Source organism: Aristolochia californica, unplaced genomic scaffold (genome assembly GCF_029961685.1).
Source record: "Aristolochia californica isolate CCGP_79_NKW_82.1479 unplaced genomic scaffold, dmAriCali1.0.hap1 SCAF_1, whole genome shotgun sequence".
Classification (NCBI taxonomy): domain Eukaryota; kingdom Viridiplantae; phylum Streptophyta; class Magnoliopsida; order Piperales; family Aristolochiaceae; genus Aristolochia; species Aristolochia californica.
Window position 1 is genome coordinate 2,009,794 of NW_027181770.1, and position 121,896 is coordinate 2,131,689.

Sequence of the window (121,896 nt, forward strand, 5' to 3'; positions counted from 1 at the left end):
CGTCTTCCTTTGCGACGATCTTGGCAACGGCGACGGCAACGGGCAACGGGCAACGGGCAACGGCGACGGAGGCAATGCTCCGACGGTGCGCCGAGAGGGAGAAAATAGAGAGGCTGAGAGAGAAGAGAAGCCAAGAGGCCGAGGGGCTCTGGCCTCCTGTGCTCTGCGACGGAGGTCGAGAGAGGGAGGAAGGAAGGTCGACGGGGGGAGAGGCGGAAAGAGAGGGAGGCCGAGGGGCTCTGGCCTCCCGTACTCTGCGACGGAGGTCGAGAGAGGGAGGAAGGAAGGCCGACGGGGGCGGAAAGAGAGGGAGGTTGAGGGGCTCTGAGACAGAGCCTCCCGTGCTCTGCGACGAAGGTGGGGGCAGAGGGAGGAAAAAAATCGCTGAGGGGGGGAAGAGAGGGAGGTCGAGGGGGCTCTGCGTCTGGAGAGGCTGACGAGAGGAAGAACAGAATAGCGGGGGGGGGGGGGGGGGGGGGGGGGGGGAAGAAGCAACGCGCGTCGCTCATGGAAAGCTGATGATTCGCAAAATACGTAGGAAACAGCTTTCCCCCGTTTTTGCCTGAGCGAATGAAATGGTGTTATCTCACTTCAATTCAAGTCATTCTGGACTAACGCCTTAAATGGGATGAACTACGTAATGCGGGGGGAATTCATTCCACTTCATTGTGGACTAACGCCCCCTTAGTGGTAATCACTATCCAAGAACCCTTGTTTGGGAATAATGTTACTAATATGCTCTATTAACTGAAATTCCCAAAAAAAAAAAAAAAATTGGCTCTCTTTAAGCCAAATATAATCCCCAACTACTATCTCAATCTCTCCCATGAGATTCACAAATAAACTAAATCTAGCTCTAGCACTAGTGGGCATTCCTTTTCTAGATTCAAGGCTCTAGATGGTTAGTTCCTCTCTATTTCAAGGTAATAGAGAACCTCTAATAAAGAAAGTGAAAATAAAAAAGAGAAAAATGAAACTTTCAATTTTTTTTTAAGAAATAGTCTTTCTTCTAGTGAGATTGAAGCTTGTAATCTTTAAGCACATGGAATGAAATATGTAGAGCTATGAATGAACTTAGAATGCGAAGAAATGCAAGAGGATTTAAAGAAATTTGGTCAAAATAAGATTTTTCTCTTGCAAATGGGTAGAATTAGAAATTTTCACTTGAAAACATCTCTTCACAGCTTAGACGTACTAATAAATATTTACAAAATGTTAAGGCACGAGTTTGGGTCCTTATTTAAAAATTACTTCACAAAAATAGTCGTTTTAGACCATTGTAGAAAAAGTTATACAAAGGGTTAATTCATCAATTGACTCAAAATGACTTAATTTTTGGCCTTATGAGTGATCAAGCTTTACACACTAGTTTATATGATCAATCATGTTTTATAAACCTACTGGTCAGCATATTGGATGATCAATCATGCCTATAGAGGTTGATCAATTAAGCTTTATGCTAAATATTTATTGCTTTCTGTATTATCAATCATACTGTTTTGTAGTGTATATAATTAATTGAAAACATGACTAAGGCAAAAATTTATTGATTTAATGGTTTCAAAAAAATTGAATGATCTTTGAATGTTTTTGGAAAGAGTATGCATGTCCTATGCTCCAACATATATTTATACTTAAGAATCGAAGTTTGACTAGTTATTCTCTTATCTAGTGGGAGTTCTTGAAATTTTCTATAACATTTGGGTTCTATTTTTCATAATATTTGTGCATAAAAATATGTATCTAAAATATATTAATAACTCCAATCATAGCACAATTTCACACAAATCAATTTTTTATCATCAAAATAATGAAGATCAATATGATTTTAATATTGGTTTAACACTTGGTCTTTTGATCTTTTGCAATAGTGCTAAGGTTCCATGGGAATGGAATCTTGCATCTGGATTTTTTCATCTGGAAATAGATTATGTGATTGTTATTATAATTGTTTCAATTTTATCTTGATTTACTTAACTAATCCTATCACTAAGATAATTGAATCAAAATTTTAATCCCTTCCAAGCAAATTAAAGGGTGGAGGCTCAATACAATAAAAGAACAATTTGTGATAAAAAAAATTAAAAGAAATGATAAAAAAAATATGGAATGAATCTAAGCAAGATTCATTCATTGACGATGAAGCCACAATTTATTTTTATCTATATTTACCACTTATTTATTTAACTTTTAATTAATTTATTAGTATCAAAGTAGTAATAGTAAATTTATAAAATAAATAAATGAATTTAATTAAATAATTAAAAATCTTAAAACCTAAGCTTTTTTCATTTTACTTCTTCTTCTTTTTTTCTTTTTCCATGCAGTTTCTCAATAGTTAAAATTCACCTAACTAAAAGGATGATGTGCATATCAAAGATGAATTAAGCAAGGCAACAAGCTAGCAACAAGGAAAGAGTGGTCCTCCTTATCATTGCATGCAAAGTATCGACACTCTCATCACTCTTAAGTGCTTCAATTGGTTTGTAGCAAGTGCTTACTCCATAGCTATAGTTTTCAATGTCAAACGCCTAGCCAATAGAACCCAAGAGACATTTAATTTCTTTATCAATTGGTAAGAACCAATAGATAAACATTTCTGTAACCTAGGGAAAGAGAATAGCAAATAGTATGTTATTCGATTCAAGTAGACTTAATTCAATGATTTTTTGTAAGTTTCTGTGTTTACACTTGAACCAATCAATACTTATCCATCACAATTGAGAGATCAATTTATCCTAGTATAGCACGACTATCAAACTTTCCTAATACAAAGTGAGCAATTATTTATATTATTATCTTTAGAATTTGATTATGTAGAAACAATGCAGCTTCGTCGAGGGATACTCTGTGAGTGCTAATTGTGAGCCACGAGTGCTGCCATGGGCATGGAGTTTATTGAACCTCGATTGTCTGGCCGATACGAGGGTCCCTTCGAAAGTTTGCCAGATCTTACATTGCGTTTAGTTTTCTGTCAACATGCAGTCATCCCTTATTCAGATTACAGTCTCGTATGCTTTACGCCTCAAGAGAAAATATATGAGCTTAAGCCATAGCCCTGTAGAGAGAGAGAGAGAGATTGAGAGATTTTAATGACTTTAAAACACTATTCACTGTTAAGAGAAGTATCAAAACATTCACAACAACAATTAAGCTTTGGTAAGTAACATCTCCGAGCCCCTTATCCATCTGATCATAGATGATAAGCTTTGATTAAGAAAAATATTAGGAAATCTTAGTTTATTATGGTCAGAGTTAATTATTTTACGTGCTTTTATTGTTTGACATACAGCAGCTATACAACCTGTCAGAACACATTTGCTTCAAGTAACAGGAAAGCATTATCTAAATAATTTGAAGATTAAAGGATAATGTTCTTGATATTTATGAAAGACTACATGCTTATTCATCATGGAACGACAGCTTCTAGCTTCAGCTTTGCATTTTTTTAATTTTTAGTACTTCTTTATGTAATAACTAATTATGCTTTCATTAAACAAATATGTTACTTTGATTATTTGACTGTCTTGAGGATCTATTTTATGATAATTTGTTTCTTCATAGCCTGAAATCTTACCTCCTGAATCCTCAAATTGGAGTATCACACTTTCATACTTCATAGAATTTTGGCTAACACTTGAACGAATGGGTAGCAAACTGCTTAAGACAATTAAACTTTCATTTATCCAATGGAAGATTATGCTTCTTTTTGAGTTTTCGCTAATTCGTGCATATACCGAGTAGATTTCTCTTTCAGTCTTCACACCCATTATCATCAGTTTGTACAAGAAAGGCAAGACCCTGACCTTCGTCCCCGGAAGCCTTTTGTCCCTAGACAGAGAATGCCGGTGCCGTAACTGAAAAACAGTCGACCCTATATACAGAAACTTCTTCGGAAGACAAACAACCGTATCACTACGAGCAGACGCTGGAAACTAAACACTTCCAACAGTGACGGGAGATGGGTAGCGTGACCCACCAAGCACAGGTTTTGATCTTCTGTTCAGAGGCTGAGTGAGACAATAATCGCATTTTTGTAAATAAAAAACACAGTCACACTTACGTAACGACAGACGGCTTTTGTCAATTCCGTCACGTATTACAGATAAGACAGAGAAAGTTCGAGAAAGAGAGGAAAGAGAGAGAAAGACTGTCTAGGAACTGTGAACGCATGAGAGGGAAATCCCCGTCGCCCATCCCCATCAATTTCAAGAGACAGAGCACAGAAATGTAGGCGAGGAAGAAGGAGAGGAGCCGTGACGTTGTCACATCCTCTCTTCTGTTGGTCACTCCTTACGAGGCCACGCTTTTAAACCCTTCTTATGTTCACAAACCTCAAAGGACTCCCCAACCCTAACTATCTCTCCTTTTACTCTTCTAACCCTCTTGACTTGGTACAATAACTTCGAATTCCGCTTGTGAAAATACCCCTAAAGAAAGGAATCCTATGAAGGCTCTTATGATTGTAAGCAAAATCCCGTTGTATTCCTTCTCATCGGATGATACTGTATATACTGTTACATCTCACTGATACGCTTGACTCACTTTCGTTCTTGACAGGGGACAGAGATATATATATAAATACGAGATAGGATTAAATGGCTGACACCACATGCCTTCTAAAATCAAACTGGCCCTCGGGAGATCTACAGTACATTTAAGTATCTTAACTGCACTTGATTATGCGTCATTAGTGAATGACGAAACCCTTTTAGTTGTTTTAGAGAGCTTATACTGTGATTCTTCCCTCTGTGTTTGACCAGGGGGGAGGGAGAGGGAGGGACAATGGCGTGAGAATCCCTTCGAGTCAGAAATAAAGGATTATCTTAACTGCACTTGATTCTGCGTCATTAGTGAATGACGAAACCCTTCTAGTGTTTTAGAGAGATATATATAGAATCAGATTTCGGAGAAGAAAGTGATAGTAGAGCTTATAATGTGATTCTTCCCATGGATGCGCTCTCCGTGTTTGACCAGGGGAAGGGAGAGGGAGTGACAATGGCGTGAGAATCCCTTCGAGTCAGAAATAAAGGCGAGTGTGTTTTGTTTAATGGAACCGAGGCCTCGAAACACGATAGAGTGTGGGATCTGCACGTGCATCTCCCGCGGGCTTTGAGGATTTTGCTTTTTTACCCTTACCTTCCTCTCGTGTGCTTAACCATCTGTAACCCTAGCTCCCTCTTCTACACCTCTCACTAAACACCCCTAGACATTCATTAATTTACCAAAAATACTTCTCATGTTGCCTTCCTTCTTTAAAGTAAAACCCAAAACTAACCCAAGTTCGAATCCTCTTATCGTAGTATATATGAGACTTGATCACAAGGGTCTAAGCAGAAAGAATTTTGGTTTATATCACTAATCAACTCGATCAATTTTATTTAAAGTTTGTAAAAACTGGTTAAGTCTCACTTCAAAGCGATTCTGGTTCAACCGACTGGTCCAATTCCTGCCTTAAGATATGAACTCGAAATAAAAAATAATTATGAATAGGATTAGCAAGGATGTGAAGAGGCAAGAGTATTCAAAGTCAATAAACCTAGAAACCAGGAAATATAATTGATTGAGTTGGCTTCCAGCTTTCCACCTTCGATCCAATTCAAATGGCATTGAGGTAGTTTTCAAGAGTATGGAGGGGTCTTTACGTCCCCCTGTCCTGGATAATACAAAAGAATCCAACGGTATGAGCGTCAAGAAATAAAAAGAAAAAGGTTTCAGACTCTCAGTAGTTTGAGAGATCATGGGAATATGGAATGAGCGGTGAAATTCCTTCATTCCCTTGACTCTGACTCTTAAGAAGGGAATGGAAGAATGAGAGATCCAATTTGACAGGTTTGCATTTTTCTTCACCTTCTAAGGCGATTTTCGGGTAGGTGCCCTATTCAACGGACAATGCCCAGTCTTCTCATGCCCCAAAAGGATAATCATCCTCTTAAATTTTAAATATATAATGTCATATTTCCAGCTTACTCTCTCTGTATTTTTATTATATTATTCTGTTTTTTAATGGGTTTTACAGAGTATATCTAAGCCTCGAGTCTTCTCCTTTTAGACCCATTCTGGAGCTTATTCTGCCAAAGACTTGGTGAAGCCTTCCGGAGTTCTTCTTGAGAAACAGAAGTCTGCGTTCGATTTTCAGTTCGAATTTGAGTTGGCTTTTTGTTCTGTTTGCCTGTTTCTGCTTGGTGAGTTTCGTCGTTTAGATCTCCACTTTCCATTCAGTACTTCCGCTTTTTTGCTATGTTCAGTACCGTGTCCGTAGACTACTGAGGAGTTCCTGCAAAAATGGAATTTCCTGGTGAAGTTTGCATGAAATATTGATGTTCAAACTTTTCGGCTTTTTATCGATTTTTGTCCCCCGGTTGAAATCTCTCCACTTTTTGCGTATTTGGAGCTCATCGTTGGATATTGAGGCTTTCTTTCCTTCACCTACTCATCTCCGCTCAACAGAAAAATCAGATTTTAAAAACAATGGGTGCAGTGGCATCTACATACGAATCAAATTTTGTCCGTCTCCGTCTCGACTCTCAAATCTAGCAAAAGACAGATCTCAGCTGAAAACAGTTCAGACTGCAATTATTTTCAAAATTCAAACTATGTTCACTTTGTCCATCTTCAACAAAATTGCAGTAGCGCAACGCCTTAGTAGGTTTTTGACTTTAGTGGTTCTAAAAGATAGGGTGACGCTCGTCCCTGCAAATTGGTAGAGTTCTAGGATTTGCCTGCTATGAAAAAGAAGTGACTGAGTTATTCCGCGTTTCCTTAAATATTTACATTTTAGGGTGCTGAAAGTTGATTTTTCAGGAAGAACTACCAGTTCTTTGTCTCGTTTTCCCATTTTTATTCATTTTTAGGATATATGTTTGAAGAGTAGGTTGATATGTATAAATGTTTACGAGTGGGAAGAGTTTGATTGCTGTTCCTTACGTCTGTATTCTTCTTCCATGGTATAGGTTTAACGTAAGTGAAGATGATGCCAGGGAATGGACATGTCACAGTTCCTCCGGGTTTCCGCTTTCATCCTACAGAGGAGGAGCTTCTCTATTATTACTTAAGAAAAAAAGTCGCGTATGAAGCCATAGACCTGGATGTGATCCGTGATATAGATCTGAACAAGCTCGAGCCTTGGGACCTCAAAGGTTAAATTTCTAGCCTCTCCTTCTTTTATTATTCTTCTTCTTCTCCTTCCTCTTCTTCTTCTTCTTTTTCTTCTTCTACTTTTTTTTGTTCTACACCTTCTCCTTCTTCATCTTCTTTTTCTTCTTCTTCTTCTTCTTCTTCTTTTTCACCTTCTCCTTCCTCTTCTTCTTCCTCCTAAATCTTCTTCTTCTGCTGCCGAATACTACTTTTGATACATTCTTCATGTAAATCTCGTCCTTCCCACTAAGCTCCATGGAAAGGCCATTCAACTTTTCACACCATAATGCTACAGTTACTGCTTTCTTGGAAAGATACGAACAAAATGTTTCTAGGGTTTGCATGGAAAGCCAACCTCTCTGGCTAACTTGGTGACGCAAACGTTGAAAATATACATTCGTGGCTTCTTTCAGAAGATGCAAGTTGGACTGAACATTTATACAAATTTTTGTTGCCTATGCAGATCAATGCAGGATTGGTTCTGGCCCACAAAACGAGTGGTACTTCTTCAGCCACAAGGACAAGAAATACCCAACTGGGACCCGGACAAACAGGGCCACTACAGCTGGTTTCTGGAAAGCCACAGGGAGGGACAAGGCCATCCATCTCAGCAATTCCAAGAGGATTGGCATGAGAAAAACCCTAGTTTTCTACACTGGAAGAGCCCCTCATGGCCAGAAGACTGATTGGATCATGCACGAGTATCGTCTAGATGATGACAACTCCGAAGTTCAGGTATCAAAAGAACCCAAAAAATCTCCTTACAGTAACGATAGTCTTTCTTCACATGAACCCCTTAAGGCCTTCCGATACTATTCTTTCGTAAGACCTAAAAACAGATTCTCTCTTTCTGTGTCCGCAGGAAGATGGATGGGTTGTTTGCAGGGTATTTAGAAAGAAAAACTTTCAAAGAGGCTCTCAATCAGAGATAGGGGCTGAAGACGAACAGTTCAATCACTTGAAGCCTAGCGGATCAGCTCACTTGGATCACCACCACAACGTTCAGATGCAGTATGATTTCGGTTTCGATAACTCTATGCATCTTCCACAGCTTTTGAGCCCTGAATCTGCTGTCACTCCTTTTCTTCCACCAGTCAGCTTGAACAATATCCACATTGAGTGCTCCCAGAATTTTATGAAGCTAGGAGGTGGTGGTGGTGGTGGAGGAGGAGGAGGAGGAGTGGTTCAACATGACAGGTTTCATGGTGACTGGTCTTTCTTAGACAAGCTTCTCTCCTCCCATCAAAATCTAGATCAGCTCTGCTTTGGCAAATGGAATCCTTCAACGTCCCAAGCTCCGGAAATTGGCTCTTTTATTCAAAAAGTTCCCTTCCAGTATCTTGGCTGTGAAGCTGACATTCTCAAATATTCCAAGTGAAGCACACCAAGACTAGTTTTTTGGGGCATTTAAGGCATCGACTATTTTACAATGTTTAAGGTGAGTGCGTAACTGTATATACATACACCTGAAGTGCTTAGGGTATGAGTATTCCTTTATGCCTTTTCAAATGGGCATTACGTTTCTTAATTTCTTGATTTTAAGAGTTCCCCCTAAGCAAATATGTGGCCACCTTGTCATAGAAATACCCGTTGTTCCATTTTCAGATATACTTATCACGCGTATTTTAGTATTTTTAGTCGCAGGAAGGGCTTTTAACTGTTGCTCTTAGTATTCATGTAAACAACAACCAAAAAGGGAAGAAGTAGCCTCGATCTTCTTGTTACAATTGTTAAACAACGGAATTCCTTATTGAAGCAGATCAATATAACTTGCCTAGTAACTAGGAGAGGGTTTTCTGGTTGGTGAAGCCATGTTTCAGTAGGTAAGGCTGCAGGTTCATGAAGAATTCAAACCATGAACTTCTTGTGGAACTCCTACTTAACAAAAGAGAGTTGTAATGAAGCACAAATTGATCTTGGTGGATGTGCTAATCATCAATCAAAACTTGTTTATGTTCTGCTTATTGGTGCATCCTTTTGGCATTATATATAACTACTAAAATAAGTAAACATATAACCAGGGTTCTAACGTTCCTTCTATCTTCAACCTTGCCCTCAAGGTTCAGGCTCTGGAATTTTATCTTCTATCTACCTCATTGCAACCTCCTTTGTAAATATGATCAATCCACCAAGACTTCTATATGCATCCTTAAATTCTGCCTCATATTACTCTAATGTAGGATTTGGAGTCATTTACATCTCAACTTCTTTTTCAACTGAAACATGAAATATAAGATGGATTTCGGATGTTTTGGGAAGATCTACGCTTATAAGGACCCTTCAAGACCCTACGTATTGCAGCACTTTGAATGGGCCATTGAAACTAGTCAGAGATTTTGTGATTGGTCCTAGCAAACTGATCCCTGTCTTAAGGGCAGAGCATCAGATATGCAAGATCGGCGTCTTGCTGCTTCTCATGTTTTTGTTCTAACAACACGACTTGAGAATTGTGAAGACGAAAGGAGGAGAAGGGCTACGGATTGAGAGGAGAATAAGCATCGTTTAAGTTACTTAAGAACTGGAATTCGCTTAGAAAAACAATATTCCTCGGCCAAAGTCTTCTTTTCTTTCTTTCTTCTTTTTCTTTTTAGAGTAATATATAAAATGAAGTTCTAATTTCAAGCTTGGGATTAGTGAGCATATATCAAAATCCCTGATCAGAACTTTCTCCCCAGTGCTGATTGGTGACTGTTCTTGCGGAACCACAAATACTAAATTTATCCATTCTCAGCAATGTTCTCTTAGAATATTTGTAGCACTGTACGAGTCAAAGGAACAAAACCTTTACACTTAGTTCATTCAAGCCCAGTAGCCGGCTCCATCATCCTTCTCTGCCCACTTCACACGTAAACAAATTGCAAAATACAAATTTCACTTCGCGATTACCGGAAATGGAATCCTATAAAAGAGGGAAATGTCTTCAGCTTTGCTACCGCATGAAAAAAGACGACCATGGCGATTGACGGAAGTTCGGACGAATGGATCAATGGCCGCCGCCGCCTCTAGCAACATCTAACGCAGGTTGGAACTAAAACACGGTAACTTTGTGATGGATCTCCTCGACTGGTCCAGAAAATCCCTACTCAGGCCATTCACCTACTCGAGTGTAAATGGATTCTTCCATATATATACTGGGGTTCTAGACTTCTAGTTTCATGGAGTTCAATAAGGCGTTTAGTTGGTCAATATAGCATAGATGAGGTTCCTATTAATAATGAATTATTAATTATAAGTTGGTAATTAATAATAAATCACAAAATATTTAATATATAATCAATTATTAATAATAAGTTAACAATTAATCATCATTAATTTACAATTAAATATTGATTTTAAATAACTAAATTATTAACTAATAATAAATTATTTTTATTTTAAATAATATTGAAACTAATAATTCATAATTACTTATTTATTAAATTTTATTTTTAGTTTTACATTAAATATTAACTAATTGTTTGTTAATTAATTTTATAAAAATAATAAAAATCATCCACAAGATGGTCCACGTGGCTTGTTTGTTACTTCCGCTAATACGGAAGGGCAAGAAGAACAAGAGAATTTCTTCTCGACTAAGTTTGAAGATCATCCAGACAAATAAAAAATATTAGTAACTTTGAACCTCCTACTTCATACGCCTGGTCTTTATTACTGTCGCAGGGATGGATTGGTAAGTGATCACAAGGCGAGTCAGGACGCAATAAAAGCTAATCACAGCGGTTGCTGTAGCAGCAGCAGCTCAATCTGTGTCTGTGTCTTACAAGGACTCTAATGGCAGCTTTGATTGGACGTGTTTCACTAATTGCTCCAGTGCAACGTCAACGGCGTCCTTGAATCCGATCTCTGTTGCGTTCGGGTGCGTGTAAGTGATAGAAGGGATGAGATTAATCAAATTTTTTCTCATGCGCTCCACCTTGTAGCTAGGGATCTTTATCAGCTCCTCCTCCATCATATCCACCTTATCTTCTGGTATATAAACCGAGTACGCCGTGGGCTCAGCCGGGAAGAACCATTGGTACTGTGTGTACGCCGTATGGGGCGAGAAGAATACCGGGATGCAACCTGCCAGCACCGAGTCGAACACCGACCGCCGAGTGAACGAGTCGCCGGCTGGTTGCATGCAGAATATCGACCGAGTCATCACTTTAAGAACTTCGCTGGGTTCGTGGCAAGCGCTTGCTCCGCGGCCGCATCTGACCATGTGGCACCTCGGCGACGCCTCGCATTGCCGGAGAATCTGGTCCCTCACTGCCGCCTTCTCCACACTCGTGCGTGGGGCGCACACGAAGGAAAACAGGTAGAAGCGGCGAGCACGGCGCATTTCTTCCTGCCACTCCACCATCTCTTCCGTCGACGACGGATGGAAATATGACGTGTACGGGATGCCGAACTGATTAACCCACCCCTGCCCTGGGTGCCGCTCTACGGTCAGCACCGACATGTTTAGAACACGTGGTAACTTAAGAAGGCGATTAGCGCCAAAATCATATCCGTCGTCGTCCCGCATGAAGTCCCACGCTGTCCTTCCTAGCGCCAAAAAGTGGTCTGAACCGTTGAATTTGTGCCACGTGATCTGATGATCGAGGTACTCGTCAAGCTCGACAGCTAGTCTGTCACGTTCCCGCCGGTCCGGTTCCCGGAACTTGCTTGACACGTGAAGACCGCCGTAGAAGGGGACGTAGAAGAGACTCGCCGAGCGCGGGTCCCTCGTGCGGCAAGGGTGGTTCTCCGCACGGGCGTGGAAGATCATCTCAGCGATGAACTGGTGAGTGGCGTACCAGCTCGGAGAGCCGAGCGAAGGGAGCGGCTGGCCCAGACCGCGGTTCGCGACGTAAGGGCACATGTCAGTGTAGACGCTCAGGTTGCGGCAGTGCCGGAGGAGACCGGAGTTGAACTTCTCCGGCAGCTCGTACATGTAAAAGAACGCTTTGCCGTCGCATTTTCGTTCTTTCGGCTGACAGTTCTCTCGACTGGTGGAAAGAATGAAAAGCTGAGAACCACCCGTGCCTTTAGTAGGAAACCAAGTGAGCAACAGGAGAAAACAGAGAATGAGGAGGAGGAACGAGTAGACGAGAGAGTTGGGGAAAGCAAGGACGGATCTGAAGCGGATTTCTTTATCTTTGAAAAGAGGCTTCCCGTCTGCCGCCGTTATGGCTGCAGATCGGAGCTTTCGGAAGAACATCAAAGCGAAAAAATAGGATATTCTTTCTCTCCTTCTTCGTTGCAGGGAAAAGCACTCAAAGCTGGAAAACACATTCACCAAGACTTTTCAGCGTAGCAGCAGATGATGAGTGAAATTCGGTGAAGAAAAATTAGTGGTCAGTTCTTAGTTCTCACACACACTACTGACCCACTCCCAATTTTTCCTTTTGGCGTACAGTTTGCCAATCTAAAGGATTGCTCAGACGTTCAAAAATTTCAATTTATTAAAAGCCAGATTCGTACTAACGCCGCATAATGGAAACATAATGCAACCACCGACAAGAGCCTCATATAAAACAGACGTGAAACGTACCAGTAGCCTTGCACGGCAGATTTCGACAAAGGGTGTCATTTCTCTGCTTCCGTTTACTACGCGACTTTCAGGCGACGGACGTGAATCACATAAAAGTGTTCCATTTTAGTGACAATGTAATTCTGTAGAATTTAAAAACGAACTCAAGAGTCGAGGCTTTGTGTTGTGATTTGAAGAAAGCAAGGGACGACGCCTAATGCATCGGTAAGACATATTGTTAGTTTCGAAGAAGACATAACAGGTATGACGGACTCAGAAGATTCCTAATTTTTACAATAGAAAACACTGCTTTTGATAAGGATCTATTGGTTTCTAAGTCAGTAAGTTTGTGAAAGAAGCTTCATAAATAGCTAATCAGCTTGGAAAAGAAATATCAAAGGTCTCAGCCGAAATCTGGTTGTTTGTATCAACAACCATTCGTATCAGTCCATAATACAAACTGCCAAGAAGTAAACGGAAGTATTAACATGGGTATTAGTCCCATATTTGAATATTGATTCAGACACGGTTAATCCAATACGAAAAGTCATTTGGTGCGAGACATGTGAAACAATTATCTCAGCAGTCCAATTATGATCGGATGGTTGAGATAGTCGTTGAACATGATCAGTTATAGTGTCATCAGTGATTAATTCAACACCAAACTGAGAGCTAACCATATTAAACCAAGTAATTAGCAACCAATAACATAAGTTTCATGTTTCTGAATATAGTCCACACTTAGAAATGTAATTGCAAAAAGAAACCAATCTTGAAAGGCAAGATAAAAAACCGAAGACAAAACTTAAGACTAGACCAGTTATAGCTTGAAAGGATTTCACCGAGTGATAGGCTAAGTGATGTTGTTCATTTCATAAGGAGGTAAGTACACAGAGTGTTGCTCTAACATGCTATTAGTATGCTGCAAGGATTTCTCATAACTAGAGAAGAAACACGCATTTAGAAACTGATCCTAGATCAGAATTTTCTTACATAGATACTTCTATAATTTGCAACTTTAAATCGAGTAACTACTTTTTTGGGAAGTTACCATAATTCAGAATAGGAACACTTCTTCTCTTTGACAAATAAATCAAGGAAAGTTTCTGGAAAAAAAAATGATCTTCTAAAGATTCTTACCATATATTATTAGTTAACAAACAAAAACTTTCCAAAAGTAGATCATGAGATACTTTCCCGATACTGTTGATCAATAACAACTACTCAAAAAATGAAGTAAAAAATTCGACTTAAATATGGATATTCGCAAGCAACAAGATACCAACATGACCTTTGATTTTTTCAATGTGAATATCTCCTTAAATATAGATCAGATTGACATTCTCCTTCTGAAACTAAACTTAAATACCTTTCACCCAAATATAATTCCTTTGAGATAAATAATTTAATAGATTTTGGACTATGTAATCTAGCTGAACTGAGTATTATTTCTTCTTTGGCTAGTATGACCATTGACTCTTCCGATATCGATATCTCTATCTAAAAATTTTATATTGAGAATTAGTTGAATAGGTAAGAAAATAAAATTACAGATCTTTCTTTTGATATATAATTCTCCGTTTAAAGTCTCGTTCTTGATGGCATAAAATGGCTTAAAAATTGAAGTTTTCTGCTACTGCATAAAACTTTTCTATTGTTTGACCTTTGTTGCTTCAGATGTCGATTTCTCTTTGTAGAAAAATCAAATTTCAACAATTCTTTTTGAGTTGGAAACTAGACTCAAACTCTTTCCAATGATATATAATTTTCTATATGAAAAATACTATAATAGAGTGAAACATCCAATGAAACACAGGAATTGGGAAAGAAGACTTAAAGAAAAACAATAAACTTCTCTTTTTTCCTTTTTCTTTTTCTTCCTTCCTTTCTTCTCCATCTTCTTCTCCTTTTTCATCTCAAATTTTTCCATTCTCTCATACCATGTTGGAACTTAAGATTTCATGATGTATAATTAAAGTAGAAGATGATTAAGGGGTGAGAAGAAGAAGGAGAGTTGTGGAGAGAAGGTTTAGGAGGAGAAGAAGAAAGAGTGACAAATTTGGAGAAAGAGAAAGAGGATGGGGAATTAGGGTTGTAGACTTAGTCAAAACTCTACTCAAACTTCATTTATAGATACTAAAATTATCAATATTACAATTATAACCTTCACCTTAGTAAGATTGAAGAAGAGACAAAAAATATTAACTAATTACATGAATGACACTCCACCATATTCATATCTTCCAACAGTTGTTAAGTTGAAATTGAAAACAAAGACTATTGTGCCTCAAAGAAAATAAAAAGAACCTTAATTCTCTCTTGTCACTAAAAATTGCAGTGCAAGCTGTTTATTTTTTATTTGGAAAGGCCTTTGCAAAATCCGGATTTCCAATTCTCTACTAACAGTTTTATTTTTCTTCTTAATGGTGTCTCTACTATTATTCAGTTCTGAAATTTCAAATTTCTTGTTTAAATATTTTACAACTGTTTTTGTGTGTTCGTCCAAGAAAAAAATGTGAACTCCTTGTATACTTTCCTTGAATAACAATTAGAAAGAGGATTCCTTTAAAAGATCTCCTAGAGGAGGACAAGTACATGACAATAGACACAAGCAAGGAAGAAATAAAACCCACGCTATTTTCTTCTGAAAGGATGGCAATTAGGGGTGGCATCGAGCCGAGCCGAGCTCGAACCTGCTTATGTTCAAGCCGAGCTTGATTTAAATATTTTGAGCTGAGCCGAGCCTCGTCTCGAGCCTAAAATTTTTATCGAGCTTGAGCCCAACGAGTTCGAGCCGAGCTCGAGCCTCAACATACATTTAAAACTTTTCAAAAAATATATATCGAATAAAATGTATATAAAATTATGCATACATTTTACATAAAATTGGGCATGACCTCTACATAAAATTGGGCATAAACTATATATATAATACGTGTATAAGATTGGGCACAACCTCTACTTAAAATTGAGCATAATCTCTATATATAATACTTGTATGAAATTCGGCATGACCTCTACTTAAAATTGGGCATAATCAATATACATAATACCTGCATAAACACTCCATAAAATTGTCTATACATTCCATAAACACTCCATGAAATTGTTTATACACTCCATAAAATAGTCTAAACACTCCATACAATGCATAACATTATGAATAAACTTCATACAATAATCAAACACAACAAAATTAAATGAAATATTACTATCAATTTATAATCACCCAAATAAAAACTATAAATCCTTTAAATAAAATCCTATTACTATTAGAGGCTTACTACAAAATTACCATAAATATTTTAAATTTTTTTCTTAGGAAAGTTAAATGGACCTCTTATTACCTTTTCTAAGGAAATAAATAAAATTAATAATTTAACTAATATATTATTATACTTATCGATAATTTTTTAATCAAATAAAATGTCAAACACAAAATTGCTATGAAAATTGCCTCATGCTAAAAGGATTATATCATCAACTGTCAAATACTTATTCAAATTTTTTCTATATGGTTTTCTGGCCCTTCTTGGCAAAAATATCTTACTTAGAAAATTATATGAATTTTTAACAAGAATTTATAATTAGAAAAATATTTTCAAAAAATATGAGGCACTAATTGTCCCTATATTTATACTAAAATGTCTTTTCAAAATTTATTGAAAAAACCACTAATAGTCTCTAGAAACGTATTTCTACTAAAATATCTTTTCAGTTTCTTCAAGAGCCATGAGGAAGGGACAAAGAGTTTTTTTTTCCTTGCTTATGATCTCGCACGTAGGGGTGGCTTCAAATAAATTATATATAAAATTATGCATACATTTTAAAAAAATAATTATAGGGGAGGTTCAGGATTGAATTTTAGTAATGGATTAAAATACACCAATATTGATATTTTTTTTTCCAATTGTTGTCTAGCTTGTTTTGTAATTTTTGAATCTGGCCATAAATTTACTATGGCCTCCTTAGTGCCCCTAGATGAAAATTTATATTATGGGAAAAACTAAAAATATTTTTCCTATGATACATATTCCCAAAAAAACCTTTAAATAAAATCCTATTACTATTAGTGACTTAGTAGAAAATTATAAGAAATATTTTAAAATTTTCTTAGGAAAGTTAAATGGACCTTTTATTGCCTCTTCTAGGTAAATAATAAAAATTAATAATCGATCTAATATATTATTATACTTATCGATAAATTTTTAATCAAATAAAATGTCAAACAATAAATTGCAATGAAAATTGCTTTATGCTAAAAGTATTACAGCATCAACTGTTAAATACTTATTCAAAAATTTTCTATGCAGTTTTACCCTATCTTGGTAGGAAAATCTTACTTAGAAAATTATATGATTTTTAATAAGAATTTTCAATTAGAAAAATATTTTAAAAAAAATGAGACACTAATAGTTCATAGAAACTTATTTCTATAAAATGTATTTTTAATTTTTTTCAGGAGCTACGAGCAAGGAGAGTTTAAGGAAAAAGTTTTTTTTTTTTTTACTTTATGTTCTCGCTCGTGTGAAATTGCAACTGTTGTCGGGGAAGACAGGGGGAGGGGGGAGATTATTTCTCCCCTAATTTCTCCCCTGAACTTACTGGTTCAGGTTTTCCATCGAGACGATGCGGAGGGAAGGGGGTTACGACGCCGGGAAGGACCTATTGTCGAGGAAGACAGTGGCGACAGAAGCGGCGGTGATGGAAGTGGCGACGACGAGGAGAGGAAGAAATTGAATGGACGGCCACAGAGGCAGCCGATGAGCAGCTATCGACGGCGACAGAGGTGGTCAACGAGCAGCTATCAACGACGGCAGAGATGGCGACAAAAGACAACGGGAGGGGCTCGGCGGTGAAGAGGGGAGGAAAAAAATTTCACCCCCTCGCTCCCGACCCGATACCGATCCCGACTCACCTCGAGCCGGCTTGCAAACCGACGAACCGAACCTGGCTTTTGTCCAGCTCGGTTCGTTAAGGTAAACGAGCCAATGTCAGAGCTCGAGCTCGATAGATAACGAATCAAACCGAGCCGAACTCGAGCTGCTTGCTAGCCGGCTCGGTTCGAAGCCACCCCTACACATAACTACTTGTAACTACCCATCTACACCTCTAAACCACATTAAAAATTAGACCATAGGGAGACATCTAAACATGCCGAACAAGATAGTACTCTCACCGAGATATACAAACTTCATAAAAAGACCAAACTACCCCTAATAGATAGTACTACTTTCTAACAATTCTTTTCCTTCTCTTTATATTGTCATTTTTATTTAAGGCAAGGGTATAATTATAATTTGCTAACTTAGGTTGAAAACCATCTTTCCTTTAATGTTGTCACTTCTTTTAGTTTCATTTTTTCTTTCTTAAAATCTAAGGGTGTAAATGTAATTCGCTAGCTTAAGGCGAAAATCTACTTTTTTTTTCTGAAATACCCTCACTCTGTTTTTCTATCTAATTTTTAATTTTGAAATACTATGACATTATATAAAAATATAAGGGTGTGTTTATAACTAAAACATAGGCTACATAACCCTTTATGTCAATTGGGTTTTTGAGGTTAACCTCATACCTGAGCTGACCATGTGTGGGTTTTAGAGGTTAACCCCATCCTCGCCTAGCAGGAAGAGATGGGAAGCCCATCCCCACATGAAATGGATCAGTGCCAAAATCTGATACATATAAGCAATATGCCCACCCCTGATGTCTATATTATGTCTTGAATGAAAATAAGTGTATGGACAGAAATACCCTTATCCCATATTCAAGTGTAAAAACAGTGAATTAAAGACCTATAAAAGAAAGAAATAATAAATTACAGTAGTACCATGGAATAAAATTACTAAAGTAGCCTTGGACTTCGCTTCTAACAGTTTAGCTATGCTCTCTGGGTTATATTCTAAATAATTAGGTTTAGATGTTAACACTTGATCAAATTTATGATATTTAAACTTGAATATAAGTCGTAATTAATTGTCAAAACTTTGCTTAATTTTTTGGTTTGTAGTCAATAAGCTATTACTGCATGCATATGTATAATATAGTAGAAAAAAATGTGTATAACCATCTTTAATTAAATTGGTATGGTCTTTTTTCAAATAAGTTGTCTTGTTTTGTAGCACAAAGAGTTGTTGAGATTTGAGCTTATGTTGGGTATAGTTATACTTGGTTGCATTTGCATTTGAGCTTCATTTGGCTCCATCTCTGAGTTTGGATGTTGATTTGTTTCCTCTGTTTCCTCTCTCTCTCTCACACACACACACACACATTGGTTGCTGCAGTTTTAGCAGGACTATGTGTTGATGGAGAAAGCATGGCAGGATACTGGAGTGATGGCAGAAGCTATACTACATGTTAGGAATTAGAAGTCCTAATTCAAAATTAACGAGATCAATAATAATAATTACAGAACACGTAAAAGCAAACACAGAAAAATACACAAGATTTATACAGGTTTGTCTCAACATGAGACTACGTCCTATCTTTCGGTATTGTAGTAATTCACTATGAAGATGGAAAAGTTTACAAGAGAAATCACACACTTGAAAGTGTTTTTCTCTAACCTCTCATAATCGCAACTGTTGATGCTCCTGCGAATAATAAAACCGTAATAGCTGCGCCCCAAATATAAAGAGAAAATTAGGAAAACCATAATACTAGAGTAAAACTCCCAAATTGCCCTTATGAAACATTAGTTAATATATCATGGACCTGGCGAGGGCTCCCCGCTCCCCGCAATACAAGGTCGATCAACGTACCGACTCAACGTAAGTCATTAATTAGGTTTCACAACTTAACACTACATGCCCACGTAATCTTTTGTTGTTGTATTTGAGAATTCTATACTACTTATTTCTCAGTTACTTATTGAAATGATGTTACTTTTTCATTTTTAACCCTGAAAAGATTTAATGTTCTTATCTGTATTTCTCTCCAACTTGTTATCTGGTTCAAATGACAAGAGTGAGGGGATTCTGAGTTGAAGAAAATAGGCAGTCCTCATTATTTGACCTTGTATTCTTTGATCCAGGCCCATGGACGCCCAAGACTAAAGAGCTTGGTTGAGGCATAGAACAAGATACTGCAAAAAGTGCTTGAACACACTCCAACCACTAAAACAGATGCAACTGCTGCATTTTTAGCCTCTTTAGTAGCACCAAAGCTTACAAGTTTGGCTGAAGCTGAAAGAGACCACCGATTGAGATACTTCCTCCCTGAATTCCAACTCTTGCTGCTACAATAGCAATCCAAGAGAAGCCCCTCCTGCTTTACAAGCATATCTTTGTTCTCACCAATCGATGTGGGACTATTTCTTTAACATGATCCATTTGAATCTCCAACAGGCACTGACCCAAGCACTTCGGAAGCGAGTGATCAACCAGTGGCACCAGAAATGCTCCTGCGAAGCCAATTAATGACCCACTTGCACCTCCACTGTTGGTGATCCACTTGCTCCTGCCACACCACGGCCCCTTCTAGTGGGGACCAACTTCCAACCAGCATACAAACACCATCTGAAGAGGCTAGTAAATAAGACAGCGGGGGATCTTTATTGTGAATGGAGTTTTTACCTTCTCCTCAGCCAGGAGCTTTTTTTCTGGTCTTTGTAAATTTTTGGGCTTATTTTATTTTTAGGCTCGAGTATCCCGACGTTTGTTTAGTAAGCTTAGCAGAAGGAAAGAAATGTGATCCAAATGTTCTGTTTCTATTAGTCATGTTCGGCGTTTTACTGTTCTTTGCGATGAGGAAAATTTCTGAGTTGTGTCGTTACAATTCTTTTGTACAAGCTACCTTACGCACTAACATTTATCTAATCAAAGTCTATTAGAGGCACTCGTCAGGTTCCAGTCCACGATTCACCAGAAACCGACAGAGCGAAGGCTACGAGCTCTAAATAATAACTGCAAAGTTTATCTCTACCACTCACTTCTCTTGCCACTTAAAAAACACCCAACAGAAGATCAGACGTCCAGCACCAGAAAATGATACAAATAAAAGGACATCAATTTGGCCGGCGGGCGGCTGGATAATATTCCCATTGCTCAGAAAATCTACGATCTCGGCCAAGTTGCTTGCCAAGTAGCCACTTACCCATTTTCTCAGGCCACCGGAATCTCACCCTCTTACTGGTCCACACTGCGCAACCCGGACAGCCTACTCAATATGTTTACATGTGTCCACCTTATAAATTCAATTAAAAGGACAGAAATCGATGGAAGCTACGTTAACAACAAAATGTCCGGCATCAATTTCCTAGCTTAATAACCAATTTCTTGTCCTGATCTTATCCATTGAACCCAGGTCCATGTCTTGACGAACATTCATAACAGTGAAAGTTAACGGCAGGCTTGGACCTCCTCTATCATACTTTCCCGACTCCTGAACCTGGAGTAATCCTTCAAAATTACTCGGTGTTTCGACAAAAATGGCCATATCTCTTGCGTAGGCAGTAAAGATGCTGCCAGAATTAAAGCATATAAAATCTTCTACCATTTGAGACTCTCGATTCTTGTTGATCCTATTACCCTAAACAACGTTTGATTATAATCTCTTTGGATTGTTCTCTCTTCCGATCTTTTCCTTTTATGCATTTAATTAGAATTTCGCATCAACTGGCTTTCTGGAAGAGGGATTTCTGGGTGGCCTGCGATGGTCCATAAATGCTTCCAGGCACGGATCGTTCTCAAATTTTCCAAAGGAGAAAGACATGGATGCATATCAAGATATAAATAAGGTGGGATCCATGTTGATTGTCGTCCCCTGCATGCTGCAACCTCCTCAGCTCTTAGTGACGTAAACGCTAACCTGGTTCTGACAAGTCCTAACCTGTGGGACCCTTCATCTATACCCTATCACATGCTCAAAGATACCCTCTTGTCAAGGAAATCGCAGCGGTCTCTGTTTGTGTCTGAAATGGAAAAAAGTGACGAGTCGGAGTCGAAGCCCTTGTCTCTTTCTTCGAAGTTAGGCCCTTGATTTGTTTTTCTGTTTTTAATTATTACTATTCTCAGTTATTAAAGCTGGGTTAAGACGTTAACTTGATCCTAAATCGACTAACGACAGTTAAAATCGTAAAGTATTTGTAATCGTGAATTGCACCAGGATTCTGAAGGTTACGTTTGTTACCGGAGGATCGAAAGATAGAATTGCTATAAAGTATAGGCAAAACCACGTAATGCTCTGTCGGCATACGCCCCATTTGGCCACGTACTCGAATATGACTTCACATGTGACGTTTTCTGCAAAGGAAGAATCTCCCCCGTCCCCATCACATCACCAACAGACAACAAGGCATCTTCGTCTCCGAGTGAAAACCACTTCTCAACTTCCAAATGCCACCCTCATTAACCAGAAAAAAACTAACTCAATCTTCTCTCTCTCTCTCTCTCAACTCGAGTTGGGTTTTTAATGGAATGCGTTACGCAGTCACTCCACTCTCCCACGTCTTAAGCTTTTCCGTAAAAGCGACGCGGACATGACAGGGTAGAGATTTCTGATATCTGCAACCCGTAGAGTACTGAGGAGGGGTTTGCATGGTTGGGGCGTACCAAGGCATGTGGCTGGTACTCTGGCGATCAGGGAAACCAACGTGTCTCGCCCTTTCACATGTCCTGCCCTAGCCAAATAAAGCATCGATTTCATAAATGAATGATGTAAGGGTGGGTAGGTATAGTAGTTAGCCAGTCAACCTCACAGGCAAAAAGCCACATGCAATCTTGAGGTTTGCAGAAAAAAATTAAACCCATCAGATCACGAACTTCGTCGCCGCCATGATTTACTACATCCCACTGTTTTACTTCCACCTTATCTTATTATCATGAATGCAGGAAAAACAGAAAGAAGATTACTAGAACTATTCCCAGTTTCCATTGCTTTTTCTCTCTCAGCTTCATCTTCTGGGTTCACATCAGACGGAAGAAAAATGTAGAAAAAGAGTAGCTCTCGGTTGACCAGTGCCGTGGTCGGCTAGACTGTTTATCTTTCCGGCAAAAGAAGATAAAAAGAGCCGAAATTCTGGAAAACGAGCAGTTCCGGACGACAAAATTTATTTTTAGTATATGAGAAAACAATGGCCTCGGAGAGGATTTCTGGTACAAGAAAGGTGACAGGCAGGTCGACTCCAGCGCTGCTTGACGTGTCGCCGACGAAGCACACAATCCACTTGTGAGAGAAAAGGGTTTCACTACTACGTGGACGTGTACTCTTGTATGGAAACGTGGGCTGTGGATACGGTGGCGCAGAATAAATCCGATTCTTTCCACTTTGAATTCAACAAAGTCGCTGCAGATTTCGTTTTCGTTCGTCTCCTTGGCGAATCAAAGCCGGGAGGCGGCGAGGAAAATGATTCGGATAATGTGGGTTCATGACTTGATTTCATGTCTTTTTTGAAAGAAAATCAAAACGAAAAACTGTCAGCAAAGCATGCGTGTGTGTTGAGTATTGGCTTCAGGTCTGAGGAGAGTTCTATATTCCGGTCGATCTCGACTTTCCAACGCGCAATTTGGAGCATGGATTCGGTTGTTGAATGGATATGAATAAGACGGGTGGGACACGTCGAATTGCACTGCAGATGTATAGAGATTTGGACAAGATTGACAGGTCGGGGATGGAGATTTTCAACCTCCTGTTCAATATAGGTTGCCGTAGTTTGTTTCTTATTACAATGGAGGTTCATAACCTTTATTACTAAATAGTTTCAGTGTTGAGACCATCTTCTTCTCTTGGAACGAAGCTTTCCACAGCTCGAGCCGATTTTTCTTTTATGGGAAAGGTATTCACTATTCATAATAAGCCATAAAAAATAAAAATAAAAAAATTCCGGGCTCAGGACCGTTAACTATCGAAAGATACCTAATGTCGAGCTTGCCCGTGGTTGCATAAAAAGTGACTGAACGCCCTGCGAGTCAAAGTCCTTGTCCGCCCAGAAAAAGACCAGTCACGTGGAGAGATGACGACAGGCGCGAGGCACGCTTACACAACTGACTCGTCCAAGCACTCACTCATCAACCGTCAAATGGACCCCACCCTACGGGGCAACTGCTAGAAGATAAGGCGTCTACGTGTCACTCTCGTGTCAACCGTCAAAACCGACGTTAACTTCCCTCGGTCCTTATGTCGACAAGGGACGACCGCCACGTCCCGCCCGTACTCGCGCCGCGAACCCCTGGCGTTATCTGTACACAAGGGGGACCACGTCTGCTCTCACCACTCCGACCGCCGCTAGTCCCGATGGGCGTGGCTCCCGATAACTCGTCGTCCCCGGTATTGATATTGCGGGCCCTCTGCTGGAGATTCTTAAGTACCCGCATAACCCTCATCGACGATGGCGATTACATCTATGGTCCCCTCTGGAACTCCACGTGTCGTCAGCGGGATCTCCCGCTTGTCAACTAACAACAAGACCGAATCGAAAAGTAGATTTCCTCTCTTACCTCCCTTTCCTTTCAGCCTTCAGGATTAACTAAAAGAGATTTGTTTTTTCCAGTCACTTATTTTAATCTATTATATCTTAATGCTGCTTAATATTTATTTACAACTGCTAAGGTAGTGGTTAGGCTTAAACAAAAAAAATTGGTTTGACCCGATGGTATGACTGATCACAAGACAGAATTTTTAGATTGTGGATAATGGATTTGTCGCTTCTTGGACAGCTCCGGCCTTCGCCGAGGCCGGCTCCTGCTCCCTGCATCTGCCCCTTCGGCTCTCCTCATTAATTATATTATACACATTTACTCCGATGCGATTTTCCCGAACTCTCCTTCTAATGGAAGGAAGAAAGGACGTATTTCACGAGGAGATTATTTTCTTGTGCAGATAGATTTCTGGGCGTAAACTATACTGAGTTGTTGGCTTCGGAGGAGGAGGATTTGAAATCTGTGTACGGTAAAGAATCATTGAAAAATGGGAATTCCAATTACTCTTGAGGCCATGTGCCCGTGGTCCCGTTTTCACGCCTCTCGTGGAACTCTGAAATTAATCCCGGCTCTGGAATGACGAGCAAAGTCCACATGGTCCTGTTGTCACCCCTCTCGTAGAACTATGGAATTTATCCCAGCTCTGGAATGACGAGCAAAGTCGAAATACGGTGGCGCCTACACGATGTTCGATGAAATTATCGGTGAAAACAGACCACTCGAACGGCATCTGTGATTCTGTACCGTGTTTAAGTCGGTTGGTAGTTGGTTGCCCTTCACATGGTGGGTAAAATAACTCTCCTGACTCCCCTGTCCTCTTTCGAAAGCACCTCCTGAACTAAAGCGCGAGAAAGAAAACCAGAGTCGGTACGTTCAACTGTTAACTTGTGAATTATGAGTAAAATGACAAGACCTTTAACGACCACGCCCATAGCCGTAACTTTCGAATGAGTATGATCTGATGCGGCAATGGTAAGAAATTTACCAGAGCACGTACTGGCGGTAAGACTCCTGTGTTGGGATGCTACAGGTGAGATGGGAGTGGCAATGGGGCAACGTACAAGCAGGAAATGTCAACAGGAAAGCGCCAAACAGGGAACAACAAGCAGAAGTCGGCCAAAGGTGATCGGGATTGAATGATTTGAGCAGAAACCGGAAAAGACAAAGACCAAACTACAAAGGATGGGGAGGTCGAGACGCTCCATACTTTCTCTCCTGGGAACATGGCGCTCAGTCAACATGGTGATGGAAGCAACAACGTAACAGGAAGGACCAGGTCGTCAAAAAAGTCTGTCAAGAGTTCAATGAACAAGTCGACAAGGCCAGAAACGTGGCAAGGAAGGACAAAACTGGGACTAGCGACGATGATCCGCTACTGTTGAAGACAATCGAATGGAATCAACTCAGTGAGTTCACTGGTCTACATAACCTTCAAATCAAATATATTCTACCCATCAACAATTATGCAATGACTCGACTTGGAACTTGGAATCTTCATCAGTGGAAGGAAGAAGCAGCTCAGATGTGACTTGGTAACGTCGAGGAGTGGGTGGGTTTGAAATTTGATGATGGTTTGTTCGCCATGTTACCAAACCTCATCTGCGTCATGCAGAAAGAAGACGCTTTCGATAACGTGAAGTCGAACCACCGAAACTGCTTTAACGGGGACACTCCCATGTGAGACTCAGACACGCCCGACATCAGGATCTGATTTCACAGTCCTCGCACCCTCCTCCACCTCCACCCCCCTCCCCCCCCCCCCCCCCCCCCCCCCCCGGCCTGAGGATTGCTTTGACCATCTTTACAATTCAAATCTAGGCTTGGGAAATGAAGTTCATTGAATGTATCGATTGTCTGACGTCTCAAGTTTCTTCTTTTCTACCAAGGGGAAATACTGCATGGCAACACCTAACTTGGAATCGATTACTGAATGTTTCACCCTAATGATAGCGATAACGGAGAGGACCGACAGGTAGTCGATAGTCAACATCTGGACTCCTCAAGCAGCTAAGGAGTCAAATGAAACTATCAAGATTTTCATTCTTTAGACCGAAAATCATCACCTAGTGACTATCGCGCTCTCTCTTTCCACTGACAGTTAATAGCAAAAAAAAAAAAAAATAGTTTATGGAAGAGTGGAACTCTGGAGTAGTGCAGCAGAAGACAAGTACTCTGGCAGCAAGGTTCTGTAATCATACAAGCTCGAGTCAGTCTTTCGTGGGTCCTTTCTTCAATGTGTTGCCTCTCTTTTTTCTTTCTTGTATAAATGTTGAGAGTCTTGAGACAAAGGAAAAGCGAATTTCACCATTTCTGTTAATCCTGGTATCTTCGTGTTATGTTATCTTCAACCTTCAGCAAGATCGATTTTCTTATCATTAGCCACGACTGTAATCATCTAAAATCGGAAGACGTGGTTACTGTTGCACTCGCCGGAGTGGAAGAAAAATTAACTAATTATGAGTTGAGAAAAATGATGCCACCAATGGAAATTTTCAAGGTTTCCAGAAAGTATAATACAAAGGATTCGTAAACCAGTATCAGCTTCCCCGAGATCTATACGTGATAAAACCAATGATTAATCTATAGTTAGTGGTCATTGAGCATAAGAGTTTCAATTATTGAGGCTTTGTCAAAAAGTTAGCGGTTACCTATCATGCTTTTATAGATAATCTAAAACAAATTACCTTCGTTAATAAAATAACCAGAGAATCAAACTTATAATACAAGAAACTGCCTACGAGTCGTGATCAGGTCCAAACAGACTGACCTAAAGAAGCTGATCTGGTCTCTAACCTACTGCACTTATCTTATAAACAACGAGGCTCAGGAATCTCAAGGAGATGTGTAAAAGTTGAGACAGGTCTCATTCATCCTCCCCTTATGCTTAATCAGGACTAGCTTTGTGTTACTAGATAGGTGTAACTCTTTCTGAAATTTGCATGATCTCTCTTGAATTTTATAACTGATAAAAATCAATGTGACAAAGCCAGTTACATCTAATGATGGTGAACCCCATTTCAGTGGTCATTGAACAAATTGGTTCTTTTATCAACAAGGAGAAAGGGTCTTGTAGATAATCAAAAGCGATATACATCAGCATATTATCTAATAAAATTACTAGTACCACTATGGCCATTGGGTAGTGATACTTCATGTCACCTGGTATTGTTGTTCCCCCCTGATTAGTGGTCCTTCACCATTAACAATATCACCTTTTATGGGAAATCTTTTCAAAACTTCGAATAAAGATCTGTCTTTTGCCTATCAACGAAACTTTGTCAAATACAAGTATTTATATATTTCATCAAAGTACGAGGCTTCGAAAATTTTGAAGCATTTGTTACAAGTATCTAGGTTATTTCCATATATAACCTTAGTTAATCATATTTACTAATAAAAGTTTATATAATTTTGTATATTCTATTGTAGGATATATCATTTTTGTTTTTGTTTTTTAAAGCTTCTTATCCATATCTTAATTTTATTTTTCTTATGATAATCCACTATTTTTTGTTGTTTTCAAGTTTTGTTCGGTTCATTTTTCCGTTCCTTGTCGATAATGAGAAAAACTACACTCTTGCATGTCATCTAACCTAATAAAAGGAAAAGTATAATTTTTTAGTAGGTGGAGTTTGCAATTTCCTTTACCAAATAGTACTTACTACATCAAATATATATTTGATTAATTTTTGGGTTTTAGTGTATTTGAAAAATTGGTCAAATTACTATATCATCTTGTATCAAAACCATGAACTTTAGTGAGCTTTATTTGAACTAGGTAGGTAGATTAGGTAGGAAAACCATGAACTTTGTGCACCAAAATGGGGACAAAGGCATGTAGCTTAAATGTTGCAAATGGCATTCTTAATTCATTTTTCTTTTCATTTCTTACTCATCCTTGTTCCACCTCTTTAGACGTTTCTTCCTTCCGAGCAATGCTGAGTGAAGTTAAAAAGCATGATCTTCTGCAGGCTGTTCGATCAATGGCTACAGAGAAAAAGGCAGGCAGACTTGAGACTCCCCCGTATGAAACGGAGCTGTCTCTGTTCTTCGGAGCTTCTTCTCCCGAATTTAAAATATAACTAAAAAGACTGAAGAATGAAGACCCTATTCTTGACTCCATATCCCTTCTCTGCTTTCTATCCCCTCCGTTGAACCCTTTTGACAACCCTGACATCAGCGATAACATCCAGACAAGCTTTTCAGATCTCACTGTAATCCCATTTCGTCTGCTCGAGAGTATTTCTGATTATTATTCGATTAACGAATGGGCGGGATTCTAACCCATGTAAATAAAATTATTGTCTTAATCGTTTCATTTCGTCTCTTACGTACTCGCCAAGACAAAAGATCCCTTTTACTAATGGACAAAACAAAAAGACAAAGACTTCAAAGCATAGTTTTGGTGACATAACGGGTTGACTCGCCTGGTCCGACTTATGGCCTTGAGAAACTCAACTTCATTTATGATGACTCCCCCGAGTCACTCCTGTAACTCTGCTTGGAACTTCAAAGCATCTCTTTAGAACGTTCCTTTTCTTCTTTTTAGAGCTTTTTCTTTATTAATTCGCTTTAATAAACCTGCGAAAAAATATTTAGAATCGGTTGGCCTCGGTTTGGCGCCTCGTGTCCTCGGCATCGACCTACAAGTTGGTGGGCCCAAGGGTCCTACTCTCTCAGACCCGTCGCATCCCGCACGTGGTGGACTACTCTTATTCTTCTTAGGGTGCACTTGTCCCCTTTCCTCGTTTTTCCTGATACTATTTTCCTTTTCTTTAAGAAAGAGGAAAAAAGAAATTCCCCAACTTTTCCACAATCTTTTCTCCCCTCGGTTCACACCGGTTCACACCCCACTTTGACCCATTGGAGATTTCAGATTTCGAAAGTCGAATATGCTTTTCTTCTGATCAAAGCCTTTCATTCTCGAACGTTTAATATGTCGTCTTTTGGATGAACCGCTCAAACCCCGACTGAATCTTTGGAAAACTCCCGTTCCGCCTTTCCGAAAGTGATTCTTATCCTGATTCCACTCATGAGTGAATATACTTTCCTTGGAAAATTTTGAAGTTTTTTCCTCGAATTTTTTCTTTTTCAGGCCGCCGAAAATATGAGGAAATGACGTTACCGCCGTTAGCCGGTAATTTGATATACATGGTGGGTCCTCGTAGTCAAACCAATTTTAATCCGGATTACATGTGGACCGGAGCGAACATATTGGTCGCCCTTCGGGCCCACAATGTACGCTTTCCGGTTTGACTTTGCCATAAATGTGGCACAAGGGGACGCCGTTGTCAATTGAAGGCTTTCACGTGGTTCACTGTTGGCCCATGAATGCATAACAAACCAGTGTGATGGGACCCACCTGACCTTTACTGTATCGAAAAACAGAAAAACCGGCACCGATTAGGGAACTCAAATTCCTAGGCTTCCAATCAGTTAACGGCAGGACCATTGGATCCGTTCAAACAGTGGAATGAATATTCTACTTCGAAGCTGAGAATCAGAATCTGAGCATGCGGGAATCGAGGAAAACAATTTATATCGTTTTAAATCATTTTATTACGCGGATAAAGTTTCGGAGGCATATTTCCAATTAATAAGCACATGTAGAAGTACTTTTAACGAGTACACGTCACATAAAAATACTTAATCTAATACCGCATCGGCCTCTAAATCGATCAAACTGAGGAAGTGACCATATTACTCCCATTGATATTAACCCATTAAGGCGTTATTCTAAGTCATGTCACACGAGAAGCACTCGATCTAAGTCATTAATCAAAGTAATAATCTTACTTAGCTTAACAAGGGAATAATGGGAGGGGGACAATCTATCCTCGAGGCCTTGTTATCGTCGTAAACGCCAGGGATTTGTTTGTTTTTTCTTGATCATCGAGAGTTGCGATGGAGGCGTCTGAGTCACTAGGGGGGCGTGCGTGATTCACAAAAAAACACTATTACTGGCACAGTCAACAGAAAACTGACTCAGTCAACGCTTGCCGCAATGTTTCCGGAATCATCAGTAATGACGCCTTGTCGTCTTCTCTCGAAAAGCCGAAACGTTGGTAATCCCTATGTTAATATTGGTGCGAGGTTTTCTTTTTACTTAGGCGATTAATGAACCCTTATTAAATACTAATCTGGATAGAATAGAGAGATTACTATATGACTCGAGAGATCTATTTCCAAAGGGACAGCACCCGATGACACTAGGCAAGAACATCTGAGATTTCTCTAAATCCAACGGTGGATAATTACTTCCATAAATCTCTACATTTATAGAAAAAAAGACTTTTAAAGTAATTTAAATTTTCAATTTAATGCCCATATAAATTCCGCAACCACAAGCACCGAACGTGTCTCACTTTTTTCACACACACACAATAACAAAACACGAATAATTCTAGTGGTCAGGCTTCACATTATAAGGATTTTTTTGATAGTACAACTTACAGGGGTATTTGTATAATTTCCCACACTGAGGGAATTTTCTTAGTAGCCGAAGGTTGGTGGGAGTGTGGACAGGCGAAGAGCACGATTGAGAGAAAGGGTATTTTCGTTACGTTCTTATTTTATTGAGTGATTTGAACATGTTGAAGTATAATTACTGTATAATATACCGTGAGAGGAGAAAACTGCGAAGCTGAGTGAGCGGAGCGGAGTCGGGAAAGCCGCGCGACGCCGAGGACTAACGAAGCGAAAAAGAGGGAAGTAGACGTGACTGTGAGGAACCATTGGGGGAGAGGGATATAATAATAATAAGATATATAATAAGGTTAAATATAATATAAATGTGTAAATGGGGACTGTTAAAAAAACAAGAGCAGGGAAAAATGAAAGAAAAGCAGGGTTAAGGAGGGAGTTAAAAACAAAAACAGAAAAAAAGAAAACCTAACTGAAAAATCTTGGCATCTAATAAAGAAGACAAGAGGCTCCTTTGGTGGGGGCTCTATATAATTAAGAAAACCCCCCTAACCTCTCCCTCGTTTTTCTCATCGCTTCCATTTGCTTGCGTCTTTCTCTTTCTCTCTCTGCTCTTTACTCGCTTCTTCGTTTCCTCTCTCTCGCGCTCTTGGCAACAGACTTCCCACAGCCGCCGGACTTACATATTCTCCGTGGATATTGAGATTGTGAATCAGATAAGAGTGAACAAAGACGACGAACTTAAAGCATACGAGAGGATAAATACATAGGTTGGTGTTGATTGAGGCTTAAAGAAGCGTAGCGGAGTCGACAGCTCTTTTTTCTCTGAGCTCCCCTGCTTCTTCTTCTTTTCCTTGGTGTTACCGCTTTTTTCGTTCGTTTACGCAGAAACTAACGGGGGGGAGGCAAGGTCTGTTTGGGAGTCATTGTGCGGAATGTCGAATGTTGATTCTTGTTTTGTAGTTTCTTAGTTTCTGATGGTGTGTTTGTGGGTGGAAACAGGTGAGGTGTGTGGTTAAGATTGAAGGAAGATGAAGTGCGTGTTGGTGACTGGGGGAGTGGTGAGCGGGCTCGGGAAAGGTGTCACTGCTAGCAGTATTGGAGTTGTTCTGAAGGCTTGTGGGCTCCGGGTCACTTCCATCAAGATTGGTGATCTTTTATGCCTTTTTTCTTCAGTTTTTCTATTCAATAGATTTTAGCGCACCGTTTTTTCGGTTTTTGGTTCAAGGGAGGCGCATTTGCTTTCTTTAGTAGTTTTTTTTTTACCAGGGTTTGTTTTGTGAGATTTAGGGATGTACGAGGTTCCCAGTTGCGGGGATTTGTTTTCTAAGATAAAAAACGTTCTTTTCTGTGTTCTTTGTTTGAGTGTTGTCCATAGTTTTTGTCTAATGGTTGGGAAGGGATTGAAATTCTTCTCTAGGAAAATTTTGACGTTCTGAACTTTTGCATGGATGCGGAGATTCGAGTTTCTTCCGGTGAAAAGGAATTTTTTTCTTTTCTTGCCTTAGAACAACGACAAAGAGGTTGAACTTTTGATTTCACTTACCCGTTTATTTTCAAGGAAGTGGTAAAAATTTTGAATGCGAGGGGGTAAGTTATAATTCTTTTCTTTCTTATAATTGATTGGAGAATGGATTTCTGATTTCCTCCTTTATTTGGGGATACTAGCTATAGGAACGAAGTTGAAATTGGAATTGTTTCTTCTTTGATCAATATACTCTCCTAGGAGGAACCACTACGTTGATTTTTTAAATAGTTTACATAAATTGCATTACACTAACCAAGAGTTGTCGATCTGGTTCCGTTCTGATAGGACGTCGAAACATCTGGGACCTTGATATATTTTTTTTAATCTGCGTATTTTGACTTCACTGTGCAAGCTTGTGTTCTGAAAATACTTCTATGTATGAAACCTTTCTTCTTCTTTTTTTAATGAATCTGTATTCAAACTATGCTGTGTCAGAAGAGGTTTCAGAGCGATAAGGGTGTTATCTGGTTTTGATGGCTTAAATTGGTCTGTCTCTGATTAAGTCTATGGTAAAATGTTGTGCACAGATCCATATCTGAACACTGATGCCGGAACCATGTCACCTTTTGAGCACGGAGAGGTGTTTGTCTTGGATGACGGTGGTGAGGTAAAACTTTTTTAAATGTGCTTTGCACAGTTTTTGTGTTTCCATGTGGCCTTTCCGAGTAGAATCTTATTTAAATTGCTCATTTGACAATTGCTTTCCTGTCATGAGTTAGACTGGTACTGTAATGCTGTTATTTAGTTATTTTCTTTTGCTAAAAAGTGTAAATTCTGCTATGTTTTAAAGGTTGACCTGGATCTTGGGAATTATGAACGATTTCTTGACATTAAATTGACTCGCGATAACAACATCACAACTGGGAAAATTTACCAGGTATTCTACTCTTGCCTGCATCTTATATTTGTAATCCCTGCTGGGCCTCTTTTTGGAATGAGTTTAACACACTAGCAAGGCTAAAAGGATTTAATATACGCTCAGCCTATGAACTTATTATATTCCCTATGTGCTGATCATTCTTGTTTTTTGGTGTGTTGTTTGACTGATCATGTAGTCTGTTATTGATAAGGAGAGAAGGGGTGATTATCTTGGGAAAACTGTTCAGGTATCTCTCTCATTGCTATTGTCACTGTCATTATTTTTTTAACTCTTCATCTTTTGATCGACCTCAACTTTTATCTTATACCCATATTTTAGGTGGTGCCTCATATTACAGATGCCATTCAAGAGTGGATTGAGCGTGTTGCTCTGATACCTGTGGATGGACAAGAAGGACCAGCGGACGTTTGTGTCATAGAACTGGGAGGAACTATAGGTAATAACTTTTGTTGCTTTTTTTTGTAATTGCTCTAACTAATTTTTGAATTTTCTGCACACTATCCTTTTATGGTGGTCTAACACCAATCACATGTTTGATGTAGGGGATATTGAATCGATGCCATTCATTGAGGCAATGGCTCAGTTCTCTGATCGTGTTGGTAAGTGGATTGTACTTAGTTTTCTACACAATCCTTCTGATGAATTATGTGGTTCTTATGTTTGTTTCCATCTTCCTCAGGCCCTGGCAACTTCTGCCTTGTTCATGTCAGTCTTGTTCCTGTCCTGAATGTTGTTGGGGAACAGGTACATCTAGCAGGAATTTTTTTAGAATTTTTTCTGATCATGATTGCAGGATTTATGCCATGATCTTTTAAGTTTTTCAAACTAATAATCACAATCATTGTTTTCTGATTTTAACTTTTTTCTTGTAATTTTTCTAGAAAACAAAACCTACACAACACAGTGTTCGTGGATTGAGAGGTCTAGGACTAACACCAAACATCTTAGCTTGTCGCAGTGCAAAGGTTGCTCTCTCTCTCTCTCTCTCTCTCTCTCTCTCTCTCTCTCTCTCAATTTTCCTAGTTAATCTCATGCCAGTCTGAATTTCCTGTGCAGCCTTTGGATGAAAATGTGAAAGAAAAAATCTCACAATTTTGCCATGTGCCGGTACTGAAAGTAGATTTTATGTTGCTATTGTATTTCTTACTATAGTTTCACTATGTTTTTGTCAATGCTAATTAGTATTATATGTTGTAAATGTTTCAGACAGCAAATATCGTAACTCTTTATGATGTATCAAACATTTGGCACATCCCCTTGCTGTTAAGGGTAGGTGATTGTTTACTAGATTATATTGATTTTGCAGAAAATCTCCTCTTACAGTTGTGCAGAAATATTTCCCAAGCCTGAGAAACTCAAATGATTTTTTTTGTTTCATAGGATCAAAAAGCACATGAGGCAATTCTGAAAGGGCTAAACCTTCTTGGGTTAGTTCTGCAGCTCTCCTCATTAGTGAAATCAGTTTTTCTACCTTAGTAGGAATTGATTACAGATCATGACACATTTCCTTTTTTATGTGTAGCAGTGTTTCAAGGGAACCATCATTGGAGGAATGGACAGGACGTGCAAAGCTATGTGACATGCTAGATAACCCTGTAGGTCACAAATTTCTCATACTGGTCATTTGAAGCAGTTACGCTGATTGTAAATCATTAAATTACTGAAAAATATGATTTCCAGGTCAGAATTGCCATGGTCGGAAAATATACTGGACTACAAGATTCTTATCTCTCTGTGTTAAAGGTGAACTAATTTTTCGACCCAGGATTCTTTTGTTACAAAGGAGTATAAAAATCCATTGTTAGTAAATCATTTTTGCTAGTACATAAACATCTGTAGTAGTGAAATGACAGTTTCTAATATAAACTCCCTTAAACTAAAGAACAGTTATCTACTGCAGGCCCTTTTGCATGCTTCCGTTGCATGTCGCAGGAAACTCATTGTGGAATGGGTTCCATCTACTGATCTTGAAGATCAAACTGCCAAAGAGGTTTTTCTTTATCCATAAATACTCTGTATCTTAATACTCCTCGGTCACATATTGATAACGCGGTAAAACTTTTTTTTTTTGAACAGTCACCAGATGTTCATGAAACTGCATGGAACTTGCTGAAGGTCTGCTGATTTTCATATTTGGGATGTACATGTATTTTTGCTCCTTCCTTCCTGTGTATACACAGTTGTTTTCGGTTAGTTTTCTGAATGGTTCTTCAGTTCAGGGTGTGGATGGTGTTCTAGTTCCAGGTGGATTTGGTGACAGAGGGGTTCAAGGAAAAATTCTTGCAGCCAAATATGCTCGGGAAAACAATATACCATTTTTGGGTATTTGTCTAGGGATGCAAATAGCTGTCATTGAGTACACGCGCTCAGTTCTTGGCTTTCAGGATGCAAACAGTGAAGAATTTGATCCAGACACAAGTACCCCCTGTGTGATTCATATGCCAGAGGTGGACATTTGAGTTCTAACCACCGCATTCTAGTTCATCTTTTCATTATTTGGCCTGGGAAACACCAATATGATACACTTTCATTTCTTTTTGTCGTTTATGGATTGATTTAACTGGAATACTTTGCTTTGTAGGCTTCTAAGACCCATATGGGAGGAACCATGCGTCTTGGTTCAAGGAGGACTTACTTTCAAGTTGCAAACTGCAAGTCAGCAAAGCTGTAAGACTGACTAACCCCTAGTTTTCTATCAAAACTTTTTTTATTTCTCATATGAGTGTCATATATATTTTGCTTTTTTGCTCCTCTTTTCCAATGGAGAAAAAGAAAGTTTTTTAACATTTTTTTCCACATACCAGATATGGTAATGTCAAATATGTAGATGAGCGACATCGACATAGATATGAGGTGTGTGACAAAGATCAAAGATCATATTTATTTAATAGCTTGATATAGGATGATGTGCTGCTTTGCTTGTCCTTTGTTGACTCAGGATTTAATTTTTTTTATTAATGTAGGTTAATCCTACTATGATTATGGCTCTTGAAAATGCGGGATTATCTTTTGTTGGCAAGGATGAGACTAGTCGGCGTATGGAGGTGTGCATCGTCTGACTGTTTGGCTTATGTTTGCTTTCTGTGATATACTTGCAGTAGTACCAAATGATTTATATCCTAAAAATTTTGTGCTACTATATTTGGCTTTGCAGATTCTGGAGTTACCTAGCCATCCTTACTTTGTGGGTGTACAGTTTCATCCGGAATTCAAGTCAAGACCGGGAAAGCCTTCCCCACTCTTCTTAGGTATTTTTTAATCATGTGGTTCTGTTAATATACTTCTTGGAACAGTTATCTGGTCTCGTCTACTTGTGTTCAAAATTCTTACCGACCTAAAAACCACTGGCCGCCTTTGCCATCCAACAGGTCTAATTGCAGCTGCATCCGGTCAGGCGGATTGTTTTATGCATACTTCCTCTCCCATTAGCGGCAAGTTTTTCACGATAAATGGCCCAGCTAATGGCGTGGTGAAGAAGGCCTACCCAAATGGGAACTACAAATCCAATGGTTCACTGAATGGGTTCTATGCCAATGGAAACGGTGTGCATGTCTAATTAAAGCAGGCGACTCCTTTTTTGTTGCCTCTTTGTTTTTTTCTATTCGGTCTTGAAAGTTAAAAGTTGAAGTCAGTTCATGTGGATGGGCTTGTTTGACAAAGCCCTCCCAGAGTGGTATTCTGTACAGCCGTGTTGAAGAGAGGATTTTTAGTGGTAAGTCGGGGAACTGGAACGAATGCCTCAGAGCCTGGTTCCGTGCTTTGTAACAAGGGGAAGGCCTGCTGTATTTTACCAGCATGTTGAAATATAGGAAATGACGTGTTTTAGGTGTTTCTGTTTTGGGGTTTTTCCTGGGCTTTCTTTTTTTTTCTTCTCTTCTCCATATCCCATCGAACAGGGACGTTATCATTTTTATGGGATCTTTTGGATTTGCCTGTACATTAGGAAATAACACATAGTATTAAATGGAAAAAGAGGAAGCGGGTTTTGTTGTTGTGGCTTAAGATGCGATGCTGATAGCTTATACCATATCGTATCTCCTGTATCAAAAAGAAAAAATAGAAAGAAAGATCGTTCGAGTCAGATCAGTAAAATAGGTGTTAGAACTAGTTTTGATTAAGATGATCAAGCTAGCTTGGTACTTTAATCAACTTGGCTGGCTGGACACGGTGAAGATTATAGCACTATTCTTTCTCATTGGGCTTATTCCAAACACTTGGCTCACTTGTCATACTAATAGCATATAAAGTTCTGGCTGGTCCGTTGTTTTCTAACCCCAGCTAAAAGAGGAGCTGACACGGCAAATAAGTGTCTTTGTTCTCTTTCAGAAAATTGCATCGAAATTTCATAGACAATTCCGGCATCGAACTGGTTAGGAACATTGAACTGTTAACTGTCCTTTCTTGAATAGACTATATAACATACATATGAAAATGCATAAATGAAGATGACCAAACTCAACGCGTGCTAGTAAGTAAGAAGGCATTTTGTACGATATTGTTCCAAAGGCTCTTCATTGTTCATTCATATAGTTATGCCGTTGGGGTTAACATTTTCCAGTGTATCCACCAGATTTCTATTTCCGAGTTGCCAGTTTCTTTCCTCAGAATTTTCAGAATCTATCTTGGATATTCTTAAGATCTTGTCATGGTAGTTGTACAGCGTTCTTCTGTGGCCAATGCTGTTATATGTCATGCCTGCATCCTCAATCAGCTTGTACAGATGAGCCTGCATCCTCAATCAGCCTGTACAGATGAGCCTGCATAAAGATAATAATATGCATGGAATGGAATTTTGAGCATTTATAGCTGTTGATATCAACCACACCCAGCCATTGAGGGTGAAAACACACACATTGGTTGTTTCAAAAGTAAATGATTTTCTATATATCCATAAATATTTTTTTTTATTTATTTGAATGAGAAAATTATTATATACCACTACTTTACCTCATTTATCTCGTCTAAAGCACTAGTGGATTAATCCATTAGAACCAGTTTTGGTTTACTTAATAGCAGACGGGCAAATGCAAGGTGCTGTTGTTCACCCAGTGAAAGAACACTTGACCACTCACAAATTGAATCTAACCCCTTAAAGCGTGACAAAATATCATCAAGCCTGACTTCTTCTATTGTTGGTCTTTTAGGTTTTTTACCTGTATCTAGGCCTGTGAGTTGAGATAAGAAAGGAAGGGAAGCTGCAAAACCAAGTCTGCCTTCAGCTAAAAGTTTCTAAAACAATAAGTCAGTCAAAGTTGTTAACAAGTGGTGATACCTGAATATTGAGAGTTTGCTGACATGGTAGGTAAATCTTCAATCCATGTGGGATAAAGCAACTGCTGACGAAGTGTGGCCAAAACCATGTATGGTCTTTGAGGAAGGAAAAATATGCTCCCTTTCTTTCGATTGTTGAAGCTTGCAAGCCTGCCATCATATGAATCACCTGCATCCTCCACATATGATGGCAGGCTGAAAAAGGCACTGATTGCTTGAAATTGGTGTACAATAAGAGAAAAATCACCAAGTATGTGATCAGACTAGTTTAACTCCAAACTCAACTTTCGCTGAAAAGTACATGGGAGCAACAACAGCAGCAAGAAGAATCTGAATCAGATAGAGGTAGCCACTGGTGAAGAACTCCAGGTTCCGTGAGGAAATCAACAATTGCTCCAGGAAGTGAAGACCATAAGTAAATTCTGTAGTACCAAACTGACAAAGGGAACATAGGTTTTGCATAATATTTTTTGTTGAATCATATACATATTTGCACAAGATTTTCACTATTGGCAATGCCAGTGATACATGAGCTTGTGATTAGCTCCATATGAAATTGATATAATATAGATCCTCTTGCATAGACTCATAAGATATCGAAAATGTAAATCAATCAGATTAATGCAGTGACTTTGCAAGGATATTCCTCACTCCAATGCCATAATAATCTATCAAAAAAATGAGGAATCAGATATCAGCGACATATAAACTATTTCAAAATATTTTTTTCAGAATCTATTTTTAAATATCTTAACCTTACATGATAGAACAATTTCCCACATCCAATAATGCACCATTGTTAACATTGTATCACTAAGAAAGTAGTTGCAGTAAAACAGAAATGTGGATGAAAATGCTTTAACTGCTGTCCAAGAAAAACTTGTCAAAGCTGTCAGAAAAGTTAAACCTGGAAAGGTTTGCAGCTCACATACACTTAGATTCTCAAATGCTGCTTTGAACTCCTGCAACAGAAGTTTCATTTCATTACTCTCACCACCATAGAGTGCAATTGATTCAGCATTTTCTCTAACGCGTACAAGCCCGTATCGAAAGTCTGCTTCTTTTTTCTCTTGCATGAAATTCAAGGTGACTAGACCCTGAAGAGAGAGTAGTCGATTCATTTCATTTGGTCAGAAAATGAATTCTACCAAATCTACTCCTAGTTTAGATGGCAATAGGTTAGAAAATCACCTTTCCAAGAAATACACTTATCGCAGTACCACCAAGTGAGTATACAAGAAGTACAACAAACAGTGGTGGATAGATACCATAGAGAATGTTACTAAAAGATATCAAATCGACAGCAGTGTTGAAAGGTGTTAAAGAAAATGAAAGGGCTGTTTCAGTACAAGCACTTAGATCATCAACAACCCGCTGGTCCGGATTTTCAATGATAGATTGGGATTGGATTTGGTAAAATATTTGGTTCTGGAAGTAGCGTTACAGATATAGCTGGTCATCCATGATCTCCATCTTAACGAGAGGTCTCTCTTGCATAATATCTTAGGACAAAAAACTGCAACAAACATAGTGAACACAGAAATCAGAGCTCATAATAAATAACTAAGATGAATGACTACAAGTTCCTCACGTAACATTAACAGGAAATCATGCAAAAAGGAGGGAAGATAGTACAAGAAACAAGAAATTCCTTTAACAACTAGTTAGACAGCCTAGCATATTAGAATTTCTAGAAATCAGAGCCCGTAACAAATAACTAAGATGAATGGCTACAAGTTCCTAATGTAACGTTAACAGGACATCATGAAAAAAAGGAGGGTAGATAGTTCAAGAAACAAAAAAAATTCTTTAACAACAAGCTAGACAGCCTAGCATGTTAGTATTTTCACAATCAAATTCAATATGAATGATGAATTAAACAGAAAATTCTGCTTTCGGATTCAAATTGGTAGATAAGAAACATAACCCACTTTATACAATGTTCAAAATCAATCTAGTCATTCAATACAGAGTGGCCAGGTGATTCGTCCAGGTTGGACCACCAACTCTTGGGACTATCTTGGTAATGAAGAAAAATTCCCAATATAGTACCAAACCAGGCTTCCACTAATTGGCCAGTTTAGTCCATGTCCGATAGCATTGCTTTGAACAGTTTTACGGTCAAGTAAATGAATAGACCACTCCATCATGACAGCCTAGCAGAACATGTACTACCAATCATTACTATACTAACAAGCAATTTCTTTTCTGAATATTGACAATATATTCTTAACATTTGCACTGAAAGAACATTCTTTATGTGATTGGTGGTCACTTTTCTCATAAAGTTGGTTCACAATCATTTAGGAGCCACCGTTTGAACAATCAGAATCAACCTTCGAGTTTTCAATCTGATGCCAAAGAAGGTCAGATTTATTAAAAGTGTTAAGTTGGGTCCAAGGCCAATCCCAAAATGACTAGCCAACTTAAGAAACTTTTTTCCCAGCTAATAAACTCAAGATCTTTGTACTTACTAATCCATATGGGACTATTCCTTAACACTCTCCCTCACGTGTAGGCCCTCTTTTGTGGCTCTACAAGTAGATAATTTAGGTGTAGGCCCTCTTTTGTGGCTCTACAAATGGATAGTTTAGGTGTAGACCTTCTTTTGTCGCTCTACAAGTGGATAATTTAGGTGTAGGTCCTCTTTTGTGGCTCTGATACCATATTAAGTTGGGTCCAAGGCCTATCCCAAAATGACTAGCCAACTTTGGAAACCTTTTTCCCAATTAATAAACTTAAGATCTTTGTACTCTATGGGACTATTCCTTAACAAAAAGCAATCAGAAGTCACAACTATTATCCAAATGCAGAAAATCCAGAAAAAAATCTATTTGTTCTTTCGTGTAATGTCCTAAATCCAAAGAAAACATATATGGCTTGAAGAGCAATACCAACAAGAGTGCAACAATATGCTCACCGGAATTCCCCCAGCAAAACCTCCAAAGTAGTAGAGAAGTTGCTTCGTAAATTGTTCTTGATCTTTGTCTTGAATCAAAAGGAAAACATAAACACAACTTAATAAAAAAGAAGATTCTATTAGATTATAGTTTTATCTAGAGTAATTTGAAAGAAAATAGAAATCAAAACAATGAAAGGAATTACTCACTAGAAAGTGCATTATAGAAGTCTCGTCCGAGAAAATTAAAACCAACACTAATTCCAATTGTTCCTAAAGTAAGTGCAAAGACGGTAGCAAGTCTCACCCTAGCTTGAACTTTGTCTTCAAATGACCAATATGGTGCAGCAACTTTCTAGAATCTTCTCAAAAGCGTTTGAAGATCTAAACTTGTTTTCAAAGCATCCTAATGCATTAGTGAATGGTTTATGTCGATGAAGTACATCCCCCCCCCCCCCTCCACAATATACACACACATGCACACAACAAAAACAAGAAGCAGTTATTAGGCAATGGAAGGGAGCAAAGAGTGTGAAAGTAAGTAAAACAAACTCAAATCTAAATTATCTCCTGCAATATCAAAATAAAATAATTTATTCATGTAGCTCCTACCATACATTTTTGGGGTCTCCTACATCCCAGTGGAGCAAAAATATACCCTTTTCTTGCCACTTCCATGAATCAATTTTACACATCAGATTTTCAATTCTTTTGGTTCCAGAAGTCCTTACTCTTGGAAAGTAGAGTATGAGCTAATCCCCAAACAACAAGAAGTTGATGGAAAAATATAATAATTTCTGATTTCCACATTGTTAGAAAACACATCCAGGGTATTTTGGTCATTTACTCTCTGGGGCTATTTGGGTCATTTTACCACTTCAGTGGTTAATTTTCTTTATGTAATCCTGTTCTGTATGTTAAATTATATCAGTGGTTAAATTTTTGTGTACATAGGATGTGTAGTTAGGGAGATATAAGGAGATTAAGGTTTATAAAGTGTATAGGGGCATTTTTGTAATTTGTAAAACACCTATTTAAGAAGTCTGGGAATTCGTGCACAGTTCCCAACGAAGCCTTTCAGGCTCTTCATAAATTTCTTCTCCTTTCTCCTTTTTATCTCAATTTTCTCCTCTTCCTTCACTATAATCTGGATTTTTACATGGTATTTTATTTCCTTTATCGATGATTTTAGTAGGTGTACTTGGATTTACCTTCTTAAGGAAAAATATGAGGCTTTTGATGTCTTCAAACTTTTCTTCAATGAAATAAAAAATCAGTTTGCTGCTTTGTTTCATATCTTACATACTGATAATTGAAGGGAACAAAAACAAGGAATTATTCATCAGACATCGTGTGTCTTTACCCTTCAACAAAATAGTGTAGATGAACGTAAGAATCACCATTTACTAGAGGTAGCTAGGACAATAATGATACATATGCATGTGCCTAAACCTTATTGGGGTGATATTGTTCTTACAACCTGTTTCTTGGTTAATAGAATGTCTTCATCTGTGTTAAACGGAAAAATTCCTATGTAGGTTCTTTTGTCGTCCGCCCCATTATTTGCTATTTCTCCCCACGTGTTTGGATGTGTCTGCTTTGCTCATGTATTTAGGTCTTCTAGGGATAAGTTGTCTCCCTGAGCAGTTAAGTGTGTATTTTGAGGCACTCTCTCACACAGAAGGGGTACAAATGTTTTTGCCTGTCCACTAGAAAAACATTTGTATCTGCTGATGTTACTTTCTTTGAGGATGAACCGTTCTTTTCATTTGTGGCTTTACCTTCTGATCTTGTTGTCTCACCTGAACCGACACTAGTTATCCATGTACCAGTTGATGAGCCCGTTGGATCGTCACAAGTTTGTCACTATCGAGAAATCACTCAGAAAGGGTGTCAGAAAAGGTAAAGGTACACGATATCCGTTATCTTAGTATGTATCTTTTTGTTCCTTATTTGACTCCTATAAAAAATTTGTTTTGTCCATTTCTACTTGCACTATCCCTTCTTCAGTGCAGGAGACATTTTTGTCTCCTCATTGGAAGCAAACTATAGATGTTGAAATGGATGCTTTGATAGATCGGGACGCTTGGCAATTGTGTGATCTACGATCTGGGGCCAAAGTTGTTGGTTGCCGCTGGGTTTATACTATCAAGTATAATGTAGAAGGTTTTATTGAGCGGTATAAAGCTCGGTTGGTTGCGAAGGGGTATACTCAAATCTTTGGTATTGATATGTTTGAAACCTTTTCGCACGTTGCTCATTTGTCGTATGTCCGTATTTTGCTCTCAGTTGCAGTGAATCAGGGGTGGTCCCCACGTCAACTGGACATTAAAAACACCTTCTTATATGGTGATCTGGAAGAAGAGGTATATATGGAGCAACCTCCAGGATATATTGCTCAAGGGGAGACACATAAAGTATGCAGATTTAAGAAGGCGATTTATGGGCTGAAACAGAGTCCACGTGCTTGATTTGAAAAATTCAGCTAAGTTGTGGTATCTATGGGGTTCTCGAGGAGTCATTGTGATCACTTCTTATTTGTAATGCAGAGGTCCCTTGGAATTGTGGTGTTTTTGGTTTATGTAGATGACATTATATTATCTGAGAGTGATATTTCTGGTATAAAGGATACCAAGTCTCATTTGTTTGCATATTTTCAAACTAAATACTTGGGACCGTTGAATTACTTTTTGGGCATTGAAGTGGCAAAAAGTAAAGAAAGCGTTGTGATGACACAAAGTAAGTATATCATAGATATGCTTCAAGAGTATGGTTTATTGGGAGCCAAGACAGCTAACCCAATGGAAGCGGGACATGATCTCCATGATGAGCAAAATGATGAATGAAATGACAAAACACAGTATCAGATGCTAGTGGAAAAATTAATTTATGCAATAGTTACTAGACCTAACATTTCTTTTGCAGTAAGTGTAGTGAGCTAGTTTATGGAACATCCTCGAAAAGTACACTTAGAAGTTGTACAAAGAATTTTGAGGTATTTAAAAGGAGCACCAGGAAAAGGTCTTTTCTTTAGACCTAACAATCATATAAAGATAGAGGCTTTCTTTGATGCAGACTATACAAGGTCCAAATTGGACAAAAAATCAACCTCTGGATATCGTGTCTTCCTAAGAGAAAATTTGGTTTGTCGGCGAACTAAAAAGCAGAATGTTGTAGCCCGGTCTAGTGTAGAGTTGAATACAGGACGATGGCTCACACGGTGAGCAAGTTGATGTAGATTAGGTCAATCTCACGAGAGTTGGGTTTCAACCAGGATGAGCCAATGAACATGTTTTGTGATAATCAGGCTACGATCTTTATTATAAGTAACCTAGTTTTCCATGAGAGGACTAAACATATAGAAGTAGATTACCGCTTCATTCGAGATGCGGTGGTGAAAAAGGAGGCAATGACTCCGTTAGTTCGGTCTAGATCAGTTAGGTGATGTCTTCACCCAGGCCCTTGGCAAACGAGAATTTATATCATTATGCCAACAAGTTAGGACTCCTAGATTTATACGCTCCAACTTGAGAGGGAGTTAGAAAATACATCAAAGGGTATTTTGGTTATTTTACCACTTCAATGGTTAATTTCCATTATGTGATATTGTTATACATGTTAAATTACATCAATGGTTAACTTTTTATATACATAGGATGTGTATTTAGGGAAATATAAGGAGATTAAGGTTTATTAAGTATATAGGGGCATTTTTGTAATTTGGAACTAAAAACACATATTTAAGCTGTCTGGGAATTCGTGCACAGTTCCAAACGAACCCTTTCAGGCTCTTTAGAAAAAAATTATTCTCCTTTCTCCTTTTTCTCAGAATTTTCTCTACTCCCTTCACCCAAATCTGGATTTTTACACACATCAATATTTGCGCCATCGCATACTATTTCTTTTCGAGCATCTACTTTCTTTTTCCAAGTCTGCTTGTTGGCTCTCTAATAATGGCTAAAGTAGGAAGTGGCTGTAACTTCAAAATGTCCATAGAACCGATGAACAAAAATACAGAAATTCAGTACAGAATTACTGGTCTTCCGACAGTGACAAAAGTAATTCTTTTTGCAAAACTCTAAGCTCACTCGTTTTATCGGCCAACGATGAATTCAGGTTAAACAAAAGGCATGTGCCTTGGAAGTATCAATCTCTCCCCAAGTCCAGCTAAAAGTACTTGTGATTCCGGCTAAGAAGTTAAATGTAAAAGAGATCAAAGCAACCAACTCACCCAATTAAATTGAGAAGCCAACAAAAGTCATTTACCTTATCTTCATCCGGGGAAAGTGAATACTCTTCAGTATCCGAGGATCTGATCCTCGAGGCTGATGGAAATCTCCTCCGGCGCATGGACAGTTGAGATTTAGATGTGACGGAGCTCTAAGAAGACGGCGTACGCAGCGACAGCAGCGGAGAAGAGCTGCAGAGATTGTAGGAACACAAGAGAAGCATTTTTCCGCTCCTTCACTGTCTTTTCCGTTTCCTGTTTTTTTTCCGTCTACTAGCCCCTGTTATTACGCGCCACTAAGCATGTGATGCATATGCAGACATCCGGGCCTCCCCATTTCTCTTAATATTTACTCTTTGCGTTTGTATCCGTTTTTTTTTTATTTTCTTTCACTAAGTTGAGGACTATAACATGACACCCACTTTCACGTACAATACTGACCCAACCCGGTTTCTATCGCCCCTACCAGTAATTTTAATCTAGTCTTTGTGGGTGACTCAGCGATACTGGCCCGACCTGGTTTCTGCCGACCCTACCAGTAATTTTAATTCAGCCTTTGCACACTCCAGGAATCGAACTTGCGACGTGGGAGCCTGCTTTGATACCAAATATTAAACACTTAGCCAATACTACCCAAAATACCGACCTGGTAGGAACGGAAGACATAGGTACCTAACCCCAAGACCATAACACACTTCAATTCAGGTAAAGCACATCAATTTAAGCCCCAACGACACGCTAGAGCTTGTTTTAGAGCAAATTATTTTAGCCACCAATGATAGGTCTCGGGATTGGAATATAGCCCCTCATATTTTAAAATGATTTATTAAATATGATTAAAATTTTGAAGGAAGACAATAATTTTGATTGAAATAATAAAACAGAAAATACATTATTATATTTTTATTTAAAAAATATCATATTTATTAAGAAATAAAAAAAAAGTTCATCACTTCTCCTTGTTTTTTAAAGGGAACAAGATCAAATCCCTTCTAAAAAAATGAAAAAGTGGCTTCTATATTGCTTTTGTTGTTTGATTAAGGTTGGGAAATAAGTCACCCTCCCCCCTCTAAGGGCCAATTACCCTTTGCCAATAACAAAAGGAGGTGCAAGTCTATTAGTGACATTAGGAGAAAACCAAATATAACAAATAGTAGTTAATTCTATACTTCTAATTAATAACTAATCGTACTTTATATTAGTTAAATGTATCTTACAAATTTTAATTTGATGAAAATTCCCATTTTCCCACAACAACCATAAAATTAGCAAAAAAATAGCTATTTGTTCAGTAACTTGCCTTGCCACATTTTTTAACCAATTTTTTGGTGTTTTATGCCATATTTGGGATGAAATTTTCATTTTGCTCGATTCGTCTTATTTATTATCTTTTAAATAAAAATATGTTCTCTATTACCCCAATGAAAAACGTTGAGAAAAATTAATCAGTAAATAGTAAGATGGTTATATTGATCACTTACTTCCTACTTTAATATTATTTTTTATTATTTATAAAAAGAATTATATCTAGTGTAAACATAAACATTACCTAATTTTCTCATTATTTCCTAAGGCAACACAAAAATAAAAAAATCTTTTTAAAAATCAGCGGTAAATTAGTAAATAAAGATTTTTTTATTATTTTATTTTCCTATAGTGACACGAACGGTTCCTAAATCATTATTGTTAAGAAATAGTCCCACATATATCAGTGAGTACAAATATCTTGAGTTTATTAGTTAATAAAAAAATTTATTAAATTAGCTAGTCATTTTGAAATGGGTTTTAGACCCAACTTAATATGGTATCAAGGCGGGTACTTATATGTGAACCTGTACCTAAACTATCTACTTATAAAGTCACAAAATAGTCTTTAATCCAAGTATGTGAGAAAAAAATACAAAACTCGTAAATGACAATTTTGACATTAGATTTCGCATATGAATTTTAAAGTAAGAGTGTAAAGTTTGCTTTTTAGTGCATGATAGAGTTAATTATAAAGTATTTATGCCATATAATATAGATATATAGACAATTATTTCATACAAATGCTATGGGAAATCCTTTTATTTTTTGGTAAGAAATTTATAAGAAATTGAGAATGCCTTTTACAATTATTTTTATGAGAATAAGAAAGAATTCTTCATCAGAAGTAAAATTTTGCCAATCAAACGACTTTTATCAATTTCATAAAAAAAAATTATAAGCATCTTCAATCAAAATTAAATGTAATGTTCGATATGAAACTCTGCAAGCAATTAGTGTATGAATTGCAGAAAACAAATAGGTTTTCGATGTAGTAAGCGATTACCAGAAAATGTTTTCCGTCCTAGTTTCTCGTTATGGGTTTTATTTGCAGTGTTTTAGCGAGCATGGGTCTGTGTATTTTCTCCAAGTACACAGAGACCCTTTTGAAGTTTCGTCTCCTGTCTTTTGGTCCTACTGGATTCGCTCTCCTCGTCCAGTCGGCTAGAGGTTCGCCTCGTTTAGGTTCTTGTTCTCTTCAAATTTCCAATTTCCAAACAGGCGTGTCGTTGTCTTGTTCTTCACGGGCATTCCCACTCTGAAGTGGCTCGGCGTCGTAGAGAGTCAGGTTTTGATTCTCACTCATGGCGAACCAGCTCTATAGCGCATCCCGCGGTGGCGGTAGTCTTCCTAGCGCATACTCATCGAATCTAGACGATGCCGACCCTTCTCTTCTGGGTTCTTCCAGGTACATCCGTTCAGAACCTCTCTCAGGCATCGATCTTTTGAGGTATGCAAGCGGCAACAATGCTTTTGGACTAGGCGGCAAAGCAGGAAATGTTGCGAACAGAATTTCGAGCGGTCATGCTACCGCAGCTGCAGGATCTATGACGCCCTTACACTCATTGTTTAATCAATCATCATGGGCCAGCCTACAAGGGTTGCAATCGACCGCCGCTGGGCCTCCGGTTCCTGGCGTCAAAAGGCCGTACGAAGGTTAGTTTAATGGATTCGTTTTCTTCGTACGATTTTGAGAATATGATCTATGAGATGTTAGTTTAGCTATTCTAAACTCTTAAATTTGTAACGATGAGAATCTTTGTTTGGGGATTTCGAAAACAAACATAATCGCCTTACAGGTCATTGTTTATATATTATTTTTGAACATCGGCATATTTTTTTGAAGAAAAACCTTATTTTTCCTAGTTTCCGTGATAATGCTGCATGCAATCTATTCTGGAATGCATTATGAGAGGTTGGGTTTTCAAGTTTGGAGTGCGTTGCTTCTTTAGGATACCTTTCCGCCTCTTTTGTAATTGAATTTGCCCAAGTTGGCATATTTTTTGGAGATTATCTACATGTGCATGGAGCATGCCTACTGAGGCATTTATCTTCTCCCGTTTTCTTCTCAGTAGAGTGATAAAAAAAATATAATGAATACTTACAATAGATTTTTTTTTTTTTTCATTCTGAAAAAAAGGAATGGTTGCTGTTTCTAGAAAAGCAAACTTCCTCTACAAAGGAAGGAAATTCTTTATTGACTTCCAATGCGCACGGGTACATTTCCCATCTATGAAGTGGCTAACTTGTAGAAGGTGATTCATTTTTAAAGGACAGTGTGTACATGGAGTTGTTAGCAAACCTTTTCCCTATTTTTTCTGATTGAAACACCCGAATTCAGCATTTGCATTTCTTAATTTGCATGTTATGTGAGCTTCACAAATCACAATAAAGTAATTGAGGCTGAACTTTTAATGTAGATTTGGGACCAGGATAATTGGATGACTATTCTTCTCAAAATTCGGAGACTTATGCACTCCTGTGAAGTCCACTCCATGTGCCATTGGATAAGTTTATTATTTAGGCCATCCTTCTTTTCATTACCATGTTAACTATTGCTAACCAAAATTGAGCATGAGAAGCTGAAATAATGCAACATAGTTAGATTACTTCTACTTGATTTCATGTACCTGTATGTTAGTGCATGTTAATATTTATCCATCCTCCTACAAACAACAAATACATTATCTTCTTTATTTTACTCTAATTTCTTGACCGAAGTATCTTTTAATTATGTCTGTTTGAGACGTATTTAGATGTTAATTATGACATCCATTTTTTTAAGAATGTAATGTTATTACCTAAGGCCGTTTGGTCTAGTGGTATTCTCTTTACATCAGGTGCATCAGGTCGCGAGTTCGAATCGCACTACGCCCCTCTAAAAAAAAAAAAAAAAAAAAAAAAAAAAATGTAATGTTAGCGGGATAATATTCCAAAATTCCAAAATTTGAGAGGATCTCTTAATGTTAATTGGTTCTTTATGCAGTATTTTGGTTGGAATATTTTTCGTCTAGAAAATGTGATCATTGACTTCTTTATTAGTTTCAATTTGAAGTTATGGACCCTGTGATGTTGACACTACCTGTCAATCTGAATTCCCAAGCACAAAGTTTATTTTAAGCCCCAAGCAGAATGACAGTAAGAGGGTATTTGTAGGAATGAATTCGTCATTTTATGAAGGTTGTACTTGTTTGAGCCAAAGTCATGCTCTTTAGCATCTTCACATTATTCAACTAGAAGGACAATTTGTAATACTGGCTGATAAAATCTCTACTATTTATGTAACAGAAACTGTTATTTACAAAGTTAAGGAAGAGTTCATGTCAATTTCAAAGGATCTAAATGTTACAACTTTTTTGTTTTTATTTGTACAAATTGGTAAAAGATTTTGGTGTAGAAAACAATGTTTTTGATCATACAAAATAAGATTGTCTCCATCATGTTTATTAAGTGGGAGTTGTGATCTGGATAAATGTAATTTATGTACTAATAAAGAGTTTTACTTGAATATTGACTCTAGGACCCTATCATCCTCTTAAATCATTTTTGTGAGGAGTTTTCCCCTCTTATTAATTTTTGTTCCCTAAAAAAGAAGACTTTTGGACTGTACCAAATCATTTATATGCACCAAAATCAAATAGTGATCACTTTATATTAGTTGCTGCTGTATGCAGAGTATAGATTGCTGCAGACAAATCTATCGTTGCTTTGTAATTATTGAGGTAAACCTATTTATTTTTATCTAGAATTTAAATCATAGTAGAAGTACCGTGCTTGTCCCGTAGTCACTAGTAATACTGTAAGACAATTCAGTATCTAAGTATTATTATAACTGTTGTTGTTAGTTTTGTTTTCTTCTAAGCAGTTTTTGGTTCAGGTTTATAGTTTAATAGTTTCATAAGAAATTATTTTATATTACTGTAGCATTCTTATGATTATCTTCTCTATTATCTACCTTAGCTGTCTATCATCCGTCTCTTCTGGGAACTCATAACACTATTGAACAAAATGAAGCTTCATTTGCTACAAATACTTTGGCCAAACGCCCTAGATTTGACGCTACAAGTCACCTGCCCATTTATCCCCAGCGACCAGGAGAAAAGGACTGTGCTCATTACATGTTGACAAGAACGTGTAGGTTTGGAGATAGATGCAAGTTTGACCACCCTCCTTGGGTTCCTGAGGGTGGAATTCCAGACTGGAAAGAGGTGATCGCTAACTACTATTATTTCTATTACAGACAAAACTACTTAATTGTTCGTATTATATCAGTTTTTATGTCATAATACGTATTCAATTTCCATCCTATTTTTCCATGAATTTATCACTATAGCTTATTATTGTTTAGCTTTATAAAGAGGCAGTTGAAGATTTATTAAATCTTATTGTCTATCATTTTTCTATCTCTTTTTTTAATATATTTGTTATGAGGTTAAACTAATTTACGATTTTTTAGTACATTTATATGGTACCTTTGGGCTTCAGCTTTTGGATTGTATTCAGATGCAATATATTACTATTACTTTTTGTGTAGTAAAAAATTAATAGGCACATGGTCAACTTTACTCGGAGACCTTCTAGTTTATTTTTATAAGTCCATTAGTTTAAATTATTAATAAGAGTTTTTTGAAGCTTGTAGAACAACTTCAAAGTCTGAGCTTTTCCATGACCAGATCCAGTTTGCCAGAAATTGGTTTATAACTGTAAATAATAACCCTTAATACATCTTTTTCAAAAAAAAAAAGAAACTGTAAATAATAACCCACATGTTTCATATATGATGTATGACAACCTACAGCTTTACATTGATCATTCAAACCATCCAGCAGGTCAATCTTTTCTATCACTTGATATTAATTATGATTTGTGGCCTTGATCTGACCAGTCAGATTATTCGGAGATTTTCTGCTTAGTGAGGGATATGAAAAAAATAATCTTAGTCATTTATGTAATTTATCTGGGACTGATCTCAGTTATTATTGAGAAGAAAACACTATAGAGCTTCTTCTTTTTCCCCTGAGAGTCATCTCCTTCCCCATCTTTATGTAAAAGTACTAATTGTACTAATAATTTGCTCTTGGGTAGAGGCATAAGTACGTGATAATACTTAAATAGTCATACTAATAATGTACTTCCCAAGATAATCTTTTGGCAACATCATATACTTCTGTTATTTCTTGAACCAAAGGAAGTTGCTAATTTCTAATAAAGGATAGTTGCTTGTTGCGTAGGATATTTGTTTCTTTTGACACCCTCATATGTGTATCATTCTTTGAAGTAAAGCACTCAAGATTGTATTTTGGAGGAGGATGATCACCAAGATGGATTACCTCGCCCCAATTTAGCTGAATAATTGAGCTAGTTAATAGGGGTCTTGCCATTATTATCATGGAGCTAAATTTGAATCTGAGACAGGAATAAGACTTCTAGTCTGTTAAAACAATCTTACAAAATGAGGAGAATTTCGGTAAGAGCATATCATGATGTTTAGGATTCAGTAGTACATCTAGAGCCCAATCTGTCTAATTTATTGACATTCTGATCGGTCTTAACAGCTTTGGAGTGCTTATAATTTTCGCTACAGCAGAATTTTTTAAATATATATCCTTACTTTGTGAGATTAATCAGTTTGGAATACTATTGTAAAGTATGCATGTGACTCGCAGAATAAGTTCTGGAGTGGTTAAAGTGGAAATGGCCTATTAAGTGGGTCCTTTGAGGTGGTGGTTTGGAAATATTGGGAACATGATAGTGCAAACGTCAGAAGAAGTTGAGGATCTGTTAAAACCTGAAAATGTTCTGAAGAAAGACTTAGTACAGAAAATTTCAATAGAAAGACTTAAAACAAGAAATTGTCAGAATGAAGAGAAAATAATTTCACTGGTTTACATCATAATAGTGCTGACCTTAGGTTCCAATGATGGTGATTACGATTTCTGTTTTAAAATAATTCTTAAAAGGGGCAAAAGAGGTGCTAATTGATGCGAAAGAATTAAAAAAAGAATTTGTCAGAATGAAGAGAATAATTTCACTAATTTACATCATCATAGTGCTGACCTTAGTTTCCAATGATGGTGATTATGATTTCTGTTTTAAAATAATTCCTACAAGGGGCATGAGAGGAGCTAACTGATGCATCTGTCAGAATCCCTTTAATCAGTTCTCCTGATACCGCTTTCTCTTGTTTGCAGGTCCCACTGATCCCAACGAGTGAGGCTCTTCCTGAAAGACAAGGAGAACCTGATTGTCCTGTAGGCATTCAAAGTCATCTCTTCAGTTACTTTTAACTTATGTAGTCCTGTTTTGTTATTCAATTCTCTCTCTTTCTCTCTCTCTCTCTCTCTCTCTATATATATATATATATATATATCTATGTATCTATCTATCTATCTATCTATCTATTTCTTTCTCTATATATATATGTCTGTGAAATACGTTTGACTATCTTTTGTGTTTTGTTGTTCCCTCAACTGTGGTCAGTATTTTCTGAAAACTCAAAAGTGCAAGTTTGGCTCTAAATGTAAGTTCAACCATCCTCAAGATAAAGTGGAAAATGCATCTGCTAGCATTGAGGTAAATTATCTCGTGTAGCTTTTATGTGAGTATATTTCTGATTCTCTTTTAACAAATGGTGTCTTTGCAGGGTGTCTCCGAAATTTCTGACAAGTCTTTGTTGCCTGAGAGGCCATCTGAGCCACCGTGTTCAGTAAGTTTTTTTCGTGTAATTTTTGTATGACAATTTTATTTACCTATACTTTCAGACTTATATAACTCCAAACACAACAGTACTATATGAAAACTGGACAATGCAAGTTTGGTTTGAACTGCAAATTTCATCACCCAAAAGATGTCCCATTACCTGTGGCTCCGGATCCAACCAGTGGAGAAGAGCATGACTCTGCTGCAGCTTCAAAGACTACAAAATCCTTTACTCCTTTTATCCCAGCTTTGATGCATAACTCAAAGGGGTTGCCTATACGACCAGTAAGATAACTTTTATATGCTATGTACTAATCATTTGTATATCAGCAGACGGATGAACTGAGGCTTATCTAATTACTCTGTAGGGTGAAATGGATTGCCCATTTTATCTCAAGACTAGCAGGTAAAGTTTTTGTTACCATGGTTATTGCAGGAGCATAGTCATAGCTGTTTGATTATAGTTATAGTTTTCATATCTAACTAACTCTTAACTTGGTTATTCAGCTGCAAATATGGTTCCACTTGCCGTTATAACCATCCTGATAGATATGGTATCCTTCTTGCTTGATCTCTACTTTCTGTTTGATTGGGGTTTTCCACACTGTTGAAGCTTATAATTGTGGTTTAGAATCTTATACAGCCATAAATCCGCCTATTGCTGCTGCTCTGAGTCAAGCACTTATGCCTTCTCTAATGGCAACTGTGCCTTTAGGAGTTCTAAATCTAGGCACATCAATCTCAAATATCAATTCCTGGCTGGGTCAAACTAGTGTAAGTTGTATTATTAATGCTGGTAACTAACCAACATGTGTTGAACTTTCATGGTATGAACATCTCGCCCTTGATCAATGATGAAATTTCTCTTCTCCTTTTTCATTGCAGCTTCCCTCGGGCCTCACTATTTACCCCCAACGGTTGGGACAGACAGAATGTGATGTATGTTGTGACCTTTCCTTCTTTTTTTACAGAGAAATGGATGGCCAAATTCAATTGTTTCTTCGTTTGTCATTGCTGTCTTCTAACTTGAGAAGAATGGGATTGCTCAATGCCCTAGTTTATGGTTTCAGGCAATACAAAATCTGTACTCTCGTAGTACTTATTAGAGCTAATATAAATAATTGTTGTGCTGTTGAAAAGCCCTCTAGATTTAGGTTTCAGCATTATCCAAGCATTGGCAGCAACCATATGTTTTGGAAGTCTTGTACTGCTGTATTCTGAATGAAATAAGGAATTATCACATCCTTGCTTGACTTCTATCTTTTGGTCAATGTTTTCTTATCAAGAATGATTCTCCTGAACTTTCTAATGCAGTAGAGTAAGATGCATTGTTCCAACCAAAAAAAAAAGGGAGAGAGAGAGAGAGCAGACGAGTTCATGAATAAGAATTGTAAAAGTACTATGGTGAACCTCTAACTGAGATTTTACTGACAATATCTACAACCGTATTACTGGTTTTCTAATATAATTGAAAATTTTAAGTTATGTTCTTGAAGAAAGAATTGCTTTTGTTGAGAGAAACTTCTGCCCTTTTAATCCTTTTGCTTCTTGTAACTATGGAAATCACTGTTAGCTTCCTTCTACTAATGCTTAATTAGCACTTAAATTACCAAATGCGCCAAGAGCATTACGCTTTTTCCCTGCCCCTTCTTTTAAATCATGTGTATTTTCTTTCATGATGGTGCAGTACTATATGAAAACTGGGGTGTGCAAGTTTGGGGAAAGATGCAAGTTTGACCATCCTGTTGATCGTACAGCACCAGCACCATCAGTGATGAAGCAAGCTCTTCAACAGAGTGTGAAGCTAACTCTTGCAGGGCTCCCGAGAAGAGAGGTAAAGCTGTCCCTGTTTGCAGCAACTTGCATTTGCTTGATCATTTAAAAACAAAGAATAATACTCAATGCTTAGGATTCCCTTACAGAATCCTTTTTAGTAGGTCAGGAGCTTTATTATTTTAAAGATTGTCTTGCAATTGACATTGTAATCTGATAATAGAGCTGTTAGTCTATTTGAATTTCCCTGTGACTGCTGCCATCTATTTCCTATATGGAGCATGGTACATCGAACTGTTATGAGCCTTAATCACGATTGATTTCAGTAATGAAATGCTGATGATTTACTTGAAAACTGTGTAGGGTGAAGTTTTGTGCTCGTTATACATGAAAACGGGCATATGCAAGTTTGGACCCACTTGTAAGTTTGACCACCCACCTCCGTTCAAGGCCATAGCGATGGTTACAGGACAAGCTGGTGCCGCTACTTCAGCAGCAGAAGGCACGGAGAAGGAGGCTACTACTACTGAAGTAAGCGAATGACAACAACAACATCTGAAGAGATTTTCCTTTTCTCATAGTATGCAAATATTAGAGCAACTTGCTTTGCCTTCCAAAGGCTGATTGAGTAAATCTTTGCGTTTTAGTCTTCAATATGCAGTTTGTCAAAAGATTTTGTCGTCCTTTCTCACTCTGAGCCCCCTTTAAGAGGCTTTCTTTTCTTTACTGGAAACCCTTCCAGACTACCACTACTGCTGAAGATTCTTCGTAAATATTTTTTAGTAGACTTTGTGCTGGAATAGGTATCAGTGCCGCATTAGTTAGAGTTCCTATGGTTGCCTAATTGTTGGAGCGTGTGACTGCCACTAAATTGACTGGAACACTGCATACCAACTAGCCATGATCTTAAATTTCTTAATGGAAAGCCGAAAATTCTACAACAAAAGAGAAAAAGCACATTCTTCCTGTCTGAAGGCAAAACAATCGAAAAAGGCTGCCTAATAATCGAGTTGTTCAAAGAAAGGAGGTGAAAACTGGCGGTACCAACAATTTTGGAGCGGTGATAAACCGATAATTCTTCACGTGTACAGCACCGAATCGGTTCGAGCGTCCCGAACGTGAAATAATTCCGCAGTAGCGCCAAATTTGGTATTCGGTAACACATCTTTCAGTAAGACCTTCAACAATGAAATCGCCGAACTGTCGATATCAGGCCAAGACACGCATAAAGTACCCTTGATCTTCTCAATCTGGCAGCGAGCCAGAATTGCAGCACCAGGTCCATCAATCACACTCCCAGAGGGAAAATACTCCAAATTCTTCACCAGTGGGCACCCGGAACACATCCTCTGCTCCGACGTCTCCAGCTTATACACCACATTGTCGTCCACCGAGAGTCTCCCTCGGAAATTCGGCCTCTGGATCGAATCCAGTATGAGGACCTTCTCAGGGCGAATTTCATTGATTAGACATCGCGCCAAGGCGTGGGACCGATCGGGCGGGACGCGATACTGGACAGCCGCGACGAGGATGGAATGAGTGCCATCTAGGGCATAGATGTTGCAGGAATTATCTCTAAGAGAAGGGGTGATAGAGTTGGCGGAGAAAGATGTTTCTGGAAGGACTAGGGTTCCTACTAGGGACTTGGGAGAAGCATGGTGGAAGAGGAAGACAGAAGGGGCAGAGAACGCCACCACGAGAAGATCAGGGTTGCGCCTCGCAGCTTGGAGGACGCCGAAGGGCAAAGGGAGAGGCGGAGATGGAGAAGCAAAATTGTTAAGATCTTCGTTGAAGAACCTCGAAGGCGGTGGTAACTCCGTTAGCACGTCCTCCATTGGAATCGCGGTGTTTTTCTCCCACTTTTTGAGCTCGGTTGCTTGCCTTCGACTCCTTGATTATTTGGCCGCAGTGGAACAGCCTGCGACTTTGAAGAGAATCGTCTACTTTGATCGCAGTTCGGCAACGGCCCAGATCAATCACCTCGAAGGACACACAAAAAGGTCCCACGAAAACAGGTTATGGTATATGGAACACTCATTTTGAAGAGGCTACTTATTCCACATAGACAGAGCTGTGGAAGGTTTGACAAGAAAGCCCCTAATTCAAAATAAAATAAAATTATTCCCAACAAAATAAATGTAATTTAAATTTTAAATATAAAAATTATGAAAAATAATAAAATCTGAAATTTACACCAGATACTACGTGAGAATATTGTAAAAAAATGGATTATCTATTAATAAATTAATAAATTAATAAATTAATAAATTATAAATTAAATTTATTTCAAAGTTATTTTCTTATACTTGCATACATGAAAGTAATTTCACCTTCTTTTGTCACTTTTCTGGTTACTTGGCCCATTGAAGGAAAGTTTATAGCTGGCAAATGTCGGAAGTGAACTTCTGAAACGAAAGCCCTCCACACTCTTGCTCGGAGATGTCTTGACTCGAGGCTCGGTCACGATTCAGGAGACTCGCGAGTACCATCCCCCTGTGATTTTGTACAAGCGAAAGATTTGCTCCTAATTTTGATCACCGTTCCCGATTCCCTATCCTCCTTTACTGAGCAAACGCGTCCAAGTCGATATGATACTATTGCAGGCGCCGTCCAGGTTTCTACTCCAGATCTTGCTCAATCGCGTCCAAAAGTAAGTTGTTTTTTCTTCTTTTTCAGATGGCTTATTTCGCGTTCCGATGAATTTAGTCCTTAATTGCAATTGTGCTGTTTTCCCCCTTTAAATCCGATCGTAAATCTGCTCTTAACTGTAGGATATAATGCTTGATACTGGAGTGCAGAAAAGGTTTCTGGTTAGTCTGTTGCCATCATTGGCTACAGATGGTGGGACCATATATTGAAAGTTATTATTTTTCTGTTTTTTCCGCAGTCACTTTCCTGAGAAACAAAGAGTTTATATGTAACATTCAGAAAAGAAAAGAGAGCTAATTTGCCTTTTTCTGCATCTTTGTGGCATACGAACATGATTTGGTATGGCTCAAGAGAAACTGACCGGCGCTTGCGTACTTCTGTTTTCATTCTTTTCAACTCTCCTAAACTGTATGGTCTCAATTACTGTCAAGATTTGCCTGCCAGTGACCACAAAAGCATCATTCTTTCTGCTCAGGGAAAGAAAAATTATAAGTGAAATGTTTCATATCACTCATCTAAAGAGCATTGTATTCTAGAAAGTAATTACATAAGTAGTAGTTTTTGGTATTTTATTGTTCTCGTTTTAATCTTGTGCGTTACTTTGCAGTCCAGATAAATTAGTTGAACTAGATTGCCATTCAGTAGAATTTGATGATGTTCGGTACCATATCCAGGTAAAAGTAAAGCACTTCATGTGTACTACTATTCTTGGTTGGAAATTTTTTCGTTCTTCAAGAAACTGTATTATACCCTGATTCACTCTCAAAGTTTCTCTTCTGCAGTTCTCTCCGAAGTCTCCACAGTTCATGCTTCTATCAGTTTCACTACCCACGCCACCTCCAGAAACAATTTTCTTTAGTGGGCTTCCATTCCGTGCAATAGAAGCTGTGAAGGCAGCATATGGTGCAGTCGTGCAGTTTCTTGATCCACCGAAAGATGGATTTAACCTCACAATGAAAATTAATCTCACAAAACTACCATCAGATGAAGGTTCAACGAGTTTCTTTCCCAAGGTCATTGTGACATTGCTATGTCTAAGTGTAGATGCATGTCAGTCATTCAAAATCTTATTCTTAAGACATGGCATCTGTTTTTGATCATTTTAGTTGAGTCTGATGTGTCAACTTGTTCCTACACAGCTGCATATGAAATAAGTTCTCCACTATATATTTATTACTTAATATGCTATGGGTATGCATTTTGCACTCTTCACAGTCCTCGAAGATTGAATTCCTATTGAATGTTTGGAAGCACAATTTGCCCAAAAGAGGATAAGTATTGTGGGTAGTAATACAACTTTTAATTAGACAGTGAGATATATAATGTAAAAATCTTTCAGTCATGGGGTGCAATACAATATTATTGATAAAAGAAGTATTGCTTTTCAGTTTACCACATCAGATGAGTATAGGGAGCAAACTGTAAATATAGAAGCCAAATCTAGGAGTTTTGTTTTATCAGTTTAATGGAAAGGTGTTTTTATTAATTAATGATTGATGTGGATTGAGCCCTTGGCCCAATGGCCCCACCAGGTTTTTCTAGTGTGAGGTCTAGGGCTCAAGTCTTGTTGAGGGAAAGTGTGCAGTATGTGTGTGTAATCAAACATTAAAAAACAAAAAAGACTACAGAGTGACATATACAACAATTTAAGTGTACAAAATGAAGATATGAGATGCTTTAAATTTACTGTTTTAGGAAAATCATTGCAATCATTCATGATTTGATGAGCAGAGTAGATAAATGCTATCCAATACTTCGTCTAACTTGAAATTAGCTTTATTCAATGTCTTTGTAAGCTAAGACAAACTGTTGACATCGAAGCCATCTTGATTTCATTGTGCAAAGTTGAAAAACTCTCCATTACCCTTTCTAAATTGAATGTAGCTTTAGACAATGCCTTTGTTAGTTAAGACAAACAATTGGCATTGGAGCAAACTTGATTTGAAAAGTGTTTCAGGCTTAGTTGCTGGGGAGTCTTTCTGAAGATGAGATACTCATTTTGGGAGCCAAAACAATACCTTTTGTAAATTTTAATGGAAACCTTTTTAAAATTCAAGTGAATGCCTTTGAAATGTTTCTAAAACGTATTGCAAACTACTACTGAAAATATCAGAAATTGCCACTAAAAATATCAAACATTTTTTACATTAGCCTCAAAATTATCTATTTCTACCTAAAAATATTAAAGAATTTTTTTCAAACAAAATATATAATTATTCAGTTATTATTACTTTGTTTAGTAAGCATGGCTAATAAGAACTTATGATTTTTTGTTTAAATCATTTTAAAAAATATAGATATGAACTTTTGTTATTCGATTTTGTAAATGCTCATTTTCTTAATGTTTCATAGAAGTGCTTCAGTTTCTTATTCATTTTCTGCTTCCAATTCCTATTCTGGGAATTAAGGTTTTAGAACTGGTTAGCTCCCCCCAATATTATACTGCAAACTACTTCAACATCTATATCTTCAAGTATCCTGACAATTCTTCTAGATTTTATTCATAATCTTTACATTTCAATTCATGCAGAGAAGCAACATCGTTTTTTGGTAAAGCTTGCATCTGTCAGGGAGGTGGTATTAGGTGCACCATTGAGGGTGATCCTTAAGCATTTGGCATCAAGGACAGTGGCTCCAGATGTAGACCGACTAGTTGCTCTAGTACACAGACCCAAGGAGTCATTTTTTGTTGTCCCTCAGGTAAATCTTCTTGTTATCTATTATGATATGATAATTTCTTTGAAATGGTCATCTCCTTCATGTTTGGTTTCAGTAGGATTCATATAGAACACAACATCATAATGTTTGTTCAGGCTTGTTTGGTTAAGTTTCATCTTAATTAAGGCTGCTATCTCCTTAATTTATTGATGTAAGATCCATGATTAAAAACAGGCTGACAAGGTAACATTGATCTACCCCATGAGGTTCAAGGATCCCATTGATATTGTCCTGGCAACTTCCTTTTTGCAGGTACTTCAATACTACTTTAGCTCACTGTTCTTTTTAAAACACCTAATTGTCGTTGAATTTAAAGATCCTATGAAAATCTTTAGATTTTAAAAAATACTTCTGTTTACTGTATCATTCAGGAATTTGTGGAAGCAAGGCGCACAACCGGAATGAATAATGCTCCACTATGTCAGTGGTCTGCATCTCCTCCTCTAGAGTTGCGAGGAGCTCCAGCTCAAGCTTTAATTGCAAATGCAGGATTTGTTACTTTTGGTAATGTCAAATTAGTAAATAGGAACTTTAGGTTTTCTTTCTTCAAGTTGATCCTGAAAATTTTGCTTATGCAGTAATCTTCTCTCGTCACGTGGAAGGCAGAAAGCTGGACCGAACTGTATGGAGTTTATTGACATTTCATGCTTATGTCAGTTATCATGTAAAGGTAAGTTTTGCCCATGTTCACCTAAAGGGGTCATTTGTGCAGCTTGCCTATGGCTTGCTGCACTTCTTTTTATTCTGTTAATCTTTCTGTATTTTGTTTAGTTGTGTTAGTTCTGTTAGCATTTAATATCACTAACTATCTGAACAACCGAGCTGATTGGGAATATGTTTGGTTATTTTTGATTGATTTCTTTTGGTGGAGCTCTAGTGTTTTGGTGAAGTTGTTTTTTAGAACCATAGACGGAGCGCAATCAGGAACCATGGGTGTGTTTTGAAGCCTTTGCTTGAGAAAATGGAAGCACAAACAACAGCGGCCTTTCAGCCAGCTTGGTGGTCTCTTTCACGAGAGCTTAACCTAGGCAGAACCTTAATTTGTTTTTTTTCTTGCTTTCTGGTGGTGTAAATTGCATCATTGCTACTTCTTTTCGAAGTCACCCCAGCTAAGCATCTACTATCCCCTTCTGCAATTCATGAATGATGCTCTCTCGTTTACACCCATGTGAAACCCTTTTAGTGTCCCATTGATTTTTGTCTCCTATGGCAAAGGCTGAAGATTTAAGTCACGTTCTTTCAACCAACTTGTTTAACACTATTTCTCTGACTCATTTTTTTATTTTATGACCAGTGTTCAGAAGGTTTCATGCACACCAGGATGAGGCGCCGCGTGGAGTCACTAATTCAGGTTTTCACCACCTTGAGCTTGTTTATTGTCTTTGTTTTATTTGTCATTAGGGCCTAGAAAACCAGCGTACGTGTACAAATTTGGCTACACTAGTTAGTTGCATTTGGGGGAGAAAAAGAATAAAAAAAAGCACTGAACTGCAAAGAATCATTAGCAGAAATCAAATATCAAGATTTTTTTTCCTGCTGTGCAAAATTCTAAGATATCAGTTTGAACACATTCATGTGGTTGAAAACTTTGGAATTAGCTGGTCAACTACAAGATTCAATATGTCCTCAATTTTATGATTCTAAAAGACTGGAAAATGGCTTTTGGCCTAGGTGTGCCCTTTGAGTACAGCAACAAGGATATTAATGATTTCCTTAGAAACCATTCTTCTTAAAGTTTTAATAAAACCAACTCAAATAAAGGAAAAAGAACCCGAGAGTCGGGTCTTGCATCCAAACCCCTCATTACAGAATCTTTTCCCAGCATATTTAGATGTCAGAAACCTTAATGTGTAGGTGAATGTGTTTATGTGCACTCACGTTTTTGTCTTTTTGAAAAAGAAAATCATAAAGTGGAATGTTATGCAAGGACAATCTCAGACCATGAGTTGACAAAATCTAAGTGACTCTGTTGTACTGATGTTGTTACGTTATATTTCTTCTCAGCAGATGGATAGATAATAATATAGTGCAATTTGCCTCATTTTCACTAATTCCTTTGTTAGACATTGATGAATGCATGTGCTTCATGAGCCCGTTATGGATGTCAATGTTGGCCAACTTAGCATAGAATAAGTTAAAGAGCCTTAACTTTTACATTTTATCCGCTTTGGATCTTTAAATGTTTACTTAGGCATCTTAGATTTGGTATTAAAACTAGTTCTACGTTGATGGTGCCTCACTATGGGAACTCCATGTCAAACTGAAAAATGAGAAAGGCTACCTGGTGTTGAGGTGACAATTTGTCACAAAAGTGAGGTTTATTTTTGTGCAAGAGTAATCCTTTAATGTGTTCAGTAGACCTTAACATTTGAATGTGAGATCGAATTGGGTCAGTGGACAAGGGTATAGGCCTGTGACCATACTGCGTTAAATCAGTTTTGAAATTTTGGGTGTATCAATGTGGTACCTACCGGTGAAAAGCTTGATTAGATTTAGTTGATGTGTTTTCCTCTAAAAGGCAGCTATTTTCATTTTTTTCTTCTAATGTTTGTATAACAAATCATCTTCAAAGTTCATTACCAAACCATAGGTCGTGGTTCTCTCGTAACAACCAGCTCGAAGGACAAAGCTGCTCAGCGAGTTCATTTATTTATTTAATTAGTTAACGCTTTTGATACTTTTATGCTTCAGGCACTGGACCGAGCAAAGCCAGAGTCTGACAAGTCAAAGAGAACAGCACTAGCCCGGTCCTTCAAACGATTGGTTTGCCCTGAAAATCCAACCTGCATTGCTCAATTGAAGATTTGAATGTTAACTGGAAATAAGATCTTACATATATTTATTTGGTTGCAGAATCTCAAGGATGGACGCCGCAATTCAAGTTGATGTTCAACCGTCTGAAGTCACATTTTTGGATGTCTATTTCCTTGTTGAAGGCCGAGTCACTCTTATTGTGGAAGCATGTTCTCTCACTTTTTATTTTCTGTTAGAATGAATTAGTGTAGTTGAAACAGATAAACAGAATTTCCCTGAAAAAGATATTCGCCCGATTACTTATCTGAATTCCGTTTACTTCAAAACGGGCCATGTTATTAATATATGAATACCAGTGTAGGTACTATACACACGTACCGATTAAGTTCGGTGTCAAGAAAGACGTGGATTGTACTCGATGATCGATATATTCCTTGGATAGGTATAACTTACGTAGCGTATGTATCTGTTTTCGATGGTGGTGGATTGTGACCTGTAACCCGAAATAACATTGAATTCCGCGGATGATTGGAACCCAATTAGTTCCATTTCCAACGAAAATCAGCTGCTCCTACCTCCTTGATCTGGCATAGTCACATATTGCACTATTGAATGGACAGGGGACACTCAAAAGCTGAGATGTAATTTCACACGACTATTTGATTTCTTTCATCTACATACTAAAAAAATCGAATAGTAACAAAATATTAAACTGGGTCAATTGAAAATTATAAATCTTTTTTGTCGAAATATTACAAACATGCGACACGGTTAAGTCAAATCAACAGGAAAACCATTAGGGACCAAGAGATTCATTCAATATAATAATTGCGAATCAAAAAATTGACCTCATCCTCTTATTACATTTGCAGTAGGGTCGCGCTGGTTTAGAGATGTAACCAAAGTCGATGATCAACTGCGGTTATGATGAGTATTTACCCATCGTAGTGGAAAAATGATTAGGTTCACAACCATGCACTCGTGGGCAAAAAAAACATGGCACATGGATGCCGCCTCTGGCTGACTCATGATTCTTTCCACTTGTTTACGTATTTGAGGAAAGGAGGCACATTACCATCCTTAGGTGGGACTGAAACACGGACTGATCTTCTGAGAATTGCAGTATCTAAGACCACCTTCTGAGCCACTTCTTTCGCTCTTTTCTGCATCGCAGCACTGCAGATACACCCACGAAATGAATCTGAATATCACTAATGACTACAGTCCCTAGTTTCAAGGGAGAGAAACTCACCATATCTTTGAATAGTGCTTCTCCAACTGCATCTTAAGGGCCAGTTCACGCTCACCTTTAGGGTTAAGAGATCCGATCAAGCCATCAAGCTGGAATTTTCAAAACATCAAGACTAATAATTTCCACAGCTAAGGACCTACCATAGAGATGCTTATCGTGTCTAAATCTTACCTCCTCCTTCGAACCATAAAAGCCCCACTTTTCATGATCTATACTCTCCACAAATAACCTCCCTTCCCTTTGGAAGAACCAATACCCATTGTGGTCGCGGTCCTTCCCCAAGGCATTTGTTCGTATAAAGAATTTTTCCATCTCTCGATTGAAGTGCTCTTCCTGTACATAATTTGCAAGGTAGTCAAATAAATAGCTCCCTCAAGACTCGGATATCAGTTCCTCAACACTCAGTGATCAGTTCTCCACACACACTAAGACTTGGTACACTAACCTTCTGAGCTTTAAGTTTCTTCTCTTTTGCCTCTCGTTCTTGAGCCTTCTTTTCTTCTTGCAACCTTTTCAGTTCAGCTGTCCTGGATGTTTCATGTGCCCTCCTCTCCTCTTCAAGCCTTTTCAGCTCAGCTGTCCTAGCAATTCGTTTTCCTCCCTTTACAGGATTTTTGACATCTATCTTATACTTCACAGAAGACCTTTGCAATGTATAATCAAACAGTACCAATAAGCAGAAAGGAATCCATCAACATAAAACACAATAAATGTTTTCAAGAGTAATAAGTCTGAACAATTCAATCATGCCACAAATAAAGAAAATAGCATTGATGGAATACCTTTTGTCCGACTCAACTGCTTCAACATTGACATGCTTCTGAATTTCTGTATCGTGCACATGGGAGTCTAAACCATTCTGTTGCAAGCCTCCAGACTTGGCAGCTTTCAACTGTTTCTCCTCTTTTTTCTTTCTTGCCTCCTCCAAACCTTCTTCCCTTTTAGCTGCCAGAAGTGCTTGTTGTTGTTCAATGCACTGATCCAACTTATCTCTGATAGCATCAGTTAGAAGAGCCCAGTGGACCAATCTACCCAAAATGTCCAGTTTGGCATGAACTCCAAGTCTGAAGTATTGGCAATGCTTAATATTCACCAAGTCACCAGTTATATTAGCTTCCTCTTCCAACTCCAGAAAGTCATACAGATAATCTCTCCAGTTCTTTGATGTAATCTGTCACAAAAATTAAATTAAAAATTAAAAAAACAGATATCAAGTAAAGTAGAGAGAGTAGCATTAATCAAAGTTAAGCATTCAATATTACCACTTCCTTCCTCTTCTTTTGCTCAATCAAGTTGTAATACTCTCCATGATCCTCAATAAGCAGAGTGAGGACAGCAGAATGTATTTCCACAATCAACCTTGAATCCCCTTCATAGACAATCGCACTTTCAAAATCCTCAAGAGAAAATGGTGATAAATGCAGAAGTCTTCCAAAAGATGAGCAGAAGTCCCACACCATCAGTAGATCTCCCACACTGGTCATAGGAACAACAAAATCGGTGGCAGGGCTAGGTCGCTCAGACAACATATCACTGGGACTTGGCTTCACTAACAAATCCTCAATGGGGTACTTAAGTACTTCCTGCTTTATCTTCTTCTCTTCTTCAGTAGAGCATCGGATAGCAACCAGAACAGAAAACAAAAAACAGTAAGCTGTCAAACATAGATGCAAATACTTCTTTGAAAGTAAGCTATGCAAATATTTGCATCTAATAAGTTGGGGCTATCATTAATGTAGAAAGAAAAAAACATTCTCTTTTGCCTTCTCCCCTATTGATGACCAAAACCTAGGCCACTATTTTTCAAATATAGAGGACCAGAAATACCCTGTTTTTATCCCAGTCCATAGTAAACAACTATTAGACTTAAATATCTAGATCACCATTATCTTGTGAAAATGCCCAAGAATGTTTAGGGTTTAGGGCAAGTTAACCATATATGTTGAAAAGCAAGTATAAAAAGTCTTACATGGTTCTCATAGAAAGAAGTCTCACTAGCAATAATTAACATGGAGGAAATTTCACAAATGTGTTTCTGTTTAAAGGAATTGTAATTATTTTGTCTTTTATTTATATTGAGTTGTGCAATAATTCTAAGACTTATCTTTAGGAATTAAGACCTTGGAGTGTAACTGGAACATGAGAAGTTTAATTGTAATCCAATTCTACTTGTTTCCTCTATTATAAATAAAAACTTATTGTACTCAATTAATAAATCAAGTTAATTGATTATTGATTATCTTTTTTCCTCTAGAAATTCAACATGGCATCAAAGTAAGGTTTGTAAATTAGCACAACATCAATTTAAAAAGATAATGGGTCTCTCTCCCAATTAGGCATTGTAGCTTATTTCCTTCTTTTTTTGGCTTCCACTTTGCTTCTACCCTAGTTTACTTTTGTTCCTTCACCTCATGAGACTCCACCTTTTCGCATTCACAAAAGAAACATCCATCTTTGCTCCAATTTTAAGCAAAGCACTTCCTTTGTTATTAGAAGCACTACCTTAATCTATTAATCAAACTCTCTTCCTAACAAAGATCAGCCAGATGATGGCTAGTGACCTAACCCCAACCAAGCCAGCAACAACTGAATTCAGCATCTGCTGAATCCAAGGCAGTGAAGGCCTCTCTTTTCTGTTCTATGGAAACTTGTTGGCGGTTTTGGTCCATATCTACAGAGAAAGCATGAGTTTTTTGGTAGGCGTCTTCAATTCTGAGTGCATTATCCCTCTCCCAATAGCCACCCACTGCATATCAGTCGTTATGCTTGTGTTCTTGACACAAAAAGTCTTGAACTTCACCACTATATGCTTTGTTCTACTCTCCATTGCCTACAAGAAGTTGTTGATGCTTGTACAAGAAGTTGTTGATGCTTGAAGAGTTGAGATCTTTTTCTGTTTTATCAGATGCAGAAGCTTGACATTATTGACTTCATTGTCGATTTCAGATTTTTGGACCAATTCATGTTGGCATCCATCCAACGTCTTGTAGCAGATTTCACAAATTATGTGATCATCTTTTCAATTTGAAGGTGCTCAAAGAAGAAGAAATATCTGAGCAGTTGAGTTCGACTGGTGAAGTTTCTGCTAACCCAATCTTCCAGCCTCCTTGTGCAACAAGCTTTGTTCAGGTTTATGGAAGTTCTGATCGGGTCTGATTCTCGTGTGCTTCCTTGTCTAGTTGTTGCTCACACCAAAATTATAATCAAGCAAACATTGACCGTAGCTATGAGTTTGAGAAAGGTCGAGCTTTGCATGAAGGCAGATTGAATGTCGAGCTACATGGATGTTTCAGGAATTTCTTTTCGATGAGGATCTTGTGCAGGAGAGCGATTTTAGTGGGTCCTGGACTTACTCAAAATTTTCTGGAATCGATTCGGATTGAATTCTCAATTTCCTAGAAGAATGTTCCTCTCCATAGCAGACAAAATAAGAAGATTCTGGATTTTGTATTGTCTGTCAATGAGTCCAACTTGTAAACTTCAGATATGACTACAGCCTTGATGAATCCAAGATGCTACTGTTGAGAATGTCAAGTGTGATGCTATCAAAACATTGAATTTCGTAATCTACCAATAGAGATGGTGGTAAGGAGCATATGTTTGGAACCAACTTCCCCCTTTCACATTTGAGGCAATTGATGCACAGCAACAGGCCACCAAGTAGCAGCAATGAGCCAATACCTTTAAAGCACACAGCTATACACACTTGGTAGTCCTGTCTGACAAGTACATACAATGCTATTTCTGGCAGAAACGGTGTACTACTTTTAATGTCGGATGCTGATAGAGCAACAAGGTTACAAATCTTGAGAAGCTTGAAGTGGCATGTTGGCATTTTATCTCCCCATTATTATTTCAGGTTTAACCTTTTATTTGGGTCCCACTAGGTGCTTTACAAGGTGTTGTGCCATGTTCTTTTGTCTTCTCATAAAATAAACTTGGTATTCAATTCCTTTGTCATGTGAATTTAGTATTGTGGTCATACTTCTTGGTCAAACTTTGGTTAATTCCATAGTTCAATATTATGGTTTTACTGTTACAATCTCTCCTGGTTTTGCCATAAAAAAAAAGAAGAAAAAAGGCCACACTCATTATTGATTTGATAAGCAAGTCATTATTATTCTTTTTAGAAACTTGGTTTAAACTAGAGTGTTACATTGTAACTTCCTTCAATCTAAATTATAATATTTCTTCAATTTATCATTTTTTATCACTTCAAAGTAATGCTTAGACTCACCCAAAATTCACATGAATCAAGAGGTAATTTTTTTATCTACTCTTAAAAAGTGAGAAGTCTCTTTTTATGACCTTTTTTTTTTTTTTTTGAAGAAGATGTATTAATAAAATGGAAGAGAATTACAAAATTTGTGGGAGCACGTCCCTTACAACCAATGATTGTAGGGTGACTCCTTGCTTAGCAAGCACATCAGCCGCCGAATTAGCGGATCTCGGAATGTGAAACCAAATACAAGGAACAATTGAGGTAATATCTAAAATTTCTTTAAAAGTATCCCAATGCCTCCACAGAGGAGAAGATGCATTCTCACACCAACCTATCACCACTTTGGAGTCCCCTTCAACATGGAGAGGCCCCCTACATTTATCTCTAAAGATACGAAGACCGAAGAGGAGACTATGCAATTCAGCAGACGTAGAGTCTGATATACCAAGGGGTCCGACATAAGTGAAGAGCTGATTACCGGAGTGGTTTGAAATAACTCCTCCAAAACCAAAAATAACGGGGTTGCCAAGAGACGAGCCATCAAAATTTAACTTTAGGAAACCAGGATCAGGAGGAGACTATTCTCTCATGACCGGAGGCTTTTTCCCAATGTGTATCAATGCCAAGTTTCTCTTTTTATGACTTAAAAAAGACCTTTTTTCCAGCTGTGAAATTGAGCAATTTTTTTTAAAAATTATGACCATTTTAACTTGTGTATGGAGTTTTGTCATACAGCTATGATTAATTTTCTTCTCCCATATTTATTTTTTCCAAATTGAGTCTCTGTCTTTTTTATCCTTGATTTGAAGGGAATACGTGAAAGAAGAAATACAAAGAAAGAGGCATTTTGTTTCATCTGACCAGAATAATCAAGAGAAAAAGTTCGTGCATATGTGAAAAAAAAATTCAACCAAAATAAAATCGAAGACCACTAATCTTTTTCCTTGCAAGCTGAATTATAAACTCTAACTTGAAGGGGAGAGTTGAAGAACGCATGTGAAAGAGTTATACATGACTATCATAGAGGGAATCTTACAGAAGTCTTAGGGGATGAAGTCTCACATAAGTGTTTTTGTTTAGAAAAGTTTTAGTTATTTTAGTCTTCTATTTATGTTCAGGACTTATCTTTAGGAATTAAACTTTGGGTGCAATTGGGACAAAAGTAATTTAATTGTAATCCGATTATATTTGTTTCCTCTATGATAAATAGAAGCTCATTGTACTCAATTAATAAATCAAATCAATGAATTATTTTTCTTCCCTAAAAATTCAACAATACACTAAACCCGCACATAGCAACCAGGTAGATCATGTTGCACTCAATGACAAGGATTGGTTAATACTTAGATTGCCATACAGCCTAATTATTCATGTAATTAATGTCAAAGAGAATATAGTATGTAAAAGACCTGTTCTTTGTTTCTTCGCCACATGTAAGTCATCATTTTCATTCTTCACACCTTTCATCCTACGGACATTCTTTTTTCCCAGCTCCTGAAAATGAAGAAAACAGCAACCTTAGAATAGACAAAACAATCTACTTTTTAAAGCTGGTTTACACACACATAAACTTACACCAAAAACCCCAACTGCTCAAAATGGAAGCCCAATAATCAACCCCCCCCCCCACACACACACACACACACACACAAAAAAAAAAAAATCCCCTTGCAGCCATTATGACAAAGGCCAATCCATTTAATTTTCTTGTTTGATCACAAGAAATCTACAATACAGGTGAAACTTACCAACTCCACTGCTGAACGATCATTGGACCTTTTTACATTCTTTACAACCTTTTCCCTCAAATGCTCTGGAGGCTCAATAAATACTCCCAATTGCTTTGCTAATTTACAACTAACCACCCATGGTGAACTTTGAAAGGTTGATTTTTTTATAAAAAATCTTAAAAGACGTCTTGAAAATGGTGCTTTCTTCCTGATCAAATTTTGAGAATCCTCAACTGACATGTACACCACTTTTCCTCCTTGATCAAGCCATCCAACCTTATATAGGAGACTTTTAGCACTTGATAAAACCTTCAAAACTCGGCAAGGCTGCTCAGATTTTTCTTTTGTGCCTCGTAACTCTTCACCTTCTACAAAGCAATCCTTTAACTTCTCATATATCATGGCTACCAGATCATCTAAGCTCAGTGTACCTGTAAATATGCATTAAACAAAAAGCATTTTTTTATTAAACTTAAGTATCAATTAATACCATTACATATTAAACATAAATAGAATGAGCCCCATTAATTCAAAAGAGTACCTATAGAGTAAAACCATATAAATAGTGAAAATAATCAGTACAACAATTACCAAAAAGTAAAAAATTCAAAAGGCTTAGCAAGGGGAAGAAGTCCTTACTGAATTGGATAAAACGTAGAACATGTGGAATGAATTCTTTGGGGAACTCTAGAGTTTTCTCATTTGCTTGGTTTTCTGATACCACAGCCTCCTCATAAGTTAATTGTGTCTTTCCAGTGACTTTACAGGTCCACACTCTTTTGCAATATAATCTCATGCGTTTCAAGTACTCTCTGCTTGAAGCTAAGGATAAAAAAGGATGCTAACCAGCGGACCATTCAATAGCAAGACAAATAGCAAAGTCAAATAACTATATTTCTAAACACTAACCCCACAAAAAAAAATCAACAAATTAATCTTGAATCACTAACCAAGAGCAACTTTTTTTGTCATACACTGTTATTATGTTTAAACTCCCATACAAAAAGATGACAAAAAGAAATATTCTGAATGCACGCATGCAATAAAAGAATTTCTGATTGACCAAGTCTATATGCTAAACAAAAAATAACAGAATTGTTTTTAGAAATACCAGAAAAATTCCTCCAAACAGAAAAAAAATCAAGACGAAAACTTTTCGTGAGTTAAAAGGAGACTATCCTACAATGGCATCATGACCAACAAGGGACCATAACTGTTAGAATAAAATAATGACAACAGAGGAAGGTCACTTTTAAATATCAGACCGGAGTCAATAATTAAATTAAGGATTTTTAGCTCCTTCCATAAACATGGAGGATTTTTGGTCAAGGTCATTGGCAGAACTGTTGGTCAGTTATATTTCATCCTGGGAAGAAGCTTCTCTGAAACCTAGGATACAGAATTTCTACAAGATAGTACACTATACCTGTAGATTAGAAAATTGAATTAGACATTAGGGAACAGGATTTCAGATTCCAGCTCCAGATTGCAGCCATCAAAATAACTTGACTATCTTCTCCTTGATAGCATTGCATTATTTCTTCTTCTCTTCTTTTCAATGGAGTGGAGAAGATCTAAAAAGTTGAAGAAAAAAGGCTTAATTGAATTATTATTTTTATTTTAAAACAACTCTCCAAGGCAATTGGCGATTCCCCATTCAGTTTCAAGAGGCCTAACTACTCAGACATCTTATCTTGAAGCAGATCCAAGATTTCAAAAGCAAGGTTGCCAGCGTGCTCCAGAAAATTCTGAAGTTGAGGAGTATACCTCATTGCCTGAAACCAGGTTCAGGTTGATATGGAGAATGGACGATAGGAACCCATTTTTTTTCTTTTCACCTGACCTGTGAATTACTCTTTTATGTTTATTCCTACTTCCAATGATGAAACCAGATATCTGAGAATGTTTGCGTTGGTAATCACGGTGAAATGTTCATCACATAAATGACCACAACATCCTCCAACAACTCAAGCAAAATTTACTGGGAAATTCTCTAAGACGAGATAATCTTTCGGACGGCAAATGTCGCAACCAAGTCAACTATTTTGACATTCTCAAATTGATTTGGCAACCAGAGAAAGAATCGCGCAACAGAAACATATTCAGAAAAAAAATATCCAGATAGAGCAAAAAGAATGACGCAAGGAAAAGGATACTCGTAGCTCCTAAATATCTCTTTCGTGAACCGAACTTGCCAAACTTGTTCATCTGACCGCAAATCCGCAGGCGGTTCTTCGAGTTGGAAGTGCTTTTTCTTCAACAAAGGCATTCTACGATTCTGAAGTCCAGATTATCCTAGAATATGGCCAAAAACACCAAACAGATCGAAGGATGAAAACAATAATGAAAAACCCTATTAATCAACGCCATAGTAGAAAGATATTGACCAAAAGGAGAAATTACCGAAAGAAACCTACCACTGTCGGATGCCTTCCGGACGGTGAAAATTGCAGTTGATTGTTGAGATACCATGCAAGTCTCAAGATTTTGAAAGCTTTCAGCGGAGATGGCGAAAGACGACTCGCGCGAAGATTCGAAGATGAACTTTTTGTTTGCCGCCTAATATTTTCACTTTTGAGAACCTGCAGGTCTTGTTACATTTCAGTAAAGAACGACTAAATAACACGGAAACCTCCGGTTCGGAGTCCGGACAGTCTTCGGCTCCTCTTTCCGTCTCTCAACTTTCGATCTTCGTGTTCTCATTCGTCGAGTCGACTCACGATTCTGCCGAGTCTGATCAGAATTGAGACCAAGCAAATAGAGTCGAGGGCCGGGACTCCGAGTAAACCCTGCTTTCGGTTCCACCTCGGCTGCCTGGTTATTTAACTAAACCCAGTCGACTCAACCCAAAATAACCCCTGGAACGTACCATTTGTACTCTTTGACTTTAAATTACATTTTTAGGTAATTATTTTACATGGAAGGTTGTATCTACAATTAATTCACTATTTAAATACCACGTGACAAAACTTAATAGCATATTGTCATTTATTGCAAATTACAATAGTGTATACGTAGTTAATAATTTGATTGCTTACCAAACTGATTAGTAATCAAATGATGCACCTCCATGTACATTAAATATTTAAATATAATATTTATATTATTAATATATAATTACAACCTGTTTAGATATCGTAATTCAGATTACCGTGACCTAAGTTCTCAAAGATCTAAAATAGCATCGGGCCATGTGGGAAAAATATGATGCTCTCAATTAGAATGTGACATGGCAATTAGTACCTTCTTATCCTATTAATAATATTTTTAGAATCAAACGTAACTTTGATGGTTGAATTGACAGGTTTAATGCTCAAGGATTCCTATGAGACCATGATATCGCTACATCAGATATATATATATCGAGTAACCTAAAACCACAAAACATTGTATTGAGTGCCCGTCCTGGCCAACATCATCACTTCGGCATTGATACACACCCAAACTAATCTACACTAATATAAACAAAGGACTGAAGCCGCCGATCTGCCTGTTAACCGGTGCCGGTGACGCCCAGGTCTTGCTTGTTTTTTTCTTTCCCGGCGCCAAAGACCGGCCCACCCTGGCCAGTTGCATCTTTAACCTTCTCCTCGAGCTTATCGACCTGGATACCTCCTTCGTCCTGAGCCGAGCGGACATCCGTTTTGGTTTTGTTCTGCCCGCTTTCCACCGTCTCATACATGGTCGCAGTTTTCGATCCCATCGGCTGTGCTCCTTGCGCTCCTGACATGGTCGATCGCGTCCACTCGCGATTAAACCAAAGAATACTACCGTGCGCTCAGCTCCAAGTGATTCCCTACCTCTCCAGTTCCTTCCTTCCAGCTTCTCGACCCGAAACAGGCTTACCTTCGACATCTCCTATAAAGAGACGCAGACTCTGCTTCACAGCGCCACGATGCCTGAATTTGTCTCCACTTGTCCACGACTGGATCTACATCCTGAAATTTTGAAAGACGTGGCAGTTGCGCGAGGAGGCAGATGGCTCTTTCACCGTGGCTGATTCTCCATGACGGGTACGTAAAGAATTAGCGTGGTTCGACCCAGCCTGTGAACCCGATATGTGGGTGTTTCGACTCAGTCAGAACTCGCCCCTTTTATTCGAATCTTTCCGAGTCTTTAAGAGTGTGGATAATATTCGGATACTCTGACTCAATTTTCCAAGTGCCTGAAGCGGTTCAAGAGTCCGGGTCGGAATACCAAGGGATTAAGTTGATTAACTCGACAGTGGATAATCAATAATCATTAAAAATAATTTAACAGAGATAAAGTTATTAAATCCGGTCCAGTTAGCAGTTTAGACGGTTCAATTCAGTGACAGTGACACTATAAAAACATTAAAATTATTTTAAATATAATGGAATTTTTTCATGATTCAGTTTAATGTTTTTGTGTCAGGTCGGACCGGGGGAGGGAGGTGAGACACGTCTGGTCGAGACCGAGACCAGGAGGGAGGAGATGGAGGTAAGACAGGTCTGATCGAGGTCAGTTCCGATAGTCTATCCATTGTAAACAGATTTGTGATAAATTTATAATTATAATTATAAAATTTTCCTGAACCAGTATTTAAAATTACATAAGTAAAAATTACTAATTATGGCTTGACCTGAACCGAGAATGCTTAGACCATGAGAAGGGACTTGAAAAATGAAACCGCGGAAGTACTCGAGTCAGGTCGCGTACGCCCTGCAGTCTGTAGTAAGGGCACCCGGGCTGTAGGTTCTTATAAGTATTCCGAACACTAGCGCGCAACACTCTCATTTCTTTTCCTGCGGTCGGAGTTTCCTTCTGTTGGCAAACTTGCATTCTCGATCTCCAGCCATGCAAACGCCGGTTCTCGCCCTCAGTAAGTTTCTTAAGTTTATTTAGGTTATTTCTCTCTCGGTTGATCACCTTTTGGGCACTTGTTTTGATTGGCATTCGTTTGTTTGTCTTGGATGCTTTTAGTGTTAGAGCTTTGCTGCTTAACCTTCATTTTTTATATATTTTTTTGTTCTCGGTAAAACAATGCGTTCGTGTTTCTTTTGTTTCTGTTGATGTGCGATTGGTGTTGGTTGCGTTTGATTGCTTAACGAAGACCTGAAGCCGAAACAAACTTCAAAACTTTGAAATGGTTCTGTAGGATGTTGTAGTAATCACTAAACATCATAGCTCATGGACTGGAATGGCACAGTTTTCTGCTGTCAAGGCATTATCTTGCTGTATCCGCGTGACACTCTTCTGTACAATGTATAACTTCCATTACTAATGCACCTAAGGTTGCTTTTAGGTTTTTCATACCTGCAGAAAGAGCTTCTGGCGCTTGGCCATTATGAAGCTGGGGAATAAGTTTGCTCGGTTTAAGTAAGAATAGTTAGTGCCTTTACAAGATCATTCCTGTGGAGAATGGAAGATGACAAATGATTTTTTAATCTTTTTGGAGACCTAAAGTCCTGCTGAAAAATATGAAGAAGGATACTGAACGTCTTTTTTGAGGATGAATACTACGTTAGAAAATACAGATGACAGGTCTCATTTGATTCTGTGGTTAAGGTATTTAAGCGTAATACTTATGAAGATTGTATTTTAAAAGAGGGTGCCAGCTTGTTGGTTCTAGATTCACATGAGGTGCTAAAAAATGTAGGCACATGAATTTTGAGGAAATGAGTTGGGATTATTGTCAGTCGTCATGCAAACGGACAAGAGAGCTGGGCATGTGGCTTTTCCTTCTACTTCTGTACCTTTTATCCTTTACAATTCTACATTTTCGTCCTTTGATAGATTCTTGAGTATGGAGTTGAAAGTGGTTCATATACTTCATTTGTGGATTGAATATGTTTGTATCATGGCCTATCTGATGGGTTCAAAATTGTCCCAAGGTTGATACTTGGTGTTATATTTATAATCAAATTAGGCTTTATTTATGTTGCTGTTCCTACTGAGCTCTTTGAAAGCAACGTAAAACTTCTGTAACTATTCATCCATTTAATTGCTGCCATATCTTCTAATTAATTCTCTTGAGAGAAAAGCACTGCCTCTGTACCCTCTTTATGGTTCAGTTCAGATAGACGAGGTTGGAGTAATATAGCTCCATGTCATTGGGCTTTTTTTTTCAACTTTAGTTGTGAATTTGTCATGCTTGGTCTCTTGAGTCCATTCTGTACCAAACCTTCTGGAGGTTAAAGCCGTTTTTTTCTTTGTAACTGGATAAATTAGAGTTTTTGGTACTTTAAAAAAAAAGAATATTCGATCCTGCATAAAATTTTGCCAATGAAAAAAAAATCTGGGAACTGGGGCCATAAATTCAGACAAATAAAAAGCTTTTCTAGGAAGTGGGCCTAAAAGTAAGGATGGACTTGCTGGTGGAGCCTCCTGCTCAATGGCTTCATTGGGGCTTTCTCGTGTGAGGTTTTGGGTTCAAGTATCATGGGGGAAAAAGGGTATGGTATGCATGTGTGATCAATATTCCTAAAAAATTTATTAGGATGAAGATTAAGGAGTGCTTTTTGTTTTTGGGATCTGATTGAATGCAGTTTCATGAACACTTCAACAGCTGGTTTTCAGTAGTTAAGATTCCACTTTTTTAATTTTTAATTTGGAAGGCTGCTGCTTTCATTTTTGTGCTTATTACATATTTATATCACTCTCTTTGCCACTACACTTTTCAGCACAGTGTGGATAAGCCAAGAATTCATCCTGGGACACCCAAATCTTTGCGGTGAATTTTCATTTTTGGTTGCTTATTTGGTTATGTATCGATGATTTTCCTCTGTTAAAAGTTTTTGTTTGATGTTGCAATTCTGTTTTTAGAAGACTTCAATGTTCTGTCAGTGGAACGGTAAGTTTCTTTATAATGACATCTGCCCTGCTTATTAGTGCACATGGTATCTGTAATCATCTGTAAAGGGACTATTTCTGCCATTCATCTCACTGATTTATTCTTGCTACATCTTTTGATGATTTTGTTTTATTCATTCTCTTTAGTGAAACTTTTTGTTCATGTTGTGGCAATAATTTCATTTTTTAAGTGGACAAAGGCGGTTTTTGCTTTATGTAGACCACTACTATATCTCTGATGGATAATTTTGCTGTATGTTTGGACTGAACTGAGCAGAAGATTCTTTAACTCGTGAATCTGGAAGTAAGGTGCACCATGCCAATATCCAAGCTGCAAAGGTGAAATGATTTCTTATTATAAATTCAGGCTATTTATAAAACTGCATTGTTATATTCTTAACTCATTTAAACATGTCTTTTATGCATCCATTGCTTTTTGTTCTCAGGTTGTTCCATTGATCTTTTGAATTTCTTTTGGTCACATTTTTCAGTTGCTTTTATCAGCGAGAATTTTTAGGCTTGATCTAGTCATTGAAGCTCATGTTATGAATGCAACCTTTGCGCTCTTTTGAGGCAATATTTTTTCTTCTCGTAACCTTCTCTTTTCTCTTTCTTAAAATTTTTGCTTTTATGGGGAAAAAAGGAAGCAAGCATTGAAATGGATCAGGTAATATACCTTCATATCGTGTATCTTCTGGCATGTCATGACTATAAAATGCAAATACTTTTTTGGCCTGATAATTGGAAAAATGTTTGACATGCTCTGGAAGTATCCACCACCAATTTTAAGTTGTGTCGAGCCTGGGTCTTCCCTTTCTTCTTGTTTGTGGTTGTGATTTCTTAGTAAGTATTTCCTTATGTGCTGTGACTATCAGAATGTTTGAAAACTCATGCAACAGCAGTCTTGGTGTTTGAGGTTAACATTTAATGTGTTAGTGATCCTAAATAGAAACATTTTTGTGTTATTTCTCTTTACGTATTTTTTTCTAAGTTCTGTGGGTCAAAGCAAAATCTTTTGTACTTTATAGTTTTGTTTATTTTTTAAGTTTCTTGGCCGTTGTATCAGCATTCATATGTATATATGTTGGTGGTTATTGCAGGCTGTTGCTGATATAATCCGCACTACATTGGGTCCACGGTCCATGTTAAAGATGCTTCTTGATGCAGCAGGAGGTGATCTCATTGTTTTCCTTTTTCATAGGTTTTTGTTATGGTCTTAATCTTGTAAATCATGACATCTGAAATCCTTGTTTTATAACCCCCATTTTCCTCTCTTCTTCAAGTATATCACAAAAAAAAACCCTGTAAATTAGCCTGTGAGCAATACTTAGATTAAGGTGTACATGTTCTAGTGCATGCTCCACTTGCATAGGTCACCCTTTCATACCTATATTTCTGAGAATATTTGTTATTATGTTGCAATTACAGGTATCGTCGTCACAAATGATGGAAATTCTATTCTGCGTGAGTTGGATATTGCTCATCCTGCTGCAAAGGTAGTGTTTTGAACAATATGTTACCTTAGAATGTCATGATGAAGGAAAAGGTAGATTTAGAAAAATATAAATATTGCTCTTGAAGCATGATTGTGGCCTTCCTTTTTGAAAAAAAAGTAACATTTTGTTATTTTTTTAATCGGTAAGATACAGAAGAACAGAAAAGAAGTGACATAGAAAGAAATGTAATCTGTTGATATTTTATGATATTCCCTAAACGGCATAAAACCATTAAATCTTCAATCAAAGACGTTTACTCTGCCCCCTTCAGCCAATGTAAGGCAGTAGTGGGTGGAGTTCAGAGCCCTTCTTTTAGGCCTTCAACTTTACATGTGAAGCTTCTCTATTCCCCTCCTTGTGGTAGGAGACTTGGCCGTTGCTGTTGGTTGGGTTAGAAGGGCAAGTTCTTGAGGCATTTTGATGAGATAGGGTACCTTTATAAATACTTGAGCTTAATATGGTGGCATACCCTAAGAGTGCTAATAGCATCATCAACACTTTGGCTCAGGAGTGAGCCCTCTAGCAGCACCTTGTTACCCCTACGAGTCTACTTTTCTAGTCTGTCTCTCCCTTGGGAGCTTTTATTAATGGAATTCACTTTCTTATTGTTATAAAAAGAAAAAAGAAATTGTTCCTAATATGCTACTTATGCTGCTTTTCCTTGTCCTCGAGAACGACAAGGAATCATGTTATTTTGTATAATGTTTTAAAGTCTGGTTTGATCTTTTTGTTTAACTGGCTTGACCAGGACCTGGACCCAAGAGCTGGTCATGCACAACTCATTGAGCTAGATTTTAAAACCTGCACTCACAGGCTGGGGTAAGAGTACTGGATTGAGCATGACAGATCACCTGGCTGGATTAGAGAGAAGTTTTAATTGGAAAACAAAGGAAACAAATTGCTTCTTCTTTATATTTTATTTTATTGGATGTCTCTGAAGCGTCAAATAAATAAATTTTGATGCCTTTAATTTTATAAAATTTTGTTTCACTCAACTCAGACTGGAGTGTCCATTTTGTAAACTGGACTTGATCACCCGGCCAGATCTGTACCAAGTCGGGTTATAAAAAAATTATATATCATGAGTGGGAGTCATGTTAGTCTATTGTGTAATTTAGGTTGATATCGAACAACTATAACAACCTGGATGGATTAAATAGATATCTCAATTCCAATGCTTTTGTCAAAAAAAGAGAGCAGTGTAATGGAAAAATGGCAGTGTGGATGGCCTATATAATCAAATTATTAACTAAGAGTAGTTAATATTTTGAAGTTGCTGCTATGTAAATTCGTGATGGACCTCTGCCATTTGGCTTACATGCAAGCCTTCTTTGCACAACCATTTTGAGTCAATCTCCACTTAGAACTTTATTAGTCTTCTAACTGTAATCTTGAATTCCTTCATGAAATTTTCATCTGTTTTTATTTTCATGGTAGTCTATGATTGAACTAAGTCGGACACAAGATGAAGAAGTGGGGGATGGAACAACATCTGTCATTGTTCTGAGTAAGTTGCAAATTTAAAGCTCTAGTCTTTGCAGCATGAAGTAACTGAAGCTTGTTACTGATTATTTTAATTAAAATGTAATATAGCTGGTGAAATGCTGCATGTAGCAGAAGCTTTTATTAACAAGAGCTATCATCCTACAGTTATTTGTCGAGGTAATGTGTAATTTGCTTCAAGGTCCTTTCTTTTATTTATTTCTGTAAATGGATTCCTTGCTGGTAGAGAATTTTCACATTTACTAGTTTTGTACCAAGATGTTTATTGTACTTTGAATTAGATTTATGTTGATGATTTCAAATGTACCACAAATTTGCAGCCTACAATCAAGCTCTTGAAGATGCTCTTGCAGTGCTTGACAAGATTGCTGTGTCTATTGATGTTAATGATCGTAAGGTTCCTCTCTATATATGTGTCTATGTATGTATATGTGCTTGCTTAGGTGTGTGTCTGTGTGAAGCATTCTGTGTATTAATCCATGTTGGCTGAGATCAGTATTCTGACTGATGTGTTTATGAACTGTCTGGTTTATGGATTTCTTCTTCATGAAACCCTTGTTGGTTTTATGATGCTTGGACTAGTCAGAAATTGAATACAGAAAAGTTTCTGTTCAATTTTGGAATCTCAATATGACATTGTGGTTTGTAGATATGTACTTCTTGTTTGACTCATTTACACCTCCATTTATCAGGTATGACAATGCTGGACCTGGTTAAAACTTGCATTGGCACAAAGTTTACTAGTCAATTTGGGAATCTCATTGCTGTGAGTATACACTCATCTTCTCTGCCTATCAGTCAGTCAAACTCTCTCTCTCTCTCTCTCTCTCTCTCTCTCTCTCTCTCTCTCTCTCTCTCTCTCTCTCTGTAATCTTTCTTATTAACGTTTTGTTCTTTACATTAGGATCTAGCAATTGATGCCACTACGATGGTTGGTGTGGACCTTGGTCAAGGGTATAAAGATGTGGACATCAAGAAATACATCAAAGTTGAGAAGGTTCCTGGTGGTCAGTTGGAGGATTCCAAGGTTCTTAAAGGAGTCATGTTTAACAAAGATGTGGTTGCTCCTGGAAAGATGAGAAGGAAGATAGTAAATCCACGCATCATTCTTCTTGACTGCCCCCTTGAATATAAGAAAGGCGAAAACCAGACAAATGCAGAGTTGGTTAAAGAAGAAGATTGGTAATAACTTCAATGATTTGCTTCTAAGTTCTTTCTTAAGATAATTAAGTGTTCCTGGGTAGCTGATTCTCTTTATGGTGTCTCTAGTCACTCTATTATTTTTATGTCTACTTTCAGCATTTCATCTTGTTAGTGAAACTTATTCTGTAATCCCTATGCCAGGGCGGTTCTTCTAAAACTGGAAGAAGAATATATTGAGAATGTGTGCATGCAGATACTGAAGTTCAAACCTGATGTAGTAATCTCAGAAAAGGGGCTTAGTGATCTTGCTTGCCATTACTTGAGTAAAGCTGGTGTGAGTGCCATTCGGCGACTGAGAAAGACTGACAACAACAGAATTGCCAAAGCTTGTGGGGCTGTTATTGTTAACAGACCAGAAGAGCTGCAAGAGTCGGATGTTGGAACTGGAGCTGGACTTTTTGAGGTTAAGAAAATTGGTGATGAGTTTTTCACATTTATTGTGGATTGTAAAAGTCCAAAAGCTTGTACTGTTCTTCTAAGAGGTGCCAGTAAGGATCTTTTAAATGAAGTTGAGAGGAACTTGCAGGTAAATGGTTGTTCAGTCTTTGATTATAAAAAGAGACAAAAGAGAATTGAAAGGATCTATAGTATATTGTGTAAGGAATTTATCTTTTGAACATAACTTTCTTTTCAGGATGCCATGTCTGTGGCAAGAAATATCATAAAATATCCAAAACTAGTTCCTGGTGGTGGTGCAACAGAGTTAACTGTATCTGTGACATTGAAGCAAAAAAGCTCATCTATTGAAGGAATTGAGAAGGTAAACTTCTATCTTCCGGTTTTTGGACAGTTGTAATCTTTTATTGGTAATTTGTGTCTTCTATTGCAAACATTAAGTGGACACCTGTTTGATATTGTGATATTAGATATCTATGGAGGGACAAGCAATATCATGGTGCAATATGCAATTTGATATAGTGAAGTAGATTGTTGTGTAGCTTTCTCTAGTCTTTTGCACATACCTTATTACTTAAAAACAAAGGAATAAGTTTTTTTTAGGCTGAAGTGTAAATTTGGCTTTCTCAGGGTGGGAATCCTATTCTTCAGAAACATGTTCTAGAACAGAAATCTAGCTAATCTATGAAATGTTTCAGACGCTTCAAACACATTTTTTAAAACAGAAACCTAGCTAATTTATGAAAGGTTTCAAAAACTTTTTAGAAATGTTTATAAAACTCTCAACTTCTGCTGAATTTTGTTGGAAATCTAAATTTTTATTTTTATTTGCTCACGCCTGAAACTTTGCACAAACTTGTATTTTTATATTTCAAATAAAAGGATTGAACTGAAAAAAATTAAGTCTTGGGTTTGAAAAGTTGTTTAAGTGAAATATTGTAAAGCTAATACAAATATCATATATTTGTTTACTAATTGCCGAGAATTGTTGCTTCAAAGAAATTTAGAAATTGTTTAATGGTTATTTCCTTATATCATTTTATATTTATGTGATTCTTACATATTTAGTACTTTTTCTTATTACTTTGTAGATGATTTCTTCTTGGTTTTGAAACACTTCTTAGAAGTTTCTGAAGTGTTTTCCTAAGTTTACATTTTGTATGTTTTTCTTATTATGATTTCCACATCAGTTTCCTGTATCACTTCCCTTTTTCGGCATATGCTATATTAATGTTTATATTTAATGCCTGTTATTGTGTATTAAACAGTGGCCTTATGAAGCTGCTGCCATAGCTTTTGAGGCTATTCCACGAACTCTGGCACAGAATTGTGGTGTTAATGTTATTAGGACTATGACAGCTCTGCAAGGAAAGGTATAGTTGTGAGGCATGTATTTAAATAGTTGTTTTTGACTTCTCACCACGATTTCCAGGTGTAAACATTCCCTTACAAATGATTTTCCCTTTCTCTGGTCCAGCATGCAAATGGTGAAAATGCGTGGATTGGCATTGATGGTAGCACTGGCGAGATCACAGATATGAAAGAGCGGAAGGTAACAATGTTGCTTTGACCGTGTGGTAATAGCGTGTGCCTGTTTAATTTCCGTTTTAAAAAAATAATTTTACAAGTTCTGAGGGGTAATTCAACTGTTTGTTTTCTTGAGGATTGCTTTAATTTTTTTCCTCAGATGTAAAGATGATTCAGGCTTGCTACTGCTTATATTTTTACAGATCTGTGATGCATACAATGTGAAGGCTCAGACATTCAAAACTGCCATTGAGGCTGCCTGCATGCTTCTGAGGATTGATGATATTGTGAGTGGAATTAAAAAGAAGCAGGCTCCAGGTCAAGCTCCACAGAAGCCTAAGATCGAGGAAGAGGGAGATGCTGACAATGAACAAATGATTCCTGAATAGAAAAAAAACGAAGTAGAAAAGTCACAAAGACTATGTTATATACGAACTAGCTTAATGTTGGGTCAGATTTTTTATGTACTCGTGGAATTAGTGAATCCTGCCTTTATTTTACTTTTCGGGAGCTTTGGAGTTGGTTTCATATGGAAGCCCCTTCAAGTTTTGTTTTTGACGTAGTCCTCGTATTTTCTTAGGTGACGTTAGTTTTTTATACAATTGTGTACTTGTAATCTTTAACTAATTTGATGCTGAAGTACGATCATTGAGTGGTTAACCATTTTAGTCAATTGTTTCTGAGCATATTTGCTTGCAGAATCGACTCTTATTTGGCTTGTACTGATTTTGCGCAGAAGGCGGGTGGTCGTGTGCTTTCTAGCGAGTTGTTATTTCCGTTGCTCGGTGTTTGGAGGTCCGTGGTGCTCTCTAGAAATCAAACTGACCTTAAAAAGAAGCTATAGAGATACTTCGAACTGCATGCCCACTTATTCTGTATTTCCATCTTGACTTGATATTGTTTACACCAATTCTAGAAATTTCCACAGTATTGTGTCAAATTCTAAACTTACAAGGAAACCCAGCAAGGCGCCCACTACTCCGTATGCCCAACTGATTATTTGGGTGGCAGGTCTTCGCTCATGAACACTTTTCCTTCTTCACCAGTCACAGAAAAAAATGGTGCTTCCTCGCTGTTGATAGCCAGATTAGATGATTTCGACTTTGGTCGCATCCTAATGTTTTCTGATATGTACAATGAAGCGGCAGGTGGAGTAGATTGAGAACTCACATCTCTCCAAACAGATAAAAGTGGAGAGAGGCTCTCGGAATTGATGAAGGAAACCCCCTTTTCAGAGTCGATGATCCACTCTTCTTCCAATAGGTTATTTGGTCTCAGCAAAGTCCTGTTTAGAAGCTTTGCATGTATACCAACTTCTCTCCTCACACTCTGTAAGTAGCAGAAAAACAAACGAATTTAGTCAATTCTCAAATTGGAGAAAAGGTAAATGCAGCCCTAAACAAGAAGATTTGCATCCTCAATTAAGACCCTAAACAAACTTCAGGTCCTCAGAACAGTCAAATTAATCAACGAAATTCAGTTTACAAGCAACACTAAATACGAATGCTCAACTGCTTATTTTTAAAAGGAGGTCCATAATAAGAAGTTATCTTCCGGTTCTTAAACAAACAAACAGCTGGCAGGTAGTGTTCAGTCTTTTTGTGCTCTAATCAAGCATTAAAAATTAATTTCTTCATACTGGATGTTTCTTTGAAAGAAGAAACGACCATAGATATTCAGTGTCAGAGAGATTTTTTTAGCAGACAATCCACATAATAAAAAAAAAGTGCAGATATGTGCTATGAATTTGTTTATTTTAATAGGTAGTCTCATCATTCTATTAACTTGAGATTTCTGAGAATTTCAAATTGTTAAAGCCTAATGGGTATCCTTGTGTTCTACCTAATGAGAAGCTGGATGTTTTAACCTTGCAATCTTAAAGCTTCATTACTTCCAGAAATGGCTTAACTAGTCATATCGAGTTGAAATCTTGATTAGTCACAATCCTTATTGACTTTGGGAATCACGGAAATGGCTTGCTGAAATTAGAAACATAAAACAAAAGAGCCAAACCAGCTATTCAAAACAGAATTTGGCGTGTGCGACTTGCCGAAACTGATGAGATTTGTTTTTTGTTTCGCAAGATTTCTGGTGAATAAGATCGAGGTTTACATACTCGCAAATCACATGCTTGGAATTTATCTCTTTTCCATTTTTTTTTAATATCAGAGGAACTACGAAGAGTGACAGAGGAAATATCGAAAATCCCAATCATTTTTTCTTTTATACGAATTGGAGGGTTTAACGAACCCAACTCTGCGAGACTGTTCAAAGCTGTAAACGCTGAATACTCGGGTGGTTGCAAGAACAGGAAGAAGAACCCCGACGTGGAGAAGTCTCAGGGTAGCAATGACGGTAAAAAAGGTGAAAGACGTCTGTAAACGAGTGATGACGGTCAGCCAAAATTGGGCGTGGAGGAATACAATTAGTGGTAAGTTCCCTAGCTCGCTCTTTATATGGGCAAACTCCCCACGTGTTCGTCTCCCTCGGTCGCTCTTTATATGGGAAAACTCCATCCAACTGCAGACTTCGCCATCAGAATTCAGAATTCTCTTCAACTAAAATTGGAGAGGGCAAATAGGACAGAACAACAGAAATTTGGAAATAATTGAATCGAGATGAAGGAAGAACTGAATACTTCCTTTTGGAGATGTGGCTGTGGACGCAGACGGAGAGATGCTTACGTTACAAATGCCAAAGCCAATAAAATCTGGAAGATAAGACTTACAGAAGTAAGATTTTCTGTCTCTCATAATTGCAATATCTTTATTTCTCTGCTTTCTCACAGCTGTTTTCGCTGAAGACAACGGGAATTCATCAAAACATTGGGTGAGTCTAAAAGATAATTTTATTTCATTTTCGTTTCTCTACGGTTTGTTGTTCTGTGACTGAAAGGTTTTAAGTTTTTCAGTTTATGCTCTCATATCTATTCTGTTTTCTGTTGTGGTGGCTTTAGCCCCTCTCCTCTTTTCCTCCTTTCCGAAAAGAGAGTTGTATAGGGAAAGCTTATCCCTCCCGCCTTTCTTTAACTCCGGGAAACCTTTCAACAAGCTTCTGCCTCTCTATTTTTCAAATCAACGAAAAACTCTCGATGAAAATTTAGATCTTCTGAAAGAGAAAAAAACCCTAAAAGAGAGCAGAAAGGTTTATTTGTTGATGCAGAGGTATTATCAGAGTTTTTTTACCCAAATAATTTGAATAATTTTGAGGCTGGCTTAAATTCAATTTTAATAGTAGTTTATAACATGGGATTTGCCTCTGGAGGTGCCATCATTGGTGGTGATGAATTATGCAGTTTGAGTATGTTTTTTTAGGGTTCTTTGTTCTGTCTTTCCTAAGTAAATGTTCATTGTTTTGAAGCCAGCTAATAAAGGTATGTTTGCCATATCGAAGCTGCCGCAGTCTCGTGCTTTGAAAATTGAAATGTATATTAATCTCGTCGGCGGCGCTTGGGACCGGTTGATAACTTAACCATCGCATTTGCAGAGTCCGAAACCTCTGCAAGGGTCCTTTTGCTGTACAAGGAGCGTTGATTCGTTCAAACAGGAGCGATCATGGAGGTAAATTTAAACTGTTTAATATGAGATGTCCCCAACTCTTTCTTACCGTCTTTTTCCTCTATCCAAGATCTGCTCGGTGGTAACGTGGAAATGAACACTTTGTGCGTTGAGGTCATTTTTAAAGCACTCTATGGTTTACTCAACAAGGCTGCCGCAAAAGGGCCTGCGGTCCGTTGTCAAGAAAAGAGTGGAATTATAAACCACTGCACCGACAAATTGCTCTTGGCCTATTCATTTATCCATCCAATCCATTCATGGTTACCGTTAACATACTTTCTTACGGCACACGCGCTTAGTATCCTCAATTACCGAAAATACAACGATCTTTGACTCTCCGTAGTTCTAGTAGTCACAGGTTCGATGATCTCATTCTGCAGTTCATAAATGTTAAATTTGCCTTTGGATACCAAACATTCATAATTGATCTGAATTTGAAATCTATCGGACATACCCAATGCTGTTTGAATTTTGTATTGAACCACGACGACATATCGAGCCTCGAGGAGATGTAATGGCATCACATGGTGCGATGCAATTCTCGCAACGGGCATTTGATTGATTTAGACTAAAACATCCGAAACCATTGTTCTTTATTCAAAAAAACATCCTTAGCCGAGAAGAGAAAGAAAGGGGCATACACACAATAGTGCGTCGCCAATCATCAAAAGCGGAAGCATGTCAAACTACGAGCATTTTTTGACCTGAAAATCTCCGCTACTTCTACTCAGACCTGCAACAAATACAAATCATTCAAAACATAAAACTTAATCAGCGTGATTGTCACGAAACCAACAAATGGACAAGTCACATTTAAAACCAATACGTAAGTTTGACCATAGAAAGACAAAGCAGAACATGTTTGTATGAGCCAGTTACACTTTCCAAACGAACCTACAAAGCATTTAGACCGATAAACTAGATTTAGGGGATAGTACTTTTTAAGTCTATCAACTCACTGCTTACACATTACCAGACAATAGATAGACGAACAACGGATTGCAGGGAACATAGATAAATCTAGCAAATGCACAGGCTATAAGGAAGACGTCCATGAATAGCAAAACCCAGTTTATATAAAATTCAATTTGTGAAACAAACCATTGCTAGAGTAAGCAAGATGGTTACAACTTGGTTTATTATGATAAAATTCACTGGCAATAAATAATTCTGAAGGAAACAACTTGGATTATTATGATAAAATTCACTGGCATTAAATAATTCTGAAGGAAACTCAACAAGAAAATGAGGGCTTTACAACTTGGATTTGCATACCAATCTGGCCTTCAGTTCATTAGCCACTGCATCGATGAACTCTTCAGTGTTCAGATACTGATCTCGTGTAACCCTGCTCAGCATGATACCAATAAGTAAATACCTAAGCATTGGGAAGTGTAAAAACAAAAAGAAAAGGCATTTACTGTCGTACTTGGGTCCATGATTGATGAGTGCAAGATCTTTGGTCATCTTTCCAGATTCCACTGTTCTAATGCAAGCTGCTTCCAATTTCTGTGTGAAGTCCAGCAGTCTCTCATTTGAATCCAATTTAGCCCTGTCACAAGTAAACACTTTTTGAAATAAGGAACCATTGTCAGCTTAAAAAAAACTTTACATCACAGAGAGATAAAAGATAGACAAAGCTTTACAGAGGAACATAAAAATACTTCAAAAGCATCAAACCAGGCAAATACTTCGAATTTTGCAATTCAATATTTGCTGTCAACCCATTAACTGCACTATGTGTCACAGTTCCAATATTTATAAATTCATTGTGAATTGATTGGTATCCATCTGTTTATCTTCTGGACAACCTTGTTCTTCAGAAGAAACTAGTCCAATCAAAACAGGAGCCAAAAAAACCCATACCTGTGTGCAAGTCCTCTAGACCAGGCAAAGATTGAAGCAATGCTATTTGTACTGGTTTCACCTCCTCTCTGGTGTACTCTGTAGTGACGAGTCACTGTGCCATGTGCTGCTTCAGCTTCAATGGTTTTTCCATCAGGGCAAACCTAGAGAAGAGAATTGAGTAAGGTGTAAATTTTTGGACAAATCATGAACAAGTAGGTATATCCTTAGTAAATTTTCAACACAATGATTTTTATCTTGCATGGTTACCTCTGATATCTAGAGTGTGTTTGTCCTCCAGATTACATTATAAAGTACGACTTAAATATAAAAAAAATTCAAAAACTTAAACTTTAGAAAGTACGTCAGGGCAAGAAACACATACCAACACTGATGTCATCAATCCAAGTGATCCAAAACCTGTTCCAGAAAATAGATTAGAAAACATACGAATTACTCACCAAGTAACAGAGTACAGCAACTAAATCTGCAATTGCTAACCTTGAGCCAAGAAGTCACTTTGGACATCCCCATCATAGTTTTTGCACGCCCACACATATCCTCCTTCACTTTTAAGGGCATATGCAACCATATCATCAATAAGCCGATGTTCGTACCTGTTCATTCAGTTGACAGCACATGACAAACAATGCAAATACTGAACTAAATTATCCTCTAGCCAACAAAAAGACAGCTTACCAAATTCCAGCTTCCTCAAACTTGGACTTCCATTTAGCTTCATACACTTCTTGGAAGATATCCTTAAACCTGGATTTATAAAGTAAACGTTTGTCCTCATAAGCTGAAAATTTTGCAGGTATTCTTAAAAAAACAGAGCAACAAGGAGCATCTGGTGAGTGCTGAACATTAGCATAAACAAACATGTCTCCCAATTCACTAACCTCCCATCATACTTCTTCAGAATTGTATTTTTTGTGCTAAGATAAAGGGGCCACTTCTTCTCATATGCTGTACTCATTGAAGAGTCAGCAAAAGCATGAATGGACTGAAAGAACAGTGAAAAGTAGAACAAAAGCATCCACATAAGATGAGACTATTCAGGCTTAAACAAAGGTTCATACAAAGAGAGATCTAATTTCAACCTCATCAGTGTTATACATGGACAATGCCACTCCCCCAGCACCAGTGAAGTTGAACACCTCCAGCTCAGTGGTTTGGTCCTTTCCCTCTGATAATAAAGGCAACAAGACACTTTTACCATGATATGTAATCTAGAAACATCTGAAAATTATCCTATCCCATCAGTGATACTTTCCTAAGGCATGTCAAAATTAAGTTCATACCATAGACCAATTTGAGCTTTCCAGGTCCTTTGATCACCGTATCAGTCGCACGGTATTGATCACCAAAAGCATGTCTTCCGATGCATATGGGTTTAGTCCATCCTGAAGAATAATGGGAGATAGTGATTTAGAAGCAGAGAATAACTATTTTAAATAACAGAAAACATGGTCATGTTTCTTACCAGGGACAAGACGGGGGACGTTTTTACACATAATTGGTTCTCTAAAAACTGTACCTGCATCCAGTTCAAAAGATAGACATAATTAAGCAGTGATCGTGGAGCTAAGAACTTCAAATCTTTTTTTGATCAAGAATCTGAGAATTGCCTCTGACCATTCAAAATGTTCCTGATTGTCCCATTAGGACTCTTCCACATGGATTTGAGGTTAAATTCTTTCACACGAGCTTCATCTGCAGCCATAAAAAAGGGACAAGAGGATATATAATTTGTTAACAGTTAAAAAGGACTTCCTAGTTATAAAGGCAAAAGTAGTTCCCCATGTTAAGAAGATGAATACCAGGAGTAATTGTTGCACATTTGATTGCCACATTATACCTGCAATAAGATCAACTCTTAGTTATTACTGAATGCAGAACAGTTAACTACAAAAATAAAAAATGAAAGTGAGAATTGTTTTAAGGATCTGAACAAAAAATAGACAGAAGTAAATTCAAGGCTCCATTGTGGGTTAGGCCTTTAGTTCAATTGATTATTCAAAGAGAATGTTGATTGTTTCTTTTTTTCTTTTGAAAATGGGAAGGCAGAATTTGTGAATGGAAGACTGTTTGCTGCTTTCTCTCTTTAACAAATAAGATTTGATAAAAAAGAAAAAACATTAGAAGTTTGCAGATGATAGCAGAATTGATAAAAAACAGAAAACCTGTTAAATACTACAGGAAGAGATGCAAAGATGCCAAAATTCGAGACAAACTGAATTCCTAAAACAGTGTCTACACCAGATGTGAGAGTAGAAATTGAAGCAAGAATGCAAACAATGAAATGTATAATAAAAATGAAGGTAACTCATGTTATCTGGGACACACTGTCAATGATTCAGTAAAATAAATGACTAGCAGCAGCAAAGGGGAAACTGAAGCTTACTTAAGGGTTGCTTCTGCACTTTCAACTGTGACTTTATCATCTGTAGCATCACGATTTGGAAGACCAAGATCAAAGTACTTAATATCCAACTCCAAGAAAGGGAAAATCAGCTGCCAGATGCGGAGAAATATCATCTCAGGCTTTGATTTACCATAGAACAGAAAATAAAAAGAAAATGCATTCAGCAAAAAGGTAAATATAACATTACCTTATCCTTGATTGATCTCCAAAAAATTCTAGTCATCTCATCTCCTGTATGAAAGAAATGTTGTAACAGTTAACAGGATTAGCTGGGCATGCCTTTTAGCTGTAAATTTCTTCAAAATCATCTAAATGATATTTAACAGATATCTAACATCGTGAAAATTCACTCTGGCCTCAGAGTGAATTGCTCCTACAGAGAATCCAAGATGTATTTAACAAGAGTACCGAATGCAAATAGGGGCCTTCACCCTTAGACAGGCTAGGTAACTGATGAGGAAGAAACATTTATAATTGTGATAATACTCGTGAACATGGTAAAGCATTTTGATCATTAACATTGAGTAATGAAGTAAACTGCAAGAAATTGCCATTTGTATGTCGTAATTGATACAAAAATGCTGTATAAGTTGAGAGCAAAACTCCACTTCCCCTGCCCTAAAAAGAGTAACAAGGGCACAGGTATGCAATTGACAAACAAATCCATCCATTAGTAGATTCAACAGTTACTTAGTAGATTATCACTAAGTTTGCTTCAATCTGCACGTGGTAACTCTACTCAAGTAAAAGTCCATAGACACCAAAAGCAACAATTTAACAAATTCCATCCACTGCATCCAGTGCATCAGATAAAAAGCAATTGCAAGGCAGGCATGAAAATATTTCACCAACTCGTTTACTTCCTTGGCAGAAAAGAAGTCAGACGAGAACTGTAACAATGATAAAATTCTCCTGGTAGGAGTTTTCACTTTCAGACCATAAAAAAAAAAAAATTGCCAGATTGAAATCGAATTATGCTTCGAAGTATAACGTCAGCTGTATTGAGCTGCAATATTCACCACAACCAGCAGATTTCAGATAGGTCTTTTTTTAAAAAACAAAATTTATATTGACGCTTATACATGAGCTTGATTCTGGATGCTCAGTCTCACGGTTCAGTGTTCATCATCTTCCTCAAGAGTGCCTTTTTAATTGCAGTATCTCGCATTCTATGATTGAATATCAGAAATAAGCGATACTCCTAAACCGCCAGCAAGAACACCAAACTGATGGAGTCTTCGGAAAACATACATAGAAAAGTACTTAAAAGTTAAGACTGCAGCAGATGCAACTACAATGACCATCAATAATGTTTTATCAGATCGCAGAAAGGAAACAATTTTGCCATACTCGGCAGCTTGACCAAGACCAAGCTCGCACGTTAACAGACAGAAGAAGATTGACAGCAATCCGCTATAAAATGCAGTAGCACATGCTGAGACTATCAGTCAAAGATGAATCGTGTCACACGAAAAACTTCAGATCTCAAACGCCATGGCCAAAATCGAGATTTCAAATCTCGAAGCAGGTTCGGAGAGTGAAGCAATCAAAGAATAATAATTATAAAAACCTATTTTATTGTATCTTTATTGTTTACGACAAGAAATATACGTGAGATCGAAGGAGGTAAATTACAGAAAAGATGAAACCACTCACCGTCCATCTCGACGACGGGATTAGCCACCTTAATCTTCTCGAAAGCCATTGGAGCGGAAGAAACGAAGCGACGGAAGGAAAACGAAAACAAGGAGATCTGAGCCCCGAGGAACCTCTAAATGAGAACACGAGGACTTTAAGTACAACAGATTCAAAAGGCTCGCAAAGGCAGGAGTTCGCTCGAAGGAGCCGTGTCTTAAACTCAGTGGGTAAGAATCTCTCTTATATAGGCAGCGTCTGAAATTGACCGGCTGCTTGGATAGAGCTTTACCAAAATGCCTCCGTTATCGAACGCACAAAGTCATAGAGAAAATTTGCGACGTTGCGTGGGCCCATTTTCGTAGGTCATTCAACTAAACCAAAAAAAAAGACAGGAACGCCGGAAAAGGGAGTGGAGGCAGGTGGGAAGTCATTATTAAAGCTTTTTCAGAGTATAATAAAGGAAAAGGACATGGGTAATTTAGTAATTTGAGATATGCGGAGCCAAGGTTTTACCGGTTGATCTCACCAACCAATCCACGGGAAAGGAGCCAAAAAAATTCAGTAGACCGACTGACGAAGCGACTCCGTGGCAGGTTTGCAAAAATGCGTTGGACGCCTTCGAAATTCGAAGTCGAAGTGACCATCGCTAATATGCGCTAGAGGATACCCGCCGATATACACGGACGTTTTTTTTCGTCTTTCTTGATCGGTTCTAACTCGTTCCTCACCGTGAGCAGGTGGCAAGTCGAAGTGACAATCGTTAATATGCGTTGGCACGTTGACTATGTAGTGGGTATTTAGTAATTAAAAATTTTTAATCGATTATTTTGTTAAATGTCCCTTCTGTTCTATTTCTGCATTTTATACTGTAAATTTGGTTTTCTTTGAATCTTTTGGTTGCAGAAACTTTCGCATAGTTTGCTCCTTCAATGCTCTCTGTGTTTTTTCCTGCTCATGAGATGCTTCTGCGATAGTATGCTCTGCGTCTTTCTCTACTTCTCTCAGGTGCTCTCTCTTCTCTTTTCTCTTCCTCTTGTGTGTTGTTTCTTTTCTTCCTCTTCAGTTCAGTTCTATTTTTGGTTTTGTTTCGGTTCCATGCACGTTTCTTGCATTTCGTGCGTTCTGTTCATTGCTCTCTTCCTCTGAGACGCCCTTTTCTTCTTATCTTCTCCTTTTCTTCTTCTCTGACAAGAGAGAGTCGGACAAAGGAGGGGGCCGAGAGAAGCCCCCATAATGAGTTTCACCTTCCCACCAACAAAGTCCGGGCGAGAAGACCACGCAGGCGTTGTTGCCTTTCATTAAAGTCATTACTGCCAACTTTGCCTTTTCATTTTCCTCATTAATTTATTTTAAACCTTATTTACTATTTTGTAGCCTTCCATTAAAGCTATCAAAGCATTAACTTTACCTTTTCATTTTCCATCTTTATTTATTTCGCTCGAATTCTTCCGATGCAGCACCGGGAATTGGAAAGAATCGCATCTCTCCGCTAAATACACCCCGAATCACAAACCTAATCGAAGATTCCAAAAACAGAATCATCATAGTTGCAAGCAAATTAGGTAACCGATGAAAGGTGAAATTAGCTGTCATCTTCTGAAGAGACATCAATTTGGCGAGTATCCGAGAGAGACATACGTCTGCTCGTGAAACACCTAATTAGAAACTCTTTCAGAGAGAGAATCGAAATTTTTCAGCGTGTTCATGCTTTGCTTCCTGATTTTCAATTAGCATGATCCTCGAATTCGAAGTGAAAAGGTCATTTCTAGCCGCGGAGAACTGAGGTGAAGCGAGGAAGTCGTCCAGGTTCTCCAGAGAGGAAAATCGGAGTCGACTGCGGGCTCTCCCACGCTCGGTGCAGGCGTCCTTCCATCCTGTTAATTTAAGAGCTTTCTAGCTTTCCCAGGTTATATCGACGAGGAGATAAAAAAATATTTCTCCTTTGGTAAAAACGAAAAAAAAATTCATTTCGTGTAAGTGAATTAAGAGGAATTATTCAATGTCTTTGCTACAGGAATGAGAATCTTTTGAATTCATGGATGGGATGCCAACTGTCTAGCGGATGCGCGATCAAAGGATTGACTTTAATGGTCACCCCTTCATTTGGGGTAGCAATTGGTACTACCAATTAAATTCGTTCCTTCAAAATGGGCACGAAACAAATACACTTTACCCAAGGAAGGGTTTAATTGTTTACATGCAGTTATTATGTAAGTTTGGAACCTGATTATCCGATTAAATAGAAAAGATGGTTTTGTAAATTGTAGCTGCATTAGGAAATAGACGTGTAACAATGCTGGAAGAGAAGGACAATTTTCTCATTGACCATGCTACAATTTGTACAGAGGATCTCCGGCACAATAATAAAAGGGAAATAAATCCTCCTGGAGCTCGGAATTTTGGAGGAACAAAAAAAACGACAACCAAATAGCTCGTCGACAATCTCCGATGCTTAAGGGTGACAGGCGCCGGAAGTGGCGGTCCCGCTCCTACAACTACTCCGAGTCGCTCTCCATACTTTCCATCCCCTTCAATCCTCTTCGTTTCTGCAACAGCCACACTCCCCATGTTAGATAAAGATCATTTATTTCTTTGAGCGGGGGCAGTTTAGTTTTAATTAGAAAGATCGCCCCGATGGCCACTGAATATTTGGATAAGCAAAAGATAAGAGAAGTAAAGGAGCATGAAGGGTTTTTTCATAGGACCCACGTGGAATCGAGAGAGAACCGAAGCGAAAAAACAAAAGCGACATTTATTACCCGGTGAATCAAATTCCAAGAAGGCCAAAGCGATAAAAAGAAATTAAGAATGCCTAAAGAACAACCAGTATGGCATTCTTTTATTGGGAAAAGGGTAAAAAATATGAATCGATTTTTTTGAAAGCGTGCCTTAAATAATGAAGTAGAGAGGGTTGTCTCGGACCTTCTTCACGCATTTCTTCTCCCTGACTTCGTACCGGCCCCTCGTCAAGTCAGACAGCCACATCCCAGGAAAGCAGTACTGTTCAAGTGAAAGACAACAAAGATGAGTTAGCAGAAAAAACAGAGAAATTATAAATAAATATTTTATGCTAATTTATTACCAAACCAATCTGCAAAAGAAAAAATTCTGAATCGTTGAGAAGATAGTTGATTAATTTTCCCATTTCTATACACCTGAAGGGTCTTATCCACGTTTTTCGCCCTCTTCTTGGGTCGCTGAGGTAGCTTCGTGCCTTTCATCGCAAGGAAATCATCTTCCTTCTCTTTCCTCGACAGAGAGATGTATATTCTCGGCCACTCGAACAGATCAAGGTTCAGCTTCTCGGGAGCAGTCCCGTTTTCAGGTTCACACTGGGGGATTGATTCAACGTTCATCGGATCAGCTCGCGCCACAGAACCGTTTGCCTTCTCGTGGGGCTGGTTCCCAGAGGAAGAAGCCGACTTCTCTATCTTTTCAGGCGATGGAGGAGGCCGTTTCTCCACACCTGAACGGGAATGAGTCCGATGGTTTCCGTTGCAGGAGGGTGACCTGCTTCCCGGACCCGGCCGGTCTTCTACTAGGCTCCTGATCATGGTTAAAATAACAAAGATGAGACCGACGGCACCGCGCAACAAATGGGTATTCTTCTTCACCTCAATAAACACCCAAAACACATATATAGCAGTAACAGAATGATGCACTTGATTGACAGAAATGCACAATGACCTAGACGAGACGAAAGATCAAAGAACGCGTGGCTAACTTGAGATAAATTGTCGGAACGAGTGTTGAGGATAGAAAGAGAAATATCAGTCTGCAACAACCAGATACACGCGGAAAAGGAGAACATCGGATAGAAACCATCTTTAAAATCGAGGTAAGAAGATCAAGTAATAATACAAATTAGAGACAAAAATCAAAAATGGGAAAACCGAAACGCCTTCTGATTTGATATAAAACACAGATATTTAATGCCTCTGAGGACCGGAATGGAAGTCTAAAGAAAAAGCAGAGGATACAAGAGTCAAAGCAGGGAGAGAAGCAATAAAGCTAAGACCAGTATTTCAATCTCAGCAGTTGTGACAGCTACCCAGTGCCAGAGGTAAAGAAAAAAGCTGCCTGGTAATAGATGCTATTAGGGTTTCGCCGTCTCAGCCAAACACCAAAACGCTCCGAAAGCCAAATGTCGAAGAGGCAAAAGTGGATAAAATTAAGAAGCGAAGGAAAAAAAAAATAGAACCTCGAGTTCCAAAGACGTGTCTTTTCTACCAGAGAGGTCCCCCAAGCTTACTACGTAAACTTGTACTAGTAGGAGCAAGGGGAGCCCCGATTAATATTCGGGCATTTCACCAAAAGCATTACTTTAGAAGAGCAGATGGTCACCGAAAGAAAAGAAAAAAAAAACTAACAAAAGACTTTCAACCACTAATGTCTCCTGAAGAAGAAAATATTAATGAGAAACAATACCAGCGAGATATGGAAGCGGATCCGCTCAGCGGCCCTTCTGTAAAACCAATCAAAGAAAATGATAAAATCTTCTGCAATGGACGACGCAGAAAACGTACAGAAACGGAGCCAAGGCGTCCTCGCTGCAAATGCCAGTCAAAATGAAAAGCGCAGAGTAATAAACTCATAGCAGAAAAGTATTTGTAGCTTTCATTGACAGAAAGGCGAGGCATTAAAAGATTCAATGAGTGATCACAAAACCAAACACCGCCAATGATCACTTCTTCTTTCACCCACAAATCAGAGAAAAAACAATATTTATCAAAATTTCTACATACACGAAAAGAAAAAATTTTAAAAAGGAGAGATTGACTGAAAACAAAATCCTCCTATAAGGATGATGAGGCATCACGAGGAAAAGAAGAAAAAGAGAGGAAAGGCAACCAAACAGCGGAAACTATCTCTTAAAGGAAAAAGCAGAAGTACAAACGAGGGAAGAGATGAGCAAGCGCACCGGCTGAGCACTGAGCTTGACGTTTCGCGGACCGGTAAAGCTGGTCTGAGGTTAGTCCCGCGACTATAAGAGGTGGTCCCACAAGGCGGAGGCATCGCAGTCGTCTGATTTGAAGCCGGTTTGTCCAGCCCCGAGACTTCTCGTCGGTGCAGTTTTATCACTTGCCTCGCCTGAACCGACGACTCATCGCCGACAACTCGACTCTCAGCTCTGGAACCCCGTGATCTCTTGTTGTGCCCCCACTGCAGTATGACATCTCCTCCTGGACTGCCCTCACGGGCTTTCGTCGTGTGATTCTCCGATTGCGGAGAATCGGACGCCGCAAATTGAGCGGTAAAGTTTTGATCTTGGCTGCTGGACGGGGTGCTTCCGGGTCTAAATCTTAGGGCTTTTCCTTCGAAACCATTGTAGTTTGGGATTCGCCCATTATCTGCCTCGTCCTCCTTACACGTTCTCAAGTTGGATTTTCTTCCGGTGCTCAAAGGAAGACAATCTGGGCTCAATCTCTGGTATCTGCAACTCAAATGCAAGAATGATTAGCATTATAGAAGCACAATTACAATGATCTAAATACTTCCAATCATGATTCGAAATCAACGCAATAACCACCACGAAACGCACAAAACGCACAAAACAGCGACCGAGAATTTTCTGGACTAAAAAGCAAATAAAACAATCACCAGGAAATCTTTGAAAGGAAGAAAAGAAAAAGAATCAAATAGACAAAATACCATTTTCTTTTTGGGGGATTTTGAGAGAAAAGAAAATTCGAAAGAAATAGAAAAACGAAAAAACCAAGGACCCTCATTACCAGTGGTTCAAGATAGGAGATAGAGAACAGGGACTTGTAGAAGCTATTACTCAAAATAAAAGATATATGGGCGAGATTCAAATGTCCCTATCTCTTCAAAGATCAAAAACCCTAAACGAATATCAGCTACGTCTTGAGGCAGAAAAAGATGCGGGGGATGTTGAAGAGTAAAGCACCTTATGCCTTCGTCACCTGGAGAACAGAACAACACATTCCGTTGCTCAAAGAAGACGGCAAATTTTGCCCGGAGATGGGGAAGATCGTCGTAAGACTGAGCTGCTTATAACAACCATAGGTAAGCAAACCACGGGATGGATGGTTCAAAGTGAAGTGTTCCACCAGTAATTCAAAATCCATGCCGACAAATCAAACAAATTTACACCGTAGTGTGTGCATCTTCTAAGCAACGAAAATCCGGTTTCGCAAATGAAACTCCGACGACCAAGAATAACTTCGTTGTCGGACACACGAGGAGCAGTCAAGAGTAGGAACTAGGAAACTGACGCAGTAAAAGAATCAGAATAAACGATGAACGAGAACTTTGAAAATTTCCATTCGCAGTGCAGCCGCCCTCTTCTTTTCATAAATCCACCAATGTCTTAGACATAAACAGACTCAAACCGCAAGGCCGCACAAGGAGATGACTGAACAAGATTCTCAGTTCCATCTCCATCAGGAAAAAGTATATCAGCCCGATCAGAACATTAGTAAATCAGCTGAATAGAAACCCCATAAAACATTACCGGATAAAAAAAAAAATTCAAGTATTCTGCAAAACAATCAACGATTTGAAACAGAAGAAATTCTATTCCTCCGAAAGCTGTCATCCATTGAAAATACTGTAAGAAGAGAAACGAGCAATGCAGAAATTGGTGCTTGAAAGGCGGATATGGCTTGAATCCAGCGAATTACTATGGAAAGGCTATCAAGCCCACAATAGCTGCTTCCATCGGAGTGCCATCTGCTCTCTAGAATGGGGAAATGTTATCGGAAAGTAGAAAAAGGAGACTAACTAGCACAAAATGAAGAGCAAGAACACAAACCACAGAAAAAAGAATAAAACCTCAGAGTCGGCCAGAGATCGCCCAATTAACACGTAAATCCAGGGATGAGCAATTGGATAAAAGAACAAAGATGACGCCCCGTAAGCGGGATGAAAATCATTTAACGCCCCTTCCCCCAGAAAATACAACTATGTCATTCATGACATAGAACAAATAGGCGATTCAAATCTTACTTGGGAAATCAGAACAATCTTGGGTAGACGATTCGACGAGCCAATTATCGACCTGGAGAGAGATAGGTCGCCGGAGAAATCATGACGAGGACACGACTTCTGCCGTAGAGACCAAGAAAAAGGTTGGTATAAACTTAAAAACGAGAAAATGTAAGTCTACCAACAAGATTGATATTGAAGTCGTTTTCAAGCAGAAAGGAAAATGGCGATTAGGTCCAAGGGAAGCTCCGGTTGGATAAATTTGAAGTCACAAGAGTGGTCGTAATACTCCTCCTCCGCCTGAGACGAACAAGAGTGGGATAAGAGAGACCCTACGACTTCTACTGCTGAAACAACACCAAAAGACAGACATTTGGGTTATCAAAATCGGAACAGCATCACTCGCAACAGAATGGTTATCTTCTCAATCACCAAAACACAGAACTCTCTGAGCGGAATCTGCAGAAGATCCCCTCTGCGAGACCGAAAGCAAGCGATCTTTGGCTCTAGCTAATGAACATCGCCGGGAATTGTAGGATAAATGAGAACCAGGAAAGTAAAAGAACGGAATCGGAGATTTCAACTCATACACTTCCTCGCCGAAATCAATCGATATTCACCAGTACAAAAGCAAACCAAATGACTGTTCTCGTGAGCAAACGAAAATGGCAGATGTTGAGGAAAAGCACCAGAAATTAACCACTAATACACAGAAATTTCTCCAGCTCGTAGAGAGCGCGGAAAAGCAATTTCGACCCGTCGTATGTATAAAAATCCATGCTTCTTTCCTACGGAAGAAAATCAGAAAACCTTTTCCAAAACGCACGAAAAAGAAGACAAAATCCACGGATCTTGAGAAACATAATCGGAAAGGAAGTGATGCAGGAATTGCGAATTTCGCAAGACAACGGTTTTCTGAGGAAACCATCGAACCTCATCATGTCCAATGCCGAATGAGATCACGGCTAGAAGATTCAACTGTTCGACGAACAAATCTTTCTCCAAATAGGCACCCGGGAGTAAAGTCGCATAGTTTTTCAGGAATCGAACAACAATGAAGATTTCTTCGCCTCCCCTTACTACAAAATTACAAAGAAGAACAAGCCGCACAGAGTTTCTCCACGGAAAGATGGAGAGAGGAAACAGAGAGACTGCGAGGAAGGGTCTGTGCCGAAGAAGAGAAGGGTGAATCGCAGAAACGGTGGGAAAATATTGGCTTTATCGAGATCAAGTTCTCTATAATACCCCTTCTTAGTCTGAAAATATCATTCACAACCCCCTGTCAGTTGTTTTTGTGAAAACACCCAACTTGCTCACGAACAAAGAACTATTGGACCATAAAGCGTCCCCGAGTGGAACTCCTCCGAGTTACACCTTCCTTCGTCGTTTCTCGCTTCCCGATTTCTTCACCAAGACTTCAGGGCTATGATCGTCTTTCTCAAAACAATTTCTCGCGGTCTTCGTGATCCAGTAAACCTCAGAGCACACATCGGCGAACCGAGGCAAATAACTCGTTCAAAGTACCGAAATACCCTCCAGTGGTAGTTTCGTCATTACAAATTAGGTAATTCTTTTTATCAAGGAAAGAAGAGACGAGACTTTCTAGGGTTCGCGTGTATAGAGCTATTATATTGTGGATATGAGTATGTAACCGCGTGCTCAACCTCCTCCGGTACACGTCGGACGGTAAATACGAACCTCCCAAATGTGGGTCCCATGCTTCGCACGTGGAAGTTCTGGACTGTTCGAACCGTCAGATCTTATCCGTGGGCCGCCCGAAGACGGACGATCGGGATCGGCTCAATGAAACGAACTAGGGTTAATCTGTGTGCCTCCGGCGGAACCGGAGGTCACGGATTCCAAAAGCCGCTGCTGTCATAAGAGGGGAAAATTTAATCGGCGGTGACGAAAAGGAATCTGAGGTATTAATGGTAATAAATTGAAGGGTTGGTCGATTGTTCGAATTTGAATAGAAAACGCCACGAATATAAATATTGTAAGAGGACTTTTTTGTCTCTGAGGCTCTATAATTGAATCCTATGTAACCGTGGGTGGATCTGACGGGATCACCGATTCTGCCGCCGGCGACCGATCCAGTACTTTTGCTTTCTTTTAAAAGCCGGAACATGTAATTTTTAGCTTCCGTCTAATCCGAAGATTTGAGAAGAGAATTATTGGAGTCTGAATAGGCGATTGTTGATCTCTCTAGGAAACCAGTAAGTAGAGATTTGATAAAAACTATAATATTATGATTTTCACTTCCTTTTGTCCGTCAGAGATCCCGCTTCCTGCTTCGACTCGCAGTTGTATCTCATTCAAAGAATCAAGCGGATAGATTAGGAGCTGGACGACAGTCGCTCGGCTGAGGTGATCTGCTGACAGGGTTGAGGACGCCGACTATCATCTCGAGTTTCTTGATTAGTTCAGATCTCAATTCTTCGGTCAGGCTAGAACCCTCGCAAGAAAGTGAAGAAATTGAGGAAAATCATCAGGCAGGCAGAAATATAGAAAAGTAAGTAGCTGAAGGTAATCCGGTGATATTCTTGAATCGCAGCCGGAGTAAACCATGCCGATATCGGCAGCGCGATTCACGAAAGGCTGCATCCAGGTAAACTTTGTTGAACCAGGTGCTTTGCGTCGCCGACCGCCGGCCAGTAATAGTTTTAGCATAAAGAAGACCGCATGGAGAAAGTTTGCTTTTCCTTTTTGCCTTCTTCTTCTTCCTCTTCTTCTCCAATTTCTGAAAGCAGGTAGGGCCGGATGAGTGCGAGACCGGAAGACGAAGTCCCTCTGGTGAAGTGCTATCTGGGCCCTTCCTGCCGGCGACATCATCGAATTCGCAGACGCGATCACGCTGCGTGTGTCAATTAAATAATTTGTACCATTGCACTCAAGGACCAGGGTTTCGTCGTCTCACGCTATTGCTAAACCTGCTGAGATTGAAAGAAGGCGATATTTGCTTTTCCTACTTCCTGTAAGGAACACATTGGATCTTCCAATGGTAGAGAGGGCTCGAGAGTCAAGAGCCCAGACAGGAGCATATGGTCCACGCACCGCGTTTTTTCACTTTATTTCTCCACGGGTTCAAGTTAGATTACCTGTCAGATCTTTCTAAAGTTCCTTAAAAAGAGTCAATTTTACTTATCTGCTTCCATTTTACAGAGCACCGTCACTGCAGAGTGCAGAGTGACCAAATACATCTCTATTCCTTTACCTTCTATGGATAAAATAAATTACTAAAATCCGTCAGGGAAAAGCAGTAGTCCAGACTCAAAACGTGAAAAAGGTTACATTTTTTACTTCAAGTAGTTAAAGCTAATTTCCATTTGAAAAAGGATGATATTGGAATATAGCTTGACGTGTTCACAGGACGGATGTAATTGAAGGTTTAGGCATTTATGGTTGTAACAGCTCATAAATACGCTTGACGGACTTTGTTCTCATCAAAAGCCATGTCACAATGACGTGGTGTGGGAGAGTTGCGTTGCTCTTCCATTAGCGAAATGGGATCTTCGGGAGCCCAGCAAATCTCTTGGTGGTATTTTTTGGGTCTGCCGGATCAACCGGTCCCGCAAATCCGCTGTCCGGTATGCCACGGACCTCTGACCAGCGGCTATGTGCGCCAACCTGGACTGAAGAACAGCTTCGATTTTCAAATAGTGAAACTTCATGTTATGGATAAATAGGGCAATAGGAACCAGTAACAAGTAGCGATAAATAACTAAATAAATAAAACAAAATCTGTTTCCTGCGAGAAGTAGGGTTTCCTTCGATATATAACAACAAATCATTTTCCTTCAGCCTGAATTGACCCAAAAATTATCACCGGGATGTGGCCTGGAAGGCCGGAAAGCTTTACAATGCCTATTATGGGTTGTAATCCTTTCAAACCTGTATGCGGGAAAACATTTCCATGTATACCATACCAAAGCTCGAGGGACTCGAACGAGTTCAAATAAGACAATTTTACACCTAAATAAACTATATATAGTGTGAAATTGGATTCAAAGCCTATCCCAAAATGACTAGCCTTAAAGAATTTTTTTCATCTAATAAACTCAATATATTTGTTCTCAATAATCCATGTGAGACTATTCTTTTAACACTCTCATTCATGTGTAAACCTTTTGAGCTCTTACATGTATATAATTTAGGTAGAGGCCCACATATGAATACCTGCTCTGATACTATGTGAAGTTGGATCCAAGGCTTATCCCAAAATGACTAACCATCTTAGAAAATCTCTTTCCTAACTAATAAACTCAACATATTTGTTCTCATATAGTATTATCAATTGCAAAAAAATACTTTTATTTCTTTGGAACGGCAACAAAATATTATTTTTCCTAAGCAAACGAACAATATATAACTCCAAAAGCCTGTGAGAACATGCAACACCTTGTTAAAATCTTTATGAGGATTGTAAACAATTATTCATTACTCTGCATACCCAGAAGGCCTGTATACAGAATTCTGCATACCACAGCCGTGTCTTCATGTCCTACTAACTGCTCACATAAGTGTATGATATCAATCACCATTCTACTCATAACAAATGTATGATGTTCGTCTCCTATTGCTCCATAAATAAAGTTTTAACTCCAGGATTCAGTACCTGAAGAATTGAGCTCTAGCATGCTCCACCCTGACTCACTCTAATCAGCTGGGGCAATAAAAGATCCTTCTGTGCTACTTCACCATATAGCAAAGATCTCAGTAAGAGACCTGGAAAAAGGAGCATTGTCAGGATAAAAACTCAAGCAAGAAGGAAGAAATAGTCATTCGTTTAAAAACCAGGGGTCCATGAACCAATGGTTAAGCCACTGTCTATTATACCAGAGTCATCACAGCAACCGCGAAACAAGCTTTACTTACTAGTTTAGTTAATAATCAACAATATAGCATTTGCTTGTATTGGGTGTGGGTGTGGGTGTGCATGCCAGTGTGTTTCTCACGGATTCCGAAAGTGAATGAAATATGACAGAAACCACTATATAGCAGAGTATAAATTACTTACAACAAGTTAACAACATAACATTTGTGTGGCTATAGCGGCATTTATTGCAATATTCGCGTTTTGCCAATTTCGGCAGCTCAGCACTACTAGGTCCTTAACAGCTATGATCACATTATTGGTGGAAGCAACTCCTGCAATGAAGTTTAGCTAATGGGAGCAATACAAGTAGATATGTAAGTGCCACTTTATTTATTTTATTTTTTTATGAAAATGGTGACAAGCTTTATTAAAGAGCAGGGAAAATAAATAACATGATACAAAGGGTCAGAGACCCCAAATTTAGCTACATGATCAGTAAGATCATTAGCTTCTTTAAGGATGTGGCTAAATTAAACAGATCTATGAGCACATAAATCTAAAATTTCATCAAAGATGAGCACTATCCTCCAAGGAACGCTGATTTTCTGGATAACGAGGATATAATGTTAGCTGAGTCCCCTTCTATGAGTATTTCTGTTGAAAATCTTTGGGAGATCAATCTTAGACACTCGACAGCTGCTTTTGTTTCAGCTTAAGCTGAGTCAAAATGACCCAAAGGCCATGAGTACATAAGGAGATTGGATCCAATTTGGTCTCTGATGCTACCTCCAATCCCCCAGGCCCAGGGCTACTAAAAGATGAGCTACCCAAACAAAGAAAACTGCCAGCTGATCAGTTTTGAAGAAGTCAAGTCTTGAAAGAAGCTGATGGTTCTTCAGTCTTCTCTGACGATAGAACTGGGAATAGGGGGCATATTTTTGTAGTGGAGGCCCACAACAGGATACTGCTTCAATCATATACCTTATGGAGCTATTCTTATGCTAAAAGGTTTGTTTGTTTGTTTTCATCCATATATTCCAAACGCAGCAAAGGCAGATGTCCTTAGGATTTTCCCAAAATTTGGGGGCGAGTATCACTTTATTCATCCAATGTCATAGAAAGAGGTAACAAGAAATCCCTGGATAGCTATTCAGTTTCTTCTGCAATAATGGTGTTTGGAGCTTTTCTATTTTTTAAGTTTTTGCAAGAAATGTAAGAGCTATCTTAGATAACATGGATAGTAGCAAACTAGAAAATCTAAACCAACACAGATCTCCATTGATGATACATCAGAATTGAGAAAAAGGATACACCTACCCAACCAAAGACAGTTTGGTCAAAGGCTTTGATGATGATAGTGGTTTCCAACAACTCCTTGACATGAATTAGATAGTGAGAGGCTATGTTTTCCTTAACAACATGTATCTTGGTTGAAAAAATTAACCTCCATAAAAGAGAGATATAAATCAAAATCTTCTCCTTAACCACCCATATCTTAGTTGACAAAATTAACCTCCATAAAAGAGATGTATAAATTAAAATCTTGAAAGGTAACAGAAATACATGTCACCATTTTTTTTCAAGAGACTAACTGATATGAAGGAACTCCTAAGGCAACGTGGTACACAGTGAAGCAAGATAGCAGTTCAAACCTGAGAATGGTCACCAGAATTTAGATCCCTGATCCATCTACCGAAAGAGCCTTGGTACAGACCGCTTAGGCACTTTTCCATCAAGCTTCAGCCGTCTGTAGGCTTCTCGAATGTGGGAAGGTCTAATGGGCCCACTCTCTTTCCTCTCAGTCATAACTATCCTAGCTGAAAGAAAACATTTTTTAAGTAAAAAGAACACTAAGAAAGAAGATCAGAAATTAACTGTAATAGCATAAGAAACATGTGTGCATACCCATTTCAACAAGCTCTCCAACGAACATTTTTGCTATGCCTGAAACCACAATTGTCATTGGTACAGATATCTTTGGGTTTCCTGTAATGCTTGCAAGCAGCTGCAATTACAGCATGGTTAACTGACAAAGAAGAATCAAAATATATTTTCCTGTGAATACTTAATGAAAATGTACAGCTGATCCAAAGGGGGTGCAAGGTCATCTCTATAAGATGCTCAAGTTCATTTGTTTTCTTGCTAAGCAACCATATCAAATTATTTTAATCTGTATAATTACCACAAATGCCAGAACTGGTTTTTAATTACTAAAGAAGAAAAGGGATGGAAGATCTCACCATCCACTTAAATATGATTAGGTAGAAGAAAAGAATACCTTCTTCATGTTGGCTTTCTGAAAACCTGATCTTCGAAAGGACTCATATCTACTCATCTGCTCCTCTGTAAACTGGGACAGAATTGCTCTGAGGAGAAGCAAAACTACTAATATCATCAAAAATGAAAAGTTACATTCACCAGGTATTCAAATATATGAAGATAAATTCGAAAGTTTTTTGGAAGTGAAATAAAATCTTAATGTTAGATTTTTGGGTTGAGCCCAATTCCATCCCAAAATGACTAACCACTTAGGAAGCCTATTGCTCAACCTTATAATCTATTAACTTTTCTTCTCATTTTTCAATTTTTGAATGTGGAATTTTTTCCCACTCAACACTCCCCTTCACATCTAGGCATACACACAACGGGCATGAACCCTTTAATAGGATACAAAGCTCTAATAGAGCACACAAACTCCTTAATGGAGCCTACAACACACATATTCCTACCTTATGGAGCCCATAACATAAAAGTAACCTTGGGAGGACAAATTGGGCCTTGGCACACTCACACAACTTGCTCTGATACCATGCTGAAATAATGTAAAAAAAAAAATGTTGAAAGAGAAAGGAAGAGAAAGGGAAGGGAGATGGTGGAAAAAGACGGAAACAAGTGAGCAACAGAGGCTTTCGTGGTTAGGGTTCAAATCGATCCCTAACCTTTATATATAGTTTAAGTGAAACAATAAGTACAAAGACAATTATACCCTCACTCAAACCCTTATAACTCCTACATTACACCTCCTAATTACATGAAACTCGAACTACCATAAACTTTATGTCTAGTTTCTACCCAGCATAGTCTGCATATGAGAATGCCTCTATCTTCAAGTGATCATGAGGCTTAAAGAACAACACTATTTCCAGGGGAACCCTTCAAGTATCTTAATATCCTTTAAGCAACTTCAAGATGTACCTTTCGTGGGTGATCGATGAATTATCATACCAAATTGGCTAAGAATAATATATAAGGACAGGTAACTGTAACATAGATCAATTTATCTAGCTACTTCAATTCCAAGAAAATATTTAAGGAACCCAAGTCTTTAGTCTGAAAATATTGCGAGAGATGTAACTTCACTTCTTCACTACCTTTTGCATCACTTCCAAATAGGATAATATCATCCAAATATACTAGCAGGACAACAAAACCAGATGATCTTTTTATGACAAACAGAAATGATCAAAGTGACTACGAGAGAACGCATAAAACGTACAACCTGGTTGAATTTTTCAAACCATGCACTCGGGCTCTGTTTCAGCCCCTAGATGACTACAAGAGAATCCACGACCCAGGTCTTTCAAAAGATTGTGTAGACTCAAAAGGCAATTTATGGGCTAAAACAAAGCCTGATGGCATGGTTTGAAAAATTCAACCAAGTTGTTATGTCTTATGGACTCTCTCATAGCCACTTTGACCATTATATGTCTGTCATGAAGAGATCATCCTGTGTTGTTGCCGTATTGGTATATGTGGATGATATCATCCGATTTGGAATTGATGCAAAGGGTATTAAAGAAGAGAAGTTACATCTCTCACAATATTTTCAAAATAAAGACTTGGGTTCCTTAAAAGTATTTTCTTGGAATTGAAAAAGTTAGAAGCAAGAAAATTGGTCAAAGAACTACCTCAATTGGTCAAATACCATTCAGATTTACCACAAGGCCAAAAGAAAGTCAAAATTCATTAGAGATGACCCTCTAATTCCCCTAGATGATGACTAGGAAGCATATGACAATTAGGTCATGACCTGGTTAATCAACATTATTGATTCCAAATTACAAAATCAAATGATGAATTGTGAAACAGCATAAGAGATGCAGGTGTCTTTAGAAGCATTGTATGCTCAGAAGAGCAATTTATCCTGTGTGTGTAAGTTGAATGCTAGATTGTTTAGTTTCAGGTGGGAGATCGCTCAGTTACAGACTACTAAATGAGTTGCTTAGCGTCCTATAGGAGATAAGTATTTTCCACCCCTTCACTACCAATGAAAGGGAGTTGAGAAAACAACATGGAGAACTACACATAGCAAAGTTCCTAAATGGATTAGAGGAGGAATTTGATGCAATTAGAGCACAATTATCCATTGCATTTAACAAAATTATGCAAGCTTAAAATACAGTTATATCCTTAGAAGAATAAAGAGACTAAACATGTTGATATATTTATCTTTCATATCTTGGGCAACTCTGAATAAAAAAGATGATGTGGCTGTTAAGTTGTGGAGCCTAATTAATGCCTTACGCTGAGTCAGTATGCGGATTGACCATATCCACGATATATTGACTGCTATATATAAGGGTTAGGGGTTATGTAGTTCAAGTTTTATGTAATTAGGAGGTGTGGTGTAGGAGTTCTAAGGGTTTAAGTGAGTGAAGGTATAATTGTCTTTGAACCTATTGTTTCACTTAAACTATATATAAGGGTTAGGGGTCAAATCGACCCCTAAGCACAAGTCTCTCTTGCAGTCATCTCTCTCCTCTTCTTCTCTCTCTTTTCTTTCTCTTCCTTTCCCTCTCAACCTTATTTATTACATTATTTCACACTTAACACCATAAGAGCAAGAAAATCTGAATAACATGCATTCCAAGAAGACTAGGAACTAATTAACCCGAAGAAATCTGAACAAAAATGTTAAGGATTAAAATCCTATTGAGTCAGAAAAGGCATTTGAAATGCATGACTAGCATGTTCACTCCCAAATTCATTCCTATACTTTGTTTCAGAATCATTTAAATAACATAAAACACGTCCAGATTATAAACATCCCGTTCGGCTCCATAACTAACTTTTTAACGACTAAAGAAGCCTTTGCACCACCAGGCATTGCGCATATGTGATTGGAACACAATTAATAGTTCGTCTGCAAACTTAACACCCAAATTTTGGAAAAGTCGTAACAAGCTCAGGCAAGTAAAAGATATTTAAAGTAAGTATACACAACATCATAACCAGCTTCGCCTACAGGACTTACTGCATCTTGGTCACTTTATCGGGATCACCAGACGGGAACTTGCTGAGCATGTTTGCCTCCTCCTCTTCCTCGTCTTCTTCCTTCCCTTTTCCACCACCAGCAGCGAGAGCCACCGAGGAATTCGTTCTACCCGCAGCCGCTCGACCGGTGGTTTCGTCGTCATCGTCGCCGGCAGCCGTGGTGGCCCGAGTTTCTAAGTTCGGGGCGACCGGCGAATCGGGTGGTGTATCCGGGTCGCCGAGTGCCGCCGCCTCGAAGGGATCCTTAGACTGTGACGGCATCTTCCTCTCTTCGCTCCAAAATTTTAACCCTCAATCGCACCTCTCATTTCATCGGCGGTTTCTAACTTTCTGTAACGAAAGAGGGACACAAGAATGGGCGCAAATTAACTGAAAAACTACTGCCGCGGCAGCGCTACTGCGCTTGAACGCAGAGGGAGCAGTGGTCCGGTTTCTCGGAGCCCATGAAGGCCCATAAAGTCATACGAGTAAGAAATCAGAGCAACGGTAATTGCAAGCCCCAGAAACGATTTGTGATCTGTAACGAAACGTGATTGTAAAGCCACACAACAGGAGCCATGGTAACTGCACTTGGGGCAGAAAATTTTACGACAGCCAATGGCTGTAGACTCGATACTGTGAAGGGTACTCCATTGTCCATCCTAATGTTGCCTTGCCCCTCACACCACCCCCATCTCTCACTTTCTGTGAAGGAATAGGAGGCAGGAGGCAGGAGGCAGGAGGCCAAGACCTTCCCGCCTAGTTCAGGTAGAAATGGGAGGAAGGTGGGCCATCCTTCCCCACCCTTTGCCCTTCTACCGGTATGGGAGTGTAAGGCGGGGAGGGAGACAGGGACTGACCCCGCCTATTGCCGTATACCATGAAAGAAAGTTTTTGTTTTGCCTTCCACGATGTAATGAAGTACTTTATAAAATCAAACTTATCAATGTTCCACTTATTTGAACTGACCTAGATAATGTCAGACTGATATAATGAGATCATAAACAAGGACTCGAGTAGGACGCAAAATTCAATTCGCATGTACGTGATTCCAAAACCATCGAGTCAGACAAATCACCGCTTCTCGTTTCAAAGGCTCCCAACTGTTTTTAAGCAATCATCGAGTCAGACAAATCACCGCTTCTCGTTTCAAAGGCTCCCAACTGTTTTTAAGCAATCACAAATGTTACATAGGAACAGAACACTTGTTCAAACTTCTTTTTCTTCTTTTTCTTCTTTTCACATGTAAAAGTAACGAGTCTACAAATTTTTCACATGTAAAAGTAACGAGTCTACAAATTTTTTTATCGAGCTGCACTTCAGCCTCCCATTGCGGCTGGAGTGAAATTCCATAATTCCTTCTTTTCCCTCCCTGTTGTCACATGTGTTTATAGTTTTGATGAATATGAAGTGGGTTATGTTAGGGGTGGCATCGAGCTGAACCAAACTCAAACCTATATATGTTTCAAACTTAACTTGATTTGAATACTTCAAGCTCGAACTCAGCCTCAAGCCTAAAATTGGAATCAAGCTCAAACCTAAAAATTTTAATCGAATTTGAACTCGAGTTCAAGCCGGGTTCGAACTCCAATTTACATTTAAAACAACAACAAAAAAAAATATTGTAATGTACTTAATACCATTGAACTGCAAGTTATCATAGAGGAATCCAAAACTTTGCAATGGAGTATACCAATGTAAAATAACTAATTGAATAGACCTAAAAGAAAGATCAAATGCCTCCATCAATAATGTTTATTTCATTAGAAAATAACAACATTAGATATTAAGAGACCCAAAAGGGATGAACGATCAATCATCTTTGAGGTTTAAGGTAAATAAAAATAACTATCAACCAACTAAAAAGGGAATTGACGAGAACAATTAGAGTAGAGGGTATTTTCATAAAAAAATCTATGATAATGAGTCGACTCACGAACTAACAAGCCGAGCTTGGAAAATCTCAAGTTTGGCTTGTTATACTTAACAAGCCTTATTTTAAGTTTGAGCTCAAGCCAAGCTTGAACGATTAGAAAGACGGTTTGGCTTGGTGCCACCCTTAGGATCTATGACAAAAACCCAAACCCAAAATCAGAGTCTAGAGAGATCCTAAATTCGAAGAGTATCAATGTTTCTCTTCCCATCAGGACCCTTGGTGTACCATGCAGATACATAATCTCCATAGATTACTTCCCTATATTTTGCTGGTGAGCAGTGTGTAACAAGCTGAGCTGCTGGAGATATCTTTGTGGTCTTTGAGGGATCATAGAAGGTTGCAACAGAAAGCCGTGGTTGACTGCCATTGACCACTGCACGATGCACGCAACTCCTACATTCTCCATTGCTCATGATCTACAGAAAATTGTGGCTAACTATTAAGAAATGCTTTTTGCAGGGGAACAAACAGACGAAGAGAAATGATTCCAGGTCAATATATTCACGTATCATGGATGAGTAGTTCTTTGATTGCTTTCCCTTCATAATGGAAATCGATGTATCAGACACAAACAATGCAAAAGAGTACAATAATGGTAATGAACTACACAACTACTAACTAATATACAGGTGCATAGAAACAGAAGAAGAGAGTGCAGATCATCATCATATGGATCAATGATTAACATCTGTTGAGATAGATAAACTGAAAAATTCTACTGCAAGCTTTTGTAATTTTTTCACACACCTAAACCTTGAAGGCTATAAATTTGACAGACATTTGCTACCAGGAATGCTACTTAACGTCAAACCACAAATATAGCTTTAAAAGAGAACTCACCGAGTTGTGTATTCAATTTAGCCTAAAAAAAGACAACTCATTCTGCTGAACTCCCATGCCAGAAAAAGAGAATCAATTGGCAGCCCAAATGCCTTTATGTAAAGCATGCTCCCAAGCTTTTCCATGAACAACAAAAAGGTTTTTAGGCAAACATTGGACCATGCTGGAAGAAAAATATTCACAAGGTCTTGCGGCTCCAATCATAAAAGTGGGAGAAATGCCCACAATACCAAAATTAATGCAGTAGCATTTGCAAGGTCATTGACAATTTATAACTAGACTAGTGCAAACCTTGGGACTCAGACCTGTTTGCCTAGAACTTGATACTTGATTCATACATATTAAGAAAAGATCAAATCTTACCAGTCTAAGTTCCTAACTAGCCGTACCATTATCGATTGCACAGGTTTAATTAGTAAAGACCAAGGAAGACAAAATTCATGTGGGGGCGAGGAGAGGGGAGGGGAGCAAAAAGAAACATGTTAGAGCAATATACATGAACAGCAACACAAGGAACACCACAGGTGGAATCATCACAAACTAAAAAGTAAATTAAGAATAGAGTGAGTAAGATATAAGAATTTACCTCAGTTTGGTCAGCTATAATAACAACGATAGCCTTAGGAAGGGGCTGCACAAGCACCCAGCCATCGTCCTTCAGAACTTCTAGGCCACCAACTGCGTCCTGTATCAGCAGCGTGACCGCACCCATGTCAGAATGGGATTGAAGTCCGAGCGCGAGGTCTGGCTGTGGACAAGGTGGATAAAAGCTTATGGTTATGTTCTGATGAGCTTCTCCAACTGCGTCTTCAATATAAGACGGTGGCAGGGAGAGGTCCTCAGAGATAAATTGAAGTAGTTTCCGTGCAAGCTTCTTCATATGATTGCTATACTCCACAACAACTTCTCTGCAAAATAAGTACTAATTCATTGTTTGGATCTAAAAAATAAGCTGTGAATTGTGTTTATGACACTATTTTTGTAAGGAAAACTTTACGAGAAGATCAAACCATATTACGTTGACAATACCGATGCCACTCAATCGCTTTGATTAAAAGTATCGAGAAAGCTCGAAATTTCAATTTTTAGGAAATAAATACCAATAAATTAAACATTTTTATCCCAATAAATTCACATTCGAATTCTAACAAAGAGATGACAAACTAACCGGTAGTACGGAGGAAAGTCTGGCCACTTCCCCGGATTCCGTCTCGTTTCCGGCAACGTATGGTGATCGAAGTAATCTCTCCAATCAAGGACTCCATCATCCTTCGCGAGCATTCGGCTTCCATAACCCTCTGAAGCCGCCGAATTGGGATCGCAAACATATTTCATCTTATCTTCCATTGGAGCATCAAAGAAAGACCGCCCAGCGCTCCTTATATCATCCAGCAATCGTTCTGGGATACCATGGTTTATGACCTGAAAAGCGCCCCAATCCTGGCATGCCCGTCCAATACTCTGACGAACGTCATCGAAGCGGGTCTGATCGAACTGGAAGAGGTCGATAACCGGCACGCTGGCGTCTGACGTTTGCCGGCAGGATCCAGGGCGTGTTTCTGGTGGCTGGATATACTGAGAAGGAAGGTCGGAGAGCCCACACTCGAGAAGGCTTTGGACCCTTTGAGGCGGACCGGAGACCGACATCACAAGAACCTTCGAGTGATCGGATGGCTCTAGGAGCGTTAGTTACAGAAAAGAGCAACAATAGCTACGTCAAACGAGGGGAAAGGGAGAAGGGGATACGGGAGGGATGACGGAGAATTACGAGTGGAAACGGAGGATATGGTGGGGTCAGTGTTAGTCACAGTGAAAAGCCAATCCCTTGTATCGTGGACGTCAAGTTTACCGGAAAATACTTTCCTCCGTGTCCAAAATAAAAAATGTAACGTAAAAAAGATAATATATCTAAATAGATAATTAACTAAAAAAATGGTTACTAACCTAATAAATGCATTATGTATTATATAATAATAAAATAAGAATATATAATTTTTTAAGTCATTTAATTTAATTTTAACCTAAAATGTTTTTAAAAAAATAAACGCATCGCTTCTTCTTATTGGAAAAGGCAAGCAGACACAGGAGTCTTTCCGTCTGCCTCCGTGATCTGTCAACGGAGTCACTAATCGGAGTCGCTCCTGAGAGACATGCAGCGTGTTCAACTTCCATTGTTTACTAACGAGTAAGAGTAATTCACATAATCCCATTCGGCTGTTTCATTTCTAATTAAGCTTAGATGATAGAAGTGTAGATTAGTCCATTCGTCCGTTTTGAATTTTTCATACTTAAAATTGCCCTGCGCAGCGCAGCCAGAAGCAGACGACGTCATCTCCACCATCTAAAGAGAATTATCTCAAAATATTAGGATCGATAGCTCAAGGAGTAATTCAGCTGCATTGCCCTTTCACTGGAGAAATCCAAAGATACGTTCCACTCCTAACTGGCACTTGCTTTAATGCATAAATTTAACCTTGCAAGAACAAAGGAGTCGAACGTTTCAACTTCGTTAGGCTCTAGGCATCCACCTTTGTAAGTTGGAAGAGATTGTCACATTTACAAATTGTAAACTGGAAACTCCAAGAGAACGTTTGAAACTTTCTTCTACATTCCCACAATAATGTTATCATCTAGAAAAAGAGTTTCCACGAAATCAGACCACCAGCAGTGGGCAACAGCTGCAAAGTCTGTTTACACCACTATGATACACCAAGTATACTACCTCTGAAGCTTTGGGCAGCATTATCATACTTCCTCTCAAGAATGACGCTTAAACCACTTGTGTCATGTATCCTGAAACAACTCCAAAGGTATTGTTGAAGGGCAGTATTTCTTCGCCACAAACTTGTACTGGTCACACATACAGTTAGAAGTTAAACAATAGCAAAAGGATATTTAAGATTATAAATAAAAAATTAAAAAAAGGGCTTTAATGGGGGTTTGACTACCTTATGTTGGCTGTACTTCTCTCTAATGGCAGGTAGGTTGCTACCGTGGCTGTTACAGAAGAGCCGGTGCAAAGCCTTCACACATTCACGTAGCTCAGAAGACTTATATAGAGTATAATGTCGCAAAGTTGCATTCTGCACATCAGATTTCAAAATGTGAGAACACATTCAAATGTTTTTTTCTGCATTGTGATTGAAACTCAATTCTTGATATATGATAGGCTCAGCTCAAAACGGTTGAGAGAGGCTTGAAATTATTATGCATCAAAGTAGAGAAATGACATTCCAGATAAAATATTAGCTATAGAGAAACAACTGTGTTGGAACTCATCATACCCATGGCCTCATGGAAGGAAGCAATATAAAATTTGCCAAGAAAATTGCACTGGCAGCTATAAGGGACGGCTTATAACAAAGCATTTCATACTCAAGGAGTGATAGCTCTGCAAGATAGCTAGTCAGGAACTCAAGCTGCAACGTTGGGACCTGCAAGCCATGTACTACTTGAATTAAAAAAAATGCATTCTGCAATTCATCATTTTGGAAGGAGAATACCAAAAATGTACCACAGAATTAACCAGTGGTACCTCATTGCATCCTTGAGCAGCTCGAAGAAATCGTCTTTTGGTTTAAAAAGGAGCAGAAACCAAAAATAAAAATTAGCACAAATATATCATTTCAAAATGGCAACCTTCAAATAACAAAGTGGAATGTTACCTAAGAAAGCACTTAGCAGTTGGAGTTGTCATCTCAAACTTCAAATACCTCAAAACTTCAGCTTCCATTTGCAATACCTGTGTCATTAAGGCAGTTAATTGGTAACGAAAGAAATAATGATTTATACAATACAGATGTAAAAGATTTAAAAATGATAGTAATACAATGAAGCAGACCTCATCTCTGAAGTAAGTATTATCTGTAATATAGCAGAACTCTTCCACTTGTGGTGCACAGATCTCCTCATACTTGCTGAGAAAATTAATAGAAACACAATTTTTCTCTTACTAAGTCATCATTGAGAATAAACCAAATAATAAGTGCATTCAAATACGAGTTCTTACGCAGCTATCAACATGCAAGCAACACCAAGCAACTGTAGCCGTTGTCTGTTCATTGCATTACCAGAGAGGTATCTGTCAATGTAGTTAATAGTCAAATATAATGTGTCAGGAACAAGCCTGTACTCTTCTGCAACCTGCACATAAATGAGCTCAAACCTTCAGTCTTACAAACAAAGAATCTCCAATATTTAAAAAAAAATCCAAGACTATTTGTGAAGTAGCTTTACCTCAACCAGCCAATCTATCAGAATCGATCGCATGCTTGCATTAATATCCTTTTGCACTTGCTCCATGAAATCTGTAGAGGGCCTTTTCTTTGTCTGTCCAAGCCCCACAGTATACAGACTTAGTTGGGAAAAGCTAAAGCAGAGTATGATCTAAATGAAGGAAACCAAAACATGGATAAAGTAAAATTCTCAGAACCCCATGAAGTAAAAATGAAGTTTAGATGCTTCAAGGAGGATCTTGACACTAACAAATGCATTTCTTTTTAAAACTACAGCATACTGAAGAAAGTGCTCCCATTCATGAAACCTACAATGACAATCTAAATAGGAAACTGCAGATATATCTAATCTTCATTGTTAGATTTTTGGGTTGAGCCCGGTTCAATCCCAAATGACTAGTTACTTAGGAGGCATATTGATCAACTTTATAACCCATTAACTTTCTTCACATTTTTTAATGTGAACCTTTTCCCCCTCACATCCAAGCTTACGCGTAACAAACCTAAAACTTGGGCACAAATCCTCTAATGAGGCACACAAACTCCTACCTTATGGAGCCTAAAAAACACACATAACTTGGGGCTGCACTGATACCATGTTACATCTTTGAGTTATGCCCGGTTCCATTCCAAAAACGATTAGCCACTTAGGAGGCCTATTGATCAACTTTATAACCCATTAACTTTTCTTCCCATTTTTCAATGTGGGACTTTTCCCACTCAACATCCATTTTATGAGTATCCTCACATCAAAAGGTTCATCGCAGGACACTCCACCACCAATTTCAAGTTTGACAAGGATAATGACTCCTCTGTATATATTTACAAGTCCACCCATTACAAAAATAGAAACATATTTCTTGAGTAATTTGGTATCCCTCTTTCTATAGAAGTGAACTAAAATAAGACAAGTTAATAATCATTTCTTCATCTAGTACAAGTATTAGAGGCCTTTCAAGACTCGAACCAAAAGTCTTGGCTAAGAGATGAAGAGACTAGCGTGAACTAATTTCCAAATTTTCCAAATAAATGAACTATACAAACACGACAAGCTCATTTGTTGATGATAACGTTACTGGAATTTTTGTGTGGACAAAAAGTGAAAAGATAACTAAATAGATAAAATAGTAACAGTCAAATCTAGTATACAACGAAAATGAAGATGCACAACCAGTAAAAAATTACTTTAAGGACAAGAAAAAAATAATTTTTTTAGCCAAAATTTGCACAAGAATCAATATATTAAACTTGAGATGCTGGAAACCAAAAAATCACCTCAGCTTCACGCAGGTGCTTGTATATATCACCAGCAAATGATGCACATTGCTGTGGGTTCTGGTGATTGTCATCAATATCTACAACAATGTTTTTTCCTTCTGCTTGCTTTACGATATCTTTCTTCCAGATTTCTGCTACAAATACAGAGTATCTTTCTCTCACATATAGAAACATAAAAGAAAAACCCAAAATGAAATTCAAGAGGATTGAACTACAAAGATTGCATGGGCAAGAATCTGAGACCTTCGTTTACATCAATGGCCTCAGATATGTGGAGAGTGTTACAAGTTCTCCTTTCTAAACTGGCAACAATGGAAGAATCACCATTGTCTATGTACTCAACATCTGGGCTCTTTAAAGAGTCACAAGTTGACATAGTCTCATCCATGGAAACTGAAGCACAATCTGATCGACTGGGCGATAGAGCTGCGCTGCAAGATTGAAGAATGGGAACAACAGCAGGTTTGGGCTCATCATTTCTCACAATGGAAGAATTTTTAGAAGAAACTGCTGTGATTTGCTTCACAGAAATTGACGGATGCAAATTGTTCTGTTGCAAGCTAGAATAGCTAGAATGCAACGAAGCATTCTGCTTCACCTTGGACAGTGAAGACGTGACTTGCACCTTCAAGAATAACGAAGCATTAAAATCTTTCTTGGAGTGGTTTAGGAATTTAAAAGTAGCAAAAAAATAGCAACAACTAAAAGACAAACAATATAAGCATAAATAAAATTACTTTTGATGGATTATGAACTAGAATTATGCCGAGTATTGGAGCAACCAAACCACAAATGAAAGAATGGACCAGTAAAAAACAACCCGAAGACATGTCATGCACACAAGCAAAACCATAGGATTTTATCACGTGCCTTTATTTACATGGCGATAACATGTCATGAACACAGGAAACGTCAAAGACAGGCTATTAGTCTTCTTCCAAGAAAAACAACTACTAAATAATAAACTTTATATATGAGCGTATCTTAGTATAATCTTCAAGAAACCGGGAAATAAATAGCGTTTCAATTACATAAGCATTTTTAAATTACGAAGTATCAAGAATATAATGCGCAAAAAAATATATATACACATAAATCCTCTGTGAAATTAGATAGAAAATGAAGCTACTACATATAAAAATCAAAAGGAATGCTGGGCAAAATAAAAAGAACAGAATGCGATACATGGGTTTTGCCACCGAAGATGAACCCTTAAAGTTTTATTTTTATGATCTGAAGAGGACAATAAACCAAATAACAGCTATCAAGGAAATATAGAAGAAAGTAACGCACACACAAAAAAATATGTAGAATCAAATCCATAAAACCGTAATCACCATTACAAGTTTGGAAGAAACCCCAGACGAACCCAGTAAGCTGCAAAACATGTATGTCATAAAAGAATTTCTGCATTGACATGCTCACGAGGAAAAGAGTACCAACAGTTGAAGAAATAACATCATAACGTATCCACGACATACACCGTACTGCGAATAACTCCAAAGGGACCCAGATAAAAAAACAAAGAGTCATGGCATTTTGAAGTATAACTCGCTTTTACCTGTTTCCCTGCCGTCCTAATGACATTCCGGCCAACATTTGTGTGGTTCGTCAAGTTAGCGAGAGCCGGGCGCTTCTTTGGCTGCTGTACAGGATTCACTGCAGCCTTTCCGGCGTTCTCAGACGACGGCCTCTTCACGGAAGAAGAAGAAGAAGAAATGGACGCACGACGGGTCTGGCTCGCCATTTCTTTCAAAAAGAACTTAAACCTAAACCAACGGTCGCCCTGCTCGAGCTTCGCTGACAAAAAGATCGAAAAAAACGACGCCAGAAAAAGAAAAAACGGAAGAGGAATTAAACCATGAACGAATATTAGAAGGAGGAAGGAGGAAGAGGCAACCGGACTTGTTTCGATTTCGGACAAACGACGAAGATGAGGGAGGAGATCGAACGAAATGAAACGAGAGGAGCAGAGAGGCGGTGTCTCCTTTTGTTCTTGCTTTCGAAGGGTGGAGAGATCCAATTTGAATTGGCGATGTAGTTGAGGAAATCGTCACCGCCCGTTGCCTCGATCAAGATTTCCGTGCAGAGGAGCGTGGGGTTCGAATTTCCCCTCGGCGTTTTTGAATTCAAACTGCGAGTGTAGAGGAGCGGTCAAGTTATTTATTTAAAGTATCAAACCGTTTAGAAAGCGACATGTGAATTATTAATATCTAATTAATCAGTAGCACTTATTAATTCAGATTTTTAGGGGATTCCAGCGGGTAATGATGCTGTTTAGTTCTCGTCTTAGTTTGGGCTCAATAAAAAGCCTGGGGTACTCTCTCGAGGCACGGTTGCTTTATCCGAAAAGTACGTGATGATGACACGGTAGGTCCTCACTGCGAGATTGCAGCTTAGTTCCTTTGGGCCCACAGTCTCTCGTCGGCGAGGATTCCAAATTTTCTGCTCCTGGAATCGTCGCCGACGAGAGACTGAGTGAGTCCAACGGAAGACAACTCGAGAGGAAGGTCGACCTGCCATTTGCTTTCTCTTATGGGAAGAAGATTCGGTGAAGATCGAAACTCCTGCTGAGATCGCCATCATGAACGGAAAGATGGGAGGAGAGTGGAGGGAAAACCGGATGAAGATTTTAGCGGTATTTAAAGTAGTAGTTAAACTGGGATACGGAGAGTAGGAAAACCAACTGTAAAGTCTTTATTTTCGACACAGAAAATCAATAGATAAGAGTAAGAAGTAAGAACGAATAGAAAGTGAAGATTAATAAAGATCGAAACCTCTTATTTGCTTCCATAGACTTCAACCCAAGTAGGTTTTTTCTTTTATTTTTGCTTCAATTCTGTTTCTGCTTCGGTATATTATTGCGTATTCGTGATATTTTCCAGTGCCAAACATGGTATGGCGAAGCGGTGTTGTAAGTTCTATAAAAGGAGACTGTAAATTATTATATATGGAAGGAAAAACAAAGGGAGAGCGAGAGAGAGAGAGTAAATGTTCCATATCAAAGGTACGTCTAATTCCCTGCTTTGATTCCTTCATGGAAACTAATCATTGCTTTTTCTTCAATCCTTCCTTATCGATCTGAGAACTAAGATTTCAGAAATATTTCTGTCAAATTTCCCACTATATCAATTCGAGCAGGAAATCTTGAAAAGCAGATAATGTCATTAAACAGTTCCTGACACTGAAAATTTTCGAATTGCAGGGTCTCTGGAGGAGACCCTGCAATCTAAAATTGAAATTCACGTTGAATTCTGTTTAACTCGATTCGATTCCCATGAGCTAGAACTGCAAAAGGTTATATTCAGTCACCGAAAAAGCTAAATTGTTTTCCATGAATCCTTTTGGAATTTTACGACTTGGGCTTCTCTCTTTTTCTCCATAAGTTAAATCCATGGGATCCTGAAAATCAATAATTCCATTTCAAATTATAGTTCTTCGAAACATGATCCAAATCCGATATCCACTCCTAACTCTCATGTATTGATAGGACAAGCATATTTGTTTAATGAACCAACCCACTTAAAGGTTTCTCATTTACCCCCACAGGTGAGAGTTGGTTGCACATGAAAAAACCAAGTAGGGTTGAGAGAATTAAATTATAGTGTTAAAAGAAACCCATGTGTAGGTGTTGCATGCTTAGTAAATAAGGATGATTGTCATATGATTAGTCCTACTACAATAAACACATTTTCTTCAAAACCTGATCCAAATCCGATACTTGTCCACTCCTAACTCTCATGTATTGATAGGACACGCATATCTGTTTAATGAACCAACCCACTTAAAGGTTTCTCATTTACCC

The 121,896-nt window shown here is 38.3% G+C and overlaps 14 protein-coding genes and 1 pseudogene across 20 annotated transcripts; 5 read left to right on the forward strand and 10 right to left on the reverse strand.

The window, feature by feature from the left end:
• The first annotated feature begins 6,970 nt into the window (after positions 1-6,970).
• On the forward strand, positions 6,971-8,515 carry LOC137960424 (NAC domain-containing protein 76-like). Its single transcript, XM_068808057.1, has 3 exons — positions 6,971-7,139; positions 7,601-7,872; positions 8,000-8,515. Exons 1-3 carry the CDS (start codon positions 6,971-6,973, stop codon positions 8,513-8,515), a joined length of 957 nt encoding a protein of 318 aa, XP_068664158.1.
• A 2,171-nt stretch (positions 8,516-10,686) lies between these two features.
• On the reverse strand, positions 10,687-12,513 carry LOC137955539 (probable xyloglucan galactosyltransferase GT17). The gene has a single exon (XM_068802533.1). The coding sequence runs from the start codon at positions 12,317-12,319 to the stop codon at positions 10,895-10,897; it is 1,425 nt and encodes a 474-aa protein (XP_068658634.1). The 5' UTR covers positions 12,320-12,513; the 3' UTR covers positions 10,687-10,894.
• An 18,539-nt stretch (positions 12,514-31,052) lies between these two features.
• LOC137936183 (uncharacterized) lies at positions 31,053-36,747 on the forward strand. 2 transcript variants are annotated; one of them, XM_068780780.1, is made up of 22 exons: positions 31,053-31,381; positions 31,474-31,620; positions 32,527-32,606; positions 32,790-32,876; positions 33,055-33,105; positions 33,198-33,315; positions 33,422-33,478; positions 33,559-33,623; positions 33,761-33,844; positions 33,936-33,986; positions 34,086-34,148; positions 34,260-34,306; positions 34,405-34,474; positions 34,560-34,622; positions 34,780-34,869; positions 34,956-34,994; positions 35,099-35,326; positions 35,461-35,546; positions 35,684-35,732; positions 35,843-35,923; positions 36,034-36,127; positions 36,248-36,747. In XM_068780780.1, exons 2-22 carry the CDS (start codon positions 31,503-31,505, stop codon positions 36,433-36,435), a joined length of 1,809 nt encoding a protein of 602 aa, XP_068636881.1. In that variant the 5' UTR covers positions 31,053-31,381; positions 31,474-31,502; the 3' UTR covers positions 36,436-36,747. The 2 variants fall into 2 exon arrangements, with proteins under 2 accessions (XP_068636881.1, XP_068636952.1); XM_068780851.1 differs by having other exon boundaries at positions 31,053-31,241.
• A 493-nt stretch (positions 36,748-37,240) lies between these two features.
• On the reverse strand, positions 37,241-41,744 carry LOC137963108 (ABC transporter D family member 2, chloroplastic-like; annotated as a pseudogene).
• Positions 41,745-47,693: 5,949 nt separating this feature from the next.
• On the forward strand, positions 47,694-55,854 carry LOC137936323 (zinc finger CCCH domain-containing protein 8-like). Of its 2 annotated transcripts, none has more exons than XM_068780950.1 (12): positions 47,694-48,238; positions 50,543-50,790; positions 52,774-52,833; positions 53,063-53,155; positions 53,226-53,288; positions 53,369-53,566; positions 53,650-53,687; positions 53,789-53,835; positions 53,913-54,055; positions 54,167-54,220; positions 54,969-55,115; positions 55,418-55,854. In XM_068780950.1, the coding sequence occupies exons 1-12, from the start codon at positions 47,887-47,889 to the stop codon at positions 55,595-55,597; spliced, it is 1,623 nt and encodes a 540-aa protein (XP_068637051.1). In that variant the 5' UTR covers positions 47,694-47,886; the 3' UTR covers positions 55,598-55,854. The 2 variants fall into 2 exon arrangements, with proteins under 2 accessions (XP_068637051.1, XP_068637134.1); XM_068781033.1 differs by having other exon boundaries at positions 53,925-54,055.
• An 84-nt stretch (positions 55,855-55,938) lies between these two features.
• On the reverse strand, positions 55,939-56,973 carry LOC137936446 (uncharacterized). The gene has a single exon (XM_068781162.1). It carries the CDS (start codon positions 56,887-56,889, stop codon positions 56,134-56,136), a length of 756 nt encoding a protein of 251 aa, XP_068637263.1. The 5' UTR covers positions 56,890-56,973; the 3' UTR covers positions 55,939-56,133.
• A 477-nt stretch (positions 56,974-57,450) lies between these two features.
• On the forward strand, positions 57,451-63,480 carry LOC137955547 (actin-related protein 2/3 complex subunit 2A). Its single transcript, XM_068802544.1, has 10 exons — positions 57,451-57,704; positions 58,311-58,377; positions 58,486-58,693; positions 60,234-60,403; positions 60,596-60,673; positions 60,793-60,925; positions 61,000-61,091; positions 61,716-61,772; positions 63,113-63,184; positions 63,275-63,480. The coding sequence occupies exons 1-10, from the start codon at positions 57,643-57,645 to the stop codon at positions 63,305-63,307; spliced, it is 972 nt and encodes a 323-aa protein (XP_068658645.1). The 5' UTR covers positions 57,451-57,642; the 3' UTR covers positions 63,308-63,480.
• Positions 63,481-63,897: 417 nt separating this feature from the next.
• On the reverse strand, positions 63,898-72,955 carry LOC137955555 (uncharacterized). Its single transcript, XM_068802556.1, has 11 exons — positions 72,797-72,955; positions 72,536-72,674; positions 71,019-71,191; positions 70,398-70,810; positions 70,059-70,143; positions 65,690-66,030; positions 65,210-65,598; positions 64,873-65,071; positions 64,599-64,760; positions 64,428-64,516; positions 63,898-64,351 (listed from the first exon to the last, which is right to left on the reverse strand). Exons 2-11 carry the CDS (start codon positions 72,646-72,648, stop codon positions 64,201-64,203), a joined length of 2,115 nt encoding a protein of 704 aa, XP_068658657.1. The 5' UTR covers positions 72,649-72,674; positions 72,797-72,955; the 3' UTR covers positions 63,898-64,200.
• An 840-nt stretch (positions 72,956-73,795) lies between these two features.
• On the reverse strand, positions 73,796-74,203 carry LOC137952047 (uncharacterized). The gene has a single exon (XM_068799148.1). The coding sequence runs from the start codon at positions 74,107-74,109 to the stop codon at positions 73,873-73,875; it is 237 nt and encodes a 78-aa protein (XP_068655249.1). The 5' UTR covers positions 74,110-74,203; the 3' UTR covers positions 73,796-73,872.
• An 881-nt stretch (positions 74,204-75,084) lies between these two features.
• Positions 75,085-83,985, forward strand: LOC137955565 (T-complex protein 1 subunit gamma-like). The gene is made up of 14 exons (XM_068802568.1): positions 75,085-75,222; positions 77,470-77,531; positions 78,293-78,365; positions 78,621-78,688; positions 80,126-80,195; positions 80,282-80,350; positions 80,512-80,583; positions 80,884-80,957; positions 81,096-81,373; positions 81,536-81,920; positions 82,029-82,154; positions 83,059-83,163; positions 83,268-83,342; positions 83,521-83,985. The coding sequence occupies exons 1-14, from the start codon at positions 75,198-75,200 to the stop codon at positions 83,704-83,706; spliced, it is 1,668 nt and encodes a 555-aa protein (XP_068658669.1). The 5' UTR covers positions 75,085-75,197; the 3' UTR covers positions 83,707-83,985.
• A 3,338-nt stretch (positions 83,986-87,323) lies between these two features.
• LOC137936518 (isocitrate dehydrogenase [NADP]-like) lies at positions 87,324-93,001 on the reverse strand. 2 transcript variants are annotated; one of them, XM_068781367.1, is made up of 16 exons: positions 92,804-92,999; positions 91,335-91,378; positions 91,127-91,236; positions 90,543-90,580; positions 90,358-90,435; positions 90,206-90,259; positions 90,024-90,125; positions 89,823-89,908; positions 89,622-89,725; positions 89,419-89,487; positions 89,221-89,336; positions 89,105-89,139; positions 88,741-88,883; positions 88,304-88,426; positions 88,150-88,222; positions 87,324-87,607 (listed from the first exon to the last, which is right to left on the reverse strand). In XM_068781367.1, the coding sequence occupies exons 1-16, from the start codon at positions 92,850-92,852 to the stop codon at positions 87,602-87,604; spliced, it is 1,230 nt and encodes a 409-aa protein (XP_068637468.1). In that variant the 5' UTR covers positions 92,853-92,999; the 3' UTR covers positions 87,324-87,601. The 2 variants fall into 2 exon arrangements, with proteins under 2 accessions (XP_068637468.1, XP_068637383.1); XM_068781282.1 differs by lacking the exon at positions 87,324-87,607 and having other exon boundaries at positions 87,931-88,222; positions 92,804-93,001.
• A 2,033-nt stretch (positions 93,002-95,034) lies between these two features.
• On the reverse strand, positions 95,035-104,274 carry LOC137963163 (uncharacterized). The gene is made up of 7 exons (XM_068810337.1): positions 104,215-104,274; positions 102,299-102,587; positions 98,694-98,793; positions 97,707-98,219; positions 95,941-96,331; positions 95,708-95,785; positions 95,035-95,331 (listed from the first exon to the last, which is right to left on the reverse strand). The coding sequence occupies exons 1-7, from the start codon at positions 104,272-104,274 to the stop codon at positions 95,281-95,283; spliced, it is 1,482 nt and encodes a 493-aa protein (XP_068666438.1). The 3' UTR covers positions 95,035-95,280.
• LOC137955572 (transcription initiation factor TFIID subunit 11-like) lies at positions 104,064-110,327 on the reverse strand. 3 transcript variants are annotated; one of them, XR_011113169.1, is made up of 7 exons: positions 109,804-110,327; positions 106,828-106,915; positions 106,455-106,554; positions 106,202-106,366; positions 105,867-105,993; positions 104,751-104,881; positions 104,064-104,458 (listed from the first exon to the last, which is right to left on the reverse strand). XR_011113169.1 is itself a non-coding variant. In XM_068802580.1 (5 exons), the coding sequence occupies exons 1-4, from the start codon at positions 110,082-110,084 to the stop codon at positions 106,239-106,241; spliced, it is 597 nt and encodes a 198-aa protein (XP_068658681.1). In that variant the 5' UTR covers positions 110,085-110,326; the 3' UTR covers positions 104,064-104,458; positions 106,202-106,238. The 3 variants fall into 3 exon arrangements, 1 of the variants encoding a protein (XP_068658681.1); XR_011113168.1 differs by lacking the exon at positions 105,867-105,993 and having other exon boundaries at positions 104,751-104,897; XM_068802580.1 differs by lacking the exons at positions 104,751-104,881; positions 105,867-105,993 and having other exon boundaries at positions 109,804-110,326.
• A 1,227-nt stretch (positions 110,328-111,554) lies between these two features.
• LOC137955586 (jasmonate-induced oxygenase 4) lies at positions 111,555-114,298 on the reverse strand. Its single transcript, XM_068802599.1, has 3 exons — positions 113,747-114,298; positions 113,165-113,486; positions 111,555-112,154 (listed from the first exon to the last, which is right to left on the reverse strand). The coding sequence occupies exons 1-3, from the start codon at positions 114,223-114,225 to the stop codon at positions 111,912-111,914; spliced, it is 1,044 nt and encodes a 347-aa protein (XP_068658700.1). The 5' UTR covers positions 114,226-114,298; the 3' UTR covers positions 111,555-111,911.
• A 767-nt stretch (positions 114,299-115,065) lies between these two features.
• On the reverse strand, positions 115,066-120,211 carry LOC137936645 (cyclin-A1-4). Of its 2 annotated transcripts, none has more exons than XM_068781571.1 (11): positions 119,653-120,211; positions 118,335-118,716; positions 118,089-118,222; positions 116,815-116,907; positions 116,588-116,721; positions 116,420-116,495; positions 116,244-116,320; positions 116,114-116,147; positions 115,863-116,012; positions 115,527-115,661; positions 115,066-115,428 (listed from the first exon to the last, which is right to left on the reverse strand). In XM_068781571.1, exons 1-11 carry the CDS (start codon positions 119,836-119,838, stop codon positions 115,363-115,365), a joined length of 1,467 nt encoding a protein of 488 aa, XP_068637672.1. In that variant the 5' UTR covers positions 119,839-120,211; the 3' UTR covers positions 115,066-115,362. The 2 variants fall into 2 exon arrangements, with proteins under 2 accessions (XP_068637672.1, XP_068637589.1); XM_068781488.1 differs by having other exon boundaries at positions 118,089-118,225.
• Positions 120,212-121,896: the final 1,685 nt, after the last annotated feature.

Coding starts and splice junctions, on each gene's coding strand:
- LOC137960424 (XM_068808057.1), top strand. CDS start 6,971: ATGATGCCAGGGAATGGACATGTCACAGTTCCTCCGGGTTTCCGCTTT. Junction 7,140..7,600: donor CGAGCCTTGGGACCTCAAAG/GTTAAATTTCTA, acceptor TTGCCTATGCAG/ATCAATGCAGGATTGGTTCT. Junction 7,873..7,999: donor ATGACAACTCCGAAGTTCAG/GTATCAAAAGAA, acceptor CTGTGTCCGCAG/GAAGATGGATGGGTTGTTTG.
- LOC137955539 (XM_068802533.1), bottom strand. CDS start 12,319: ATGTTCTTCCGAAAGCTCCGATCTGCAGCCATAACGGCGGCAGACGGG.
- LOC137936183 (XM_068780780.1), top strand. CDS start 31,503: ATGAAGTGCGTGTTGGTGACTGGGGGAGTGGTGAGCGGGCTCGGGAAA. Junction 33,479..33,558: donor TCAGTTCTCTGATCGTGTTG/GTAAGTGGATTG, acceptor CATCTTCCTCAG/GCCCTGGCAACTTCTGCCTT. Junction 33,624..33,760: donor TGAATGTTGTTGGGGAACAG/GTACATCTAGCA, acceptor TAATTTTTCTAG/AAAACAAAACCTACACAACA.
- LOC137936323 (XM_068780950.1), top strand. CDS start 47,887: ATGGCGAACCAGCTCTATAGCGCATCCCGCGGTGGCGGTAGTCTTCCT. Junction 50,791..52,773: donor GAATTCCAGACTGGAAAGAG/GTGATCGCTAAC, acceptor TCTTGTTTGCAG/GTCCCACTGATCCCAACGAG. Junction 53,688..53,788: donor TTTTATCTCAAGACTAGCAG/GTAAAGTTTTTG, acceptor TTGGTTATTCAG/CTGCAAATATGGTTCCACTT.
- LOC137936446 (XM_068781162.1), bottom strand. CDS start 56,889: ATGGAGGACGTGCTAACGGAGTTACCACCGCCTTCGAGGTTCTTCAAC.
- LOC137955547 (XM_068802544.1), top strand. CDS start 57,643: ATGATACTATTGCAGGCGCCGTCCAGGTTTCTACTCCAGATCTTGCTC. Junction 58,378..58,485: donor ATGTTCGGTACCATATCCAG/GTAAAAGTAAAG, acceptor TCTCTTCTGCAG/TTCTCTCCGAAGTCTCCACA. Junction 60,404..60,595: donor CATTTTTTGTTGTCCCTCAG/GTAAATCTTCTT, acceptor GATTAAAAACAG/GCTGACAAGGTAACATTGAT.
- LOC137955555 (XM_068802556.1), bottom strand. CDS start 72,648: ATGCCTTTGTTGAAGAAAAAGCACTTCCAACTCGAAGAACCGCCTGCG. Junction 70,811..71,018: donor TCTACGTTTTATCCAATTCA/GTAAGGACTTCT, acceptor GCATATTTACAG/GTACACTGAGCTTAGATGAT. Junction 64,761..64,872: donor AGAAACTTAAAGCTCAGAAG/GTTAGTGTACCA, acceptor AATTATGTACAG/GAAGAGCACTTCAATCGAGA.
- LOC137952047 (XM_068799148.1), bottom strand. CDS start 74,109: ATGTCAGGAGCGCAAGGAGCACAGCCGATGGGATCGAAAACTGCGACC.
- LOC137955565 (XM_068802568.1), top strand. CDS start 75,198: ATGCAAACGCCGGTTCTCGCCCTCA. Junction 80,958..81,095: donor AATTTGGGAATCTCATTGCT/GTGAGTATACAC, acceptor TCTTTACATTAG/GATCTAGCAATTGATGCCAC. Junction 83,164..83,267: donor TGACAGCTCTGCAAGGAAAG/GTATAGTTGTGA, acceptor TCTCTGGTCCAG/CATGCAAATGGTGAAAATGC.
- LOC137936518 (XM_068781282.1), bottom strand. CDS start 92,852: ATGGCTTTCGAGAAGATTAAGGTGGCTAATCCCGTCGTCGAGATGGAC. Junction 90,436..90,542: donor ATGTGCAACAATTACTCCTG/GTATTCATCTTC, acceptor TTATGGCTGCAG/ATGAAGCTCGTGTGAAAGAA. Junction 88,223..88,303: donor CTCATCAATCATGGACCCAA/GTACGACAGTAA, acceptor CATGCTGAGCAG/GGTTACACGAGATCAGTATC.
- LOC137963163 (XM_068810337.1), bottom strand. CDS start 104,274: ATGGTGATTGATATCATACACTTATGTGAGCAGTTAGTAGGACATGAA. Junction 98,794..102,298: donor GCGCTGCCGATATCGGCATG/GTTTACTCCGGC, acceptor TGTTATAAGCAG/CTCAGTCTTACGACGATCTT. Junction 98,220..98,693: donor CCAGGTGACGAAGGCATAAG/GTGCTTTACTCT, acceptor TTTGAGTTGCAG/ATACCAGAGATTGAGCCCAG.
- LOC137955572 (XM_068802580.1), bottom strand. CDS start 110,084: ATGCCGTCACAGTCTAAGGATCCCTTCGAGGCGGCGGCACTCGGCGAC. Junction 106,555..106,827: donor AGAAAGCCAACATGAAGAAG/GTATTCTTTTCT, acceptor CTGTAATTGCAG/CTGCTTGCAAGCATTACAGG. Junction 106,367..106,454: donor TGGAGAGCTTGTTGAAATGG/GTATGCACACAT, acceptor GTTTTCTTTCAG/CTAGGATAGTTATGACTGAG.
- LOC137955586 (XM_068802599.1), bottom strand. CDS start 114,225: ATGTCGGTCTCCGGTCCGCCTCAAAGGGTCCAAAGCCTTCTCGAGTGT. Junction 113,487..113,746: donor GACTTTCCTCCGTACTACCG/GTTAGTTTGTCA, acceptor CTTATTTTGCAG/AGAAGTTGTTGTGGAGTATA. Junction 112,155..113,164: donor TTATAGCTGACCAAACTGAG/GTAAATTCTTAT, acceptor AATTTTCTGTAG/ATCATGAGCAATGGAGAATG.
- LOC137936645 (XM_068781488.1), bottom strand. CDS start 119,838: ATGGCGAGCCAGACCCGTCGTGCGTCCATTTCTTCTTCTTCTTCTTCC. Junction 116,908..118,088: donor AGCACCTGCGTGAAGCTGAG/GTGATTTTTTGG, acceptor GGGCTTGGACAG/ACAAAGAAAAGGCCCTCTAC. Junction 116,722..116,814: donor TGATAGATTGGCTGGTTGAG/GTAAAGCTACTT, acceptor ATTTATGTGCAG/GTTGCAGAAGAGTACAGGCT.